At 36.5% G+C, this 111,368-nt stretch overlaps 10 protein-coding genes, 1 long non-coding RNA gene and 3 pseudogenes across 19 annotated transcripts; 7 read left to right on the forward strand and 7 right to left on the reverse strand.

Annotated features, from left to right (window-relative positions):
• Positions 1-239: 239 nt before the first annotated feature.
• LOC110771898 (YbaK/aminoacyl-tRNA synthetase-associated domain-containing protein) lies at positions 240-4,245 on the reverse strand. The gene is made up of 5 exons (XM_021976261.2): positions 3,869-4,245; positions 3,678-3,755; positions 3,483-3,567; positions 1,523-1,611; positions 240-577 (listed from the first exon to the last, which is right to left on the reverse strand). The coding sequence occupies exons 1-5, from the start codon at positions 4,169-4,171 to the stop codon at positions 434-436; spliced, it is 699 nt and encodes a 232-aa protein (XP_021831953.1). The 5' UTR covers positions 4,172-4,245; the 3' UTR covers positions 240-433.
• Positions 4,246-5,279: 1,034 nt separating this feature from the next.
• LOC110765122 (Lactate/malate dehydrogenase family protein) lies at positions 5,280-7,348 on the forward strand. The gene is made up of 2 exons (XM_021968182.2): positions 5,280-6,027; positions 6,638-7,348. The coding sequence occupies exons 1-2, from the start codon at positions 5,404-5,406 to the stop codon at positions 7,079-7,081; spliced, it is 1,068 nt and encodes a 355-aa protein (XP_021823874.2). The 5' UTR covers positions 5,280-5,403; the 3' UTR covers positions 7,082-7,348.
• Positions 7,349-11,666: 4,318 nt separating this feature from the next.
• On the forward strand, positions 11,667-13,320 carry LOC110765131 (uncharacterized). The gene is made up of 3 exons (XR_015835715.1): positions 11,667-12,010; positions 12,793-13,048; positions 13,151-13,320. It is a non-coding gene; the product is annotated as an uncharacterized LOC110765131 (long non-coding RNA).
• Positions 13,321-16,473: 3,153 nt separating this feature from the next.
• LOC110765130 (14 kDa proline-rich protein DC2.15 pseudogene) lies at positions 16,474-17,284 on the forward strand (annotated as a pseudogene).
• Positions 17,285-20,560: 3,276 nt separating this feature from the next.
• Positions 20,561-21,827, forward strand: LOC110765126 (uncharacterized). Its single transcript, XM_088253261.1, has one exon. It carries the CDS (start codon positions 20,925-20,927, stop codon positions 21,723-21,725), a length of 801 nt encoding a protein of 266 aa, XP_088109387.1. The 5' UTR covers positions 20,561-20,924; the 3' UTR covers positions 21,726-21,827.
• A 2,369-nt stretch (positions 21,828-24,196) lies between these two features.
• On the reverse strand, positions 24,197-24,998 carry LOC110765129 (14 kDa proline-rich protein DC2.15). The gene has a single exon (XM_021968204.2). It carries the CDS (start codon positions 24,879-24,881, stop codon positions 24,417-24,419), a length of 465 nt encoding a protein of 154 aa, XP_021823896.2. The 5' UTR covers positions 24,882-24,998; the 3' UTR covers positions 24,197-24,416.
• A 5,499-nt stretch (positions 24,999-30,497) lies between these two features.
• Positions 30,498-31,176, reverse strand: LOC110765134 (14 kDa proline-rich protein DC2.15 pseudogene; annotated as a pseudogene).
• Positions 31,177-33,256: 2,080 nt separating this feature from the next.
• On the forward strand, positions 33,257-33,965 carry LOC110765133 (14 kDa proline-rich protein DC2.15 pseudogene; annotated as a pseudogene).
• Positions 33,966-41,661: 7,696 nt separating this feature from the next.
• LOC110753869 (uncharacterized) lies at positions 41,662-43,152 on the reverse strand. Its single transcript, XM_088253767.1, has one exon. The coding sequence runs from the start codon at positions 43,150-43,152 to the stop codon at positions 41,662-41,664; it is 1,491 nt and encodes a 496-aa protein (XP_088109893.1).
• A 3,862-nt stretch (positions 43,153-47,014) lies between these two features.
• Positions 47,015-51,006, forward strand: NRT1.1 (nitrate transporter 1.1). Its single transcript, XM_021968203.2, has 5 exons — positions 47,015-47,280; positions 47,377-47,554; positions 47,803-47,842; positions 48,288-48,859; positions 50,014-51,006. Exons 1-5 carry the CDS (start codon positions 47,157-47,159, stop codon positions 50,888-50,890), a joined length of 1,791 nt encoding a protein of 596 aa, XP_021823895.1. The 5' UTR covers positions 47,015-47,156; the 3' UTR covers positions 50,891-51,006.
• An 874-nt stretch (positions 51,007-51,880) lies between these two features.
• Positions 51,881-61,079, reverse strand: LOC110765127 (oxysterol-binding protein-related protein 2A). Of its 6 annotated transcripts, none has more exons than XM_088253087.1 (12): positions 60,886-61,079; positions 59,647-60,192; positions 57,698-58,060; positions 56,307-56,403; positions 55,308-55,753; positions 55,077-55,232; positions 54,314-54,481; positions 54,046-54,186; positions 53,597-53,812; positions 53,369-53,482; positions 52,469-52,659; positions 51,881-52,321 (listed from the first exon to the last, which is right to left on the reverse strand). In XM_088253087.1, exons 2-11 carry the CDS (start codon positions 60,073-60,075, stop codon positions 52,480-52,482), a joined length of 2,310 nt encoding a protein of 769 aa, XP_088109213.1. In that variant the 5' UTR covers positions 60,076-60,192; positions 60,886-61,079; the 3' UTR covers positions 51,881-52,321; positions 52,469-52,479. The 6 variants fall into 6 exon arrangements, 5 of the variants coding, with proteins under 5 accessions (XP_088109213.1, XP_021823892.1, XP_021823894.1 ...); XM_021968200.2 differs by lacking the exon at positions 60,886-61,079 and adding an exon at positions 60,432-60,602 and having other exon boundaries at positions 57,698-58,057; positions 59,653-60,192; XM_021968202.2 differs by lacking the exon at positions 60,886-61,079 and adding an exon at positions 60,432-60,602 and having other exon boundaries at positions 59,653-60,192.
• Positions 61,080-82,821: 21,742 nt separating this feature from the next.
• Positions 82,822-87,950, reverse strand: LPPBETA (Phosphatidic acid phosphatase (PAP2) family protein). Of its 3 annotated transcripts, none has more exons than XM_021968185.2 (2): positions 87,133-87,950; positions 82,822-83,185 (listed from the first exon to the last, which is right to left on the reverse strand). In XM_021968185.2, the coding sequence occupies exon 1, from the start codon at positions 87,854-87,856 to the stop codon at positions 87,134-87,136; it is 723 nt and encodes a 240-aa protein (XP_021823877.2). In that variant the 5' UTR covers positions 87,857-87,950; the 3' UTR covers positions 82,822-83,185; position 87,133. The 3 variants fall into 3 exon arrangements, with proteins under 3 accessions (XP_021823877.2, XP_021823878.2, XP_088109672.1); XM_021968186.2 differs by having other exon boundaries at positions 82,822-83,198; XM_088253546.1 differs by lacking the exon at positions 82,822-83,185 and adding an exon at positions 83,948-84,536 and having other exon boundaries at positions 87,133-87,947.
• Positions 87,951-94,171: 6,221 nt separating this feature from the next.
• Positions 94,172-95,401, forward strand: LOC110765124 (uncharacterized). Its single transcript, XM_021968184.2, has one exon. The coding sequence runs from the start codon at positions 94,372-94,374 to the stop codon at positions 95,269-95,271; it is 900 nt and encodes a 299-aa protein (XP_021823876.2). The 5' UTR covers positions 94,172-94,371; the 3' UTR covers positions 95,272-95,401.
• A 2,822-nt stretch (positions 95,402-98,223) lies between these two features.
• APT3 (adenine phosphoribosyl transferase 3) lies at positions 98,224-103,781 on the reverse strand. 2 transcript variants are annotated; one of them, XM_021968183.2, is made up of 6 exons: positions 103,407-103,768; positions 102,956-103,066; positions 100,282-100,374; positions 99,340-99,489; positions 98,762-98,820; positions 98,224-98,630 (listed from the first exon to the last, which is right to left on the reverse strand). In XM_021968183.2, exons 1-6 carry the CDS (start codon positions 103,486-103,488, stop codon positions 98,577-98,579), a joined length of 549 nt encoding a protein of 182 aa, XP_021823875.1. In that variant the 5' UTR covers positions 103,489-103,768; the 3' UTR covers positions 98,224-98,576. The 2 variants fall into 2 exon arrangements, with proteins under 2 accessions (XP_021823875.1, XP_088109694.1); XM_088253568.1 differs by lacking the exon at positions 98,224-98,630 and having other exon boundaries at positions 98,790-98,930; positions 103,407-103,781.
• Between the last annotated feature and the right edge of the window lie 7,587 nt (positions 103,782-111,368).

A 111,368-nucleotide genomic window follows, 5' to 3' on the forward strand; every position in this document is an offset into this window, starting at 1 on the left:
CACAAATTGCTGACACCATGCCCCCACTTTACAATGAATTCCAAATTCCATTTCGGTGACTTAGAAATGGTAGGGAAATAAGTAAAACAAAATAGCCAAATTGTTTGCCTATGTTTGGTATCTAAGAAAGCAGTAGCAATTCACAAAATCTTCCATTTAGGGGGTGAGTTTCACAAGCTGCCAATAAACCAGCACATGCTCCATACACAAACTACAGTGGTTGGTTATGGGCCACAATGTTTTGAAATGAATCGATCTTTGGTGGGAGTAAAAGCTACATGATAGTAACTGGATATTTATGTTTGGTAGCACAAATATTCAACAAAAAATAAGCGAATCAATATTCAAGATTGGCAGGACCAGCGGTTCAATATGCGTTCTTGTTTGACGAAGTATTCTTTTATAAATTTGGATTCTGGTTTCTTTGGATTAATTAAGTACTGCTGCAGCTGACAATAAAAGGTTTAACGAAGTTTATAAATTCAGAGGTTCTGATGCCCAGCTTCAGATCAATCTCGCCACCACCCAACCAGAAGAAATCAGGACTAAGTTTCTGAATTGCTTCATCCAAGATCACCTGAAAGTGAAACCAACCCACACATCATCTCATTAAGAAGAGCAAAATCTGTCTACACACATATGCAAATTCATCTAATCTTATGCTTACTAAAATTTAGTGTGAAAGTGCTAGGTTGTGGTCGTCACAGACAATAACTACAATGTCATTTCATGATGTTTTGTAATTTCTAGTTTATGATACATCATATGACCCATGATAGGAAAATGAATATCCACTGTTCAAGCATTTTCTAAGTCCTTCAGACATTATAATACACTCCCTACACTAATGCATGTGCAAACACACGCAAAAGAGTGTTTGCTGTCTAACAAACCTAGCTATAGAATCTACCTCTCAAAATAAATCCCTTCTTTTGGAAGATGTGGCAGACTGGCAGACACTCGTTAACCAAAGACAACCAATACAATGGACCACCATTTGACAACCCAAAACTTGACACTCTCGGACTAATAGACAGTTGATATCTGAAAAGTGGACCAGCTCAACAGCTGTTATGAAGGTTGGCATGACTGAACTTATAAACAGGGTTCCTAGCAATTGAACCTCGGGTCCTTGTGTGCTGGAGCTTATCATGAAAGGGCACTGAAGTAGTTTGTCTCAAGAAAACAGGACGGCACAGGTGTAGCTTATAGTTGTAGGGAGGTAATGTTTACAGTTGTTGTATAAGCTTATGAAACCTTGAGAGTATGTTATAGAAAGTTTAAAAGAAATGGACCACAATTTAGATACAGTTTCCATCCTAGTTTCATCTAATCAATCACATCAGACTTCTGAGCAATCAGTTAATTGGTTTTACAATTTCGAGGGGCAGAGGCAAAGGCAAAGGATCTTGAGTGACATGTCAAGCAAAAATAATTCTGGTACCACGAGACCACAAAAAACAATTCCAACTCCAAAGGGCATCAAATACATAGTAAATAAATGAAAGAAACAAGTGTTCACCGGAATGTCTGTTTTCATGCCAACACATGTAACTCCGTTGTGCTCAAATCCAGTCAATTCTACTGAAGTTTCCTCAGGTGCAAGCCTCACTGCATAATCAAATAACAAACACTATCACCTTCTGAAATACAATAAGAAAAATTTAACGTAAACCTTGAAGATATAAACATATTAAAAAACTGACAACGGAGAACAGAAAGAAAATCCAATAATGCAGCATATTTTGGAACACTTTTTTTTTTTTTTTTTTTTCTTGCAGAGAACTTTTGAACACTTCCACAGTATATGCTTAGAAAAATAAAACGACGGTTTATGATAAAACAACAGGAGAAATACAAAAGAAACATAGACTGGAATTGGACTGTCCTCTTTTTTTTTTTCCTTCCCCAACTGTCCAATGAGGCAGGAAAGGGTTAAGAATGAATATGTTATACAATAACATTGGAACATGTCTCTATGGATTTAAAGGAGAAGGCTCACACAAAAATGATGACTATTTTTATTTGCACACATACAAAATCCTGGAAAGCATTTTCTTGGAGGTCCCAAGATTCCATGTGAAAAGAGTGGGACCAACTTCCCCTGAGAGTGAAGGAAGAAATGGGTGGAATCTGAGAAGATAGGAATAAAGCCGTCTCAAAAACAGTTCGCCCAGGAAAGCTGGCATTGAAGGAACTTTTGTAATACTTCTACAGTGGATGTGAAAAAGAGGGATGACCATAGGAATAAAACAGGATTAATACTGAAGAACCATAGCATGGACATGGAGCAAATTTTTTATTGTTTTAAATCAACTGTCCACTAAAGCAAAAATGTTATCTGATAACATTGGAACACATCTCCATGGGTTTAAGGAGAAGGTTCAAGCAGAAAGGATAGTTTGATCTACGCACAGATAAAAGCCTGGAAACCATTTTGTTGGAAGATTAGGTTCCCAAAGAAGATCTATGTGCAAAGAGTTGGACCAACTTTCTTTGAGAGAGTGAGAAAAAAATAGAAGGAATCTAAGAGGATCACGAATAAAGCCATCAAAAAAACAGTTGGACTAGAAAAGCCAACATTGTAGACATTTTCTGAATAATTATACAGTGGATATAAAAATGATTACAGAATAAACAGAAGGAATAGAAAAGAAACATAAAATGGAGTTTGAATAACATTTTTTTCGTCAACTTTCAATTGAGGCAAAAATGATTACGAAAATATGTTATCCAGTAGCATTGGAATGCATCTCCTATGAACTTGAGGAGAAAGCTCAAGCAGAAAGGATATTTATTTGATTTATGCACAGATAAAATCCTGGAAACCATTTTGTTGGATAACATGTTACCAAGAAGAACTATGTGCGCAGAGTTGGACCAACGTTTATTGAGAACTGAAGAAAGAAATAGGAGGAATCTGAGGTAGTCATGCATAAAGCCATCTGAAGAATAGTACAACCAGAAAAGCCAAACATTGCGGCAAATTTTGAGACACTTCTTACAGTAGATCTCAAAAAAAGGGATGATAACAGCATTAAAATGGGAGTAATACAAAAGAAACATAGAACGGAGTTGGACCATTCTCATGTTTTCAAACAACCAAAATCACATTGCTATTTGTTCTTTTTATGCGACATTAAAAACCCATCTTTGCGCCAATTTTCATAGTATGAATAATGCATTCACCAGAAAAGATATAATACTAATATCACCATAGTCTGAACACAAAACCTACTACTAAGTACTAACTCACATTGCTAGTTTGCCACCTACTTGACAGTATTGGCATTATCCATTCTTTGTTTTTTTTTAAAAATTGTACTTAAATGCATTTACGGCTATCCAAAATTTCTGAACAATGAAAAATAAAATTAATTTCAACATGCAAACAGCATAGATCCCATTTTGGCATACAAAAATTAAAAAACTTCAGAACATCTTAAGAAGTCTTTGATTGTTAATAGAACAAGAGAACTAACAGTTGAACTTTTTCTTGGCTATCTTCCCCTCGTTGAGCGAATACAAGAAGTTCTTTACAGCTTCAGCATTAAACCGAGCAGTATACTGCACCCAATACAAAAGGGTCCAAATTTCACGCGACTCATACACCAGCATTATAAATGTCTTAACTTTAAACACATCCGTGAAAAAAAAAAAAAAAAAAAAAAAGTTACCTGAACGACCACAACATAATACTTTGAATTGTTGCTGTCACTACAATCAACCACACTAGATTGGGCTTGAGTGTTAACCTGGGAAATGCAATACAAGGTCCAAATAAATAATTCAAAAAAGAAAAAGCAGAATGCAAGTGGAATTGAAAAGGGATTTTAGATAAGATATTTGAGTTGAATGAGTTGGGTACCAAGACAATGCTTTTGCAGAGATGGTGGACGGAGGCGGCGCCGAGAACGTCGCGCCGGTCATCGAGAGACCAATCGTAGTAATCGGCAGGTACCCTCTTGAAGGCGAAGTCTTTCACGCCATTGGCGCGGAGAATGGCGGAGAGACGAGCTTCTGTGGCGCCGACGGCGTCGTTTTGAGTCGAGGTATGGATGGGGGTAGAGTCGTGTTGGGGAAGAGAGGCAGAGGAGGAGAGCTCGAGCTTTGATATGCGTTCTAGGATTTGGGTTTGGATTCGCTCCAGCTCTGCTAGTGATTTTTCCATTCTCTCTCTCTCTCTCTCTCTCCCTCTCTCTCCTGAGTCTAATTTTCCTCTCTCCTGAGTCCAATTTTCGAGCTTTGGTTAGCCATAAGAACGACGCGTTTCTGATTGTCGTTTACGATATTGTAAACGACAACCGTTCGATTAAATAATGTACATAACTGTCTTTTTACTGCTTTGCTAATCTTTAGTCTCCATCCGTTCTCTCAATTGGCTAATAAATTGCATGATGTGGTGGGTAGGATTGTTTTGCCATTGGCAGAGACTCATTGACATTGTATTTTAGAATAGCAGAAGAGGAATGCCAGCTACTTTTTCCTATTGCCTTCTTTATTTTGTGTCACATGCATTTCAAAAATGATAATAGTATTCATGTAAATAGTATAGCCGTGCAGTTGTATTATTTATAAAAAAATATCATATGCGTAAATAGGAGTCTCCTTGGAGTAAAAAAGATCTACATATCTCCAAAAGAATGCAAGACTGCTTCCCATTATATTCACAATCACAGCAACAGGTAATGCAACCATCGGCGAGGTGAAATGAGAGGTGGCCAAAACCACACCCAACGAAGAATTTTGCATACCATCCTGCGAGTGTCAAACTTACACATAAATCTTATGTATGAAATGTAAAATATTAATATTTTAATTAGAAAATAATTAAAAAGTTTTTGAACATATTAAATACATAAATTTATATGTCCGTGACACAAAATGAGATTTGCCACATTTTAAAATCATTTTTCTACTTTCTTATTCAACATCTGCCGTGGACTAAAGGCAGTCTGGTATTGTTCATGTTATGACCAATATAAGAGGGTTGTGAAATTATGAGGCATGCACTGTGTGTAGTTTGGAATCTCGACCAATCACGAGGAAGAAAATTGATCTAGTTAAGTTGTTTAGTGGTACAAGTATCAATAATCTTGTCTTAAAGGTTTGGTTTTGACAATTAAGCAGTTTTGATGATCGAAATGATCAAGAGTTCTTTGTTTGTTTGTTTTGCCCACGGTTTTGATTGGTCAAAAAAATGTAAAAGTAAAGTCTTTAATCAGTCCTTCCAGAACGTTGACCCAAAACTTCCTCCCCACACAAACGTCTCATTCGTCATTCCTCTCCAGCTTTTTCCCATTTTCAGACACCATAAAACCCCACAAATCCAACAAACCCCTCCACTCTCTGCAACAAACAAACCGCCATAAACCCACAACTCACTCAACTCAATTCATCACCATGCACAAAAGCACTTCAGGCTCACTAGGCCCCAGCGGCCTCGACCTAACCCAGGCTTTCTTCAAGCCCATCTCCGGCGCCGCCTCTCCCTCCTCCACCAAGCGCCACACCAAGATATCCGTCATCGGCGCCGGAAACGTGGGCATGGCCATCGCCCAGACCATCCTCACCCAGGACCTCGCCGACGAGCTCGTCCTCGTCGACGAGCTCGTCCTCGTCGACGCCAAACCCGAGAAGCTCCGCGGCGAGATGCTCGACCTCCAGCACGCCGCCGCCTTCCTCCCCCGCACCAAGATCATAGCCGACATCGACTACGCCGTCACCGTCGGATCCGACCTCTGCATCGTCACCGCTGGGGCCCGCCAGATCCCCGGCGAGTCCAGGCTCAACCTGCTCCACCGGAACGTCGCCCTCTTCCGCAATGTCATCCCGCCGCTCGCCAAGTACTCGCCCGACACGATCCTGCTGATCGTGTCGAACCCAGTCGACATCTTGACCTACGTGGCCTGGAAGCTGTCCGGGTTCCCCAGCAATCGGGTTGTCGGGTCGGGTACCAATCTGGACTCTTCGCGGTTTCGATTCCTCATTGCTGATCATCTTGATGTCAACGCTCAGGATGTGCAGGTGGGTTTTGATATGAAATTTCTCTGATGATTTTTTGGTTTATGAGTATCAATTTTGGATAAAACATGGTTCTGTTTTTTCGTTTAGTATATGTTACTAGAGAACGTAGAATCATTCGCCCTTAATTAGACTAGAGAACGTAGCAAACAGAAGAAAAGACATAAAGTTAAACAACAATCGCCTAACAAATAGGAAAAGAGCGAAATAGTATCCAATCAATAACTCATGATAACAAATTATATTTTCTCGCCTATTTACTACGGCGATGAATAATCAAATTATCACTATATTTATTCCTTTTTCTACTTCATATAATTTTCCTTGATATTGATACTTTAGCGGTATTCTGTATTCTCACACCCTCATATTTTGGTAACACTGATAATGGAGACAAACAAATTCTTTTTTGAATTTTTTTTGTAGATATTAGTCCAAATTTTCATGTAATTTCTTGGGTAGTTGATATTTTAATTGAAGTTTCTGTATTTTAATTAGTAGATAAAACCCCAGATTTTAATGTAATTTCTGGGCCATGATCATATCGTGCTTGATATTTCTATATTAAAGCAATTTCTGTATTTTTATTATGGAATTATGGGATTGTTTGTAGGCTTACATTGTTGGGGAGCATGGTGACAGCTCAGTGGCATTGTGGTCGAGCATTAGCGTAGGGGGAATGCCGGTGTTGAGTTTCTTAGATAAGCAAGAAATAGCATACGAGAAAGAGACGCTAGAGAGCATCCACAAGGTGGTTATAGACAGTGCATATGAGGTGATCAGTCTAAAAGGATATACTTCTTGGGCAATCGGGTACTCTGTGGCCGCGCTAGCTTGGAGCATATTGAGAGATCAGAGGAAGATCCACCCGGTCTCGGTGCTTGCCAAGGGGTTTTACGGGGTGGACGGTGGAGATGTGTTCTTGAGCTTGCCGGCCCAGCTCGGGAGAGGTGGGGTTTTGGGGGTTACCAATGTGCATTTGACTGATGAGGAGGCTCAGAGGCTGAGGGACTCGGCTAACACCATCTTGGAGCAGCAGAGTCAGTTGGGATTATGAATTTGATCACCAAGAACGTGGTGGGATTGATATCTCATCAATCTTAGTTCTCACTTCGCTGCTTCAGTTTGTTCGTTTCCAAGGCAACAATTGTCCAGTTTTTGGCTTCAACTAACAGATGGTCACTTCACGTTGTATTGCGGTTTTGGCTTCTTACTGTCGCCTTTTGTTTTGTTTCTCATGTAATAAATATTTAATCATGCAGTTGGATTATATGTCTTTTAAGACTAGTTTCTATATTTGAATTGAAACTATCTTTGAACGGAACTAGGATTTATACCTCCTTTGATTCTCTGCAATTGCTTCGATAGAAATATTCTTGCTCACCGCTTTGACCCCAGGTGTATCATCACCATTCTTCTCAAGACTTGACACGTGTTTATGAGCCTAATCATGATTAGCTCTTTGTTTTGTATTTATGGAACTATGGTTATACTCATGGACAGTGGCGTAGCCAGGAATTCGCTCAAGGAGGATCAACATTATTAGCCAAGATAAATGGAAAAGCCATACCACCACCAGACTTGGACTAGGATGGTTTAGAGGAGAAGAAAAATGCATACAAGGATGTGCCATGAGAATAAAACTATGAGATAATAGATTAACAACCTAAAATCTTAAGTATCCATTGTTTTTCTACATAAATATTTTAGAATAAGTTCAATTATATAAGAAAACTTTGATGGTTGTTGTTCCAAAAATATTTAATGAGTTTTAAGACAATATTGGAAGATGTTGCTAATTAAACTGAACATGAATAAAAATACTTACGTGGTAGAAAGTCAAACCAGTTGCTCTACCACCCACTTACGTGGTAGAAGGTCAAATTGTTTTATGTAAAAATATTGACTAAGTATGAAAAATGGGTTTTCGGAATAATCATTTTCTGAAGATAATTTTTGGCAGCTTTTATTCCTCACACATCAAATAAGAAAACTTGATTTTATGAAATTTTAGTATGAGCCATCATTTTTAGCCTAAATCGTATTTTACACTAAAACCGATTTTTCATATTTTGATTTGGTGGGAATTTGATTTTCTAGTATTTTTATTTGAATCCAAATGGGGGGTACTTCCTTATTTACATTGTAAACTTAAGTAAATGGAGTAATATAAAAATAAATAAAAGTAAAATGACAAAGACATTTACTTAAATGTTGAAAGTGGAAATAAAGTAATCTGTACACCGTCACTGACTAGGCTACAGGCCACTGTAGCCCTTAGTGTGGTTCCGCCCTTGTGCTTCATGCATTCTTTTCTCAAGGTCAAGTTGAAAATAATGAGCAAACAAAAGCCTAAACTGTAAGTGTTACCATTGGGTCAGAAGGGTCATATGACCCTCCTAGGCCTTAATTGGCTCCGCCCTTGCTCATGGATGTGTGTCAAGTGTTGAGAAAAGTGGTGATGGTACACCTTGGGTTAAAGTGGTGAGCAAAAATGAGCTGGCCAATAATTTAGAAAATGTAAAATATCAAATTTAAAGCATACGGAAAAACTGGTTTGGTTGAGCATTTCCAAAAGAAGAGGCAAATGAAATAGGTAAAATTGTACTATAACAACTTAGGTGGCATATTGCCTATCCATTTGCCTCGTGAAAAAAGTTGATCACTCCAAGAGACTAGGCAATACAAGTATACAAATCATTATTATATTATTTATTTTTATCTTTATATTTACTATTATATTTTATAGAAAGTAGGTGAGAGAGTTGAGATGATATTTTGTTATAAAAAGCAAGTGGCACCTTTTCACTTTGAAGTAGGCAATATTGCCTTATTGGGTAGAGTAGGTATATTTTGCCTACCCATTTGCCTCTTCTTTTGGAGCATGAAAATGCTAATATGGCAAGGCAAATAAGTTTTACCTATTCTTTTGCCTCTTCCCTATAAGATACTCACCGAAACTTTTTCCTTCACATGTATTCGAGTTTCTGGTGAGACATTTCTGGCAAAGAGAAATGGCTTATGATCCAAAAATGATTTGTTCCTCTGCCTCTATGTCCTGATTAATGGATTTCTCTTTGGCCATGGATCAGGTTGATCGCCTGAATGGTTTTTCAGTTAGTTTTTTTTTCTCTGAAAACTTGAGCCGGTCCAGCGAAAAAATTAAAAAAGAGAGAAGGTGGGCTGGTTGTTTCCTTGTTCTAAATGGGCTTTACCAAAGTGAGGCTTTTAATTCTTGTTAACAAAAACCACTTAACTTAAAATTTTTTAGCCCGTATTAAACTCTCGTAAACCAATCACAATCTGTACGTAAGTTCGTTAAGAGCTAATCGATGGGCCATGTAATTTGGCACAATTATTTTAACGGCCCAAAAAGAAAACAATTTTCCTTTTGAATACAAGCGACAGTTTAAATTATAAAAAGAAAAGGATTTCTCACACAAACTACCAAGATGCCATGAAGGTTTGAACTTGAGACCACTAATATGCAAATCAAGACCTTTTTTCATGACAAAGAAGACAATTTTATGAAAAGACTAGACGAAAGTATATTGGTCTTCTCTTTTCTGGTCTTCAAGCATGGCATCTTCGTCTTTCCCAAAGACAAAATTGAAATGACATATCTAGCTAGCTAGCTAGCAAGATCCATCATGAGAAAACGTATTGGCTTATTTCATTGTGAGAGGTTGTCTGAGGTTGCTTCCCCATTTGAGGTATCCGGTCATTTACAAGATGTTTACATCTCTACATTTTGTGCTTATTTAGAAGTGTTTTTATAAGTAAAAACAACTTTTATAGAATCACAAGCGATTTTTCTAAGAAAATGTTAAAAGTGCTTTTCGGTTCTAAAAATATGACGTGTTTCTAAGTGTTTAGTTTTTACTGTGCTTCCTACAAAAGTAGTCCAAAACGGACCCTTAATTACTTTAAAAAGATGTGTCATCACCGTCTTATCTTTTGGACAAAAATTAGGAAACACACAAAACAAGAAAAGCAATGATCACCCAAATCAACTGCCACCTTTAAATTTTGTGTTCATGATAGAATTAGAATATCAAATATAAAATCAATTGACACTAGGTGGAGAGCCTTAATTAAGATCTATAATCTTACATATTCATGTGGTGTAAGGCTTTACTTTCTCAGGTATAAGATAATACTCTCAAAATTTTAACTCCGAAATTCTTAAATTCATTTTGAATTAATGTTTATACTCATTAATTAGGTTACATTGGAAGGAATCTAACCAGACCTAAGACTAACCTGCTGGATTTTCTGAGTAACCAATGAAATATATATAGAAATATATGACCGATGTCGACAGATACAAACGAAATGGGACCATAAGCATGTAATTAAATTACAACATGATGATTTATAATATTTTTGTATAAGCAGTTAACCTATATGCATATACAGATACAGTACTCTGTGGTTATAAAATTCACTGCATGTTCCAAACGTATTGTACAAGTTTGGAACCTATATGGTTTATATACATATATTATTATTCAGAAGTGATGTTATTATTAAAAATTAACGAGGGAGCTTAATTATTATAAAGTTGGTTTTAGCTGTATTATTAGACATTTCGTATTCTATCTATAGATTATTATTTGATTACCAAATTGGTGTTTTCAGAACATGGCATGTATAAAATTTCAGCGATCCTGATCACTTCAGTGATCTAATCACAGAGGTCACGGACGGGGATAATCGGACTAGAAAGAGTCAAATTGGACAACTTAACAATTCTATATATAATATAAGACACGCACGGATGCCACCACACTTGATATAGTTTGATATTTATCAATCAGTGCTTCTTCTTTGTCATGTATTCGCCGAGATGTATAACCACCACTACTATTACGTACTATTTTTGAAGAAATGGTTGGTACATTAAAAAGGATCAAATTCAAAATAAATCGAACATCACATTTATTCAAAATCTACGTCTATTATGAATGGTTGGTACATTAAGAAGGATCAAATTCTTAACTCGTCATAATCCTTAAAATCGTGCCTCATGTAGAGTAAATAGATAACTGGAATATGATTGGACAAGGATTTCAATCCCAAATCTAACTAATAAAATCTTGTAGCATAAGTAAATTAACACAAGGATTTTTGTACCCAATGGTACGAGGAAAAAACCCAACCGGGAAAAACCTCTAGAAATCCACTAAGAATGGACTATTACAAGACTCAAGAAGATAAACTCTAAACAAGAATCTATCCAATACTTTTGTCTTGCCTTACTTAGTCCTTGCTTGAACTCTCTCGAATCCATGATTCTCACGAACAAGCATGCTAGCACACAGCTTCCAATAGGGGTGGGCATCAAAACCGGAATACCGATACCGTCCCGAAACCGTGCCATTCCGTGTCAAACTCGTGCCAAACCGTTTGGTGTTGATGCTTAAACGGGATGAAATCGTGTCATCTCGTTACTGTTTGGCACGACACCGGTATCAGATTTGTGATCCCGTTTGGTGCCATACCGTACCGTATAGTAACTAATTAATATTAAATAATAAATATTAAAATATTATTTCCAAAATTTCAGATTTAATATATCTCTCACATCTCTCTCTCACACGAAGGAACGAAAGATTTTTCAGATATCTCTCTCTCTCACACGAACGAACGAAAGATTTTTCAGATCAGAAGCTTTTTTCCTCTCTCCTTCCCTTCCCTCCACCATCGATTCGAATCCATCTAAAATCTCAATCTCCTCTTCTTCTTCTCCTCTCTCTCTCTCTCTCTCTCTCTCTCTCTCTCTCTCTCTCTCTCTCTCTCTCTCTCTCTCTGTGTCGAAGTAGAACCCTAATAACCAAACATCTCTGTGTCGAAGTCGAATCGAACCCTAATAACCATCTCTCTCTGTTTGACATCAAACGTGCTTCTCCGAATTTCTGTGGGATCTTCTTCTTCAAGCCTATTACCCTCTGCTACCAATTTCAGTCCGATCTCAGATTCTCAGGTATTCATAATATATGGAAACTTGTTTTGGTTTGAAATTATTTGTTTTCAAATTTGAGAAATTGTTTTGATTTTGGGAAGACATGAATCTATTAATTCCATATGGTATAAATTCTCTTATTATTTAGGATGGATTGGTTTTGATTTTGGGAAGACATGAATTATTGACATGCATATGGGCAGTGGGCTAGGCTACTGTCAGTTTATGTATATATATATATATATATGATACTTCTGTTCTGTTCTTAAAGAAGTTGAGTGGGATTTGTTCTTAAAGAAAAATATTAAATAGATTCAAGACCATCTCCATTGTCAGTGTCCATTGTCCAAGAAGAACACACCATTTCAATTCAACACACAATTCCGTAGCATTTGCCAAAAACACTTGCTGTGCTCAGATTTCAGGCACAACTACCTGTCCCTTTTACATTATTATCTTCTTTTTCTTAAACAAGTAATACAACGCTTGTAAGTTGGGCCACTCCGTTTCCCTTTTCTGTAATAACCCACCTCCTAATTCATCACCCCAAACCCATATATGATACTTCAAACATATATGATACTTCTTTTTTTTTTAAAAACATTAATATGTTTCTGTACATGGTTTCTGATACTTCAAACATATATGATATTAATGTACAGAAACCATGTGCATATCTGATACTTCGTGTTCAAATTAATATGTTTGATCTCCTAAAATATTAAATAGACGGTTTTTTTTTTGGTGACAGTCACAGAACATATCTGATACTTCTGTTTTTTTGTGACTGTTATTTGATGCAGCTTTGCAGGTATATTATGCTTGCATCTGCAGCTATTGCAAAGGATATTCTTGCCATTCAAGTATCAACAGTGGCATCTGAGAGTTGTTTTAGCACTGGGGGAAGAGTAATTGATGCATTTAGGAGTTCATTAACTCCTAGATCAGTGGAGGCATTGATATGTATGCAAAATTGGTTGAAGGGAGATGACATTTGCACAAATTTAGAAGATGAACCTACTCCTGAAGAATATGAGTTTTATGAGAGTGTTGAATTAGGTATGTTTACTATGTTTATTAATTATTACTTTATAAAGTTTATAATGTTGCATTTATTTTTAATTTGAGAGTGTTGAACATGTGTGGATTTATTTTTTGCAGAATATGCAAGTACTGAAGCTGCTGCCACCAGTACAAACACATTTGCTGCCACTAGTACAAACACATTTGGTGTAGATCCAATGGGAAAGGGACATGCCATTTAATATTTCCATTTCTTGCTTTGAAGTTTGTACTTAATTTGACTTGATTTGTTTTGTAAAAGTCTATGTGAGAGATTTCCATTTCTTGCTTTATAATTTGACTGTTGAAATGTCTTGAACTTGAACTCTTGATTGATTGTTTTGTTTGTTATTAGATTTGATTTTCAGATTTGATTGAACTTGAAAATTTGCAGATTTGATTGAACTCTTGTAAAAGCTTATATGAGATTTGAAAATTTGCAGATTTGATTGAACTCTTGTAACAGCCATTTGATTTTCAGATTTGATTGAACTTGAAAATTTGCATATTTTTTACGGTATCAACATTGATACCGAATCATACCGATCCCGTTTGGGTCCGGTATGATTTGAACGTGTTTTCAAAAACTCCCATCCCGTGTCATCCCGTACCGATTCCTCTATTCAGGATTGACACCGGGATGACCTCCATCCCCTGTCATCTCATACCGTGCCCACCCGTAGCTTCCAATATGGAATATATGAAATATGAAGATGCAAACTAGAAATAAAAAGCTTCACAAAGTTGCTTTATCATTCTAATTTTTCATGAACTCACCTTTGCTTCTCTCAATATAAATCTCACAAATCAGTTTTTGCAGAAGTAAGTAACAAAGGTCTTCAAGCTTTGTTTTATATCAAGAGAAATCACGTTCCAAAAAGAGTAGGAAAAAGTAGAATTGGTTTTAATGTGAAAAAGAGGAAAACAATTTTGCTGATTGATTTTATAGTAAATTGAGCTTAGACCCATAAAATTCATTTGTAATCACCTACAACCCTTTCCTTTATTTTTCTATTTAAAATACCCAATTTTTTAAAGTAAAACCCGCTGACTAGGATCCAAGTAAGCAAGTTACCTAATCTAGCTTAAAATCTGATTTATTCTATTTTTCAGATTCCAAAACTACCCCTATTTACAAGTTAACGTGTTATGTGGAGGTGTAACTAATGACACACGTTGAATTTGGAAAGATCTTCAAATGGTTTTAATGGATGAAGGAATTATTTTAGAAACTTATTTGAAATTAAATATTAAATTTAACATTAACGTATTAGCAACGTTTTGGTTTATTTTATGACAAAAAAAAAAACGTTTTGGTTTATTTAATAAATTTTTGTTGTTGTTTTCCTTTTATGAATTATACTACTAGTAATCTATTTTACTATAGTTTTATGAATAATAGTGTACATTCTAATTATGTTGAAAAATATTTTGATAATCTATTTATTGTTTGTTTTATGAAAAACATTTTTTTTTAAATGAACCTATTTTTTCTCTAAATAATGTACCTATTTTTTTCTCTAAATTATGTACCCTTTTTTCTCTGAATAAAGTACCTATTATTTGTTTTATGAAAAACAATTTTTTTTAAATGAACCTATTTTCTCTCTCCAAATAATGTACGTATTTTTTTCCTGTAATAATATACCTAGTAAAACAATGTACATATTTTTTTAAATGAACCTATTTTTCCTCTCCAAATAATGTACCTATACACATTTATAGGTATATTGTAAAATAATTTACCTATGGGTAAATAATGTACCTATATTTTCTATAAATTATTGTGTACCTATTTTTAATTTATGAAAAATGTACCAAAATTTCAATTACAAAGTAACTGACTTAGTTTTTTTTAATTTAATTTTTTTGTTAAATAATATACCTATATTTTATTTAAATAATATATTTTTATTTTATACGTATATATTTTTATTTTTATTTTTTATAGGTACATTATTGGATATGTAATTTACAGATATATTTTTTTGGTTTGCAATTTTAGGGGGTGGTATGTAAGAGGGAATGACAACCAAAAGAAATGGGGTGATTGATATGCTATTAATAGGGAGTGTTAATTACAATTATGACAGTTAATGAAATGCTTGAAATAAATTATAAATAAAATATGAAGTTTGGTGGCAACGATGTAAAAATATAGGAATACTACGACTTCTTATATCCTATTTGTCATTTAAATTTGAAATTGGGTTTTACACATAGATTTGTAGAGTGATGGGTATATGTCTAGGAAATAGAAAATGTAGGGATCTATATTGAACAAGCCCTTGATTTTATTATGAATTTCATTCTTAATAAAACTAAATCACAAAAATATAGTTTTCCTAATATGATATGCAAATTCAAATTACCTTGTAGACATAGTCAACCCTTGATCTACTCAATCTGGATAAGTCTTGTGGCCCAAGTTAATTTGCCTAAAAATTAGGCCTAAATCTACACAACGAGGACACAATTACAAGTCTAGGAAATTAAGCCAATTCCTAAGTAAATTCACATTTACAATCCTAGCTCATTTTACTATCCTCCACTGGCGAATTTAGGAATTATCCTTCCTAAGGACAAGAACTTGTAAACTCTGGCTTAGCAACGACCTGTAAAGTTTGGCCTAATGCAGCTCAAGTCTCAACCATTTCTTTGCCCTGTCTTAGCCTTCTTTGAGCCATTTTATCAAAAAAAATTGCCCCCATTCAAAAGAAAATACCATGAAAACTTGACAGCTTCATGGGTGTAGAACAAGAATGAGTTGGGGGCTAGCTAGTGCTTTCACTAACTCCTTACTAGATCCGCCAGTGCTATCCTCTCACTGGCATCGGCAAGTTGAGCACAAGTTCTTTATTGATATAACATATTTGAATGTATAGTCACTCAAGATATATATATTCTAACATTCCGAAATTGAATATACAGCAATAATATGACCCCCTAAATAAAAATCCAGTTCATTTTCAAGCTAAAATACAAGAAGAGTAGCAGAGGATGACATGTCGTATGTTTGATTTGGACGTCTCCAGCATTGTCAACATGCAAAACATGTAAATAACAATCAGCATTTATTATATACATGAATGAAATGGCCGCAATGCATGACCAATTACTTCAAGTAAATATCATTTTACTCTGTTTTTTTTACTGTAATTAAGATCAAAACACTGCTATTGCTGAATATTATGAGAACATTGTTTCGTAGGGGACAAGAATTAAGCAGACCTGGAATTTATAACTAATAAACACACACAAAAATCCAAACTCCATAATCCCAAAAGCTTATCCCACCATGTTGCTTTGCCAGGTTGTATACCCTAGGCATCATTTCCAATCCAATGTGCCCATATGGGTCATTCTAATTATTTTAATCCCAACCCTACCTCACTCTACATCTATAAAAGCCCTAGCTAGCTACCAATCTGAAACACAGCACATCTATCAAGTTATAAATCCTTCTGAAGCTAAGAGCCTTTCTTTTTCACAAGCCAATCAGATCATCAATTTCCCAAATGGCTTCCAAGGCTCTAGCTTCCACTGCTCTCCTCCTCTCCCTCAACCTCCTCTTCTTCACTTTGGTCACCTCCACCAATGTTGCTTGCCCACCACCTGAGAAAAAAGGTCACAAACACCAGCCCAAGCATGCAAGTCCTGCACTACCCAACCCTAATCCCTCTAAGCCTGCCACGTGCCCCAAAGACACATTGAAATTGGGGGCATGTGCTGACGTGTTGAATGGTTTGGTGCACCTTGTTGTTGGTCCACCAAAGTTCCCTTGCTGCAGCCTCATTGAGGGCCTTGTTGATCTTGATGCTGCTGTGTGCCTTTGCACTGCAATCAAAGCTAATGTCTTGGGGATCCACTTAAACATCCCCGTTTCACTCAGCCTGCTCTTGAACTACTGCGGGAAGCAGGTCCCAAGTGGCTACGAGTGTGCTTAAATTTGAAGTACTATTTATGCGTACTGCTCTCAATTTTTAGCACTTGGGTTTTAATTAATTTCCTTTGTTTCTCATTTTCATCATGGTGTGCCTAAGAGCTTTGTTGGGATGTTTATTGGTATATTCCATTATCCATTCTTATTATAATAATTCTTTCTATATTGTTTTGATGGACGGATGGATGGTAGGCTACTTGCCTTCTTCCACATCCTCTATAGCAATTGTATTTTATTGAAAATATTATTGATTGAGCTGAAATAATGAATTGTGATGTTTCAGAAAGTAATTGAATTTGAGTTCCTTGCAATGTTTGTTCTACTACTACAATTTTATTTTCTGGGTATATGCACTACTGCTATAGTACTCCTGTCTCTTATGCATTGTGAGGAACATGAAATCCCTTATTCATTGGGTCCAAAATTATAGTTGGAAGCGACAAAATTGATTGTGATTTTTCTAAGAATTGTTAAGTTTTTAAAGAGCATCCGAAAGATGGAACCTTAATGTAAGAGCTTAAAAGATCTTTGGCCCGCCAACGGGGTCTAACTCAATGGAAAAAGACATTGACTTGCAGATCATTAATCTCTGGTTCTAACTCAATGAAAAAAGACATTGACTTGCAAACCATTTATCAACACATGCTTTTTGTTGACCTTATTCTTATTATAGCATCATTGATTCATCGCACATTTCACTTGTGTAAGTAGCTAGATATAAGCATAACTTTGAAGTTAATTATTATATTGATATTAACAAGCTTTCAAGAATCACTTTCAAATGCTTTTTCAAAAAGCAATTTGATTTTTAATACGAACTTTGACGTTCTTCTAATAATAGAAGCACTTTAGAAAAAAGGTGTTTATGGGCAAATTTTCTTATAAAAGAAGTCACAAACGGGTTACGGGTCCGTCCGTTATTAGAGATCCAACTTTCTAGATAATTTCAGACTGAATTTAGAGAGACCGAGAATGAATTTGAAGTTAATCATGTTAATATTACAAAGGAACATGAACAAAGGTGGCCCAGAGTCTGTAGATCCAACTGGCCAGATAAATCACGTATATGCTAGCTTGTCAATCGTAAATTCGAATTGAAAGTTAGCTATTTAATCAATAATTAATATATGAGTTAATATTATTTTACCCCCTTAAGATTTGGGGTCATTCTTGAAATGGACCACGCAACTTTAATTTTGTCAATTTACGCCATAACGTTTTAAAATTCGACCAATTTACACGTTTCAGTCAATTTGACCGTTTAGTCTTCTGTTAAGTGATAATGTGGCAAACACGGGATCCACCTTTTAGATTAAGTGTAATAAAATATATAACAAATAATATTAAAAAAATTCTTTATTTTTAAAGTTAATTAAAATCAATTATTTAAAACAACAAAAAAACATAATTAAAAAATCCAACACTGTGATCAAACTCCACAGCCGTCACCAACCAACTCCAAACCCAGCATCTCCACTACCTTCCTCCTCCTCCTTCTCTTCCACTATCCCAACCTTCGTTCTCAACACCCATTTCTCCTTCAGATGCCTACGCTCATCTCCACCGTTCAGAGGAAGGAGACTGGGGGTAAGGATGGTTTCAGATCTGAGGTGCACTGGGTTGGGGAAGGGGAGAGTGGGTTGTTTGCAGGTGGTGGTTGTGAGGTAGTCTAGGGAATGGTTGTGAGGTGGTCTGGGTTGAAAGAGAAGAGAATGTTTGGTGGTGGGGTTGGTGAACACCTTGGGAGTTTGGTTATTTTTTGGTTTTAAATAATTGATTTTAATATTTTAAATTAATTTAAATAGTAATTTTTTATTTTTTTTTTACATATTTTATTACACCTAAGCTAAAAAGGTGGACCCCATGTTTGCCACATCATCACTTAACAAAAGACCAAGCGGTCAAATTGACGGAATGTGTAAATTGGTCGAATTTTAAAATATTAGGGCTTAAATTGATAAAATTAAAATCGCGTGGCCCATTTTAAGAATGACCTCAAATCTTGAGGGGGTAAAATAATGTTAGCCTTTAATATATCAAAAAAATGAGAACATAATTAAGCTGCTAAAAATTTTCAACAACAAAATTTAAAGCAAAACTACATTGCGAATCAATTTATTTTTGGACAACCATTGCAAATCGATGGTGAAGACAATTCTTAATTTAATTTAAATTAAATTTCTTTTAATTGGAAAATATCCCAAGTTCAAATCCTATGTCCCAGGTGACAGAAAACAAGTTCCAACAGTCCAACTTGTAGCTCCTTGTTTCCTGTAAAGATCAACAACCTATGGATTCATCATTAGCCCGCTAAAGATCCACCGCCTTTCAAACGAGTCAGAAAAACGACAACTCGATTTTAACACTTGACTAAAATTTTGTAATTTTACAGGAATTATTTGACTTTCTTTTTTGTTTTTGTCAAAAAAGTCATTTTCATCTTAAATAAATATGGCAACGGCAAAAATATAATATTATTGTCGCCAATGACGACTATTATTGGAGTGGACTCAAGCTAAGGTGATTTCTTCGTTGCTTCACGTCACTTAATATATGATATTCATATGTTACGTTTGAAATTTCACCACACATGCATGGACGTGTGTAAGAATGTGAAGAATATCCTACGTTGAACAAAAATAAGCTCATCACAATCAAAAGCAAATCCTATCAAGTGGACACCATTATTACAATTTCTAGGCACATGCTTAAGTTTAAAAACTATATCATCAATCCCATTGTTTAAACAACCATACTGTGTGTGCATATATATAAAAAAAATTTAGAGAGATTCCTCAAATAAGTTTATTTGAGAGACATCCTTATGGATCCACTCTACATTGTATTTCCCAAAATCCGAACTGTTTATCATTTAGATATTCATTCAAATATTATTTCTGCAAAAAATACTTGCATCCGAAATCATTTGACAACTCAACTAATAGTTGTCATTTTAGTGCTTTCTTGAAGCACCTTGTTCGTCTATTTTGTTGGTCACAACTAGATGTCTTAATAATTTTTGATTTGTCTAATTTTTTACAAGGATGATCTATAATGAAGACTTGAAAAATGGAAAGTTTGGATCGTTGGAAAAAAATTATAATGAACCCTAAAAAGTGTCCCACCTCTCCCACCCTCAAAAGGGGACTGGTTAATTATATATATATGAGCTACTATAATTAATGTGTTAGACTAGTGTAGGATAACTTCTCCCAATAATGTGATCTTAACCATGTTATTATACGAATTTCAGCACCAAATTTATATTCCAAGATACTGATATTGTAAAAGTGTCGGCGGATATATGTAGGTAAGGAGAATAGCGATATTCGTTCTCATCCTATCAGATATGAGTTACAATTTTATTTTATTTTTGGTTTGGTAAATAGGAAGATCACATGTTCACATCGTGGAATGTACCCAAAATAATTGCACTTTCTTTCTGTACCGCAAACCCTAAAGCTAGCTCTACCTTTTTTTTTGTGCAAAGTTACTTTCCTCCATAACCCGCCAACGAAAGAAAATAGGGAATGGACCAAACATGATTTCTCATGTCTCTGCAAAATCTATAATCTCTGTGAAACAACCGAATAACAAGCTGGTGGGTTCTGAAATCCAACACATGCATATTCACGGATTGCACTTCTGTCAACTAGTCACGGATTGTTTATTGAAGTTTGCAGATCACCAACAACAATCCAAACTCTCCATTTTATTTTCACTTGGAAATCTCCACAGCTATCATGTTTTTTACCACAGCTGCTTGTTGTTCTTCCACGTTTAAATATAGTCCTTGTTTTCCCTTCCATTTGTCACACACAAAACTCACGGGTTGTTCATAAAATTCAGCTATATATAATCCTTTGGACCGTCAAACCCATCAAAACCCAGAAGTAAAGTATAACTAGTAGCTAGTGATCTTGTAAAATCATGGGTTCCAAGGTCACTGCCATGTTCTTCATCTTTTTGATTTGCATGGTTTTGGCTTTGCCTCCAATTCAAGCTTGTACACCTTGTACTCAGCCACACCCATCAAAACCACACCCTCCACATCATCCATCACATCAACCACAACCACCTTCCCACACTCCAACCCATCCCAAAAACCCACCAACCCAAAAACAACCACCACACCATAAACCGCACCCAAAACCCCCATCCAAGAACCCACCCGTTATATCCCCGCCCATAGTAAAACCTCCACCGCACCCAAAACCCCCATCCAAGAACCCACCCGTTGTATCCCCGCCCATAGTAAAACCTCCAGTCACTAACCCTCCTGTGACAATCCGACCCCCTTCCACTCCCTACCCGCCTTACCCCGGCAGCCCTCCTGGTGGTGGAGGAGGAGGAGGAGGGGGTGGAGGGGGCGGAGGGGGCGGAGGAGGTGGAGGCGGTGGTTGTGGTGGATGTGGTGGTGGTGGAGGTGGAAGTGTTCCGGGTCCAAACCCTCCTCCGCCCACGTCACCAACATGTCCAATTGATGCGCTTAAGTTGGGGCTTTGTGTGGACGTGCTTGGTGGTTTGGTGCATATTGGGCTTGGGAACCCAGTTGAGAATGCTTGCTGCCCAATTCTTGGAGGGTTGCTTGAGCTTGAAGCAGCCATTTGTCTTTGCACTACTATAAGGCTTAAGCTTCTTAACCTAAACATATTCATTCCTCTTGCTCTTCAAGCTTTGATTACTTGTGGGAAGACTCCTCCCCCTGGTTTTGTATGCCCTCCTCTCTAAGTGTGTACTTTTTTGTTAACGTGGGGTTAACATTTCTAGCCAGGTTAATTAGAATATGGTGTTAGTTTCTTGATGTATTAATTCGTGTTACTTGAATTGGTATATCTTTTCTTGTGCTAATAACAAGTTAATTACATACAAGTACGTAGTATTTGTTTGATTAAGAATGACGTATGTATAGGCAACTAAACATAATACTTATAGATGGCCATGAAAAACACAATGATTGATATCTACCAAGTAGACAATTACATAAAAACTCATTAACTCAATCGCAAAATTAAAGAAAATGAAGCGCCTTTAATCCATTCGCTTGTTTTATAAGTTATTGATATCATCATTACCATGCACTCCTCCATATGCAATTTCTCCCTTATATTTTTTTACCCTTTAATTAGCGATGTTAATCGGATATGCTTGGTAAGAGACCCCCATGTTGGTGCTGATCTAGGGTCGATTTCTTGCTCTGGCGAAGCATAAGTAGTTTTGTTCTCATCCTGACCCGATTCTGGGCCCAACAGTACACTGATATCCTGATAATCTGAAGCTATTATTGCATATATTCTCAATCCAAGTTGACATATCTTGACTGGGGAGATTCTTATATCAATCAACCTGAAGCCCCTCCTCTGGATACAAACGAAAAACAAATTTATCATAACAGATAAAATAGATCTCATTTCCATGTGAAAGAGAGAGATGTATCGATCATATGCAGCCATCTCATAACTTTAAGCATTAGATAACGAAATAATCACATCAAATATGCCCTCTGCGTTTCTGTCTTTTTTGTTGGACTATCAATACCAACTCTACGTTGCAGGAGGAACTATTGTTTTTTTTCCATTCATAAACAAATATTTTTCTTACAATCATCCGTGTTTGGAACCAACCAAAGAAACCCTCGTTTCTCTGTTTGATATCATAGAAGATTTGAATGTGCCAAAACTTGTTCACGGGGCTGAGAAGCCTGAGATGGTGGGTTAAGAAAGGGGGACCAACTAATCTATCTACTTTGGGGATCAATCCAAGATTAAGGCACCTTCCTCTACCGTTCAAATTGAGAAACCTTCCTCATGAAGCTGATAGAGATATATGTGTATATATATGTAAAAAAAGCAGTTAATTTAAATATTCTATTATATACCAATTGATCAATCTTCCTAATGATACAAACGGAATACAATAATTGTATACGCGTTATAATTTGAGTGAACTTATAACAACACGTAAGGTGAAACCGACACACCAATTATCTCAAAAAACAAAAAAGATTATTGGCATAGCTTGGAAGTATTAAACACTCTTGGATGGGCATCATGATCATTTTCTTGAAATTATGACATAATTTGGTATGCTAAAAATCAAACACAAGTGGGTTGGGACCTTTGCCTTTTTTTAAAAAAAATATAGCGTTGAAAAGGAAGTGCATACAAATGAATCAAAGTTCCTTTTCTTCATTTCCAAGCTAAGGATGGATATGCATTTCTCTTGCTTACCCCATCCTCATCAGTCACGGGTTGAACAGTGAGAAATAATTGTCATATAGGCTTGCTTTAAGGGACCATCGGTGAACAAAAAAAGTAGCTTTGTGCCAAAAGTTGGAGTCGTATCTCTTTAACTCCCAAGTGCTCCAACAAATAAACGACATCTTAGATGACATTTGGTATGTTATAACGATCCACCTTTTCTTCCTGGGCACAAATCTATGTGCTTGAATAGACGTAGTCGACCATACCAACTTCATGCCCACTTGGTTTCTTTTCTTTTCTTTTCTTTTTATCTGATCAGTATGCATGTGAATTATATTTATAATTAATGCATGATGTGATTACTTTCAATGATTCTGAAATTGAAGTTGACATATGTACATGTGAGTACAAAGAGACACATAACATCAACAGGGCACATCAGTACTGAAAAAGAAGACAATTTTGTTCACAAAAATTACGCACGCTAATTATGAAAGAATCTTTGTTGAAATATCCAATTGAAATCTAACCAAGTTAAAATACATACATATATATATTTTTTAAAACAAAGCGATATGTTAAATTACTCTAATGTACGTATTAAAGGGGGATTAAACTCGAGTGCAAGGGAGTGAGCATACAACCTTAGCCAACTGGCCTAACCAACGTCTACAAATCAAAATAAATTCCATTGCAAGTTTGCATGCTGCTGCATGTGAACTAGTGCTATTATTGGGCCAAGTGCAAGTAACTTCTCATTCCAGTGTTAACAGTATTGAGAAGATTAATTGGTAATTAATAAATTAAATTTTCATATATAACTCCAAATTTGCACTGGGATGGGCTACTTTATTTTCTTTCTAAATTTAACTTGTTATACAAAATTTAAGGCCAAATAACGTTATGTGAGTGTTACTGCCCCTCTTTTTTTGGGGCTTCTAGGAAGGGATCAGGATCAGGTTAAGCAAATGATGCCTACAGAATTTTCGAAATGAAAAGTTAAGCAAATTAAATTATATTAGTTTCCAAAAGATTACATAAATAGAAACATCATTAACTTAAACTTATTCATAATAATCACCCCATGTGGAAACCGCCATAACAAAGGAAACGAGAAATTCCCACTTACACTCACACAATACAAACAATTTCACGCCAGAAGATATAACAAAGAGAAAGATAAAGCACAAAGATGATCGAACAAATGGCAATTGTCGTTTTAGGCACATTGGAAATCTTTAGGAACCTTATTGCCGCAAACATTAAGAAGCAAGCTCAGAGAAATTGGAATGTTGAGGTTGATGCCCAAAATGTTGGCTTTGATCGCAGTGCAGAGGCACACAGCAGCTTCAACATCAGCAAGGCCTTGGATGAGACTGCAGCAAGGCGCTACAGGAGGTTTACCAATGGTGATGTTAAGCAACCCATTGAGAACATTAGCACAAACCCCTAATTTGAGGGCATCTCTAGGGCATCTGGTGCCTGTGGAAGGTGTGGAGGGTGTGGAAGGTGTGGAAGGTGTGGAAGGTGTGGAAGGGGTGGGGCTTGGCCTTGGGCTTGGCCTTGGGTTTGGCCTCGGTCTCGGGTTAGGACCGGGGCACGTGCCACAAGAACTTACAAGAGCAAAGAAGAGGAGATTGAGTGCAAGGAAGAGACTAAGGGAGGCAGTTGTTTTGGAAGCCATTTCTGATCAAACCCTAGAAGTGTTTTTCTTTTTCTTTTTTCAGTTTTTGTACTTGCAGTTAGCACACTAGTTGAACTAATAGAACTTACAAGTATATGTGAGAGTGGTGAAGAATTAAGGTCCAGTGGAGTGCGGTTTTATAGGGTTAAAAAACGGTGAGGTGTTCAACTTGATGCTAATAGAAAATTAAACAAATAATCTGAGCTAGCTGATCCCATGTGTACGCTTGTGATTTTAGCTGGCAGGGCAAGCAGATTAAAGGCAAACTTTTGTATTTTTGTGTGGTGGGGGCTGCCACATTGCCAGGCTCCTTGTCTTGGGACAAATCTGTGGATGCATATATCTCATCATGCACTGTTCTTGATACCTCAATTCCAGAGAATTATACGGCATCAAGATTTTCGGGTATGAACCTTTGGTCAAGGGACAATGGTGCGACTGAAAAAATCACAATGTTTTAGGCACATTAAAAACTTTGTCCTAGAATTAATGTTCAATTGGTTAGATCAACTAGCTAGTGGTACTTTCACAGGATATCAGGACCTCGAATGTAAAGGTAAATTGCTCTTCATCACTTGAACTACAAGCCCATTACCAAAGATTTAGTAATCAAATGTTTCAAATTTTACTAGTATTGAACTAAGGTTGTGTTTGAATCAAGTATTTGTTACCTCCAAGAAATTCAAAAAGATGGATGAGATTTTGTAAATATATGGAATTTAAAGTCATAGGAATTTGTAAAGCAACCGGGTCATACGTCTCATGTCCACCCTCTGGGTCCAGGAGCTAAGGCCCGTGTCTAACTTTGAGATGACTCGTGTTTTGGCAATAGGTCCCAGTTTTACGTCTGCGGTGCCCACTCCTAAATCTGGGACCCCCACCCCTTTTTCTTGGTCATATAATTTCTAAATAAGTGGCTGGAGATCACAACATTAATGTCTTTTTTTATGCTATAATCTTGAATTTGAGTTCATATAAAGGTCATATTTTATGTTTCGCGAGGGCCTCCAGAATTTTTTGAATCTCCTTTTCAGTTATAAAAATTTCATGTAAAATAACGTATATCATAAAAGGTACACAGAGATAAAAAACAAACATTGCTTATGTGGGATCTGGGATTACTGCAGCTTTCTTCTTTTGGTTCTGGGAATTATTTGAAAAAAAAAGGAAGTGGTATTTGATTCCCATAATCATAAGTTTCATAATTTTATTAGCAAACATCAAGGACTTCAACTTTGTTCACTAATCTATCACCATGCAAATTAGGCACGAAGAAAAAATTCGCAATTTCACCCGCACATTACACGCAATTATATGATACTTGCATAACAAGAAAAAGCCGCGTAAGTTAGAGAAATGAATGATCCATTGGAATCCATCTGGAACTTTATCTCCACAAGCACTAAGAAGCAAGCTGATAGCAACGAGGAAGTTGAGGTTGATGCCCAAAATTCTGGCTTTGATGGCAGTGCAAAGGCACACAGCAGCCTCGAGATCTATGAGGCCCAAGAGGATAGTGCAGCAAGGTCTCACTGGAACTAGACCAACGTTAACGTTAACCAACCCGCCGAGCACGTCTGCACAAAACTCTAATTGCAGGGCATCCCTAGGGCAGGCCAAGGCAACTCTATTAAGGGCAGGGTTAGGGTTGGCATTGACAAGGGCAAAGAAAAGGAGATTGAGAGCGAGGAGTGAGGCATTGAAGCCATCTCTCAAACCCCTAGTGGTGAGGGCTTAATGTCTAGAGAGATTGGACATTTATAGGTGTAATAACTTGATGTTAACAGAAAATACAGCAAAATAAAATTAATGATCCGAGTTTCCATGCGTGCTTACGGTATTCGTTTTTTGCTGGCAGAACAAGAAGATGTAAAGCCAAATGTTTGGCTTGTTGCCCATTATGGGCTTTGCAAATTGCCAAGTTCCTTTTTTTGGCATCAATAAGTACGTGGATGCATATCGCATACTAAATTGTTCTTAGATTGATACCTCAGTTCCAGTGAAACTACAGCATGAAGATCTTTTTGGGTTGTGTTTGAGCCACATTTTGAGCATGTGGTTTTGTTTGGTGGTTTGTTCATATGACTAATGGGGTACTTCTAGGAGTGAAATATGGCCTTCTGGCCGTTTGTGGCGAGGTAGTGTCATTTCTCACGACCTTTTGGCCATTTTCAGTGGTTTTGGAATATCACAAAGTTTTGTCGACATTGCCGCCAAACAAAAAATCTGAAGATTAACTTCACACGCACCTGCCTGCTTGTGAAGTTCATCATCAAATTTTCAGTACCAGATTATAGTGCCTACAAACTCATCACTATACTGGTTTCATACAACCATTTTGTTTAAACTAGTTAGGTCAGCATGGTATAAGTTTATGAATCTTTCTTCTTTATTACTTGTTATATGCAACTATGTATTTCTATTTCCTTTAGTATATGACATAACACGTTATGAGTGAAATAGACACATAATTGTATACATCTACATGAGAAATTAAAGAAATCCTATAGCTCGTTTTTTCAAATCGTGAAAGAAACAGACATATATATATATATTTCAGAGGTAGTTAATATATATTTCAAAGGTACTTAGAAGAAAATTATAATACATATATAATTATTTTAGTCTTGCATGAAGTATGCATGATTCTAGCTAGTCTTCCATGATAACTTGGCAGATTCTTGGTGGAGGGAAGTGTCACGGACAGTGCATCTCTAGAGGAAGGCTGAGTGAGCCTACAATGGGCTCCACCGGAGCTTCAATATTTTAAAATATGTGTCGATCGCTTCCAAATTAAAACCATAGTTTGTCTTTCCATTCACACGTTGTAGAGAAATTTCCGATTATTCAATCGGTATTAAGTCAAAAGTGTATCTTGGGATTAGCCAGTGATATGATGTTTATTAATCGATTTTATTTTTGCGGCAAGATGTAGTTTGGAAGTCTCCAAAAGTTTATAGATATGGAGAATAATTGCTTTCCTTGCGGGCGAGATCGACAGTTTTGTCTCCATATGCATACATAGCTTCCCAAAGTTTGTACGCCTCTCTTGCTCGACAAATATGCTGCACTAAGTTTTAGGGAAACATTAATTCCTATGAAGTTACTCTTGCCAACTTTGGGGGCAACCACATTTTTCTAAGACAGTTGATGTGAATTGTGTTCTTTTTTTTCTCCAAAAATTTTCGTATTGCGCCGTTATATTGTGTTACTAATTCACATGTTAAAATATGAGTGAACAACATGATTCATATGTCATAAACTTATGATATAATAATAATAATAATAAATAAATACACTCATGAATGAAGTAATAGCATAACGTAAAGGGTAAGTGTCACATAAAAAAAAATTACTCAAGATGTACTTACATATTAATTGGAGCTGAATGCTAAGTTTTAGGGACAATGATGTTAAACATTAATTCCTTTGAAGTTGAGAAATCCCTAAGATCACTTTCACCGCCATGGCAAAAATCCCCATGGGCTTATAAATACCTAGCAATATTCTTCACTTTCCACACCAAAACTTCATACAAATTCCTCTCCTCATATCATAAGTATATATAAAATTAATCTTGTGATAATATTTTATTCCCATAATCATAGGTTACACAATTTTATGAGTAAACATTAGGGACCTTAAACTTATTTACTAATTAATCACCATGCAAATGAGCCACGAATTCCACTTTCACCCTCGCATTGCACACAACTATTATTTGACACTTGCATGCATGGATGCATAACAAGAAAAAGCCGTATGAGATCAAAGAAAGAAATGATATTTGTACGTACTTTTATAAGGAACATTGGAACACATCTGGAAGCTTATCTCCACAAGCACTAAGAAGCAAGCTGAGAGCGAGGAGTGAGGCAGTAGTTTTTGAAGCCATCTCTCAAACCCTAAATCTTGTGTGCTATTGTACTTAGTAATTACTAGTACTCGTAGAAGAATATATGTAGTGGTGACTGGTGAGGGCTTAATGTCTAGAGAGATTGAACATTTATAGGTATAATAACTTGATGTTAACAGGAAATACAGTAAAATAAAATTAATGATCCGAGTTTCCATGTGTGCTTACGGTTTTCGTTTTTTTTTTTTTCTGGCAGAATAAGTAGATGTAAATCCAAAATGTTTGGCTTGTTGCCCATTATGGGCTCTGCAAATTGCCGAGTTCCTTTTTTTGGCATCAATATGTACGTGATTGTTCATAAATTGATACCTCAATTCCAGTGAAACTAGGGCCTCAAGATCTTTTTCGGTTGTGTTTGGGCCACATTTTATCGCATTTGAACATGTGGTTTGGTTTAGTGGAGTCAAGTGTAGCCTTCTGGCCGTTTGTGGCTAGGTAGTGTCATTTCTCACGATCTCTGGCCATTTTCGTTGGTTTTGGCATATCCCAAAGTTTTGTCGACATTGCCGCCAAACCAAAAATCTTAAGATTAACTTCATATGCACCTGCCATGCGTGTGAAGTTCATCATCAGATTTTCAGTCCCAGATTAGTGCCTATAAACTCATCACTAGTACTAGTTTCATACAACCATTTTGTTTTAACTAGTTAGGTCATTATGGTACGTACGTTTATGAATCTTTCTTCTTTATTACGTGTTATATGCAACTATGTATTTCTATCTCCCTCATTATGTGACATTACACGTGATGAGTGAAATAGACACATAATTGTATACAACTACACGAGAAATTAAAGAAATTCTATAACTCGTTATTTCAAATCATGCAAGAAACACACATATAATATATATGTATATATATATTTGAGAGGTAGTTAACATATATTTGAAAGGTACGTTGAAGAAAATATCAGACATATGTAATTATTTTAGTCTCGCATGAAGTATGCATGATTCTTGGCAGATTCTTGGTGGAAGGAAGTGTCACGGACAGTACATCTCTAGAAGAAGGCTGGACCTACAATGGGCTCCACCAGAGCTTCAATATTTGAAAATATGTGTGATCGCTTCCAAATTAAAACCCAAGTTAGTCTTTCCATTCACACGTTGTAGAGAAATTTCCGATAATTCGATCGGTATTACGTCAAAAGTGTACCTAGGGATTAACCAGTGATATGATGTTTATTAATCGATTTTATTTGCGGCAAGGTGTATTTTGGAAGTCTCCAAAAGTTTATAGATATGGAGAATAATTTGCTTTCCTTGCGGGCGAGATCGACAGTTTTGTCTCCATATGCATGCATATCTTCGCAAAGCTTGTAGGCCTCTCGTGATCGACAAATATGCTGCACAAAGTTTTAGGGAAACACTAAATCCTATGAAAAGGCCCCCTGGGCAGAAACTCCCCTACCCCTCCCCCCACCAAGCAAAACCAGCCCCTGGCAACTTGTGGGCTCCATCAAACTAAGGCAAGATCAGTTCGAGCTGCTGCCTAAAAGTGTTGATGTAAACGAACAAATTAAATTTTTTTAACGTTGGCACGTGCGCCACATGCAAGGCACGCACGCATCCTGCCCAGTGAAATCTTTATCAACGATTTGAAAAAGAAAAAGAAAATCAGATTTTTTTTAATACCTAACAATGTTCCTCACTTTCCACACTAAAACTTCATACAAATTCCTCTCCTCACATCCTAAGTATAAATAAAATTAATCTTGTGATAATATTTATTCCCATAATGATAGGTTACACAATTTTATGAGTAAACATTAGAGGGACCTTAACCTTATTTACTAATTAATCACCATGCAAATGACGCACGAATAAAATTCCACTTTCATCCTCGCATTACACACAACTATTATTTGACACTTCATGCATGCATGATGCATAACAAGAAAAAACCGCATGATATCACAGAAAGAAACGATATTTGTACGTAGTTTTATAAGGAACATTGGAACCCATCTGGAAGCTTATCTCCACAAGCACTAAGAAGCAAGCTGAGAGCAACGGGAATGTTGAGGTTGATGCCCAAAATTCTGGCTTTAATGGAAGTGCAAAGGCACACAGCAGCCTCGAGGTCTACAAGGCCAAGGAGGATAGTGCAGCAAGGTCTCACTGGAACTTGACCAACATTAACGTTAACCAACCCACTGAGCACGTTAGCGCAAACCCCTAATTTTAGGGCATCCCTAGGGCAGGCAACTCTATTAGGGACAGGGCTAGGGTTGTTGGCATTGACAAGGGCAGAGAAAAGGAAGTTGAGAGCCAGGAAGAGATTAAGTCTAGGTCTTTTTGAAGCCATCTCTCAAATCCCAAATCTTTTGTTGTACTTGCGGTATGTACTTGTAGAAGAATAAATGTGATTAGGGTGGTGAGGACTTAATGTCTAGAGAGGGTGGACATTTATAGTTGTGCAACAACTTGATTGTAAAGCCAAAGGTTTGTTGTTTTTGTCCATTTTTGGACTCTGGAAATTGCCAACTTCCTTGTTTTGGCATCAAGACGTACGTGGATGCATCTGGAATACTACATTGTTCTTAAATGGATAGCTCAATTCCAGTGAATTTAGGGCATCAAGATTTATTGCGGTTGCATTTGAGCCACATTTTATCACATTTGAGCATGTGATTTGGTTTAGTGGTTTGGTCATATGACTTATGGGGTAGTTAGGAGCCAAGTGTAGCCTTCGGCTGTTCGTGGGAAGATGGCTTTGTGGCTACGTATTGTCATTTCTCATGATGTTCGGCCATTTTTTAAGGTTGTCATCTTCCGTGGAGTTTTGTCGACTTGCCGCCGCCTAACCAAAAATCCGATGCTTAACTTCATGCGTAGCTGAAATTAGTTTCAGCTGCGTAGACTGCATGTTAATCATGAGATTTTTATTAGTGGAGGTCTATTGGCTCATCTCTATTTACCGGTTGTATAGACGTATGTGTTTTTATCGCTTTTATTATGTGATATAACACGTGATGAGAAAGATAAACACATAAATTACATATATAACCCTATGAGAATCTCATGCACCTAAATTAATTTGAAATTACAGAGTATATAGGAAATCAAAGTAATCCTATAACACATTCTTTCAAACCGTGAAGAAAATAATAATAATAATAATAATAATAAAAGGCACTAGAATTTAACATCTTTTGAAAGTGTTGGTGAACCTTTATACGGATAGGGAAGCCCAACGTGGTTGTAGATCATTTCAGTGTTCAAAGGTCCAGCATTGGCATAGACAAAAGCCCATTATTAATGGACGCCCATACATCCATTAGGAAATCCTTAAATCGGTTAGACTAGTCGTCTGTCTAACAAGAATTCTATAGTGAGGGCCTTATATATATGGCCTTTAGGTGAGGCTCTATCTCTTAACCGTTGAATCAAATTGATTAACATGATCCAACGATTAAGAGATAGGACCTCACTTAAGGGCCATATATAAGGCCCTCACTATAGAATGACTCGTCGGTCTAATGAGGAATTGTGAGTGTTATTAACAATTTGCTTGTGTAGACGGACATCCGGTAGTTTCTAAATCTTTTACAATAGAAATTCTTTCAACAATGATAGAAAGGATTGATCGAGGAAATATGAACACCTATAAGTGTATTTTTTAATGATTGATTATAGTTTTAATCATTGAACTGTTATCAAATAAATTATTATAGACAAATGAATACATTGTTTCCCATAAAAATAAAGATAACCAAATTATTAACTGTTTTTAGAAAAGATGGCATTTCATTAAATCCATAAGAACGTTGCATGGTAATAACTAGCATGATAACAACGGCCTCATTAAATTTTTTCCGAAGAAAAAAATATTCCAGGGTAGGAAAGAGTACCACCCATACTAATGACTAAACAGAAGAGTCAAACAACTTATACAAAACAAACAAGTAGAACCCAACCACAAAACCCTTAAAACACAACCCATCACTACGATGGTACTGTCAAATTGTTATAAATTAAAATAATAGATGAATGATTAACCACTAAATGTAGGGCATTGTTAATCAAATAATTAAATGATCTTCAATTTGGTTAATTGTTTTTTACATGAATAATTCTTGAAGGATGACATTGAAAATAAACAATTCCAATTATCAAATAACATTGTAAGATGAAAAGAAAAAGTGGATACAAGATCTAATATATTCAGAGGATAAAACAAAATCGTATATGGGAGTGTACTGGATGATGTTCACGGGTGTTCCTAAGAAGGCCATTGGTCATCTTGTGATCCAAAAAATAAAAAAACTAATTAAGAATGCATTAAAATAACAAATATTGAACATGCACCTTAGGCCTCCCAAATTTGTTGTGGAATCTCGAGCACTACCAGCTAATTCTAGGCCAGCCTTGCTTCACATGATGCTCCTCACACTATGAATATCAGTCCAAGAATAGGATCATTCACATTGCACCCTATAAATACCACTTTGACAGTCTTAACCATTACAACAAAAGAAAAAGAAAAAAAAGCTTCTCATGCTAGCTAATTAATAGTGAAGTTAGAGAGAGAGAGATATATATATGGATTCCAAGAGATCTTCAACCCTTGCTCTCTTCCTCTCTATCAACCTTCTCTTTTGTGTCCTTGCCAATGGCTGCTACACTTGCTCTCGGCAGCCTCATCAGCCAATCACAGCCCCTAAAACAAACCCTATCCCCAGTGTAGCGACGAAGAGCTGCCCTAGAGATACCCTAAAGTTGGGGGTTTGTGCCAATTTGCTTAAAGGGGCAGTTGGAGCAATAATCGGGAACCCGCCAGATACCCCTTGCTGTGCTTTGCTTGAAGGGCTTGTTGACCTTGAAGTTGCTGTGTGCCTTTGCACTGCCATTAAAGCCAATATCCTTGGTATCAACCTTAATATCCCCATTGCTTTGAGCTTGGTCATTGATGGTTGCGCAAAGACATTCCCCCCTGGCTTCCAATGCGCATAAGCTGTTACATTGTTTTGAATCTGTATGTCTCATGTGTGAGGCAAAACTTTGTAGCTTGATTTCTATCTTCGTGTTTGGCTAGACGTTATTTTTCACGTGCCAAGTGTTCAATGACTCTTTTATTGAGTTTACACACTTCCCATCCCATTGTAATTCCCTAATGGCATGCATCAACTTGAAATTGACTTCAATGTATTATGTTTAATTTGATCTCTCTCTCTCTCTCTCTCTCTCTCTCTCTCTCTCTCTCTCGCATATACATGTGGATATATTGATATGCCCCAAAAAAAATCAAAGTAAAAAGAGAATAACTAATGCATGGATGCTGTCTTACGATCCATCTCTACCTAATCAAAGTTTGGGTTAATTTTGCAACAGAAATAACGAGAGATGGACCCCTATGCTAGCTAGACCCTATTATGCTATGATGTGTACATATATAAAGACTAAAGTGTCCATCCATTCAAACAATACATCATATTTGAAACTACATTTTGTTGGTTATGATACATTGGTGCACTGAAAGGGAATAAGGCCTATAGAGACTCCGAAATCATTTTTAAAAATATTTTATTTTCTATAAGATTATAATTATGTCGTCATAAGTAAATTAGGGCCGGAGCCACTCATGGGCTTCCAGTGGCTCCGAAAAGTTTCAAACACATATATATACAATATGTCATTGCATATAAATATTGCAAGAAAAATTAGCATATTTACATTTGTGGCTCCTCCAAACATTTATATGGTACGTGAAATTTGTTATGTAAAATCCTAGCTCTTTCCTTTAGATGTAGCACATGTCAAATATAATAACACACGATATATAGAACCATTAAATTTTTTTAAAAAAGGGCTAAAACTGAACAAAATTGAAGTGTTTAGTCGAAAATAATAAATTTCCACTTCCAAAACTTGAGCAACCCGTGAATATCCAACCCCCAATCATTCCTTCTTCCTCAGTATTTGGGTTTCGCTGGTTTTGTTTTGGTGGTTTTGGGGGCTCAATTAGTGGTTCTTAGCTCTTCCACGTCTCAATCAATGGGTGCAACTTGCATCCACCGGTTTCGAACAACTAATACATGCATGTTTTTTTGTGAAGATTCTTCCACATAATGAGGATGTTTAAGGCAACTTGCAGTTCATGTGTGGGACTATTTCGCATTAAAAGAGAGAGGAAAAAAAAAGGCAAGCAGACGACAAGAATTCTCTGCATGATGTAGGAAGGAAGGTGGTAATTACAGAGAAAAGTTTGATCTAAAGCTAATGTGAACTTGCTGACTTGTACTCATACTGGAAATGCTTTCATATCATATTGATATGTAATTTGATATTGTAGTTGTCGAGAGAGAGAGAGAGAGAGAGAGAGAGAGAGAGAGAGAGAGGTGGCACGTGCGAACCTGTAAAGAAGAGCATTTCTATCACGAGTTGGAATCTACACACAGTATGTATTTGTAATCCAACCACGGGCAAGTTTAGAGAATAAGTTTCAAACTGACAAATTTGCAAAATTCACAAAGATAGGAAACCACAGTATTTTATGCCTATAATGAGTTTTATGAATCTAGTTGCTTTTTTTGTTGTTGTCGTCGTTGTTGGAAGAGATGCTTTATTAAACAATAATAAGTACTATAAGAGCATGTTTAACGGGCAAGGGGCAAGGGGCACGGGATTAGGTGCCGTTTTAGCCTCTAAAAATGGTACTATTCACAAAAAGCCTCTCAATTTTTTTGTGGTTCTAGTGGTGGTAAGGGGCTAAGGGCTAAAACTCAAAATTTGTTATTTTAATTTATTATTATTTTATTTATGATTAAAAAAAAAAAAAAAAAAGCAATACAAAAATTTATTTTTGGAAACAATTTTGAGGGGCTTGGACAGAGCCGGCCTTAGGGGTGGGCAAAAGGGGCCTTGGCCATGGGCCTCCAAGTAAGGGGCGCCAAATTTTATATATATTATATATATACTATTGTCCAATTTATTAAAAATAAATAAAAACAGAAACAACACGCGATTAAATTAGGTTTCTTCGTTTCCTCTTCCCAAAAGGTTTCTTCATTTCCCACGCAAAAACAGAAACAACATGTGCTTGAGGAAGGCGATTCCTCTCCTAGTTAGTTTCTTCATGGAAGAACTCTATTTAATCCACCCATCTCTTAATAATCCACCACCATATTTTTCTCCGTTTTCCCCATCTCTCTTCAATCCATCCATTATTTTCAGTTTCTCTCATCCTTTTTTTCTCATATCATATTGTAACCCTAAGAATCAATCTCACACTAAAAAGCTCACAAATTGTCTTTGAGATTGATGGTGACCAAGAGGGGAGGAACATGAGAAATTGAAAAGGTAATCAGATTTATATATATATATATTTGTTCCTATCCATCAAACTATTTTTTCAATTTCCAAATTATACACGGACAGTGACTTTTCTATTAAGAGACTTAAGACTGCTTTATAATTGACCAGGTAGGATTACACTCTATAATTGTTTATCGTAAAATCATTATTCACGTGCTCTACGTGCTACGTAAAATCATTTTATTTGTTGATTTTCGTAATTGTATACTGAGGGAAGGGGCCTCATTTGGTTTATCGCATAGGGCCACCCAAAAGTCAAGTCTGGCCCTGGGCTTGGAGTATATAAAAAAACCAATACGAAAATAATAAACAAGTAAAAAGAGTTTGGAGTATATTTTTTATTTTTAAAATAAAAAAGGGTATAAAAAAAAGGCTCAACTAATCATTGAAAACTGAAAGAAAAAAAAGAAAAAAAAAAAAAAAAAAAAAAAAAAACCAGCCCAACAACTAGCCGTTGAAAACTGAAGGAAAAAAGAAGAGTGCTGCTATTTCCACCCACATGTCCTATTTTCCCACCCATCATATCTTCACACCCACCATGTAAATTTTAAAAAACATAATCTTATCTTTTCACTCACCACTATTCCTAAAATACCCTTTAATTAATTAATAATGCAATTAAATTCAATCCCTCTCTCTCCAACTCTCAAACAACGAAGTAGAAGAAGAGGGAAGAAGGAGGAGGAAGAAGAAGATGGTGTTTTGCCAGCAACAATGGGCAACGATTCACTGAGCGTCCAAGCAGCCATGATGAGCGAGTTACTGCGAAAGAGCCAAACCATCACTAACAACGTCGTCTCCATTCTCAGCTCCTTTGACCACTGCCTCTCCGCACTTGAAACCTCCATGCGTCCTACCCATGTGGGTCTTCTCCTAAATTTCTGTTTGGGTCGCCATAAAATCTTATTCAACAAGTTTAACCAATAGTTATGGATCAATTTGAGTTTGACTTGGCCTTCACTTTTCTTAATAAAACCAAATATGGGTTTTATAGCTTTTTTATTTTTATTTTATTTTAATTTCTTAGCGACCAAAAAGCGGATCTCTCAAGAAATGTTGGGATTTTGAATTTCTTTCACAATCTTGAGCATTTGTTCATGTTTTCTTATTGGGTTTGTTTGAATATTGGATGGTGCACATTTTTTACGGAAAGCACATGAGAACGTTGATAAGAGTCATAAGACATTGAAGGCTGCGGAGGTTATTGGTGTGTTGAGATTTTTTTCTAAGTCCTTAGAAGTCATTTTACAAAGGAGTAAATTTGTCTTTAAATTTTTAAAGATAAAGTGGGTGGGAAAATAGGACAGGTGAGTGGAAATAGTAGCACTAAAAAAGAAACTAAACTAAACAGCCCAACAACTAGCCGTTAGGCAATTGTTATTGAAAGAGCCACATGGAAGATCCTCATAGGCTAAAACATTTGGAAAAGCAGCTTTTGCTGCGCCACCTCTTTTTTTTTATTATCAAAACTGACTGTGGGGCCCACTCTTGCCATGCAAGCCCTTGGGCAAAACCAGCCTCTTATCTTGTCTGGATTGGGCCAAACATATGCATTAGAAAGTGTTTTTTTCCATTTGAAGCTAGATATGGACCTAGCCCAAGCTAGATAAGTCCCATTAGACTTGCTCTAAGAGTACAAAAGATAGCTCTGAAATAGCCAATACTATCCAAAACCTAAACATGAGAGATATGAACAAATGCTTTATCTTTAAAAAAAGACTCGCGCATGAACAACTTAAAGTGAAACAACAAAAATAGAAAAGAAAGAAGAGGAAGCCTGAACATCCCTATGATCTGCACATCAACAAATGAAATTGGCACTTAGGTGACGAGGGGTAAATTTAATTGACACTCATACAAAAACACAACAAACTTCACACACTTTAGACCTTGACCAAAACTCTTATGACTTGTCAACTGTCAGACATGAATAATCACAACCAAGAACATACACATAGTATATCAATATGTACCTGCAAGCCTAGAGAATTACTAGTGACAACTTAGGCACTCAGAAGGACCCGTCAATCTAAGCATCCCCTGTGCTAGCAACAATATGGTGAAAGTGTGTGAAAGCATCATAATCAAGTAAACATCAGACAACAGAAAATGATGACTAATCAACTGCAAGAATACAAACCCAGAAATACATGAACATCATGTGATGACTAGTCAACTATCAAGAACACAAACTTAGAAAATTACAGAGATGCAAACCAGAAATTGTTCACTTAGAAACCCACCATTGGGAAAAACTGGGGGTCATCAACCGACCAGACAATCCACTAAGCGAAAAGATTCTCACAAGAAACACTAGCAAGCTCAACAAATCCTAGGTCTATTTAGGAAGACTTCTCCAGCTTAGCAAAACCAGCAGCTCGGTCCTTCATGGCAATGACAGCTCCTTCTTCAGCTCATTCATCCCATGGCACCAGCTAGCTAGCTCCAACTCAGACAAAAACGAAATTTGGATTTAAAGAGAAAATGACCAATTTCTTCAAGAAACCATACTCTTGAAGAAATCAATCTTGAATCTGACCTAGATATATATGAGAGAGTGTTTGATCTAGCAAGATGAGGTTTTCATATGTTAAATGCAATTTTCGAAAAATCAGTTTGGAAAACTCAAAGATGAAAAATATGAAGGTTTGCTATCGAGGAAGAAGAAGAGAAAGTTTTCTAAGAAACTTTCCAAAACCTTACCCACAAAATAGACGGCTACCAAATGAGGAATTCCTTTGTTTTTACACCAAAATTCCTAGGTTAAAATTGTACAAGGCAGCAGAGAATTTCGCAGAATAGGACAAAAACAAATGGGTAGGATCCAGCTGGAACAGTGAGTTGGAAATTCTACTAATGCAAAAGTTGACTAGTCATACGAAGGAAAGATGACTAGTCATAATCTTCAGGAATTTAGTTAATGCAATGCAAGACTTACCTTTGTCAAACACATTGATGTCCATCATAATGTAGCCAGATAAGAACACCTAGAACTTGAAAAAAATACAATGATTGTCCTATTACAAAATTGTCAAGGGAAGCCAAAAGAAAATCACAAAATGCATACGCTTACAACAAAACCTTGGCAGAACCAGAAACTTGTAGCCAAAATACCATTGCCAACATCAATGTGGATCTGAAAAAGAAAAAAAAATAATAAATATGAGTAGAAAAAAAAAAAAAAAAAAAAAAAAAAAAAAAAAAAAGACATTTGGGCTAATCCAAAAACAAGGCTCATTACTAAGAACGAAAAATTACTCTTTGGGCTAAAAAATGATGTGGCCATGAAAGCTAACAACTCGAACACAATTGCAAAATTCAACAACAAAATCGACGATCCAGGACAGCCACCGGACGAAAGACAGAAAAAAGAAAAGTAGAGATAAACAAACGGACAAAAACAAAATCCCAAAAGCTCCTCAATTACCCTACCAAATTAGCAAAGCAATAAAGGAACACTAAGATTTTCAGCTGGAAAATTCCATTCACTATAAGAAAAAACAACTAATAGTCACAGACATTTGTGACACATGATGAGATAGCAAGCATTATCGATGTCTAATAATTATTTGTGTTCATTGTGCTACTAGAAACTATTAATAGCCATCTCATTCTGTGCCACGGATATCAGTAGCTATTTGAGATGGACAAGTCCTTTCTTTATAAGATGTTGGCCAATGAACGAGCATCTTAAGCCCACAGGCCATTAGCAACCATACCTGTCAAGAGAGACCCATACACAAAAGCTCATAAATATTTGCTTTTCATGCTAGTGTGGCCCTATGCGGATGTGTCACGCTTTCATGGACAACTCAAGATGAGACCACGTGTTGTGGGACTCCAAGATGGTCTAACTAACATGTAGACCACGCGTGCCACGTTCGCACTGCTACAACTAATCTATGGATATCCTTAATACATAATTAATCTACATGGAATTTATAAATGCACGCAGCGCCAACCCCTCTTCATCCTGTTGATATAATAAGAAACGACGATCAGAGTTGACTTCCACATTCCTCTACACACAGGCGAATCTACAGAGGCGTAAGGAGGTGCAACTAATTGAGCATTATTTCTGATCCTTTTGTTCAAGAAAAATTTCCCAATATAAGTAGTGTCTTACATATTCAAGCATGCCAAAATTAAATATATCATCTGTGCTGCAGATTGAGGACAAAGAGACAAGGATTAAATTCAATATTCCAACATTATTATCATGATATCATCACAACTGATAGAATATACTTTATATATTAATTATAGTACATATGAGCCTGCATTTTATGGTATCTACTCATTCAATCTTACTACTAACCACAAAATGCTAATGAAGTCTTAATCATGTAGATTAATTAGGTACCTGCCTCTCATCGTATCCATTGAGCGTACAAATTCTAAATCGAAATATAAGATTTCGGACCTCTCCACGCATTTCCAGTTAGTTAGGTTTGGAACTCCCTGGATGCTCTAATTGTATAAATGTTAAGGCATCGTTATCTTACTATATGTTAACCTCATATAAATCTTGTAGTTTTTGGTTAAATTAAGTCAATCGTCTAGACCATAATGACGTTAGAATTTCAACCTGGCCCCCAATGTCCATCCATGGAGGTCGAATTATGTGAACCACACGTTTTCTCTGGGTTTTGCACATCACAGAGATCACAGAGATGACACAGTGCAGGCCCGATTTTATATATTTTTTGACATCTTGGACTCCCATAATAATAATAATGCTGAATAATTAAAAAAGCTACATGATGATCGCACACTTTGCAAAAATAAAAAATAAAAAATAAAATTGGTCCTCATGGGTGTCATTTAAAAGCCATGCTTACATGTAACCCTACACAAAAAAACACAGGACGACCCTAAAACTTTTTTCCACAAAATAATTATAAATCATTAACAAGGCCTACCAACTCACAGTTATCTGACACGTGGGCTGTCTCCTCCTTGTTTTTTTTTTGTTACTTTAATTCTCTCTCTTCCATTATGCATGATAGATATTGCATAGTCATCCAGCGAGAAGACCATGCAGCCAATCAATGCATAAATACGATTAATTGTTAATCCAGCATTTAAGATACTGTCATAATTGAGCCACTAAAGTGTCTGGTTGATTGGCTCTTGGAGCACACGAAAGAATATTTCGAATTTTGAGATCCTATTTGACACCATATATCTGGTCATGATTCTACATAATTATAATTTATTAGAGCTATTTGTACCATCCAATTCTCGTTTAGGGTTTTTTGTTTTCCTCTTTTGTATCATCTCAAGTCTGATCATATTGTGTATTATTCTTAATAAAAATGAAATTCATTTGCAAGTGATTTGCAGCTCAAGTGGTCGAGAGCATTTATCCATGTACTTGAAGTCCAACATTCGATTCCCCTCTCCTCCAATCAGGGACGGACCCAGGATTCTTAGCTCGTAGGGTCATAGTGTAAAAGTTCAAATTTTTTTTAAAGATTAAAATAACATTGAAAATGAAACTATAGTACATTGATTCATAATTCATGTAAAAAACAACATTACAAATTACAATTGGCCACGACGAGGTTTCATATTTTGAAAACGTAGCATTATAGCTTCATTTTCAATACAATCAAAAACATCCTTCTCAACGTAAACAAGTAAACTATCACTCAACCATTGATCTCCCATTTTGTTCCGAAGTGGACCTTTGATAATATTCATGACTGAAAATGCCCTCTCGACTGAAGCAGTAGCAACCGGTAAAACTAGAGCCAATGTAATAAGCAAATATACATAATTGAATGCTAGATGCATCCTTGTCTCCACCATTTTTTTTGCAAGATCACCAATCCCTTGCAAGTCAGAGAAATCACTACTCGAACGCACATAATGAATATAAAGCTCAAGTTGATCTTCAAGTGCCAAAAGATCCCCATCCGAAAAGTCTTGAGAATAAAATTGAGCAAGACGAAGTAGCTTTTGTTTATCAAAAGCTTCAAATGAATCATTCGGACTCAAACATGCCAAACAAATAAGCAACTTAGTATTTACCTCATTAAAACGATCATCTAACTCCGTAAGTTGCTCATCAATGACATAAATAAAGAGCTCCACACGATAATGATGACGATTTGTCTTTATTGGAGCATTACGCCTTGACCTCCCTGGAAGTAGGAATGCCTCATCCATGTTAGGAACATCAATATGATATTTGTCACAAAATGAAGACACCTCTTCAACCAATGCATCAAACCCATTATTCCTCATCCAATGTAGCCTTTCCTTGCATGATTTCACCAAAGCCATTGCATTCACAATTTCTTGATCTTTCTTTTGCAATGCTTGTGACACATCATTTGTGAGTCCCAATATAGCTTTCATTAAGAATAAGTGAAACACAAACTGAAAAGTAAGCATTTCCCTTTGAATCTTATTTGCTTCACCGGCACTATCATTGGGATTATCATCAATAATCATTTGAAGCACATGAATCACAGATGAAAACATGGAAATGATGCTAATAATGGTACCGTAATGTGAGCTCCATCGTGTGTCACCGGCACGTTTGAGACTTGTTTCTTGATGCAAACCTCGCCCCGTTATAAGACAATCATTTTCAAAAGCTATCACAAGTTCTTCTTGGAGTTGTGCTCTAAGTGCATCACGGCGCTTACAAGATGCTCCAACATGGTTAACCACACTATTAGTGGTTGCGAAGAAAGAGGCAATATCAATATTCTTCTTTGCTACGGCAACAAGTGCTAGTTGAAGTTGATGAGCAAAGCAATGAACATAGTATGCACAAGGTTGTTCTCTCAAAATCTTTGTTTTAAGGCCATTCAACTCACCTCTCATATTGCTAGCTCCATCATAACCTTGTCCTCGTAACTTGGAAAAGCTCAAACCATTAGAAGAAAAGAATATGTCAATGGCATCCTTTAGTGAACTTGAAGTGGTGTCGGTAACATGTTGAACCCCAGATATTACTTTGTGGGAAAGAATGACCTCTAGGTTGACAAGGTCCTTTTTGTAGATATGCTCTTCGAACCTCATCTCTAATATTAGTATCATACTCAATCATACGAATTCTTAGTCCCGGGTCTGCTTGAAGATTAGCCAAAACCTCATCTAATTCATTTTGTCTTGAACTTGAAGTTCTTGAACTACCCACACTATCCGAACTACCCAATGATGACTTTCTCTTAAAAAATCTTTCCATAATTCTACATAAATTCATCAAAATAATAACTAAAATCAATTAAAGAGAACAACAAATTTATACCAATTAACCACAAAAAATTCAACAATATCATATCCAATAAATCAAAACAAGGCTTATTATCACAAAAGGTCCCTAAGGTTTAGGAAACTATCAGATTGCATCCTTAATGTTTTTTTGTGTCATTAGTGGTCCTCAAGGTTAGTATGTGTAATCACAAATGGTCCCTGCCGTTAGGTTCCGTCAAAAACTCCGTTAGTTTGCTGATGTGGCATATATATATATATCACAAAACATCCCTGAGGTTTACACATCTATCACAAATGGTCCTTGCAAATTTTTTTAATTTTTTTCATTTAAAATTCATAAAATTTTGGTTTTCTTTTTTAAATCTTATGAATTTTAAATTATTTTAAAATATACATTGTATTTTAAATACACATGACACTATATTATTTTAGATGTGGGCTCCACATATATGTCACATCAACAAACTAATGGAGTTTTTAAAAATTAATTTAAAATTCATAAAATTTAAAAATGAAAAAAATCAAGGGTTTAGGGTTTATAAATGGTCCTCAAGGTTAAAATCCTTATATAAATGGTTTTTTCATTTTTTAATTTTATGAATTTTAGATTATTTTAAAAAAAAAACTTCATTAGTTTGTTGGTGTGGCATATATGTGGAGCCCTCATCTTCAAAAATATAGTATCATATGTATTTAAAATACAATATATATTTTTAAATATTATAAAAAACAAAAATAAAATTTTATGAATTTTAAATTAAAAAATTAAAAAAAATTGCAGGGACCATTTGTGATAGATGTGTTAACCTCAGGGATGTTTTGTGATATGTATATATGCCACGTCAGCAAACTAACGGAGTTTTTGACGGAACCTAACGGCAAGGACCATTTGTGATCACACATACTAACCTTGAGGACCATAAGTGACACAAAAAAACATTAAGGATGCAATCTGATAGTTTCGTAAACCTTAGGGACCTTTTGTGATAATAAGCCATCAAAACAATATAATACAATCATAAATTCAATTTAAGTAATTTAGGTTTAGAGTTAGAATTTACCTTGAATTGTGAGGTGGTGGAAGCGGAGGCAAGCCTTTGGAAGCGGCGGCAATGGAGGAGTTGGGGCTTAAAGGCTTGATGGGGGAGAGGGTTAAAGGTTTGTGGGAGGTGGAGATTGGGGATTTAGGTTTGAGGTTTAGGAAATGGGGGGTTTTGGAGCTCTGAGGGTATGTCTGGTCGAAGAGGGTCTGTTATACAATCTGTTTTTTTTTTTTTTTTCAAAGACCTGGACCAAAACGACGTCGTTTTGGCCAGGTCTTTTAAAAAAAAATTCGTTGCAGCTGGTCCAAAACGACGGCGTTTTGGCCAGCGCATTTTAAAAAAAAATTCGCTGGGCTTCTCCAAAACGACGCCGTTTTGGCGTCAGCGGTTTTTAAAAAAAAATTAGAAGCTGGGCCAAAACGACGCCGTTTTGGTCAGCTTCTTTTTAAAAAAAAAACAGATCCCCTGTTCAGCTTCTTCTTCCTCAAGTTCTGCAGCTCCCTCTTTCACCCATTCATGGGGTCACATACCATTTCAAAGGGACCTTCTACCTTGCGTTCATGGAGTCCATAGGGTCGTTTGACCCCATTGACCCCACTGTGGGTCCGTCCCTGCCTCCAATATTGCTTATTTTAAAATAAAAAAAAATTGAAACTCACTTATATAAGTTATGTGATGCCTTATCGTTTAATAGTGGTGAGGTTCGCTTATATCCAATGTTGACCATATGTAAATGATAATAAAATTTCCATAATTTGAATTTAGATATAAGATAATATGTCTTTTAAGTCGAGGAAGGGCTGGTTTCACAACAATTCTTGCTCTTCACTATTCTCTGAGGCTCTGAATTAAGGAGAAAGAACATATAAGAATATAATAATGGAAGGTTTATTGAGTTCAATGATTAATGTAAGCTTTCTGTTCCATGATGTCAATTCAGTGGATCTGAATTCGGAGAGAAACTCTCATGTAACCGGGATAGCACTTTTTGCTATCCCCGGTCAATAATACAGTGACACGTATGATAACTTTTCCACGTGTCATTGTGTTATTGGCCGGGGATAGAAAACAGTGCTATCCCCGTTATAGGTAAGTTTTTTTGCTCAATTCGAGGCTGGTTGTTGGAGTTGGGCTCCATTCTTTCAAATTCGTGGTGCATTCCTCAGTTCCCAGTTTCAAATTTCAATTAAATATCTCATTGACTTCTTTCAAAATCATGATTGTATCCTAACCAAGATTATACCCCGGTTAATCTTCCCTTTTTTTTCAATAAAAAAATGCAAGAGTGATATTCTAAACGATTCTAATATATGGGGAGTGGCTCGAACTCATGTGTAAGGGACAGACACACTGTCTTAACCAACCCACATATTTAAATCTGCAAAAAAATCTGGGTCATTTAATTTTAGTATTATTGCTATTGAAATGATGAAGTATGTGACCTAAATTTGTGGCCAAAACTTTGATCATTGATTTCTTTTTGATGAATTGTCTCCTTCCCAAAGACCCCGGGACAGACTGGAAGAATGTGGGAAAGAAAAGAACTACAGCGTTAACCCAACAACTGGAGGACAGAAACTAATTAAGCTAAACTAAAAGTAACCAATGGCCAAGAACAAACCAAAAGAAGCAAACACAAACTAAAGCTAAACCATAACTGAAATCCAAACATAACACTCGATGTAAAAATCCAAAACATATCAAAATCATCCCTTTATCAAAAAAATTTAAGAGTCAGCAGACTAAGTCATAACTCATAAACTATTGTCTTATGTTGGATTTACAAAAGTGACAATATATACATGTGCCACACTCTGAGCCTCCCAGCCAGCTAAAGACAACACCTCTGACCACATTTCCGATCACCTGTCTAATATAAGTGGGTCCCACATACACTGATAGAGTCATCTGTATTAGAGAGGTGGTCAGCAATGTAGTCAATAAATGTGATACAAATAGTATTATTATATTCTTTTTCCTCTTTAGGCCGTGAAATTGAGTTTTGTTTTTATAGTAATAACATGCGGGTGGAAAGATGAGCAATTATAAACGAACTAGAAAAAAGAAAAAGAAAAAGAAGCAAGATTAATTGGGAAAGAAAATAGAAGTGGTAACGTAGCAATCCCACTGCTCTATCTGGGGTGCTTAAACCTCTGTCCTATTTGATCGTCGTCTAATTAAGAATTTCAGCAGACATGCATCACACTGATGTCCTTTTAATCTTTGATTAATTAACTTCTATTTTGTTTTTTGTTTTTTTTATTCCTAAATGTATCATAATTATCAATTTTTATTGTGGTAAATTAGATTTGTCCGCCCATTTCTTCAAACAGTACATGCTCACCACAAGGGATTCCATTTATTTTGTTTTACAATGTGTGACAAAATCAAGCTAGCTAGGTTACAGGTGTCATTTCAAAAACAAAAAAAACAAAAAAAATCTGTATGAGCATTGATCCATCCATATCGATAAATAGACTAAATTATTTTTATTTTTATATGAAATAATTTGAATATGCTGCCACATCATTAAAACAAGAGCTCCTAGACAAATCATAGAATTCACAAATATACCACCACTTTCCACTTCTATCAATGCAAAGGTCTTTTCAATGAGCTCCCACTATAAAAAGGTCACAAGCCCTGCCCCAAATTGTGCCACACAGTTCCTCCCTCTTTGTATATAATTCACAAACACTTTTGGCCTAAAGGAGAGCAACCAAATTAGAAATATTAAATAGTGCAGCTTGTGCAGAGCTCCAAACTATGAGTAACTGTACCCTCCCAGAAACACAAGAGAAACTGACCCTCCCAGATGCCTGGGACTTCAAGGGCCGCCCCGCTGAGAGGTCCAAGACTGGTGGCTGGACGGCGGCCGCCATGATTCTAGGTCTACATAGCTACCCTACTCTCTTTGTTTTTGGTGCCCCCCCCCAACAATCCACCATGATTCTTTGCTCTCATCTTTGATCTCTTTGATTTTCAGGTGTAGAGGCTTGTGAGAGGCTAACAACGCTAGGAATTGCTGTTAACTTGGTGACTTATTTGACTGGAACCATGCACTTGGGCAATGCTACCTCTGCTAATACCGTCACCAATTTTCTTGGAACTTCCTTCATGCTCTGCTTGCTCGGCGGTTTTGTGGCCGATACCTTTCTTGGCAGGTAATTAATTTTCTAATTGGTTTCACATTTTGATTTTGATATTGGCTCACTTCCATCACTTTTGGTGTTTGGTGTGCGCTTTTTCAATTTCCTTAGAATGATTGATGGTTTAATTAATTTCACTTTTTGATTGAGTAATTCTAAAGGGGGGACAATTTTTCAAACTTTATGAGATCTAGTCATTTGTTGTTAATTAAATATAACATGAAAATGTGGCTTTTCTAACATTACTTTTCCTGTTTTGACAGATACCTAACCATCGCTATATTTGCCACCATCCAAGCAATGGTAAGCTCACCTTACATCATCACTAAAATTAACTCAAACTTAAATTAATACGCAGTTACGTACCTCATACAAGTTCGATTCTTACTTTTCTCTCCTCTCTAATTCTATACAGAAAAAAAAAATGATTTAATTAAGATATAATTATTTGGTTAAATTCATTAGTTTGGGGAAATTGCTCTCTAGTACAACAACACAAAAGTCATTTGGATGTGATGGACACATTATCACGGGGTGATATTAATTCAAGTTTTATAATATAAGTGGACAACTTGATTGATATGTCATAAATTTTAGAATATAATATCAATAAATACATAATATATTATGTTATAACATAAATGGATTAGTAACATTACGTGAAATTCACACTAGCACTCGCTTTTTACCTTACTTCTTTGCTTGTTAAATTCTTTTTCCTTTCTTAATTACTTGTTTTGGTTAATAGGGTGTGACAATATTGACAATCTCAACCACAGTCCCCAGCCTCCGACCCCCAAAATGCACGGCCGACACCGGCACACCTTGCATCCCGGCGAGCGGCAAGCAACTCATGGTTCTCTACATAGCCCTCTACCTGACAGCCCTGGGCACCGGCGGCCTAAAATCCAGCGTTTCAGGCTTCGGCTCAGACCAATTTGATGAGTCAGACAAACAAGAAAGAAGACAAATGACAAACTTCTTCAACTGGTTCTTCTTCTTCATAAGCATAGGCTCACTTGCCGCAGTCACCGTTCTTGTCTACATACAAGACAACTTGGGGAGGCAATGGGGCTATGGCATATGTGTCTGTGCAATTGTGCTTGGCCTCATTTTGTTCTTGTCAGGAACAAGACGGTACCGTTTCAAGAAACTGGTGGGCAGCCCTTTGACTCAGATATCGGGGGTGTTTGTGGCGGCGTGGAGGAAGAGGAACATGGAGCTGCCGTCCGACGTGTCGTTTTTGTACAACGTTGATGACATTGATGATGGACTCAAGAAGAAGAAGAAGCAGAAGTTGCCTCATAGCAAGCAGTTCCGGTTAGTGTTTTACTCATCCTAATTCCTACGTTAACTACTTTAACTGCATTAACTGTTTTTTTTTCATCTTACGCTAGAGTCATCAAATTTATTTACAAAAAGTAATTTACGCACGCTATGTTCTTACGTTTTAGTAATAAACAAGATTTGAAGTAGACTCATATTCAATTTTTAGGTTAGCGCTTAGCTGGCTACACCAACCAAAATCAATCGAAGATAGGCAGGGGGAGGCTTATCTGTTTTATTTTTTAGTTTTCATAATTGATTTGTAGCCTTGAATATATACGCCAAAACCAATCGCAGATAGGCAGGGAGATTTTCTATATATAAAATTTAATTTAATTTGATTTAGAAATTAAGAATGAAAAGCATATATTCACGAGGGTTGGGGCCAGACTGTCCTGGAAATCGGTCATCACGCTTCTTGTCTTGGACTTGGATGATTGAATCTTCTTAGTTATCACCTTCCCCCAGCAATATGAAAATGATATGAGCCTGCCTGCTTGCCTTGCTCCATCAGTCACGGACATACTTGCTTATGTATTCCACTGCATCTGCCTCTGCCCTCTTTGGCCGCATACTCTATTATTTCAAAATCACCCACTTTTTCAAATCTTTTCCTCTATATATACACTACCTTTGACCGCACTTGTCTCATAAACTGGCACAAAAGAACAAATCCCTGAAACTACAAAAACAAAAATCATCAAGTGACTCACAAGGTTTCCCTTGTGCCTCTTCACATGACCATGTTTCTAAAATGGTGTGTTATTATTGGGAAATGTTGCCTCTCTTTCTTTCTTTTTCGTTTTTCCTAAAGTTCCTATGTATGTATGCACCTAGAAAAATGTTTGTTTTCATTTTGAACTTATGAACATGTGTCTGCTACTCAACCTGTCATATGACAACATGAAAGTTCTCACTTGATAAAGTTTAATTAGACGGTGTCTGCTACTCAACAAGTCACATGACATAAAATTTCCCACTTTATAAAGTTTAACTGGATGGTGCCTGCTACTCAACCTGTCACATGACATGAAAGTTCCCAACGAAAGTTCTTCTCAAACTAATAAGAGAAACTATGCTGAGACAAAAACATGATCACTACGTCATCCATGGAAACAAAATTAATTTGTTGGTTTCTTCTTGTGCAGTTTCTTGGATAAAGCAGCAATCAAGGACCCCAAAACAGCCAGCGGTACAACCATGGTCATAAACAAGTGGAGCTTATCAACCCTAACCGATGTTGAAGAAGTAAAATTAATTATCAGAATGTTGCCAATTTGGGCCACCACAATCATGTTTTGGACTGTCTACGCTCAAATGACCACATTCTCAGTGTCACAAGCAACCTCCATGGACCGCCACATTGGAAAATCATTTCAAATCCCACCTGCCTCCCTCACAGCTTTCTTTGTAGGCAGCATTCTCTTGACAGTCCCAGTATACGACCGGCTCATTGTCCCCATTGCAAGAAAAGCCCTGAAAAACCCACAAGGACTAACCCCATTGCAACGCATAGGAGTTGGCCTAGTTTTCTCAATCTTTGCAATGGTAGCAGCAGCTCTCACAGAGGTCAAGCGCTTGAACACCGCACGATCACATGGCTTGACCGACAATCCAACGGCTGAGATCCCACTAAGTGTTTTCTGGCTGGTCCCACAGTTTTTCTTTGTGGGGTCCGGAGAGGCCTTCACATATATTGGGCAGCTTGACTTCTTCCTCAGGGAGTGCCCTAAGGGGATGAAGACTATGAGCACAGGCTTGTTCTTGAGCACTCTTTCATTGGGGTTCTTCTTTAGCTCTCTATTGGTCACTATTGTGCATAAGATTACAGGGCACAGTAAGCCATGGCTGGCAGACAATCTCAACCAAGGGAAGCTTTATGATTTCTATTGGCTTTTGGCACTTTTGAGTGCTTTGAATTTGGTGATCTATTTGTTTTGTGCCAATTGGTATGTTTACAAGGACAGGAGGCTTGCTGAGGAGGGCATAGAATTGGAGGAACCAGAGATTTGTGCCCATGCATAAATATCTGGTTTTTTCTCCTCTCTTTTTTTTCCTTTTTTCTTTAACCTAAGCTTGTAATCTTTTATGTACATAAGGAAAGAAAATAAGAAATGAAGAATCATTAAAGCTTGTTAATGATCACACTACATTGTCTTTCACTAGTCTTAAAATCTAGTGTGAATATATATATATAATTTAAATAAAAAAATTTAAAAAAAAACAGAACCATCAAGGCAATGCTGGGGACATTACCATTATTTTGGATCAAATTGATGTGATGTCCCTTAACTTTTATAGAGATCGCATTATCAATTGCGATATAATATATATATGATCAAAGAATAACAATAATACATACCATGCAAAACCATGGGCAACACGTCTCTGTCTCGAGCCTGGGAGGCATCCTTGTCTAAGCCACATCATTTATCCAAATGATTCAACTCCATTCTATTAGGGCCCAGTTCCAACTCAACCCCATTCAAAATCACTATTTCAAAGTTCTAATAACAAAGCAACTATAAAAAGTAAATTAAAGGTCAATCACAGTTTTGATCTATTTTACGTTATTTTCATTTCCGGATGTGAGTTAAGTCAGTTAATCCAAGGTAGTGTGCCTGTCTCCTTGCACCCAAAATGAACCCCTCTCCCTCTACATTAGAATCTTTAGAACATCGTCTTGTCACTTTGGTATCTGTTGGTTTATGTGCATAGCTATCACGCATATAGTTCTTTAACTTTTAGTTATATTATTATACATTCCTTCCTCGCTCAATTCTAATCTCTTACCCATCTTCCTCTCTGCTTTTTTAATTTTTTCCAAAACAAGTAACAAGCCATTAGAGTAATGTACAAGAAAAAATCCAGAAACTTCGGTACATTAACTTTCAAACTGAAATCAAATTTCGGGTATTTTATCATGTAACTCAAGTTGATGAGTTTGCATATCAATATCACAAAGAATTTGAACTGAGATTCAGTTTAATCCTCACCGAATTCAACCCAACGAAGTTCGTAGCAAGAACACTTGTATAATAATTGCCAGACCAAAGCTATTACATAACTGAATGATGACAAATTACATTTTTTCTTTTTATTACTAAAGAAAATACAAATAAATATGAAAATGCTTAACCAATGGTTAGCACCCAAAGAAAAGAAAGAAAAACAAACTACAACATATGTGAGAGTGAGAAAAGGAGAGAGATTAGATAAGTAAACTAATATCCCATGACATTGACAATGATAACATTACAAGGATGCACAAGACTACAATCTAACCATCATCAACTTACAGTCAAAGGAGAGAGAGAATTCTTCTTTAAAATGTCCAGGAGGATATCTGCTATCAACTTGACAAACAAACTCTTGAACAAATACACCAACTCAGGAAACGCCAAGCTAAGTGTTACACAGCTTTGACTGTGGCCATCTCAAGGCGTTTTATTTTTCCTGCATTATCAGAAAAATTACTTAGTTAACAACATTTTAGTGAATTAGTAGAGCCTTAATTCATATATGGCTACCACCATAAACTTTATATATATATATATTGCAATTTTAAGAATGTACCAACATAGCTTTCCAGACAGTACACACCTGAATCATAATCATGACCCTTCTAATGCTTCATCAAGGCCTTCACTAAATTCACCAAAAATGTCTGGACATTCATCCCATTTTCCCTGCTTCCGTGTTTCCCAATAGCCACCAACGTAGCGGAAAGGTCCATCTTCCCCTTCTCTCTGGAACCATCTAGGTTTCCACCCATTTTCTTGTAGTTTCCTCGACTGTGCATTGAATATATTCAAGGATCACCATCAACATTAATAACCATACAATAATATTTCAGTTGCATTATACGCCACCTCCGTATAAATATCCACATATTTATTCCAGTCTATACACTGAAAATATTAATAAACATTTTATGTTCAAAATCAAATGGATGAATCAAATAACTTTCTCAAACTGCTCTTCAAATCTTACGGAGCTCAGTAATTTATTGTAAAGGAGTAAAATGAGGGAAGAGGAAAACCACGCATTTTTTGTCATGTTGGAAGAGGAAGTTGCTGAAGTCCCTTGAAACAAATTCCAATATTGACCAAAGAGTATCGTAACTTCTTAACTACCAGAAATATAAAGTCTCTCACAACTTTAAAGGGGAGGGACATACAATCTATAAATGCCGGACTCCAACATGAAGGCTGTTTGATAGACAGGGTTGACTCTAGTTGGCAAGTGACTTGAATCAGCATTTGGTCTGAATATGGTATGGTATTTGAATTTGATGACATAAAGTATAGGGGTGCAATATATTCTTAAATTGGAACATCATAGAAAAACCAAATACAAAGACCACGGCAAACATATGAATAGCAGATTACCTTCCACTCATACAACTTAAAACTGGCAAGAAGAATATCAGCCATTGAAGCTGGCATGTAGGGATGTCTGTGTGCATGTGACCAAAAAGATAGGTAAAGATGCCAAACATACCATTCTTTGCCTTTTCTCCAACCGCTGTTTCTCTGCATTTGCCTTTTCATATTCTCCATTCTCCAAATGCCGCTGGTCCGGCCTGAGCCTGGAATCCGTGGGTGGTAGCTTCTCCTTAATCCGTGATCAAATACCCGGGATCAGACAAAGCTATAAAAAACAATTAGAGATGCATAAGAGGAAAATGAAAATGCATATGAAACATTTGATGTAATACATCATGTCTACCTGCAGTCCAGGTGTTAGCTCGTTCAGTGTGATTGCGAATGAAGTTAAGTTATACCGTGTGATGTTAGGAGGTTTACTACTTTTCCATAACAACGAAGCATCTGAAGGATTTGGCTTGCCACTGCCATCACCATTAACATAATGTATGCTTTCATCCCACTTCCCAAATAGCGTAGCAACCTTTTTCCCCATCACATCTTCCACAACTCCATGGATCTACGTGGATGTAGAGTTGCCATTAATCCAACAATTATGTTCAAACAAAAATTCTCATATTAAAGAAAGAAAATGGTTCTATACTGAAGAGCGTCACAATATATAGGCCCACATAGATGTGAGTTGATAAGGGCAGTGACAATGTTTCAACATTCTTTACAGCATATAAACATCATTCACTCCGCATATTAAAACATCATTCAGGGCCTACAAATAAAAAATGCACCACTAACCTGGTGAGGATTTCGGTCAAGAATTGATTGCTCTTTGAACTTCAGTTTGCATGAATGCTGACGATTACCCCGTATATGCATTGTACCATGGTGATCGCAGTATACTTTACCAAGAATAAGATTATATATACTTGTTGTGACCTATTACAAGACATGAAGATGTTTAAGCATAATTGTAGGCTTGTAATATACATAAAGAAAAGGCAAGAAAATGATTCCAATGAGTAGCCAGTTTGCGGCAAAAACACAATTACACATCAATGCACACCTTGCTCCACTGGAAAATTTCACCATCGTCAAACTCCAAGCTCAGAACTCCAACAGGGTCAAGCTGAATTGATCGCCCCCAAAATTTTGTGCGGATATTGCTATCAGCCCAGAACTTCCACCCTCTACCTTCACAGTGGCAGGCAATGAGTGTTGGGTGGTGACTAACCTGTTTCAAGTAAAAATTTATTGACATATTTGGGATTGAGTAGGTTTTTATTTTGGGAAAAATAATACATTTATATAAAACCACTGTAAGAATATCAAGAAAAGTTATAGCCTTTGCTTGCCTATATCAAGTTTTCAAAAAACAGATATTTGTTGAGTAATTTTCCTTTTCAATAGGCTAGGAAATATTAATAAACTTTCAAAGTCCTTTAAGTGAGAATATTTATGGTCAAAGTAGCATTTTATCTGTGATAAATAAGAACTGTAAACTCAGACATGATAACTACCCCTTTTAACATGAGTGGCAATTTCATTTCCATTTTTTTTCTTCTTTCTCAGAGGACTTAAGCCCAAGCCAACTTATCATATTTCTACTTTTCACTTCTCACAGATTCTATGAAATGGTTCATTATTTGATGTGCTTTTCATTGTCAAAAACTTTGTATTGCAGTTTCTTTTCCAAAATTCCAGAGTCTTTTCAGAAGTTATATGCTTGTCACAAGTTGATTCATATCTCAACCTCAATTTTCAGTTATCAGGCCTTATTTTCAAGTAAAGTTCAATTTACCAATTGCTCCTTTATTTTACTCCCTTACCTTTTCAGAGAAGAAGCGAATTCCTTTATCAGGATAGTCAGCTTCATAAGTTTCGCCTAACAAAGGATTGAATGGCTTGCAGTGCCGCCCTACAGACGATGCATATCCAGAAACCGCAAATGCAGCAACATTTAGAACCCTTTGGAGACTATTTCCCTGATAAGATAAACAAAGATAAGCATACACTATGACAGCAATTTATGATAATTTAAGAAGCCTCCTTAATCTTACCATTTTCCCATACTCATATGCCCGATCTAAAAGATACGAGTACTCCAAGTCCTCACAACACTTCTGAAGAGATGATATTGGCTCGTTAAAGTACACAGGGAGGCAAACTCGAGTGAGATCCTTTCCCACGTTGTCTTTGATCATAGACCAAAGGCTGACCCCTTTCTCCTTTTCAACTGGAGTGGGAAGCTCTTTTCGCCTTTCAATGTGTGCGTATCTATAATCATGAACTTCCTTCTCAGTTTGCGTCTCCTCAACATTATCAAATTGACTTCGAGGTTCACTGTGCTTATTAGTGTTATTTACAACCCCTTTCATTGACCCACAACCTATGTTTGGTTCGGTAAAATACTCTTTTGTGTCATGAAATGGCATTTCATCTTCATCTGACACTTCCTCAAGCTCTTGTTTCTCAATATCGTCAGATGATTCAGTTGTGCTGCACTCTAAAAACCATAATAGATGTTACTACAAAATCGCACATGCTATGAAGCTTGATAAAAGATAATGCTCTGGGATGGCAGAAATTTTGAGTATTTAAGCTTTGAAAGACAAAAAGGCTACAAAGTGAGAACAAAAAATGATGATTTCCATTGACCATTATAGTCTTCATAATTATATTAGCCACTTTTGTATCAAATGAAAAATGACAAGCAACAAAAATAACCATTCAAATGGGTAACCAGTCAGCATTGAAAATCTTATCAACAGTGTATGCATCATCAAGTCAATTCTAATGTTGAAGAGAGGTCGGCAAATTTTTTATTAAAGAATGGATCTTCAATGGATTAGTTTAAAACATAAGGGAATGTATAGTTCAACTCTAAGTGTAGTCAAACTCTAACAACATCTCATGGAGATCCTTAGTTTAGGCCTGACCCAATCAATTGTGTACTCAAGAATAACTACTTTTTTTGTTTAAGGAAAGTGTATTGTATTTAGAAATAGAAAATGAAAGAATATATAAGAAAGTGGATAGAGCTAACATAAACTGTGTACCACTATATTTTCCCTGTCCCAAACTGGAAAACTCATGCTTCGTCAATTGGTATTCACCATCATGAATCCCAGAGGCATCAGCTTCATAATTAGCTGCCTGCATATGCAAAAGTAATAGGCTTAAATTTAATGCATAACAAATACAATTGTAACATAAAAAGATGGGAGGTCACTCGATAATGAACCATTATTAAAAAAACCATTGTAATGCTTTCATATATATGGAACTGACAAACCAAACACCATAAAGAATAGGAATATCTTATGAGCATTGCATTCAAGAAACACAAGACAATGCTCTAACAAATTACCTAAATGGGAAATGATTGAAAAAATAAGAAGCATCCAAAAGGGTAATGACAATTTTGGTTATGACATCTCTCTCGCTCATAATATCAAAGTAGTTTACATTAAACAAAAGTTCAGAATGATTTAAGCCCAGCAGAGCTTGTTAATCAGGACCAGTCCTTGAAAAAAAATCTGCTCTCGAAAGCTGGAATCAATCTTACTTGCATGTATTTGAGGTAGCCTAAGAATTAAAAAAATTGTTATAATGTCGGAAAGCAAGTCAAAGCTTGCTAATTTAATCTTTACATGTCCACTAATTAATGTGTTCATATAGTAACCTTCTCTTGTTAGTGGGAAAGGAGTATATCTATCTGCCTAGCTTTGTTAGATTTCCTCCAATGCAATCCACAGAAATTCCACGGATCCCTCGGTGGATAAGTCCAACAACTCAGCAGCAGTGTGGACTTGGGTATCCTGTCTGGTGGATCTGATCAATTGTTAGTGACATGCATATAGCTTTAAATGCTTTGTGCCAACGAGCTACCAAGATGAGCTTTACAGTTGATTAGCAGGTCCCACACTGTGGGATCCACTTCAGCCAACGCATGCTAATGCTAGCATTCTTGGTTGAGGAATCGGAAATTATGATCCTTTTGTGCTGTTAGACACAATAAATAAGTGCATTTAATGGCGGCATGCATCTGTTCTATGACGTATGCAATTCCACTGACCAGAAATTAGTAAAATCAAGTATAATGGTTTAATTGGTTGAGATATCGATTACACAATAGGCAGTCAAGGAAAGTAACTATGAAATTTGCACAACCAAACTGAAAATATAGACTAAAAAGATAAGAAAAAAAATGCAGTCCTAAGGTGTGAGAAAATTCCTTCATAACAAGATCAAAGATTTAGTTCATTGGATTTCAGGAGTGACTTCCAACTTCTAATCAGGAGGAAGACTGTTTATTACTTCAAAGAACTAGGAGAACAAAAGGACTAAGATGGAAGTTGGAGCTGAGAGAAAAGACAAGATGGTCTATGACTAGATATCATGTGCAACTTAAAATTAACTTTGGGAAAATGTAGTAAGAACTAGTTACCTCCAACTGCCTTAGTGTGTCGAGTAAATTGGATCGTTCTTCACAGAGAACCTTATACTGTCCTTGTATTTGAGAAAATTCAGAGAGCATTATCTGCTCGCAATCCTGTACGAGGTTCTCACTGGTTCCCTCTTCAAGTAGGCGTTTTTTCAGTCTTTCAGTCGATATAGATAAATCAGTTTGTACAAGGGAGAGACAATCATTCAAGGATCTAAGCGGAAATAGACTCCGAGTTGAGACCAAAGCTTGTAGCCAAGCTGCCCGATCACTCTTTGAATTAGTTCTTAAATGAAGGGTCTTTGTAGCAGTAAATATGTAAAACTTCCGATCATCAGACTTGCTTTCTCTGAAGGATGAGATCTGCTAAATAAAGAGAAAGAACCATCTCTTTAGATTACGCAAGAAACATGAAGTATTAGCGTTCAATGTTCAAAACAAATACAAATTTCATTACAATAGCATTCAATCAAAGAGCACAAGTCAATGGTAAAGAAAAGAAAAAATATATATATCATCAATGCAGATAACATAAGGCCCTGAAAAGAAAAGCAGCTGATACCCAGAAAAGAATTCATTAGCCTGAACTCAGCCCATCCACCTTCAGTCTTCAGACCACCAGAAAATAACCCAGGTGAGAGAAAACCACTTCAAGCTCCTAATTAATGACACCAACAATGTAATGAAAACGAGATCATGCCATTTCGGTTTCAAAACCCAAAGCAGAAACTCTACACAAAACCCCCCTTCGGTTTATCACTGCAGAGAAAATTCCTCATCATAGACTTTGAGCATATCCACTAACAATATAAAAACCCGGCTTTGAAAGGGACTAAGAATATGCTTAGAAGTTAAAATAAATTCTTTTTCCCGATTTGAAAAAAGTGGTTGCATACATCTCAACCTTGAAAAGGGCAAAAGCCACCTAATGGCCTCAAAGTCTTCACATTGTTAATATAAGCCACTGAAAATGAAACCCATTGTTCAACCTTCAAGTATACAATAAAATAAAACTTGAAAGCAACCCTTAACTTGTGAACTCAACCCACGCCAAGTCAAAAGGAAACAAACAAGTGAGACAACCAGAACCCAGCAAAACACAGAATCCCACTTCCATATTTCAGAAAAAACACCATCCCCACCGTCCGATCACTGCTCTCTTTCAGTGTTTTTCTTTATATAAAAAAAATCTCAAAGTCACGTCTGCCTTTTGTATATCTGTTACTATATATGAGTACACCAGGAGGCCTTAAAAGTAAGTATAAAAAAAACCAAACCTTGTTTTCTTCTCTTCTTTTGGGTGCTTTTTAAACTGAAATTACACTAGGATGGGACGTGAAATTTTGAGAAAGAAAAAAAAAACTGAAGTGAATCAGAGAGCTGAACGCTCAAATGAGAGCTTGAATCCAACGAATAAAAATCCAGCACCGATGTGACCACAGGATAATACCTAGGCCTACGACGTATCCTATCAAGCCCATGCCCACCTGCTGATGTGACCCACTTCACACTAACAACCAGTTAAACTGTTGAAAAAACAGAGCACGAAACGTGAAAATTGAAATTGAAAATCACAAAACCCAGAAAAAGAGAAAAACCAAAACCCAGAACACGGCGAACAATGCGACGAACCAACGGTTCATACCCAGTTCCCGCTCAGATAATAAAGCCAAGTTATATTTCTCGCAGATTCACAATCAGAACCCAAATTTTTTTATAAAAAAATTAAAAATTAAAAAAAGAAACAGAGAGAGAAAGACAGAAGAGTGAAAGGATAACGTTTTTGGTATAATTTTGAGTAAAGGTTTCTCCCCCGTATTAGAAAGCGTTACTGAAATAGCGCCAAAAAGAGAGCTTCAGCATTTCCCGATTGCAACATTGTTGCTCTAAAACCGATCGCAGCGAATTACGAAAGCGAAGACGAAAACAAAACGAACCGTTTCGGTGCATACATTTACCTTGAGGTGGACGATTCCAACAGTTTTCGGGGGCTTATTGTTCCGTCTCCCCGTGCCGCTGTCAATCCTCGAAAGGCGGTGAGTGGAGATCTCACCGATGAGTCGAACGTCGTCGTTTGGCGTCAAGAGGCTGAGCGTTTCAGGGCGCCGAATCTTGGCGTAGGAGAGGACGCCGTTTCGGAGAAGAAACCACCTGGATCTCCACCCCTTGCTGTAATTGGTCCACTTGTGGAGAACTCCGGCGACGGTGGTCTCAGATCCCGCCGGCCGGCCGGAGGCATTGGTATCAGATCCGAGCGGCGCCTTCGCCAGACTCGCCGGAAGGCTACGGGTCCGGGAGAGCGAGATCTCCGGCGACTGGTCGTCGAGTCCCGCGCTCTCCAGCGTGATGCAGCAGAGCGGGTGCATCTCCTTGACTCGCATTTCGGCCAACCAAAACGACGTCGCGAAACGCGCAATGCAAAAGGAAACGAAACGATTACAAGCGATAACTGTTCACCGATTGTTAATTCCCCATTTTTTCATGCGCTGAAGAAAAAACTGCAACAGACGAAGAAGAAGAAGAAGATTAATAAGAACAATTAATAAATATACGCAGCGTCAAGTTGCGTCAATCAAAATCGAAATTAATTACGAGAAATGAAAATGCAGGCATGCATATGTTGATCGTCACCATCAAAAAACGTGAAAATTGATTTTAGGCTACTGAAACTCAGAGAGAGAGAGATAGAGAGAAGGCTGCTCTGCTTTCTCTCTCTATCTCTCGGTTAGAGACGAACCTGGGGAGAGTGGAGAGCTCTGAAACTGAGAGAGATTCGGGAAGAGAGAGAGAGTGTGTGTGTGATTGTGTGTGTTTGAAAGAGGAGAGGATTATTATAATGAGGACCAAGAAGAGCTTCTTCTTCTTCTTTTCTTTTCTTTTCTTTTTTCTTTTTTCTTTTATTTTTTTTATTTTTTATTTTTTTTATAATTATAATTGTTTGGCTTGGATTGATGGCAAAGTATTTATATAGAATAAGTTGGGAAGGGAAGGAGGGTTTGTTGTCTATGTCTGGTGTGTATAAAGAGCAGTGGGTGTGAGACTGAGACTGAGAGTCTGTCTGAGACACTGAGAGAGAGAGAGAGAGAGAGAGAGAGAGAGAGAGAGAGAGAGGTGCAGGGAGTAATTATGGTGGCAAAATAGTAATTAAATGCATTGGGAAACAGATTTCCAAGCTGGATTCTACTACTTACTTCTCCTTCTCCCTGCTCTGTTTAATCTTCTTTTGCTTTGGACATGGAAGAAGAAGAGAGGGGAAGATCTTTTATTTCTCGCGAGATGATTAAAAGTATATCGGCAAAATCTCGCGTGGACGGTGGATGTGGGGTGTTGGCGTGGCGGCAATCCCTCGGGTGGGGGTGGTGTGGGGAGAGGAACTGAGAATTGGGAACCGGGAAATGGGAGGAACAGAAAATACAGATGCTGAAAGGGGTGTTATTAATATCCATTTACTGTGGTAATTATCATCATTGTTTTTTTCAGAGATAAATGAAAATTCGGTCAAAGTTTTTAGGCCCTACCTATCCTGTTTAATTAGTTGCTGTTTATTAATATTTTTGGTAACCCAAGTTCGGTGCTTTCCCTCCAGGTGGCATATTCCTATCCGACCCGTCGGAGATTTCTAGAGGGAAAGAAAAAATGACACAAATATTGAAATAAATTATGTAAAATATATATATATTTGCAATTGGTCACAGATAAAAATTGGTAAATCTTTTTTTTTTCCTCAAAGTTAAAAGAAAAGAAGGTTGCACAATATAATCTGAGGCTTTCATGTGCATTATAAAATTATGTTTGCTGTGTATGATTTTAAGATCCGTAGAGGATGTTCGTTGTAATTTACTTTATATTAAAAGGAAGGATATAATCCGAGGAATGTTATGTTCGGTTCATTTTTACACATGATTTTTCATGTTATTCACCCACTATTTTGAGTTAGTTCTTGACATTTTATAGCTTTTTACTTCCTTTTTGTGTTTTCTTAGATTTTGCCTTGGTTGGGATGAAAATGAGCTAAAAGTGCATTATTAGTTATAAATTCTGTTTTTGTTCATTTTCGTAGGTCAACTTCTTGGCCTGGGATCAACATGCTCTGGTGCTCGGATGAGGTCATGATCTTCATGAGACTTGTTCCAATGGATGTTAACTACAACATATCCAAATTTGAGCTCCATTGGACAAGTATTGCCTATCCAACCAATCCATCATGTTACCACAGTTCTGGAAATCCGGATTTGGCCAGCTTTTACCTCCCTTGTGTCATCTTAACTTCTTGTTACCATAACTCTTGGTAACAAGGAATTACATTTGTAAAATAGATATTTTCTGAGCTTTTGGCATCTTTGTGAAGTCAAAGCTCCATCATGGCAAGGGGACAATGGGCTAAGGCTTTATCAAAGGTGGTAGTTTTATATTAAAAGGTAAAAGCTGGAAAGGAGGAGAGAGGGAGGAGAAGTCAAAATTGCAATCTGATATTGGGAGCCTTTTGATCGTGGGAAATTAGGCTATTCCACATTCTACACAACTTGAGAGCAGCTTTTGGGGAGCTAAGAGCAAGGAAGGAGAAGGAGGTGCAGCCAAGGAAGAAAGGAGAAGACTTCCACCATTGAAGACTTCAAGCTTTCATCATTTCCAAATCTGTAAACTCCTTCTAGTTATATTTCGAGTTTGTATTTGGAATAAGTATGAGCAACTAAACTCCATAGCTAGGGCTTAGGTTGAAGCCCTAAACATGATTACCTTATTGTTTTGATGCTTGAGTGTATGAATTTCTAGATGTTGTTGATGAACCCCATTCACTAATTGAATTTTATGATATGTGTTTGCTTCCTTTGCTTAATCACCTTAGGTTGTATGCATGTAGCTAAAGTTGAGAAGTTGTGTAAGATAACCAAGAACACAATTTCTAATTAGCAACAAATGATTGAACTTGTTTAAGTGAGCATCATGTGAATTGGTTTCTTGACAACAATTGATGAATTCCAATTCACCAAATTAATCTATCCTTGATGTGTGTTTTCCTTGATTGATTACCTTTGAAAGCATGCTTCTTGAGGTTGTTGGGATTATGTGTATCTTCATGTTTTCCTAAGCAATAGATGGATGGAGTAAGAACCATCCATGTGAATTGGTTTCTTGAATACCTAATGTAAACACCATGCTATTAGGGTTCTTGTGATGTTCATATTCTCTTTGAACTTAATGGGTTTTCCTTGCAATCGAATCGAAGTACGAACCATACCTAGGTTCGGTTATGAGGAGGGCACAAGTATTGTAGCACGAACCATGCACTTTACGTATATTAGAGAGAATCAATGCGTCTTGAGCCACGACCCATGGTCTTGATTGCGAACATCTTCATCAATACATTTAGAGTTCATCACTTGAGTATCCATGAACATGGGTAGAATTGTTTAGGGTGGATTCCGAAACCCTAGTGTTTGTTACATTTTAATTTCACTTTTTGATAATTCATCTCTGCCATTCACATTTAAATTCAAAGTCCATTTACTTTCATGCAATAGAAATAGGTCACTTGAACCAAATCAAAAAACCCCCCCAATGTGTGTGTGAGTTGCGTGTTTGACACGTTTTGTGTCTTTGTCACTGAATTTTGTTTGTTTCCGTAATTGTTTTGGACTTTTGGTCCACGTTGTGTTCTTGCATTTTCTGTGCTGATTCCAACCGTATAAAGAACGTGAATTTTGGATAAACGGTTGGAAAGTTATAGGTCAAAAACTGGACAGAGGTCGAAACTGAAAAACAGAGAAACGAATCTGTCCAAATGGTGATAAACGGGTGATAGAAAGTGCTGTTTGTGTTTTTCTTTGTTTTCTTGTGTTGTTTCATTTCTTTTATCTTCCTTACTTCATTTTTAGTTTCCAATTTGTATTGTGTTTGTGTGTTGTGTAAAATTAGTGTTCTTTACGTACTCAAATTAGAACTTATAGGAAACCGACAAGTTCTTCGTGGGATCGACCCCGTACTTACATAATCTATACTTCATTAGATTCGTGCACTTGCGGGTATTTTTAATTGGTTGTTTGCACATTAATTTGTGTCCTTTTAGGAATGCAACAAATTTTTGGCGCCGTTGCCGGGGAACTGGCACGGTTGCTTATTTGTTTTGTTTGAGTATGTTTAGAGTACTTAGTTTTATTTTTGTTTATTGATTGTTGTTTCATTTTATCTTGATTTGTTTTTGTTTCTTTTTCTTACAGGAACATCCGAGGAGTCACCTCCACCATCTCCAATGGCAGCCGCAACTGAAATTGTGGAACTTACTATGTAAGAATACTCCAATAAATTTGTGATGGAAGAAGCAAATGTTTTTGGCTCCTTTCATAATGAATTGCCTATGAATAAATATTTCCGACAAACATACAATTCGGAGTGGAGAAATAATTCAAACTTCTGGTGGACCGACAATCCAAATTTTCAACAAGGGTCATATCAACCATATCAAGGCCAACATAATACTTGTCCACCTTATGGTCAACCCCAATATTATAATCCACCACCACTTAGTCAATCTCACCAACCACCTCAAGGACCAACTTTGGAAGAAATTGTTGCTTCAATGGTTAGACACACAGATAGTTTCATCATGCAGAGGAATGACACCCATATGCAGAGGAATGATACCCACATGCAGAAAATGGTTAAGGCCATTGCCAATCTAGAAAATCAAGTGGGGCAAATTGTCACATCTTTGAGTCAAAGGGAAGCTAGGATAATGTCTAGCCAAACAGTGATACAAAATGGGCGTGAGCATGTTCAAGCAGTTACCTTGAGAACTGGTAAGGTAATTGGTGAAATTGATGGTTCTAAAAATTTGATTCACAATGTTGATGAAATGCAGGTTGAACAAGTGACTGAGCTTAAGGAAAAGGATGAAATCAACATGGGGGAAGATAAACAAGCAGCATCTTCACCTGAGTGGATCCCAAAGCATGAACTTGCAAGAAGGGCAAGAAAGGAGAAGGTAAGTCGTGAACTTACTGATGAAGATATCTTACATGCTCCTTTTCCTCACAGGTTGATGAGTTCTAGGAAAAATCAACATGCCAAGGACATATTGGAAACTTTCAAGCAAGTGCAAGTCAATATTCCTTCCTTGGATGCAAACAAGCTCAAGGAATGCGAAACTGTTGCATTAACGGAAGAGGTTTCTGCTGTTTTGCAAAGGAAGCTTCCTCCCAATTTGCAAGATCCAGGAAGTTTCACAATTCCTTGTATAGTTGGTGATAAATTGTTTGAGGAACCTTTAATTGATTTCGGTGCTTCAATTAATCTAATGCCATATTCTGTTTTTGAAGTACTAAAGGAAGACAAGCTGAACATCCATGTTCCAAGCACCAATCATATGTTCAATGTCACTCCTTCTACTCAAATGAGAAGGCCACCCGACCCTAAATATGTGCCTCCTCCATCTAATCCACGTATTGAAGAGCGCTTAAAATTGCTTTTGAAATCTACTCATGCGCATAAAAAGAAAAGAATACGAAATGGGTTGATTAGATGGCAAAGAGATTTGAAGAAACTTCATGTTCGGCACAAGGAGGCGATTGAGCCAAAACCCCCTAAGTGACCATGGTATGTTGGAAGTCCGGCAAAAGACTTTAAACTTAGCGCTTCTTGGGAGGCAACCCAAGGTGAATAGAAGAAGTTTGTTGTCGTCCTAATCGCTTCAAAGTGGAGTTTCTCTAGACTCAAACTTTCTTTTATTTAATTTTATTTATTTAATTTTTGTGTTAGGGTTACAATTTTCCAACCAAGGTAATTTCGATTTTCTTGTTGTTTCTCTTTGTTTTTCTTACTTTTACTTTCCTTTACTTGTTTGTGTTTCTATTTTGTTGTTAAGTTTGGGAAGTAAATTGCTTCATGATTGCACACACTGAACTTTGGCTCAAATGTTTATTTCATTCCATACATGTGATTCCAAACACAAACTTGAAAAAAGAAAAAAAAAAAAAAAAAAAAAAAAAAAAAAAAAAAAAAAACATAAATTTCTCAATCACATGTTCATTGTTGCATTTTGCACCACCTGAGGCTTCTACTAATTGCCTCTGTCTGTTCTTGCTTGTAGAACCTGCAACAGCTCTACATGATCTTCATTCCTCTTTTGCAGCATCTCTACATGCTGGCTGGCACTGTAGAGCCGCTTCTGCAGGTCCGCCACCAGAGCTTTCAGGGCCGCCACCTCCTCACTCAGTGCCCCGCACTCTCGTGTTCTCGCCAGTAGGCGCATGCCCAAATTTGTGGCCGAGACCGCGTTGAGCACAGTTAGATTGTGGGACTCGTCCACTGCCATCTGGTCAGACCTCTGCGCCACATGCAGATGATCTGCAACTGTCAGTCTGCTGACAGTCATGCCCTCCGGCATTACTGCCCTACGCGGCACCACCTCAGAGAAGTTCGAGGCCGAACCATGATGGTATGAGGAGTTTGGGAAGATAGGGTTTGGAGGAGCCCGTATCTGGGCATTTGGTGGTGCAAGCGACAACTCAAGGTTAAGGTCATCAACAAGCATATCTGGGGATGCCATTGATTTTTCTGTTTGGGCTTTTTGATGGTTTTTCTTGAGTTTGCAGGTTGAAATGCAGGATGCTCCTTCTTTCAACCGAGAAGTGGTTTAAATAGACTTATTCTCATAGGGGAGCCGACACCACTTTGTATTTCCGGAGCAATTTGCGGATGAGTCAAGTTAAACAGGGAAGCATTTCTGCTTTCACTTTACTTTCTTTCCCTCCCTGTTTTCTGGTGCATTGTGTTTTGATTTCTTTTTAGTTTGTCGTCTTTGTTTTATTTCCGTTGGGGAAGTGTGCTTTGTTTCTTTTTAGTTTGTCGCATTCCCTTTATTCAAGTTTGGGAAGTGTGTTTTGTTTTTCTTCTTTGTCTTTTGCAACTTTCTTTTCTTTTATTTCCGAAAACGAGAAATTGAAAAAAAAAAAGAACAAAAAAAAAAAAAAAAAAAATTTCACCGAAAGGCAAAGACAAACAGGCACACCAATAATACATTTGAATCATTTTTTTCCAGTGCTCGGTGTCTCGACCATAGGACCCTTGAGTTTAGCCCTTTGGCTATCCACTTCCGGGGCTTCACGCACAGCCTCTTGGGGCTCATCACTCGAGCTCCCAAAGATTGCATTCTTAGCTTGAGCGTAACCACTCTCGCGGTCTGTTTTCTTGCGTTTTCCCGGTCGGTCTATGTCCTCCAGCTGCTTTCTCATGTCATGGGCGTAAACACTTACCATCTTTGAGAGATTTTTGTTCTCTTCCCGCAACGCCTCCAGCTGGTGTCGATTCACCTCTAGTATCCTTGCCCTTTCTGTTTTTAAACTTTTAATAATACTCTGGCACTCTTCAACCATACTTCGCTCTGCCGCCAACTGACCTCTTAGCACCTCCACCTCATGGGACTTCGCAATTAGGCGATGACCCACACTTGCGACTGTTGCTGTGCTTTGCACGCTTAGTGCCAGAGCATCGCTCACGACCCGGTTGTCATCCCTTGATCCCAGCACCCGTATATCCTTGGGAGTCACTAGATTTCTAGCAACTCCAAGGGCAACATCGTTGTCCAGCAGTATCGAGTCATTCACTGTCACGTGCCCCCGTGCTGAGGCAAAGTAGGGCATCCACACTGGTGCCACTGCTTGGCCCTGAGTCTGAGTTGGTTGAGCTAGGTTGAGATCCAGCGAGAATGGGTAGGAAGAGGCCATTTGAACTTTCTTTTCTTTTGTTCTTGCTTTTCTCTTTTGTGTGTTTCTGAGTTTTGTGTGTTTTGCCCCAACTCTTTCTCTTCTTCTTTTATAGAGTTAGTTTCTACGTAACCCTAGCCACTGCGCTTCTGGTTTGGCGCGGCCCTTGCGGCCTATCCCCCTCTATCGCCTCACCTGTCCCCCAACCCCTTTAATTGCATTTCCGCCTTTCAGCACTTTCAAGAAACGAAAGTCGTCACGCCTTCCTATGAAGGCAATAATTCTGGCTTGGGACCGTGAGAGAGACCTCTGCTTGTCGGCACGTCTCTCACTTTGTATCCCGTGACTCACAGGAGCCGAGACATCAGGGCCCACTTTTTTTTTATTTTTCTGAGTCCTCGCTCTTTGTGTTTCTGACTCAGTTTCTTTGTTTTATATACTTCCTTCGCTTTTGGGCTTTCCTTTGGGTTGGGCTTTCATTTCGGTTTGTGCGTTTCTTTGGGTTGGATTTCTGCGTGCGTAGGACTGTTGTTAGGGCTTACTGTTCTGCTTGTTTTGTTTTGTTTTGTTTGGTTCAGTTTGGTTTTGTTTTGTTTTGTTTCGTTTTGTTTTGCAGCCGTGTTGTAGTTGTATTTCTTGTTTGTTCTTGTTTTTACTTGCTTTATTCCCTTTATTTCTTGTTATAACATTGTTGATGCCTAAGTTCTTTAACATTGAGGACAATGTTTATTTTTAAGTTTGGGAAGGGATAGCAAGTCTTTTTCGTTTCACTTAAACTCTTGCTTTCTTTTATTTTGTTTTCTTTTCTGTTTTGAGTCTTTTTGTTTTCAAGTCACTTTCCGGACATATACGATGAGATTGTGATGAATGTTTACATGACTTGATTGAAAATGCTAAAAAAAAAATAATAAAAAAATTTGTTATTCACTAAATGGCATCGTTCTAGCATGATATGTTTGAAACCCTCTATGCACTTGCCATTTGTTTCATAATTCTCCAGTTGAGGGATTTGCATGATCCAAAGAATTGTATCAAGCATGAATTAGACTTGTATAACCATATAATGTGAGCTTTGAGCCTTTTGCTTCAATTCATGAGTGTTATACACATATTCTTATTTTCTTGTCATCCGAGTTGTTGTTTGATCTCATTATTCATTGATTTGGTTGAGCACTTAAAAGTCACTCATTCTTGTGCAATTTGATTACATGACATTTGAGAAATGATATTGAGGCCCTCTTTGGACCGTTTGTGCCTTTCAAGCTAACCGTATGCATGCTTAAGCATGATTTTCCATTGTTAACCACCTTGAGCCTATATGTATGTAAGCCTTTTCTTTCAAGTAACCAATTTTTACTTCTAGCCTTAGCCTGAAAAACAAGAATATACCTTTCTAAGGAACTCATGAGCTTTAATTTAGATATGTTTTTCATGCTAAGTTTGGGAAGGGTTATTACATTTCAAAAAAAAAAAAAACATAAAAAAAAAAAAGAGTACTTCACTCAAAGGGTGAAAGAAAAGAGAAAAGTTGTGGTTAAGTGGCAATGGTTTCAAATCCAATTCCATGTTTCTTGGTTGTTCAAATGGAAGGAAGGAGTGTGAATCATAATTAGTGGAGGTACAAGGCTTTGTGGTCTATTTGATCACCCCTAAAAAAAAAAAAAAAAAAAAAAAAATTGAAAATCTTAAGCGTGATGTTTCAAAGTCTTTTAGTCAACGATTATATGCTCTTACATTGTGAGTTCCTTGGACTTTGTTGTATCCATATCCTTCATTTCTTACTCACCTTGCACCCTTAGCCCCATTACAACCTATAATAAAGACCTAAATTGATCCTAAATGTCATGTGGTTGATTTGCACACATTTTTCAGCTTTTGAGTGTTTAGCATCCTTCTTGAGATCATATTCATGCATGTTTTTCAGCTTGCTAATTTTGAGTTAAGTCCCTTATGGTTTAACTCTATTCTCATGTCTATTATTGAGTGATGCATTGTAACCCTCTCCCGAGTGATTCATTTGTGAGAGGACAACTTTGGTGAGATTTGAAGTTACATTTGTGCTTGGTATGATTTTTTGAAGTTGTGTGAAAACTGAAATTGGAGAATGAGTTTCATTTGGCCATCACACTACTACACTTGAGCATGTTGTGTTCTGAACTTTGCCGCCTTGTGACTAATGTCTAAACTAAGTTTTTCTTGTGAAAATTTTTGAGTCATTTGCATAAGTCACTCTCTCTTCGGAAAGTGTTCGAAAAGTTTTGTTTCGAGTCTTGTTTTAGTTTCTGTTTTGCTCGAGGACTAGCAAAAGATAAGTTTGGGAAGTTTGTTCGGTTCATTTTTACACATGATTTTTCATGTTATTCACCCACTATTTTGAGTTAGTTCTTGACATTTTATAGCTTTTTACTTCCTTTTTGTGTTTTCTTAGATTTTGCCTTGGTTGGGATGAAAATGAGCTAAAAGTGCATTATTAGTTATAAATTCTGTTTTTGTTCATTTTCGTAGGTCAACTTCTTGGCCTGGGATCAACATGCTCTGGTGCTCGGATGAGGTCATGATCTTCATGAGACTTGTTCCAATGGATGTTAACTACAACATATCCAAATTTGAGCTCCATTGGACAAGTATTGCCTATCCAACCAATCCATCATGTTACCACAGTTCTGGAAATCCGGATTTGGCCAGCTTTTACCTCCCTTGTGTCATCTTAACTTCTTGTTACCATAACTCTTGGTAACAAGGAATTACATTTGTAAAATAGATATTTTCTGAGCTTTTGGCATCTTTGTGAAGTCAAAGCTCCATCATGGCAAGGGGACAATGGGCTAAGGCTTTATCAAAGGTGGTAGTTTTATATTAAAAGGTAAAAGCTGGAAAGGAGGAGAGAGGGAGGAGAAGTCAAAATTGCAATCTGATATTGGGAGCCTTTTGATCGTGGGAAATTAGGCTATTCCACATTCTACACAACTTGAGAGCAGCTTTTGGGGAGCTAAGAGCAAGGAAGGAGAAGGAGGTGCAGCCAAGGAAGAAAGGAGAAGACTTCCACCATTGAAGACTTCAAGCTTTCATCATTTCCAAATCTGTAAACTCCTTCTAGTTATATTTCGAGTTTGTATTTGGAATAAGTATGAGCAACTAAACTCCATAGCTAGGGCTTAGGTTGAAGCCCTAAACATGATTACCTTATTGTTTTGATGCTTGAGTGTATGAATTTCTAGATGTTGTTGATGAACCCCATTCACTAATTGAATTTTATGATATGTGTTTGCTTCCTTTGCTTAATCACCTTAGGTTGTATGCATGTAGCTAAAGTTGAGAAGTTGTGTAAGATAACCAAGAACACAATTTCTAATTAGCAACAAATGATTGAACTTGTTTAAGTGAGCATCATGTGAATTGGTTTCTTGACAACAATTGATGAATTCCAATTCACCAAATTAATCTATCCTTGATGTGTGTTTTCCTTGATTGATTACCTTTGAAAGCATGCTTCTTGAGGTTGTTGGGATTATGTGTATCTTCATGTTTTCCTAAGCAATAGATGGATGGAGTAAGAACCATCCATGTGAATTGGTTTCTTGAATACCTAATGTAAACACCATGCTATTAGGGTTCTTGTGATGTTCATATTCTCTTTGAACTTAATGGGTTTTCCTTGCAATCGAATCGAAGTACGAACCATACCTAGGTTCGGTTATGAGGAGGGCACAAGTATTGTAGCACGAACCATGCACTTTACGTATATTAGAGAGAATCAATGCGTCTTGAGCCACGACCCATGGTCTTGATTGCGAACATCTTCATCAATACATTTAGAGTTCATCACTTGAGTATCCATGAACATGGGTAGAATTGTTTAGGGTGGATTCCGAAACCCTAGTGTTTGTTACATTTTAATTTCACTTTTTGATAATTCATCTCTGCCATTCACATTTAAATTCAAAGTCCATTTACTTTCATGCAATAGAAATAGGTCACTTGAACCAAATCAAAAAACCCCCCCAATGTGTGTGTGAGTTGCGTGTTTGACACGTTTTGTGTCTTTGTCACTGAATTTTGTTTGTTTCCGTAATTGTTTTGGACTTTTGGTCCACGTTGTGTTCTTGCATTTTCTGTGCTGATTCCAACCGTATAAAGAACGTGAATTTTGGATAAACGGTTGGAAAGTTATAGGTCAAAAACTGGACAGAGGTCGAAACTGAAAAACAGAGAAACGAATCTGTCCAAATGGTGATAAACGGGTGATAGAAAGTGCTGTTTGTGTTTTTCTTTGTTTTCTTGTGTTGTTTCATTTCTTTTATCTTCCTTACTTCATTTTTAGTTTCCAATTTGTATTGTGTTTGTGTGTTGTGTAAAATTAGTGTTCTTTACGTACTCAAATTAGAACTTATAGGAAACCGACAAGTTCTTCGTGGGATCGACCCCGTACTTACATAATCTATACTTCATTAGATTCGTGCACTTGCGGGTATTTTTAATTGGTTGTTTGCACATTAATTTGTGTCCTTTTAGGAATGCAACATGTTACAGAAAAATATTGGAAAAGAGGTTTGTTTTTATTTTGGTCAAAGGTAAACTTCGTTAGATAAATGAAGTTAGGACTAACATTGTTTGTTCCGATAAGAAAAGTGGATTAAAGGCCAAAAAGAAACAAAAAGATTAGTGCCTAACTGAGACATTATGAAATGATTCATTCCATGATTTGATTCATTATAAATTTTCTCAATCTAACTTTCTTTTTTATCCCCAACTCACTGCGCGTTACTTTCCATCGATTTGGATTACTTGAATGAACCGAAGAAAATTAAAAAATGGCATATTAGAGAAAGACTTTTTTAAAGAGGCAAGTGGCACAAGAAGTTTTCGAGGGTAAAAAACTTGTGTTCCATTTCTAAATTATTTTTTCTTTTTTTAGTATAAGCGATAGTCTAAACTATTATGATGTCGTGAGAATTGAAACTTGAGAGTTTTAGTATGCAAGTCAATGCCATTTTTCATTGGGCTAAATTTATTTCTTAAATTAGAGATAATTGATTAAAAAGATAGCGAGCTAGATTCATGTTGACATGTTCTATTCAAATCAATTTCCCGAACTTTTCATTTAAACCAACCTTATGATTATGTGTTCGAATTACAAATTCTAATTTTATATGACACAATAATTATTACCATCACCCAAAAAAAAAATATAGAATTAATAGACTCAAATTATATCTATGGAATTTGTAGTTAGAACTTATTTCAACAAAAAAAAATTTAAAAATTTAATATATCGTAATGAATAATGTTATTGCACTATCGACAAAAAACAGTTTACCATTGTTAAAACAACCAAATCAAATGAAGCCATCAACAGAGTGAAAAAAATAGAGAAAGTTAGAGCTGCAGAATTGTTAAAAAAAAGTGTTGGGAAAAGGAGAGAGAATAGAAAGACAAAGACACGTGAGAAGAAAAGAGTGAAAGAAATGTTAAAGAATTCAGAATAACCATAATGAAGACAAATGTACATCTTTAAAGGAAAAGACATTTCCTCAAACATATAAATTCCTATTTCAATAACAAACTAATAGTTCCTTTTATTCGTTTGATTAACTAGTAATACACTGACTTACGTAAGTGTCACATAATTTAGTAATATTTGATAAACCTAATATTATTGGAGAGCAAGGCCAATGGCTCCGACAATATTGATAAATTTTCAACGAAAAAGAATAAAATAAAATAAAAATTAACACATGTCAAAAATTCTTCACACACGTCACACTGCTATTAGCGGGAATATAAGAGCTCCTACACACTTGATAAGGAGGAAAGTATTTTCCCGTTACATGATTCCATAATACTTCGAAAAATATATTATTCTTGGTGTTAATTAGCCTGTTAATAGTTGGTTTGCATGTTCGTTAGATAGAAAACCCATCAAGCTATCAAATCAAATCAAATCGACTTTCAAAGTTCAATCTAACTAATTAATCTAACTAATTAGTCTAACCACAATCAATATGCCGTCTCTTTTACTCATTGTGATATGACCATTCCATTGGTACGAGCCTATGCACTAAAATGATAAAGTAGCAAGACTAGCTAGGGTGCCGAAGAAGAAAAGATGAATAATGACTTCCACTTCACCCAAAAACAACAAAAAAGATGGTGACTTCCACAATTCATTTTCCTAAACCTTGTACAAATTTACATTAGTCGGTTGACTTTTAAAAAACAAAGAGTTGTAGATGTGACAAACTTAAAAAAAGTGATATAACTGTGTATTGTAATTTTCCCTTTACATAATTATTACGCACGCTTGTTAGACTATGAATTAGAATCATTGTGGATAAGTGCAGTAAAGATTTAAAGATATCATTCCACGTGGAATGTGATAAAAAGGTAACTTGAAAATCTTCTAAAGAGATTTGCATTACAAACAAATTACTGTAGAATTAGGAAACCCGAACACTAGACTACGCATGATTAACAATTCCTAATCAACTGTGTAAATATATATATATTTGTTAAATTAAGTAAAACACAAATTTACTAACAAATCAATAGAGATTTGTGAATAGAGCAGTAAAAGGGTGGGTGATGGGGGGGGGGCCCTTTAGAAGCAGCTATGGGTTGCACATCTGGAACCCTCTTAGGCTTAGGAGGTTTTAGTCAATGATAGTTGCTGGACACAGCTATTAAAAGAAAGAAAGAAAGATTATTACTCTTCACTTTTCTTTAGATTGATTATTCTTTGCACAATCCTAGGAGCAGTGTAGGAGTTGTTATTTCTATCAATTCCCAACCACATTGATTTATTTCAAGAAATTGACACGAAGAAAGATATTTGCTAAAAATGGGGCTATTTATTTTCTCGAATATCTTGAGTTTTTCGAGAAGTACTTGTGCTCATACGCGCTTATGACAAAAGTAATTTTATTATCAAACTCTTGAATTTAAGCGCTTCTATGATGATCTAGAAGCCCTTTTAAACCTTTACGCGAAACTAAAGCACTCAAAAACATGCATACTTGTATAATTGAGAACATGATTCAGTTTACCTTTCTATTTAATTTTCGTCAATGAGTTTCTATTTTTGGCTGAGGAAAAAATAAAAAGAATTTATATCTTTCTTACCTTTCAATTAAAGTGACCAGCAAATGATTTGAACATGCATGGCCGCAACTTTAGCTTGGTTTGGTCCCCACTCTGCTTCAGACTCTTCTATAGTTCATTTAGTGTCATGCATATAGCTTCATGTAAATTTATTTATCTACTTTTGATCAGAAATAGGGTGATTATAATTCTTAACTACCCACGATTAGCACTGTTGATTATATAATAGAATTATAATGATTACTGGCTTCTTTTATCACCTTCTCCTCCATAATCATAGCATATGATTTAAACTCTAATAAACTTTAAATGAAAAGATTTATACTCAGTCACTAGTTTCTCAAAATAGAGACCTTTTTTCTTCTCTTGTGTGTGTGTGTGTTTTTTAAAAATGTAAAGAAGTAAGAAGCACTCAAGTTTTCTCTTTTTTCAATCTCCTTGTGAAGACAAGTACACACAAGTTTAACTAGTTGTAGAACATAGAATCATGCGGGCACACAAACCCGAAGAGATCAAAATAAAAAGAAAAGCACGCCGAAGGAAGGCTATTCTCCTAAATACGAGAGGGGGAGAGATTATGACCCAAATTAGCTAAACCATCCGCCAAGAAGTTAACTTCTCTGTAAACATGCTTGCAAGTAACAACATCACAAAGGGAACACATCAGCTTGATGTCTCGAATGAGTAATCACCTTGGAGTCTCACCTCTCCTTTTGAGAATTTTAAAATAATAAATTTTTTATTTAGAGTGTAAAATTTTACTACATATACTTTTGTAAGTTTTTTAAGAACTTAAAATCCCAACTACTCTTTTACTCAAGTTCCCAAAAAGCATCAAGAAACTTTGCATTGATTCATATTCTTCTTTTTATTTTATTAGCTATTAGATTTCCTGAATTGAAATTCTTGAGTAGTCTACTTCTGGTTGATATGAATTCTCTAACATATTAAAGCCAATGAGCAAGGGGTTTATAACGATTAAGAATAATTATTCCCGAAATTCTGAGTTCGAATTCCCATCATTCTATATCACTTGTATTAAAAAAATAAAAATAAGAAGTCAATAAATCCTTTAAAATTCACAAGCGATTTAATTGTATGAAATGTGTTGCATCCTCAAACGGGGCCCATTGGCCACTACAGTCTTGTACGTGGCTCTACCCACGCTGTAATGGTTAGGTTTTGATTTTTTTGGACGAAATGGTTAGGTTTTGATAGTTACAAACTATGAACATTGAAACCAACGATGATATTTGTCTTGAATTCTTTTAATGTCTAAACCAATGTTTCTATAGATTGAATTGTCGTTGGCATCGTCTAGTGAATCAAATCAAGATTTTTCCAACACCCTATATCAAATTACGAAAAAGAAAAGAAAAGAGTAACAAGTTTGAGACGAAATGTTATTTTTTTAATACAAGCGATTGGGGGAGGGGGTTTACACAAATACTCATTGGGTGATTGGGAGTTTCAAACCTCTGAACTATACCACCGGCTTTGAGAGATGAAATATAAATCGAAGTCTTGATGTATAATTTTTTTACTAGTTCTGATTTAAAGTTCGAAAAACAAAACACAAAAATCATATATGGAACATACACCACAAATGCATATATAGTTCATCTAATAAAAACCTGACAAAAAAATGTGAGAGAGTGAAAGCAAATCAAATCAGAAGCAAGCAAGCAATAGCAACACTCAACCCCAAAAATAATGGTGTCATCTCTTTGTGAGACCAAAACTATCTTCTTTGTTATCTCTTAGTCATGTGTCTCTGTATTAAGGGTATGTCTTAATACCCCCATTATTTTTGCTGCGGGCCCCCACAAGGGCTCTTAAAGCTTAAGATAGTCCTAATCATAAGTCGCTTCACGCATGATCTTAAAGTTTAAAACAAACAAACAAAACTCCTACTACTCTCTAAATGTATTTTCAAGTACAATTTCATCGACTTTATAATATTCCTCTTCTTTTTCTTCTTTTCTTTCTTCTTTCTTTCTTCTTCATGCTTTTGGTTGGAGGAGGCACTTTGATTTGAACTGATTGACATGTAAACCAAACAATAGATGTTTTATTTCCACAATATATATATATATTTCTATATTTCTATATAAGGCATGCATGATGCATTAGATATATTATTGGTGTAAATAATGAAGGTCATGGGAGTTCTTGTTGAGGGTGTGGGGATTGTATGGGGGGATCCACATGGTCATGCGTTTAAGGGAGAGGAGAGCGGCTTAATTAATTTTGGGATGTCATGTCATCAAATTACTCCTACACATCAATTACACAAGGTAGCATAAATCGGCCAATAATACAATTACACGTGAAAAAGTTATCTCGCGTATCATTTTGCTATTGACCAATAATAGCAAAAAGTGTTATGAAAAATAGAATAGCTATAATAACCCGTAATGAACTTCTAATTACAAAATTGTTTATTGCATGTATATTATATTGTCATACTGTGAATTCAGATCACACATTGCTTGTTGGTTGTTATATTTGTCCTAATTAAGGTAGACAACTAGTCCACTATGTGGTAGCTTTTTAAGGGATTTAATTAGGCTTACTTGTAAATTGCCTTTTTCTCTTTCTTTCTATCTGGGTTATATATGACCTTTCTAAAAGTGGCCTGCAAATGGATATCGTCTTTATATGCACCTTAAATTAGTATCTAGTAAACTTGGAAAATAGCTTTTGTTTGTGTATCTGGAGGCAAGCAGCGTGGGAGCATCATTTCCAAGTTGTATGGGTTGGTGTAATGAATTTATCAACTAATTATTTAATTAAGCTTTAATCTACAATTACAACAAGTTTTATGCACGGTATGTTGGGTATCTAATGATGCTAGTAAGTAGTGCCAAGTGATTACAAAACACAAAGTTGGAGACAAGAAGAATAAAAAATTGTGAAATTACCAAAAATTAGTCCGTGGGTTGTACTTGATTTCTCAGATGGTTTGCAGCACATAATGTTACAGTTATTTATTTTTTTTTTCCTTTTTATACGAGTGATATAAGAGAAGGGAATTCGGATACGGTACTTTGAGCGCAAAAAAATTACTCTAACCACTTGAATTCCAAAACTACCTTGCAATTTGAGTGTCACTTTTAATATTTTCCCCCTTTTCCCATTTCTTTATTGGAGAAGAGTATATGAAAAACTAAAGCTATAATTCTCATCTTCTCCTTACAATTTTTTTTTCTAGTATAAGCGATAGTCTAAATTATAAGGGAATGGAGTTTTCTCACACAGAGATTACCAAGATGCCATTAAAATTTTAACCTGAGACCTCTGATCTGTAAGTCAAAACCAACTTCTCCTTATATTTAATATGAACAAACTGCACAAAACTGCATCAACATCACTCGTGTCACATTTGACCTTTTGCAAATCATGGAGGGAGCATTTACTTCTTTGACAACTAACATTCTGGTCTATTAGCTGATTGAACTTCCCTTGGATCTGGCAGGACTGTTTGCTGGTTTATAGATATACTTTTTTCCTCTAACAAATGAGAAGAAAACAATTAATACATGCATTTAGAAGTGAAGTTTATCTATCAGTAAAGTTACCTCAAAAGAGTGAGGAAAGCTTCTACTTAAAAGGAAACTTATATTAATAATTAGGCTGCATATACTGTTAGAAGAACAACACCACTTCTAGTTCTTATTTATTATGTAGGTCCAGAAAATTCTACCTAAGTTAAATGAGGAGTTAATTGAAAACAACTATAATCTCATCAGTTAAATATAGGATCCAAAAACCAGCTCTTGAATTGCATAAGTTTCTAAATGATGCAAGATATGAGGAGGACGAGAGTCGAACTCTTTTCGATGATAAATAGTTAACGCTTTTATAAAAAGAAATTCATTTTCTTCATCTGAAATTTCAGTCTGCGGGACTGGCAGGACTTCTGCCATTCTTAATGCAGAGATGGAATCGAGTACTAATATGCTACCTCCCACGAAAAGCAACAGGTTGGCAAAGAAGATTGACTTTCTGTGGTCATCGGTCAACCTGTTAAATCATAAACATTCCATTAAAAATATCATTATTTAATAAATCACTAATTTTGTTCCTTCTGCTATCTAATCAACCATCACTTAGCACTTAAATAATTGCAAAACCGTGTTATAATTGTACAATGCCATTGACATGACCCTTTGTCGTTGGTGGTCTCCCTTGCTGCAAGTATACCCTTCTCTCTGCGCTGCAGATTCTCTCTTCCTCTTCCCACTGTTACCAGCATAACAAAAAACCTACAAGATATGCACATGCATGGAAGAAAATTGTCCATAACTTTATGAAAGAATTCAAAGATCAAAAACCCAAGACCATTAAACGAAGATTTTTTTAGAAAAGTAATTTAATTTTGGCAATGAAAATTTGCATGAATTATATGGTTTAGGATTCAAAAGAAACCAGCAACCACCAATCAAATCCTTGTTTCTTAAGTACCAAACAATGAACAATTTTCTCCATTGGAGATCACCAGACCTCCAGTTGGGAAACAACTCATTGAAGCACTAACAAACGGCCCCCACAGCTACTTATGTCCTCTGTGCATGGAGCAATATTTCTTTGTTCCCCTATCATTTCAAAATTTATATCATATCACGAATTGTATCTAACCAACACAGCATGTGGCCTGCCCATACCATCAATCCTCACTAGGCATGTTGATTTTTTTCTCACATATTGGATGCAATTTTGTTGCTTATGATATTGGGTTTCGTTTTGCTTGATTGATTTTGCATGATTAATGTCTTCTGTAGGCCACCCACATATGCATATATAGTTATTTTCTTTCAACAAGGCAACCACATCACTGATTTGAAATTTTGTAGTGTGAATGCCTATGCTTGGACATGGACTCTTGCTCTAATTAAGTGGTAGAGATCCACTCTGCCGGGTGTCGGTTCTTTCTTAAACGATGGATGTGTCAAGAAAATCTCATTTTTATTTTATTTGTCGACAATTACCCATGTCAATAAATAGAATCAAAACTGAAAGAAAATTTCTCAACGCGAAATAAAAGAATTGGCATTTCTGTCACGTGTATATGATACTAAAACAGTTCTAATTCGGTTGGATCATATAGAGTTAAAAATGGTGATGTCCTTCCAAATTATGTTTAAATTTATGCAAGGACTTTAAAATAGCCACTGTTTTCAACCACTTTGTACCAAATTAAGGGCCCTCTCTTCCAGCTGGTTAATCTACCAGCTCATCCACAGCCCTTTTTCAAGGTTCAAAATCTGCAGGTGTCTCTTAAAAAATAAAAAAAATAAAAACTTCCCTCTAGCTCAGTTTTAATGGTGACCGTTCAGTTTACATCACAAATATAGGAAACTACTTCAAAGTCCATCCATGGATGGATATTTTGTACCAACAGATTTCATTTCACAGCTTTTTTTGGTTTGTGATTTTTTTCATCAAGGGCAAGAGGGTTGGTTGAATTCTTTTGTACTATTATTCCAATAATTGTTACCTATCAGTAAAGGGTGTTTATATTTATCTTCTTTGGCCAACTAAAAGAACAGTATTTTAGATTCGAATCTAGGACAATTTCTTGAAATTATATTGGATTTTCATTATTAGACTGACTGCGTAGGACAATAAAATAGTCGATTTCGACAACTCAAAAAAAGAAAAAGATAAATGGATTGGATTGTTTATTTACAGATGGAATATGAAGAGAATTGTCTTGAAATTCAAATTATGGGGGGGACAAATTTTTCTTGGCGTTCCAATTGAGTCACATCAGTACACACACAGATTACAAGTGAATTGTACCTCTAGTCGGTCATGTTCAACATCACCCCAAAAAAGGCAGGAAAACTTACTTGTAATGGGAATAGAATTGTTTTGCTATCCCCGATCAATAACACAATGATACATGGAAAAATTATCCCACATTTAATTGTGTTATTGGTGGGGATTGAAAAAAGTGTTATCCCTATCGCATGAAAGTCTCTCTCCAAAAAAGAAGCTACGAGTCTTTTAAGAAAAAGGCCAAAAACAAGTTGTCAAAATGTGTAGGTTTATTTGGTCATTCAAGGAGAACACACACAAGGGAAAAAAGAAAAAGAAAAAGAAAAACCCACATACCAAATCCCATCGGCTTCCATCTGCAATAGATTAATAATATTCAGTTTGCCTAAAATTTGGGAAAATGGAAACAGTCTAAAGTAGAATTTCATGTGAGCTTGGTTGAATTGAATGGTTTCTTTCTGAGCTCAATCAAAATCTTTTTCGTTTTGTGCACCAAACTTCCTCTGGATCTGACAGCAAGTAATCTTAATTGTAGATTGACCCAAAATTCACTGCAATCTTAATTGTCAAGTAATCACCTTACTTAAGTTTCCAATTGCCAAAAAGGCATATAAATGATCACCACCACCACCAGGTACGTGGGGGTGGGTGGCTAGAAATTCCACCTGTCAAAATGAAAAAACAGGCTGATGAATATACTTCCAGTATTTCAGTTTTGTACATGAGTATATACGTCCATAAAATCAAGCCATTGTTTCGACTGTAAATTTGCAAATATTTAGAGAGGGACAAGACAATCTTCAATCTCACCTAAAAAAGGCAAGTTGGAGAATCTAATGGCCATGCACGGTGCTTAATGGGCCATAATGTGTCACCGCCAATGCAACCAGGCAGTATTCATAAGAACAAATTATGTTAAGGGTTCAATCCAGCCGTTTTAAACATTTTCATCGATCGAATGACTATCGTTGACCTACTCATTACAACCCCATCATTATAATTTATAACATTACTCTAAGAAAGGGTCACATATATAGAGAGAGAAAAAGAAACTTATTAAGAGAGATCATTTTGATAAATAAAAAAACCAAAAGAAACCACATGTGGGCTTAATCCTTCCTTCGATTTGAACTGTCTACTTTTAAGTTTTTCTGCAAGATTGTTCTTAAAAAAACCCAACCAATAAGCTTATTTGAGGGATACCCTTGTAGGGCGTACTCCGCATTGTATTTCACTAATCCGAACCGTCTATTTTGTAGATATTCATTCAAAGATAATCTCTATAAAAAATCACTTAAATCCGATATCATTTGACCACTCAATTAACTTATTGAAATTTTAGTACTTTCTTGAAGCACCGTGTTAATTGATTTTGTAGAACACAATTAGATGTCTAAATGGTTTCTGATTTGTCTAATTTTTTTTTTTTAAGGATGATTTATGAATGAAGACCTAAAAAATAGGTTGTTTGGATTGTTGAAAAAAAATTCATAGGATACCCTAAAAAGTATATCCTTCAACAAAATGAGACTATATATATAGAAATTCTCCTACGTGGAGAGCTTGGAACTCATAACTTCCCCAGAAATGCACATTGATCATGAGCTGCGACAATCATGGATAGAAAAAAACAAAATTAGTGTAATTCAACAATGCTTTTGCGAGAGAGGCCGAGTAAAAGAGGAAAAGAGAAGAAAAAAATAAAATAAAATAAAAACCCTCCCGTGTGGCAAAAGGTAAAATGAAGGAGCTAAAAGCCAAAGATGGCTCTGTTGGTGGGTTGGTTAGAGGACAAAACTCAAAATGATTTGTACTGTCTCCATCTCTACAGCTCTTTTCCAACATTGCAAATAGAGTCAGCAAATATGACTCTGAATCTGAATCCCTTCTCTGCCCAGGTCCTCTGTTTATGGCAGTGAAGGACTAACTGACACTTGGTCATACACAAAAAATTAAAAAAATTAAAAATGTACAAAAAATCTCTCTGCCCTCAGGTTTTTGGCTCTCCAATTTGGCTCAGTGGTCCTCAACTTTTTCAAAGAGAGACACCACATTTGAAGCTCATCATCGGCAGCATGTGCCAAATCAGTTCAATGATAGCATGCATGCCAGGCCCTCCCAAAATGCTAATTTGGGCAGAAAACCAGAGAGCCTCACATGTTCACATCACTTTATTATGGAGATGAACTTGTGAACTGGCATCTGTCAAAATGGCTTTGAGGCCATCATCATCATCATCATCACCATCATCTTTCATCATCCATCATCCATTCCTTCCTAGGGTTTCTGATCAGCCAGATATTTTGTCCTCCTAAGTTGGGTCTCAATCAACAGGACTTGACCGTTCCACGTTTCAGAGCCTCCGTTCCACGTTTCAGAGCCTCAGGATCTGAGGTTTGTCCAAGGTCCATGGTAGATAGATATTACAAGCACCAAATGGTCAAGTATAATTCTGACACCCACAACATGCCCATCAGAGCCATACAACTAAATTTGGCTAGGGATTTGAATAGAGACTTGAAATTATGACAGGCACGTAATAAATTATCCAACTGGAAATTTGGTTATCGATAGAATTTCTGAAATCACCAAAAATTTAAGTCTACAATGTCACAAAATACAAGTTGGCTCCAAACAAATTATCTTCTTACCATGGAAATTGACAATGACCTTTTTTACCCACTTGATTTTCTTGTGGGCATGGTGATTAAATAGATAACCCGGTTGATATTTTTCAAGTTCTATCAATCATACAAGTGATGGGTGAAAGTTTGAAAGCCTAATAATGTTGACTAGGTAGAAGGTAAAAGTAAAACATATCTTTCAACTTGTTCCACATCTTCTATCCATTTGTAGCCAATCCAGGCACATGCTTTCAATCTCACAAGGCATCAAGAAGAACCTGTTCCTGCATTGGACCACTTGTTCAGATAAAAAGAAGAAGAAAAAAGTTTGTGTTAGTTTTTCATAAAAGCCGGTGTTTGTGGATTCAAACAACAATCATGGAGAAGGAAAAATCAAAAGCACACATGTAGGTGACCCACAAACTGAAAAGATCCAACTACATTTCCATATTGTACACAGAACAATCTCATGGTCTCAAAGGAAAAGACCGTGATTTCAATGATTAAAATCCATGGTAGGACCGCTCTCTTCTCTCAAGTAGTGGATGAGTTACAGAACCTAAATAAGTTCAATAAACTAGCATTCAAGACAAGGGCCATCCTCATGGCAACAAAACAAAAAGATAAGACAATGAATTGAATTTCAAAACACATTTTACATTTCATCAACAGGCACAACACTTGGAAGTAGGACCAACAAAACATGAAAAGAAGAATATATAATGGCCAGGTTAGGAAGGGAAATGAGGGGGGAAATGGGTCCTAACAGAGGATTTATGCCTTCTTCAAAAGTAAGATCCTTTCACTTCCCTTGGGGGTAACAGGTTATATTCCACTTCTTATCCCACCATTTCCATCTTGGATGCATGCTACTGCAATTATGCAATCACCAAACTATAACAATAATTGTCAGCACTACTCTTCCAAGTTTTTGATTGATTTCTTGTTCAAAGAAATAAATAGTAGTCAATCAATCAGTCAATCAACGAGACCTTTTCGAATAAATCTTATCACAAAAATAATTAAAGCACATACTTTGTAGACGATTGAGCAAACTAACTGTTATTTTCCTCTAAACAGAGTTTTTTGATTCTGAGACAAGCTAAATTCCAATGCAGTTGAATCACAGAAATACAGAGCTTAATACATTTGGAGAAATACGGTACTCAATAGATCCAGTGAAAGAATGGTGGGAACCAGTGAAGCATGGAAAATACCACAGAAGAAGCACAGAATTTGCCAAAATATATTTCATCAGCTGAACTCAATAAAATTTTCAGTACATCTGGATGCTACTGCTACTGCTACTGCCCCTTGCATAGAGTTGCGGAGGAAATCTCCTCTACATGGTGCAAGAATATCTTTACCTTCATCTACTTTCCACAATCAAAATGACGTTAATGGACGATCAATCCAGCCGTGCAGCACAGAAAATAAAATAATCATCGACGGCTAAACCAGTTCCATATCCAACGGGGGTCATCTCAAAGGAAAAGGAGTATCCCAAACCTTGAGAAATTATTTTCACCGCATTGCCTTCGAGCCAGAACTGCGGTCAAATAAAACAGATTTCTGACAGCAGCAGATTTCCACAGGAGATCATCGATATTCAGGCAGCTCCAGTCAGGGAAAGTCCTAAAATTTACAGTTAAAAGCCATCCATCCATTCAGCAGTCATTCAATTGTATAGAACCTAATTTTTAGTACAGCATGTAAAGTGCATAAGGGAACAAAATACTCATATTCAGCCAAAGAGAGAGAACTCATTGACACCAGGTACCAGTCAGGGTAAAGCATGCCCTCACTGCCATAAAGCAATTGGCAATACTGATAAAGTTCAAAGAAGGTATACCAGACGGTAGTGGGATTCAGAATTACAGTTTTTGGGCTCGTTTTACTGATCCAAGTGACAGTTTTTTAACATCGTCCAAGCAGTAATACATTTTGTAATTTCCATTTGCAATTTTTCAATCCAATCAATATAGACTGAACAGAAAATTACCGCACCCCCAGCCCAAACTTACATTCCTACAAGTTTTACACCTTTAAATGCTAACCAACCCATCCTAAAGTTCCCTTAAGCAACTGCTGTCAAGAATTTCCATAGTCACTTTTTCTACTACATCACCCAATGAACTCAGCTAATTTGCCCCTTATTCCCTCCATACATTTTCATCCAATATTTTCATTCATAATCATGACGTATTAGGTCTCAAGCCCCTACACCAAGGGCATAACATTCAAGTCCCAGAGGCATAAACAAACTACAAATATATTTCAATTGGATTAAACAAATTTAAACATGATATTTTGTCTTTGGGGTGGGGGCTGGGGAGAAAGTAAATACAGCCATTTCCAATGTGCATACTACATAATAAAAGAGGCATATTGCTCTACCCATCATGAGATTGTTAATTACATTTCCATTCTAGATAGCAGCACCTTAGCTTGTGAAATTTGCTTTTTATACAAAAAATGATCACCGTTAAATTGCGACAAGAGATTGAAAGAGAATGTGATATTTCTTTAGGCAGTGTGGGTTTCTTATTATCAAATGGAAGCTTCATTGAAAGTCTGTGTTGTCCTCACATCTTTAACTTGTTTAGTGGGGCTTTTGCTTGGGCAGAAATGGGGCTGGTTTCTCAGAATTAAAAGATGGAGAGTCCAAATGGGTTGTCAACTTTCTATATCACGATAGATGCAAAAATGACTTCTTTATCCACAAATCCCATGCTTTACAATTGTTTGAGTAATGAAGACACAACCCGCAAAATTATAGTATTGGTATGGGAGTTGCCATACAAGTAATGTGTAGGAGCCTTCAAAATTATGGGGAGGATGACAAGCAACGCATATGAAAGGCAACAAATCCATTGTTTCTCTCCTTTTTTCCCTACTTTTTTTTTTCTGGTTATAAAAAACAAGGAGGCTGATCTGCTGCTTTCTATTTTCAAGGAACATTACCAAGAACTCCAGATTGGAAAAATAAATAAGTCGGATACTATAGAAAGTAGAATTTGCATGCTCTTATATTAGTGAATACATTGAACTTGAACAACTTGATAATTTTTACCTACAGTTTTGATATGGTCTGCTTAGCCACACCTCATTAGGATATAGAACTAGAAAGGGACTGAACCTGAATCTCTTTTAAGTTTTATCTTTACCATTTTGATATGATCTGTTATTTTATAACAATGGTACCACATGCAGTCCAACTAGTGTTACTATAAGGTGAAAGTGAGCGAGTGAACCCTCCCTCCCTAAACTCATTCAAAAGCTTGGGTAGAAAAATTGGCCAACTTGATACAAGTTTCTATAAACAGGTCAAACTGAACTTGATACAAGGGTGCTATACATATAAATATTGTCGTTGCGCTGCCATGGAAGTGGCTCTAATACTACCACTGCCATCAATGCCAGCGTCGATACCAATGTCGCCAACAGAACTATGTCATTATCAACACTGACAACAGAACCATGCTGGAAATAGACATTGACATAGGCACCACCACCCTCATACCACAATACTTACAACCATCACAACCACTGTATCACAACGATCACCATTGTCATGCACCATCATTATTAAGCCCCGCCCACTAGTATTGCCATGACCACCACTACTGAACTAGCATTGCCAACCTAACCATGCTGGAAATAGACATTGACACAGGCACCACCAGCACCACCGACCCTTTACTACCTCCATCACTAACCCCACCACCACCATATCACCAAACATGTATTCAAAAACATCTCACAAACTGGACTTTTCATTACAATGCCTCACTAAAATTATTAACCAAAATTTTTGCTTAACTTCTAGTATTCTAGTTCTAAAATTTATGCATTTGTAATGTTACTTAGTAGTAACAATTCGAAATTCCATAATCATCAATACCACCATCATTGCTAATAAACCCACGTCACCAAACCTTTTATTCAGTAGAATGTACCCAATTTAAGTTTTATCAAGAAAGATCACAAAAATATTTTTGAACTATAACCAAATTTGTTAACTTTTAGCTCCAAAATTTTAGCACTATCAACTCAATCTTCAACGTTATACCATTTTCTGGATGCATCAAACTATGAAGAAAGCTCCAATCTTGCCAGTAAATCATGATCTCCAATTCCAAACTCATGCAAATAAATGTCTAATTGCACATCGAATATTGACTCTTATTAATAAATGAACAAAACTTGCGGGAACATTCAGCGTTCATACCTTAAAACCTGAGGAAGCGAAACGCAACGAGACCCTCAAACATGCCCAAACACGCCCCAGCGCAAACGTCGGTGACGAAATGCCTGCCCAGCAAAATCCTAGAGAAGGAGGTGGCGTAGGCCCAGGTCCAAGCAACCAAGACCAAAACACTAATGGCACTGACCGGGTCCGCGCCGATCCAGCGGTCAATGAACGGAGACGTTGGCCGGAGGTGCGCGAGGGCATCGGCGAGGGCTTCGGCCGAGAGGTGGAGAAGGGCGGCGACGAAGCAGACCCTGGAGGCGTGTCCGCTGGGGAAGGAGAAGTGGTCGACCGAAACGGCGACGTTCATGTTCTTGTTGTAGAGAGGGCGGGCGCGGCAGAAGAGGAGCTTGATTAGGCCGATGAGGGCGAGGTCGAGGAGGAGGCCGAGGATGAGCGGGGAGAGGAGAGGGCGGATAATTTGAATTGGGCTTAGGCTTGCGCCTAGGCCCGGGATTTGGATTGGGGATGGGGTTAGGGTTAGGGTTGGGGCGAAGAGGAGGGAGAGGGAGAGGGGAAAGAAGAAGCGGAAGTCGGCGGAAATTTCGAGGAGGAGGAGGATGAAGTGGGGAAGGAAAGGTTTGGCGAGGACATGGAGACGTTGGGAGAGCGTCGTGTCGAGAGTTACTAAGCGGCGGAGGAGTGGCGGCGGTGTCGGAGTGGCGGTGCTCTTGGATTTGGGTGGTGGTGGCGATGGCTCCATTGCTGTAGTGTCAGTCAGTGTGTGAGATGGTAGGCCGTTGGGTTTTGACAGTTGAGAACAAACCAATAGTTAGTTAAAGGGAAGGGAGACATTGGCGGCCCAGATATGGATTTAAAGAAGGTTCTTTTCTGAATTCATGGCCCCTAGAAAAACATGTGGGTGACTAAACATAAGTTTTAAAATAAACATTGGCCCAGCATTAGAGGAACATCGGCCGAGCTTGTTCCCCCAGTGGGGCTTTGAGGTGCTGGAACATTGGCCCAGGGTTAGTCCCGCCATTCCAAGCCAAGAGTTGAACCTTGTGGCTCGAGCGAAGGCTCCGGTCCACAGAGTTTCTAGCAACAACTACCTCCCGCTCTTGGCCTTGGAAGGATTACGGATCAGTGTCACTTGGATCCACCATGGCCTGCTAGACTATCCCAATTGAACCAAAATCTTTTACAAGTAGTCAATGAGGTCCAGCCCAATGGAAATGGTATTGACTTGTAGACTAGTAGTCTCAGTTTCAAACCTCAGCCCGTGATAGCTTAGTAGTGTGTGTTTGTGTGTGTGTGTGTGAGAGAGAGAAATCACACTCCCCCTTATAATTTAGACTATCGCTTATATTAAAAATAAAAAAAATAAAAAACCAACCAGTTATTGATATAATGATATTTTTTTCGCATAACATTAGCACTCTCCTAGATAAAGTTATAGTCAATCATGAATGAATGTTGTCTCATTAAAAAAAGGTGGATTGGATCAGTCAACCTTATTTCGGTATGACTAAATTTATCTTGTTTCGATTAGGCACTTAACTCATTAAAACCGATTGAATCGAACTGACATATTCGATTTGGTATGGTTTTGTTGTTGTTGTCAAAATCGGTGATAAACCGAACCAATTCTCCCATCAGTTTTTAAAATCAAAAATCAAACCAAAGAGCCTCTAGCATATGGCGGTTCAATGTCGGTCTCCCGAGATCACTTACATATGGCGTTGGCTCAGTGGCCTATTTGACCTAGCCGGTTTCATTTTTCCATGGCCAGGCCCATGGTCACAACATGGACCAAAATCTTGACCAGGCCACTGATGATCCATCTGGAGTCCATAGGCCGATATTACTGCTGCCAGCTCGTGCACTCAGGGGATTTTGAACTTTAGAAAGACATCGGAAAAAATGCGAGACACTAGGAAAACTGGTAATGAAATAATAACTTCCATAGTAGGAGAAGATGCAATTATACTTTTTTGTCATCGTGAAGAAGGAACCAATTCAAATAATTTATCAATTGGGATAAAACAATACAAAAAATGAATCAATAAGAGTAATAGTTTTAAAATCTATTGCATGATCATTTGACCCTAGTTATGGAGAAGTGGAGAAGATGATAGGCCAAAAGTGACCTTAAAATATGGAGAAATTGTGGCACATAGAATTCCAAAAACGGATTTAACCATGTGCAGTGCCTCTTAATATATATATACATATAAGCCCATGCTAATGCTATAGTCCCTATGGTTATGGTTATGGTTATGGATGTCTGCAAATTGGCCATCTTCTTTTTCCCGTTGGACTTTGACTTGAACCCTATTATTCTATTTTAGACTTCAACTAAAAACAATGTTATAGCTGGATGGCATAAGTCTTAGAGAAGACGAGCGCTAGCTCATCCTGTTATGTCCCATATCCCAAATATATGTTAGGTGCAATAGCTCATTAACAATGTATGAGGTTCTTGGGAGTAGAAATACAAGACTCGCCAACTTAACCAAACAACCATGCTACTTGAAAACGAGTACCCAAGAGAAAAATCCTGAGTCATATTCAACAAGAGTTGAATCTTTTACAAGTGATAGGTCATGAGTGAGTACGTAAGGCCAAGTCCATGTCCATACAAGATTGGTAAGCTGAGGCCATTGTCAAGGCTCACGGGCAAGTCTTTGTCTAGATCTCAACCATCAGAAAAATCCAACACATTGGCAATTGAAGGCAGATCAAAGGTGAATATCAAGGAAGTTAAATCTCCAACAGCAGGCCATAGAGACAGGACCACCAAATTCTGGGTCCAAACCAAACCCTCTCTCTCTCTCTCTCTGCCATCCTTAATTACCAACAATGCTTATCTGATCATATTTCATACATTTCTCAAAGCTCTTGTTGGCTCTAGGGCAGCCCAACTCCAAGCCAAAATGTTGCATTTGTTTGATTCAATAATGATCCAAGAATCACTCTCCACCCGACATTGAGTAGTTGTGATCCTGCATCATCATCATCATCCTGGCCTTACCCACTGTCCAAATTTTTATCATTTTGAATTCTAGATTAGTTAAATAAAACTTCTGATTGGTTTAGGCGAAGCAATTATAACCTGCATCATGGTAAAATATATAGCCTAATACATAATGATTGAAGAGATCAAAAGATTGTTAGTGGGGTGAGATGGGTCAAATGCTAAGAAGTCTCTAGTGTGCATTTGGATATAAAAGGTTTTGACATGTATAGTTCTTGAGAAATAGGATGCCAATGGGACAAGTCCCATTCCCAAGCTGCATTGATGGGAGATTTAAATGATGTTCGAGATCAAAGTGTATAAGAATTTGTGCATGTATTAAATAAAGCAAGGAGAGATTCAGGATATATAGATGGATTTTTTTATCTCCAAAACCACAACATCGCATTGATGTTTCCATGACCCAAAGTTTGGTCAAAAGATATGCCATTAAAACCCTCAATTAGGGTAAGAGAAAGGCACACCTCCCTTTGAAAAGCCAAGGTCTTCCCTTTTCCTTTTATTATTTTCTTTGGCTCTCATCATTGCTTCTTTCTCCATAGAACTCTCTTTGCTTGCTCTTGTTGATAACTCTCCATAAATTGTGTCACCTACCTCAATACCTTGCTTAGCTTTGTAGTAAGAAGAAGCTTTTATGTTTTTTTCTCTTCCTTATTAAACAAAAAGACTCAACCATATAAAACCCTAAAATTTGTGTTTTTTTTAAGAAAAAAGTATTACAAAGAAAATTTGCAGCGGATCTGAAGACCATGCAAATCAAAGTTGATATAGATCCAAATTCCTATTGAGGAGTTGGGTTTAATCCTTAGATTTGGTGACTTTTGTATCACATAGAATTACATTCCTTTTTAAATATTGTTTGATGTAATCTTTTTATTATTTTATTTTTAAAATCATTTTTTATTCCAATGTTGCCCCTTATGACTTGAATCGGGTAATAATCATTTATGTCATATTGCCTATTGCATAGGTATATATATGTTGTTTCATATTTTCGACAATGTGTAATAGTATTTTATATACCTTTTTTTTATAGGTAACATTCAATTTTATTTTGTTTATTTTTGTATCTGACTTATAGGTAGTCTTCTAATTTATGTTCCTAACTTATAGGTAACATGATTTATCACTAAGTATTTTTGTTGCTAATAATAACACTATTTATCACTAAGTATTTATGTTAGGTACACATTTTAATGTGGGTGCTTGTCTAATCGACTGATATAATAATATGTGGATCTTTATTTTATCCATATATTAGGAAAATCATCAAGGAAAAAATTTAAAATTTAAATTCTAGAATTCAATTACAAGGAAATAATGCATTAAATTTAGATTTTCAATGTATTTTCCTTATTTACCTCAAAAGGTAAAATTGACACAACAAAAAAAAAAGTAATAAATGTCAAAGAACCTACATCTAAAATAAAAAACGCGAGGACTAAACCCAATGGCAGCTAATCATTTTGGACCTAGATCTAAGAAGCCCTAACTAATATCCACGCGAAGAAGATTCGCGACGGATCTGAAACCAAATAGGATGTGAAGACCGTATCAGTATAATGTCCCTTATTGGCTAAGGAATCTGCTACCATATTAACTTCCTGATAAATATACTGAAAAGATAAAACACTAAAATCTAAACGTAATTTGAAAGATAGCAAACCAAAATAGAAAAAAAAAAATGGAAATTTTGGAGGTCCAAATCCAAACCAAACACAGCACGCTTTGGATATAACGCAGTTCCCGGGGATGGCTTCAAAAACAGGCGTGAGAGCAAAGGCTGTCAAAACTCCACAACCATATGGTTTTGCTTTTTGCACTCCTAAACCATGCACTTCTTTTAACTAACACCATACAGAATCTCATAATCACCCTATCATAAAAAGCACATAAGAAGATGAGTTTAATTTGAATTTTGCCCATTTTGCCCAAATGGGTCGTCCATAATTCACGATTTCTCAAGGTTTTTGGACCATTTGGTGTTTGGGATGCCTTAATTTAATCATGTTTTAGTTGATTAAGCTTTGATTATCTCAGTAAAATTGTCTCCTTGTGTAGCTACAAAAGGCCATTATCCCAATGAGAACAAAACTTTGTGCAAACCCCCAACTTAATTAGTGCGTAATTTGCCAACGGGTTAGCTATAGCTATAGTACAAAAAAAGATAATTAAAAAAAAAACTTGTGGAGAAGTTGTCGTTTTACTAGTTTAAATTTCAGAGCTTTTTCAGGTGCACTCTCTGCCAGTTTCCATTCTCTTTCTAGTTTCTATTCTTCTATTCTATTCCCACCAATATTTATCTATCCCACTTCAAAGTCCTATAAAAGATTCCGCCTCATTCTGTCCCCCTTACTTTTTTACAATATGGAATTTGGAAAATATATTAAAATTATTCAATTATACAATAGTGTCTTTGCAACTTGCATCTTCAAATCAATGATCAATTATAATTTTAAAAAAATTTGTACCCTATATACTATGCCAACTACGACTATCCTTAATTAACATTTTTATACAAGCGATAATCTATCTTAAACTAATCTAAATTATAAATAGGGAAATTCAAATTCAGGTCGAAGAGTGAGGAGCACATCTGCTAACCAACTTTGTTATGCCCATATCTGCATATCTGGCATAAATTAATCCTTCAATCAAGCGCTCCAGTTATAATCCTTGAAACAATACAAGATTTATTTTATGTTTTTTCCTGATGAGCCCTTTGTCTGCAAGTGTAAAGAGGGGGGAGAAAAAAATCAAGGGAAGGAAAAACTAGGGTTCTGAAAACCCCACCAAGAAATATGAAATGGTTATTATTTCTTTGATTTCAAGGTGCAAGAAAGTCATAAAGCTATCTGAGGGTTAGATATGTCAGAGCAAGAAAGCCTTTATTAGAAAATGACTAGACTAGATTAGGTGCTGACCAACTAAATGTGTATTTTCAAAATGAATGCAAATAAAGTCCCTGTTTCTGGGGATCATTTGGGTCATTGATACTAATTAAGTTGATGGGTTTGCAACTGATTATCAGCCACTTCTTGTTTAGTGACTATAATTCAAATTTCAGAAGGAAAAAGAAGAAAAAAGAAAAAAGAAAAGAAGAAATATATTTTGCTTTTACCAAAGGTTTAGATTTGAGTAGTAGTTTCTTTCAAGGTCATCATTGTAGAGCACTGCATTTCAGTTTTCAAAATCATGGAGAGGGGGCCAAACAGATGGGAAAATGGAGAGGTTTTTGAATGGGTTTTCACTCTTTTTATTTTCTAATGGATTGACCTGAGATTTTTTGGAATAACTTTCACTATGTATCAGTATCAATAGATTTTTGGTCCCGAAGGATCGCTTGTGTCTTTGTTGTGCTAGGCCTTTTCTATGAAAACAAAATAAACCAAAATATCACATATGTAGATATATTCAAGTGAAAAAAAAACTAACAATAAACGTCCCGTTCACGTTTCGATTCCGACAAACTGATACTGAATCAGTATTCATACGAGTCGAATAGAAGACCTATTTCAACTAGGTGGAGAAAACTACCATTAGCTTAGACACTGATGATTAAACAAAAAGAAAAGTTAAATATGATACAATGTGATTATAAATGAGCAAACAAAACATTTAAATGTTTTCAAACGGCAAAAAATAAAAGCACTTAATTAGGTTTTAAACCTCTCATTCCACAAGTGAGCTAAATAAAAAGCAATAAATTATGAAAAAAAAAAATGGAAATCATGATGAAGATGACCAAATGCAAAGCTAATTAATCATGTACGTCCACCAAACTCCATCTCCCACATAAAATTCAAAATACCACAAGAACCAGAGTAACCAGACACCTCTCTCTCGACCTCCCTGTTTTGTCCCATCAAATTAAACCCATTTATGGTGAAATTTGTTTTCTTTGAGCAGCATGCTTCCTCTCTCATGAAGAGACAGAGGAATCCACGTGGGTAATTCCAAAATCCTCAGAAGGGTAGTCCAGTCATTTCACACCCGGTCACGTATCCTGTTGAAAGTTAGAAACCCCCCTCCCCCCATTTAATAAACGCGCCATATATCTCTCCTCCTCCATTTCATTCTTTTCTTTTCTCCCAAGACAAATGAAGAAAACCAGAAACAGAGAAGAAAAAGAAGAAGAAGAATAAGAAAGCTGAGCACTGAACAAACAAACCCATTCAAACCCCAAAACAAACCCTAACCCAGAAAACACAGCTCGGTGTCGTTTTGAGGTCCGTACAGTTATGGCGAGTGGGTGGGTGAAGTCGTTGCAGTGCAAATCCAGAGCATTCGAAGACGTTTACCAACCGACCCCAAAAAATCTCATGAACAGCGCGAGTTGCAGACAAAGCGTTCAGAATATCAAAGACGTCATCGACACCACAAAACACTACAAGCCCAGAAAGCTCAAGCCGCCGCCGCCGGGCCCACCACCTCCGCCACCCAAACGACCTAACCCAAAATCCCAACGACCAACCAAACCGGAACCCGATTCAAGCCCGGGTCAGCAAACCCGAACCCGACCCACGCGACCCCACGACCCGTTTCTGCCGGCCCTGACCGAGCTCCCGGAGGGCCACCCTTCGCGCAACGTCGTGGAGATTATCTTCCACACCAGCTGGAGCCCCAAGGCGTTTTCGGGTGGGATCGAAATGATATTCAAGGTGCAGAACGGGTCGAAGACCGTTGCCCGGTTCGAGGAGTACAGGGAGAGCGTGAAGGCGCGGTGTCGGGCCGGGTCCAAAGGCGGCGCCCAGTGCGAGGAGGAAAATGCGCGGTGCGTCGCTGACGGAAACGAGGTCATGCGGTTCCACTGCCTGGGGCCCACCACCTCGGGCTTCGGGATCTACGACACGTGCGGCGGCGCGTGGGGGTTTCACGGAGGCAAGGGGAAAGCGATTTGCACGTTCTCTGGTAGCGGCGTGGCCCACGAGAATGCGGGTGCGGGTGGTTCCAGGGGCCGGAGGGCGATGCTGGTTTGCCGGGTCGTTGCGGGTCGGGTCTCGAAGCAGCTGGAGCTCGAGTCGTTGTTAGATGGCCGGGTCGGGTTCGGGTTCGACTCGGTGAGTGGGGACAACGGCGAGTTGCTGGTGTTTGACTCACGCGCGGTGTTGCCTTGCTTTGTTATCATCTATAAACTGTAAAATACAATGTTTCTTTCATCTTTGTTTTTTTCTTCCCTTAAATTTTTTTTTTTAAATTGTCATGTTATATATTTTTGTGTGGTTTTTATCACACCTTGTTCCTGCATTTATCAACTCAATTTTTTTTTCTTCTTTTGTTTTTTGGGTTTTGGATATTTAGGTGTGATTATGGAAAAAAAATTGAGTTGATAAATGCTTAATTAACCAATTTGCCGTTTTAATTCTTCTGTGATTAATGCTATGTCTCAGTTTAACTGTCTCACTTATGGAATTAATGGGTTTTATTACGTAATTTTAATTCCGTTAAGTCAGTCAAAATTTCACAAAGTGATTGTTCTAGTTAGATTATTATTTTTTAGTTTGTTTTTTTTTTTAAATAATGTTAGTAAAATGATTTTCTAATTCATAGTAAAGAAATTCGAACTTTGGCGTAAAGGACGGGCAAATTGTGGCCCAACTCATATCTACCGAGAGATGATGTTAATCACAATTCACAATAACAATATAATCATCGAAATGTTTTCCAAATTTTATTTGCCAAATGATTCTACAGGTGATATGGCAAGACCTTGTTTGTAGAGATAAAATATATCTTCCATTCCAAAAAATTGGTGCCAAGAATGGTTAAAAACTAACTTTCTTTGAAAAAAAAAAATACAAAGCGATATTGGGAAGGAGGTTATCGAAACTTAACTACTTGTGCTATAATTCATTTACATGTAATTTAAACTCTATGGCAAAGTATAGAGTGAGCACCTAATCTAGTCTTATAACAGTCACCAAGAAACATAATGATGATGCTTATGGACTATAGAGTGTTACTTGCACTAGTAAACCATAAAATTTGGTCTTCTAATCTAATTATGATGGCAATCTGCTCCCAAAAATAATATGATGGCAATGAAAATCTGCTCTAGGAATGTAACTTATAATCATATATATTTTTTTTTATTCACTATATTCATAAAAAATTTCATTAGACATAATTACAATTATCATCCATAAATTTACAATATCTACTTCAAGAAACACTTATGTTTAGTGAAGAAGATTTCATAATAACACAAGTTAGTTGGGAATACTTTAACAATGTTATATTCTAATCCAAATTCATTGGTAATGATAATAGACAAAGCATGCATTCAAAACTTAGCAAATTAGATCAGTGTCTATTGTCTTTTTTTTTTTTTCATAGAGATGCTGCCCTATTCAAAGGCATCTTATAACATATAAGTGATTAGAACTTTAGAACTAAGTGTTCTTTTTTACACAAAAGTGATAGGATTTGATTGATTATGAGGTATGAAACAAATGCAAAAGCTGGACTATGTTCTAGAGGATTAGGCAAGTATCTCTATATTTTTTCCCCCCACTTGAGAAAGCATTGAATGCAAATTTTTATGACTAATTTACCCCTATTCTATTTTTAAAATACCATGTTTTACCCTTAGAAAAGCTCTTCATATTTCTTTCTTTGTAATAAAAAAAACGTTAAGTGTATTGTTGGAAAACTAAACAATTTTTCATTCGTAATACTGCACAAACCAAACATGGGAATGGGATAAAATGGCCTTTCCTGATCATCATTTCCTAACGTTTTGAAATTTGGTAAAGAACATCCTCCATTCCCATATCATGGGATTAGACATGGGAAGTTCAATTCGCGAACCAAACGAGCACTAGAGGTTTTGTCTTGTAATTTTCTTTTTCACATAAAAAAAAATAATTCTGAGCAATTATAAGTTTACATTGCTTTCAAAATTTTATTGTTGTACTACAATTCAAAACTAAAGAACTTAAGGGGTTGTTTGATAAACATTTCATTTTTACTTTCTAAAAAAAATTGAAAATTGAAAACATGTTTGGTAACATATTTCATTTTAAGTTTTAAAAAAAGTGAAATTTAGTTTTGAAAATCACCCTTATCTTTTAAAAGAACTTGAAATTATTTTCATTTTTTCGTTTTCATTTTTATTTGTGCACCTTTTTCATTCACTAATTTTACATTACCGCACATGAAATGCACTCCAATTAACAAAACTCAGTATTTGGGACCTCCAGATTTGGACCCGGCTACTTGATTCTTGCATGGATCTAGTCCAAGTCTCAGAAACTCCATATCCAAAATTCACCAAAAAATACTACGAACTCTTTGTAACATGCACTTTCATTCTATGATCTCAAATTCACAACTTGACCCCAAAAAAATTCATTTCCAAAATTTTCCAGATTTGATTAAAAGTGTTAGAAACTGAAAAGACAAGCAAATGAATGGCATAGATGTGTTTTTATTCCATTAGAATAGCTGGTAGCTGTGTTGTTAGGTTTTAAATTTCTGTTATTTGGTAAGAGGCTTTACATTTGGTTGCGTTGTTGAAGGATGAAGAGAAATCCAATAAAAGAAATTTAGGATGATCAGTAGAAGTCAGTAGGGTTTCTTGGGTCCATAGTTGTCCTTCTCAACTGCTCAAGCTTTTGGTTAATTTGGCAAAGTACAGCGCAAGTCACGCAACTGCTGCTAAAACCTTACTTGTCTTAGGAGAAAATGAAAGGCTTGACAAGGGTGGTGTATGGTCACAATCTATGATGTAAACCTTGTGACCTATAAATTTTAATTCTACTTACTTACCAGAAAACTCTCTTGCCCCGATCCTTTCGTATGTTTTCAAAGTCAAGCAAAATAAAATATTCCATCTACTAAAACACATTGATTCTGTATTCTCAAGAGTTGAAAAGATTCTCTATGGAAGAGAGCCAAAAGCAAATGAAAATTTGACTTGGACCAGGGCCTTCTTATTTGCATTGGGCCATGATGATATACTAGTTTTCTTGAGACCGCATATTTTAAGTGGCCCATGAAAATACATGCTCAGTTCATACAAAGTTAAACACTAACTTTTGATTCAGTGATGAGTGATTGATCAAGCTAACAACATTACTACAGTGCAAGAATCACTAAGAAACAATGCCTATACATACGGCTCTGAACTGAGAGAAACAAAATGAGGAGGGGTTACATAAAATTGAGTTCATGGAAAAACAAAGAAAATGAGTCCTGCAGAAGTTTTCTCAAAACGAACAGTTTCCTTAATTCAATGCTCTATGCTCTACTAGTACTAGCTAAAATGAAGGGTCTCAGCAACCAAGGTTTATCAAATTTCATTAATCATCGAAACAGGGAAAAGGGAATGGCTGGGGTGAATCAAATCAGATTCCGGATATGGGAGTAGCCCACAATGTGCCTCTAATGCGCATGTTCCTCATGCGGCACCAACACAGATGAATCATATGGTCTTTTGCCAGGATCATTGGTATTCAACTAGTACATACAATGGCTTGCCGTTCAATTGCACACGACCCTGCAACATTGGGAGACATGAAGTCACTGGCAATGGTGACACAAAACATAGCAATGCAGAAGGGCCATAGGGTTCTTTCTCTCATATTGTAATCATAAAAATGAGGAAAGCCGAGAGCTAAACCAACTCACCTGTAAATCTGGTAATTCAATTACACATGCACATTCAACTACTTCTGCTCCAACACGTTCTGAGAGGAAACATTTAATTTTACCAAATCAGCACTAAGGTCTTACAAGCATCCACAAATTTAAAGTACGTTGAAATTTGCCAAGGAACAAAGCAAGCAATCCAGAAATCCTGCCTCCAAATTTAATACAACAATTAGTTTATTAAACCAAAGAGAATTTTGATGAATATAACATGCATACTTAATAACCTAGAAGACAAAATAGAACTTCAGAGAATCAAAAGACTGCAATTCAATTAGTTTTCTCAGAATTTAGACTGTGACCACTTCTAAGTTCTAACTAAGCAAAATATCATAAACAAAGTACTAAATGAAAATTATGCTTTTCAAGAAAAAAACTAAACATTTGAAACAAAAAACAGAATAGATACTTAATTTGAGCACAGCTTGGACATCTGAACTGACATATGAACTTGACACAGATCACCAATGGATGCACCGGTGACTAGTCCCATATAAAACATCAATTCTTCCAATATTTTAACCCACTTGTTTATAATACTAAAACAAAGTAATTACCCAATAAATTCATTGCAGCACAGAGTGTGCCTCCCGTGGCTATTAAATCATCAACCACCAGAGCTCGCTCACCAAGTTCTACTGCTCCAACATGCATCTCAAGACGGTCCCTTCCATATTCCAAAGTGTACTCTTCAAAAATAACATCTCCTGCCACCATGGAAAAGTTTTTCAGCAATCCTAAGATTAGCCACAACTTCAAAGATGAGACCTCTAAATCTCAAGAGGAAAAAGAGATTCAAAACTATACGTAAGACAGCCCTCTTAAATGTGGTTCCCAAGGCACATAACTGCATGTCAGATATTAGAACATTAAAAGTTAAAAACATATAAGTTCCGAAGTATCAAGAGCATCATAAACTATCTAGACAGTATACAGCCGTAAAAACAAACAGCAAAAACACATAGCTCTGTAGTTCACTGAAGAAATAGTCCCTAGATAAATACGGCATAGTGGAAGACATGCAAGGACTGGAGAGGACAGAAACAGATGTATTTTAAAGCCAGAATTAGACAACAAAACCACACTAGAAGCATGGAACATCGTAAATTATCAAGGACTCATAGTTCATATCAAGGCAGTTCCAACTTCCAAGCAGTGTCTTCAAGCCATCATTCATCAAGGGCCCAATTCTTTGGCATTATAATTACATCCTCTTTTACACAAAGGATACACTGGAGAAATAAAATCCCCTTAAATGGGGGTCTATAATATGCCAATCAAGCAGAACTGTCTTGTACTTGATCAGAAAGTCAGTACGTGGCATCCGAATGTCATATGCGATTACCGTTTGAAGATAACTTTTACTGCAGACCATCACAACCTTTGCTATATTGACCAATTGTAATATGAACATACCATACATAATAGGACAAACATGTTCCCATACGGTCAGTCATACCAAGAGATGTAGACAAAATATCTAATAAGATAAAAATTACCGGGCAACTTCCTTGGCTTTCTCAGGGGAACAAACTTTGCTCCTATTGCCAATGCAATGGGAGGGCCAAAGATAAAACCTCGAGCCTCAATTCCTGAAATAAACGAAAACGAAACCTCAGATTTCAGAACACCATAAGGGCTACAGAAATGTTTTCTACTACCACATAGAACTTGAGACTTCAAACAATACAGGGTTATCACTATTCACTTAGAAAAGGCCACAACAAGCATAATTTCTGTGTCGATCACTCTGTTACCAGAGCAATAAAAGTGTACCAGCACAAATAATTCTAAATGTACCGTCCACAAGCATAATGCCATAATAGGAGACAAATAACAACACTTCTAACATGAAAATGGGAATGGGAAGTAAAAAACCCGTTTGAATGCATCTTTATTGTCAGGTTTTTAAGTTTCCAATAGGATACAACGATCTCTAGACAATGGTCCAAACATATTCAGGTTCTCAACCCGTTGGACTGGAATTTCATTGTCAGGTTTAAGTTTCCACTAGGATACAATGATATCTATAAAAGGTCCAAGTATATTCAGGTCCCCAGTGTCGGGTGTAGGAGGCTTGATACAAGCCATGATGTGTAAGTTCCACATCAGAAAATACAACAATAATCTACAGTTTAAATATAGGTGGTCCACTCCTAATTGCAATGAGACCTTTTGTAATAAAACCCCACACCTACAGGTCCATTGGGTCTTCTCTCTCCTAGGTGGTTAAGGTGGGGACAGTATCGGTGCATGATTTGGACAGGTAGTGGGCTCCTATTGGGCCCATTGGTACAACACCCAGCTCAAAAGAAACAGTAAAGGACAGATATTTAATTTAAGTTTCCACTAGAATACAATGATCTCTAGACAATGGTCCAAACATATTGAGCTTCCCAACCCGTTGGACTGCAATTTCATTGTCAGGTTTTTAAGTTTCTACCAGGATACAATGATATCTATAAAGGTCCAATCCAAGCGTATTTAGGTCCTCGACTCAGAAAAGATTACCATATTCAGTTCCTTGGCTCCACAGAAACAGTAAAAAAACTTTCAAGGATAAAGAAAGATGTTGGTAAAAAGTTTATTATAAGAACAGAAGAAATTTTAAAAGAACGGCACTGTGGGCATAATTCCCAATGCATAAGAAAAATGGAATCAAATGTTATGATACAATAATGAAGGAATAAATAGGGAAAGAAATCCTTCCAAATTACAACTTCTAATATAGCATAAGACTACAACTATGAAAAAGTAACAATGCTTTATGTCACATATAAGAGTTTAATGATCAAGGCTAGGACTTGGCTTCCATGGCTATCGAGGGCAACGTGATACTAGGAAATATTGGTTCTTCTAATAGAAAAACTAAGCACAAACAAGAAATCAACTACAACATCAATTAAAATGACAAAAGATACGGTATGCTTTTCTTTTCAAGAAGAAATACCACATCTTGTCCATGTCAGGGTGTAATTTGCAGGTAGATTCCCAAATAGGTATAAAGGCTTTCATTAACACAAGAAGACATCTTAAGTCCACATAAGCGCACAAATAGATAGATTCTAGTGTACACACATCAAGACAAAACATGCATAAACAACTTTGGACTAAATAATTTGGGAAATGAATATAATAACTGAGAATCAAGGCCCATCAATAATGAGATGGAATTAAATTTTCAGCTGTGTAGGACCTAAAGTAGTATATTTGGATACCTATTATAAGTTATGAATGAAATGGAAAGCATGTGAATATATAATCAATTTCTAATGAAGTCAATCACGATTAGATTCCTTGAGGAAAAAAATGTGACTTTTACCAGCTCCACAGACACAAAGCTTAATTTTCTTCATAATCTTCCACAATGTAATATTTTCAAAACTAGTAGGGCCAAACAAAAGAAGCTTAATTTTAAAAGGAACTTTCAATGGTTCTTTTATCAATCTTTGAAAGGCCAAACACAAGCCAAGACGGCAAAGATTCATAAAACTATTACAGTAAACTGATTACATCACAATAATAAATTCCCACAATGCACAGCAACTCAAGGACACAAGGAAGGGCAACAACATAAAGAGAAAATAAATAAGGGTCACCCAACAGTAAAGTTGGAAACCCACATTATAATGAAGCCAAAAAATTCGGCCCAATTGAAATGGGGGTCCACTTTTAACAAGGTGGGCATCATCACCAACCACCACCATCCACGCAAATTGGACTCAAGCACATACCCACAAGAGAGAGAGAGAGAGAGAGAGATAGAGAGAGCAAATGTGAGGAGCTGGAGAAATTTTTTTAAGGAGAATAAAGAAAAGAACTTCAGAGAGGGCTATCAGTGGCATAACCCACTAACAAGGCTTATAGTCAAACAAAAAATCACTCCCAAAACCCAGTGTGACTTCCATTCCATAATTCCCCTTAGAAGCATTCAAAAGGAAAAGGAGAAACTTATGCAATATTGAGCATTTCTGCATCACTCAGACCTACTTTTCTTGTAAGCATGGACCCACCACCTTCAAGCTAATCACTGTTAACAAAAAGTTCTTTAAAAGCTTTGGGCCTTTGGCTCAAATGCTCAAAATCTTTTAACCCCAGTTCTCCAACTAGTCTTTAACAAAAGAGAATTATAAAATTTAAAAGAAAAAATATATTCTCTTTATGTTTTTTTACCTGCAACCACTGAAATGTTTTTGCCTTTGTATCTCTCAACGAACAAATCGATTGTGTCCTTGAAGGCTTTTGGGTCCAGCAATAAAGTTGTGATATCTTGGAACATAATACCTACACAGTGTGGCAGTTGCAGGACATGAACCAAAAACAAAATAAGCAAATTTCCAACAGAGAAAGACAGAACAACTACAAGAAAAAACGAATAAACAATCACTTCAACTGTTTGGTATGAAAAATAGAGGGGAAATGAAAGGAAACCAAAAATGAAAATTTTCATTTTTATCACAAAGGCCATCACTTTTTGCACTGAAAATGAAAACCCACTTCAGTCAGGCCACATAATCAGGTTTTCATAACAAAGATACAACATTTTTTAAGAAAACTTGTTCAGTTAAAAACGAACAACTTAAATAGCGCCAAATTTTAGATGAGAGAAAAAAGAAGAACAAACCAGGTTTGGGGAAATTGGGGACGACCCGAATCTTGGTTTTAATGCCATGGATGCGAGGATCTTCATCTTTGAAAACCGACATTGTGGTGTATGCAAGAGACCCAAAAGAACTCACTCTTTGTTTCTTCAAGTTTCCGTCACCAAAACCCAGGTCAGCAAACCGCTCTGCGTGTCTGTATTCCACCAGAAACAGAGTGACAAAAACTCTCAGAGAGAGAGATAGGTAGAGGGAGAGGGAGAAAGAGAGAGAGAAGCGTGGGCTCAGAGATAAGAGAGAAGTAGTATTTATAGAGTGAGCAGAGAAAGTGTGCAGCGTGTTTTCAGTTTTCACTTTCCGAGAGAGAGAGAGAGAGAGAAGAGAGAGAGAGAGAGGGATGATGATGGTAAAAGGTGAAAAAGAAAAAAAACAGAGGAATCATGAGATCATCCAGCCAAACACGCCCTTCTCTCTACTTAGTAAGGCGCGGCTTGCTTTAGGCCGATTTCGCGCGTTTCTTTGAGTTACTGACTTTTGTGAAAAAGACTATCAGCTCCTCTAATTTCGTTCTTATTCCCAGCTTGTCCGCTCTTTTGTTATGGATAAGTCTCACGAAGGATTAAAATATCGATAATATCGACGAAGTATCGAGGATATTATCGACAAAGTATCGAGGATATTATCGTTTTTCGGGTCTAGGATATTTCGGAACGTATCCATACACATATCGTATAAGTATCGATAATATTGAAAAATATCGATGTCAATAATTTCTCTCACACTTTAACAACATTTGACCAAAATATTGCTATAATATTAATAATATTGAGATGATTAAGACTGTGAAAAATTTGAAGAGTTATTTACCCTAACACCCCATAAGGTTTCTTGTGTTTTCACAAAACCCCTTCATATCTCAAAAATTACACTAACAACCCCTGAGGTTTCAGTTTCTTTTTCACAAAAACCCCTTTTCGTTGATTGTTTGTTCAAAAATTGATGATTTCATTGGAAAAAAAAACTTATGCAAATGACAAAATTAACCTCAATGAAATATATGCAATCTAATATCAAAAGCCAACTTTGTCATTTGGATAATTTTTTTATATATAAAATCATCAATCTTTGGATGAAAAATCAATGAAAAGGAGTTATGTGAAAAAAAATTTAACCTCATGGGGTGTTCTTGTAATTTCTAAAACCTCAAGTAGTTTTGTAAAAAAGTAGAAAATCTCAGGGGATGTTAGTGTAAATAACTCAAATTTGAATTTTATAGGAACTCTATGTGGTACTAAGTCACTTATGTATCTTACCATGCAATGTTAAAATGTAAAATATTGTAGTAAATCAATAAAAATAAATGATTATGGTGTGTTTAATCTTCTTTCATTAATTACTATGTATTTTCTACCCTCGCAATGTTTCTCAACTCGCTATATAATCAACTTAAATCAGTTAAACCCATCATGCAATGCATTTCCTTCCAATTTTTTGTGATAAAGTAATAGATAATTGACTAAATAAACATCCTCCACAATTTCAAGAAAAATTTCCAAGTTTTTATTACAATTTCTGTGGTTTTTATTCAATTTTTATCAATATTGATAATTTTCCGATATTTCTATAGAAATTTTCGTATTTTTGGACTACCGATATTTCCAAAACAATCAATATTTTAGACCTCGTGACATTTGTTTTTGTTTTTTTGTCTATAAATTTTTTTATGCTAGCAAGTGATGTTGAGGGAGGGGGTTTCTCACACACAATATCAAAATATTAAGGGAATTCGAATTTGAGGCCATTGATTTGCATTTTTCCACTGAGATAGACCTCATTGGCCACAACATGAATTAAAATATATTAAATTGCAGTAATGATTTATGTAGTTTATTTGAATTTGAATTTTTAAATTTGACGAAAATTTATAAAGGCATTTGATACACCTTTCTAAAAACTTTGCAAGATTAAAAATTGAGAAATTTTATGAAGATCACATTCATACACCATCTTGTATATCCCTCTAGAGAGGGACTCATTATATTGGTGACAATTTAACTATAGTGACATTTAGGATTTCAAATGGTTAATTTCATTCTACATCATCAAGTGTACATGCATTCTTCAATTTAGTAAAAAGTCAATAAAAAGAAGTTTAAATTTAAAAAATAAGATTAACTAATTCAAATTGTTAATTTCATTCTACATATGTTACAGAAAGTCTTGCAGGCTCCATTTTCCCTCAATTCTTTCAAGGTTTATCTCCCCATGCATAGCTATATTGTGGCAGAGAAGAGAATCAAGCCCTAAGTAGGTTCATAAAATCCTATCTGGCTGCAAATCAAAGCCCTCATATTTCTGATGAGAGAGGTGAGCCAAAGAAAAAGACCTTAATTTCTCAAGCCAACCATAAATTTTTGGATCTGTCCTAGTTTCTTATAAAATCTTTTTAGTAGGCTAGCTCGGATACTGGTCCATTTCATTAGTCCATTTGATGAATATGTTATTTCAACATCCAACTACAATTTGCATCTGTTACAAACCATAACTACAATATTGGCCAAAATGGCCAACTTGATATGTCATTAGCTAAGCTATTATTAAGATGGGGAGGGGACCCTATCTACTTTGAAATCTAAGATAAGGTAGCGATAAAAACTTTGCATCTTAGAGGCATGTGAAAATGTCATTGTCCTCTCTAAGCTTTGTTTGAAGATACAAACAACGCATTTTTTTATTCTAAAAATTATAATAAATTAGATTTTGAGCTTGATGAGTTGGATTCTAATTATGAATTTAGGCAGGGATGTAGACCCATTTGAATTATAGTCGTGCTAATGTGTTCATTGTTTTGTGTTAGATAAGATATCTGAAACCTAAACATGACACGTCGTATAGCCTTGACCTTGACCCATTCCCATTCATGCATTAAATGGTCTAAAACTCATGTAGGACCCATTATATGTAAGAGAGTTAGGAAAAAAGTTGGTGAGTATAGTATATATTATGATCATCTAAGAGTGAGTTTCATATAACTTATCATGATGTTAAATATATAACCTCCTAATCATCCATGCCACTAAGGGAGGCCTTAGTTTGGTCCAACGTATATTCTTACCCCTTGTTACATTGCTAAAAGTAAATCCCTATAAGTTAAGAGAAATATGATTTTTTTTAGGGTTCTTAGATCTAAGTTCAAAACATTTGATTGCTAGGTCTAGTCCACGTCTTTTTGCTTTTTGATTCAAGTCCTCTAACATTTATTCTTCAATTTTTATACCTATTTTGCCCTTTGAACTAAAAATGGAAATAAATTTTAAATAGTGATTTCATGCATCTTTTCCTCCTTATTCAAATTTTGACTTCTATTTTTTTTTTTTGTCATAAAACACCTACAACAATAAAAAGAAATCATCAATAAACAATATATCTATCTATGAGGTAAAAACCTATTTAACGAATATACAGTTTTTCCTTTAACTTGTAACTATTGAGGAACAAAAAGTCACAAGAAACCTAAAAGCATTTAAAGCCCAATATGATATACAAAATAAGGGATAAATTCGTCATATATTAATTCCAATTATATTTTTGAGAATTAATTCAACAAAATAAATATGTATGTAAGCTTTTATACAAATTCTACTAGCATCCATACCATGCCAAAAATCTATTCCTTTAAATCCAATATGTCACTAAGCTCGGTCACAAAAGCCCAAGCCACTGTAACACATGCCCAATTATTCCAAGCACATGCCAAATAACTTCATGCCAGGCTAATACATTTTTTCTATGCTGATCACCTACCAAGCTCACTTGAACCCAAGTCATGTGGCTCACGGGGCTTGCACGAGGGGTTGTGTTGTGGAAGGTTACAGAGATCCACAAGGCCCATGGAAACTCTTGGATAATAGAGACTTTGGACTAGCTACTAAGGAGCACCAAAGTCCAAGCCAATTACTTAGGAGTTCTCTAATATGGGTGAGCAAATAAGATATTCTTCAAGCACTCCCTATTACCTGCTAGAAACAAGCCAATTCCAACACTTCATTTTACCCATAGGAAATAGTCATTTTCCCATACCTAGCTTTACATACTGGAAATAAGAATGTCCCAATTCTCCATTTTACACGTTGGAAATAGGATGGTTTGATCACTTCCTTTTACCCATTGGAAAAAGGTTGTTGCAAGGGAAAACCCTTGTCTTTTATAAAATAGAAGTCATGACCCAATAAGAAGCCAACTTCTCTGGGTTGTTGCAAGCCTCTCAGCAACCCTGAGAACCCACTTCTCAGAGTGGTTGCAAGCAAGGGTGGAACTAGCAAGGGGCTCACATGGGCTGTAGCCTGGGGCAAAATTTTCTGTTTAAGCTTTAATGTATGAACAAACTACTATGATTCAATGTTAGCCCATTAACACAAAACAATACTTTCGCTTTTCTCAGCCCACACAAAAGAGTAAAGTAAGACAAAAACACCTTTACAACAATATTTTTTTAGAGTGCTACTATTTCCACCCACCTGTCCTATTTCCCCACCCACCTTATCTTCAAAATTTAAAAACAAATTTATCCATTTGTAAAATGACTTTTAAGGACTTTAGATTTAAAAAAACACCTATTCTCCTTCATTCTTGTCAAACCCCAACCCCTCCCTCTGTCCCTCATCCCGACCAAACCCAAATCAAAATTCCAATAAAGCTTCAAAATTTTCAGCTGGGTCCAATCCAATTCCATCAGATTTCTCCTCAGTTTCTAAACCCAAGGGCACACACTTTCTGTTCCATTTGCTCAGTTTGCTCTTCGTCTTCTTTCTAATTCTGGCATTTCTCTCTGTTATTGTTTTCGTTCGGTGGAGAGACGATGACCATTGAGAGCGATTTTTTTTTATTTTTTTTATTTTTAATAATACTTTACAGAGGATCCCACATGTTTTGATTGACAGGGGTTGAAGGTTTGAAGCATGCTTTGAATGAAAGTAAGGAGAATTTGCTTGAATTAATAATAATTAAAGGGTATTTTAGGAATAATAGTGGGTGTAAAAATAGGATTATGTTTTTTCAAATTTACATGGTGGGTGGGAAGATAAGGTGGGTGGGGAAATAGGACTGGGGGGTGGAAATAGCAGCACTCTTTTTTTAAAAAAGGAAAGGAATATAATAGTATATCATTAAAATAAGGCCCACATGCTGTTCGGTGGATTATTCAATTAGGGCAACAACAACAATAACATAATAGCATATCATTCAACCCTTAAAAAAAACAAGAGATTCGAAACAGTAAAAAAAATCACCACAGGCACAGCAATAACCCCAAAAAGAAGAAGGCTTCGAAACAAAGTAAAAGATAAAAGTACACTGAAACATATGCTATCTTCCTTTTCAAAACCATTCAATGGGTTCTTCAATATTTTGGTAGGTTTATCTCTTTCTTCTTATTTAATTCTAAATTTGAATTGTTATTGTTAAATTTTAAGGTTTGAACATTAAATTTTGGAGATTCTTAGAGCAACAAGAAAAGAGACAACAATAATTATATATTCAAGATTTCAATTGATAAATGTTCTATTTCATAGAGTAAATTGTTATTGTTTATATTTATTGATTATATATGTATTTTTGGTTCTCACTGTAAGAATATATATATATATATATATATATATATATATATATGATTGTTGGTGTATGATATTTTTTTGTTAGGATATAATGCCACATGATGATAATAGACCAGCGAAGAGAGGAAAGACTATTCATTCATTCTTTAGAAAAAGTGGTAATGATAATGAGAATACACCTTCTGCATCTAACGTTGATACTAAGAACACACCTTCTGCATCTAATGTTGATACTTCAATTCAGTTTAACACTAGTTCATTAGAACGAGATCCAGGGAAACGTATTCCAATCTGTGAACAGCCCATTAATCAGTGTGACGAGATTCGAAGGGCTTATATCAAATTAGGGCCTTATCAACCTAAACTTTTTGAGTATCCAAGGACTTTGTTCGGGCAACAAAGACGTCGATTTCAATATTCTTGGTTCTCACAATTTCCATGGTTAGAGTATTCTTCTATAACAGATAAGGCGTATTGTTTACCATGCTTTGTGTTTGAAAAGAATCCAGCAAATAGGTCTTCACTAATTATTGATGGGTTCAATAATTGGAAAAGAGTGAATGATGGAAAGAAATGTGCATTTTTGCAACATGTTGGAGGTCAATCTTCACCACATAACACTTGTGTAAGATGTGCTGATGATTTAATGAAATCATCTCAACATATTGAGAAAGTTATTCACAAACAACCAAAAGTTTTCAGCTATGAAACATATTAAAACTGTACTTCGCAACAAGATGGAGGATGAGTATTTGACAGATTCCCTTATTGTCTACATTGAGAAAGAACTTTCTATGGATATTGATTCAGATTCAATAATCACAGATTTTGAGAAACTCAAGGAGCGTAGGGTTCTACTTCATTAGGATGTTTGGCAATATGTGTTTAATTTGATGTTTGACAATGTGTTTAATTTGATGTTTTACATATATTATGTACTTCTTTGCATTATATTTGTTTGGTATGTGAATGAACTTAATTGTTTTAAGAAAAATAAGTAATATAACATATCTCCCATAAGAGAAAAAAAAAATTATACTAGCCCACCCCTACAAAAATTCCTGGTTCCGCCATTGGTTGCAAGCACCTTAGCAACCATCAGAGCACCTTTCTTCGGGTGCTGCAAGCATTCCAACAGCCATCATAGTTATTCCTCAACCATTAACATCCATCCTTCAGCTACTACAAGTATCCCTGCGACTATTGACCCATTCTCTTAGTAGCTGCAAGCATCCCAGCAGCCATCACAACCATTTCTCCTACTTTCTTAGCTTTGAAATCCTTCATCTTACCTATAAAGCCTCACCAAGCATAACTCCAAGCTTTTCCTTCCTCCTCATACTCTGCCAAACTCTTAAATCACCATAGCCAGAGCTTCAAACAATAAATTCTCAATACCCGAACTCAAGCATATCCAATACCAAGCCAAGCACGTGCATTCTTATTTGCTAAACTTGTGGATATTTAGCTCCCACACTCCAAGCTCTCATGCCGAGCTTATATAATCTTTGTTCAACATCATCAAATCATCTTCACCCATTTTCAGAGCTGCTGGAAACGTCAACACAAAATACGCAGTTGCTGGAAGAACAACAGAGTACTCCCCTAGGACTTGATTCTCCTTCGGTATGCTTTGGGCCTAGTTCTTGTTAACTCAGAAAAAGGGGGCAACAAAGGCTTGATTAACCATTCTACGGCGGTCCAATTATCAACAAGCCTTGACAAGCCTTCGACGGAAAAAGACCCTAACACTAACCCCAAAGATAAAATAAAAAGAACATGTTATATATTATCTTACTAATAGGTACGACACATTAGATAAAATGGTGAAGGAATGCATATATGTAGATATGTATATGTTGGCGGAACAATAGGAAATATGTATTTAAAGATAATAATAATTTTCAGCAAAATTGTAATCATAAAATACAATAACAAATTTACATGAAATTAATGTAAATCAACAAACACAAATAGAAATACTGACAACTTTAGCGATTAAGGCTTGAAAGAATTGGAATGTCCTAAAGACAGATTTCGCCCCTACCCTTGTGATTGCAGTTCTATAAGCGTCCATCTCCCATGATTCAACAATCGATAATCCTAAATTGAAGCACTTCAATTTAAGACTATGGCAAACCAATTATATTTTTGTACTCTCATGACACTTAGGAAGGAAACTTGAAGATTGATACTCTAACATAGCATGAGTGGGTAAAACTCTTTTTGCAACACCACACTGGAATGTCATATATATTTAGTTTATATAGAACCCAAGTGACTTTTTGGAATAGTAAGCAATCGTGGTTGTTCACTAATTGACGCCACCCATGCAAAAGGAAAGATTCAACTCCTCTAATTGAATTGGGTGCT

The sequence above is a fragment of the Prunus avium genome, chromosome 5, assembly GCF_965620075.1.
Source record: "Prunus avium chromosome 5, drPruAviu1.hap1.1, whole genome shotgun sequence".
NCBI lineage: Eukaryota > Viridiplantae > Streptophyta > Magnoliopsida > Rosales > Rosaceae > Prunus > Prunus avium.

What these genes read in the sequence shown, in the direction of transcription:
- LOC110771898 (XM_021976261.2), bottom strand. Translation starts at nt 4,171, where the DNA reads ATGGAAAAATCACTAGCAGAGCTGGAGCGAATCCAAACCCAAATCCTA. An exon ending in TCTGCAAAAGCATTGTCTTG is followed by an intron (nt 3,756 to 3,868) that starts GTACCCAACTCA and finishes TGCATTTCCCAG; the next exon opens with GTTAACACTCAAGCCCAATC. An exon ending in GCATGAAAACAGACATTCCG is followed by an intron (nt 578 to 1,522) that starts GTGAACACTTGT and finishes TTTCACTTTCAG; the next exon opens with GTGATCTTGGATGAAGCAAT.
- APT3 (XM_021968183.2), bottom strand. Translation starts at nt 103,488, where the DNA reads ATGTCGGTTTTCAAAGATGAAGATCCTCGCATCCATGGCATTAAAACC. An exon ending in AAAGCCAAGGAAGTTGCCCG is followed by an intron (nt 99,490 to 100,281) that starts GTAATTTTTATC and finishes CCATGGTGGCAG; the next exon opens with GAGATGTTATTTTTGAAGAG. An exon ending in TGCTGCAATGAATTTATTGG is followed by an intron (nt 98,821 to 99,339) that starts GTAATTACTTTG and finishes GTTTCCTCTCAG; the next exon opens with AACGTGTTGGAGCAGAAGTA.
- LOC110765122 (XM_021968182.2), top strand. Translation starts at nt 5,404, where the DNA reads ATGCACAAAAGCACTTCAGGCTCACTAGGCCCCAGCGGCCTCGACCTA. An exon ending in TCAACGCTCAGGATGTGCAG is followed by an intron (nt 6,028 to 6,637) that starts GTGGGTTTTGAT and finishes GATTGTTTGTAG; the next exon opens with GCTTACATTGTTGGGGAGCA.
- LOC110753869 (XM_088253767.1), bottom strand. Translation starts at nt 43,152, where the DNA reads ATGAGGTTCGAAGAGCATATCTACAAAAAGGACCTTGTCAACCTAGAG.
- LOC110765126 (XM_088253261.1), top strand. Translation starts at nt 20,925, where the DNA reads ATGGGTTCCAAGGTCACTGCCATGTTCTTCATCTTTTTGATTTGCATG.
- LOC110765129 (XM_021968204.2), bottom strand. Translation starts at nt 24,881, where the DNA reads ATGGCTTCCAAAACAACTGCCTCCCTTAGTCTCTTCCTTGCACTCAAT.
- LOC110765124 (XM_021968184.2), top strand. Translation starts at nt 94,372, where the DNA reads ATGGCGAGTGGGTGGGTGAAGTCGTTGCAGTGCAAATCCAGAGCATTC.
- LPPBETA (XM_021968185.2), bottom strand. Translation starts at nt 87,856, where the DNA reads ATGGAGCCATCGCCACCACCACCCAAATCCAAGAGCACCGCCACTCCG.
- NRT1.1 (XM_021968203.2), top strand. Translation starts at nt 47,157, where the DNA reads ATGAGTAACTGTACCCTCCCAGAAACACAAGAGAAACTGACCCTCCCA. An exon ending in GCCGATACCTTTCTTGGCAG is followed by an intron (nt 47,555 to 47,802) that starts GTAATTAATTTT and finishes CTGTTTTGACAG; the next exon opens with ATACCTAACCATCGCTATAT. An exon ending in TTGCCACCATCCAAGCAATG is followed by an intron (nt 47,843 to 48,287) that starts GTAAGCTCACCT and finishes TTTGGTTAATAG; the next exon opens with GGTGTGACAATATTGACAAT.
- LOC110765127 (XM_088253087.1), bottom strand. Translation starts at nt 60,075, where the DNA reads ATGCGAGTCAAGGAGATGCACCCGCTCTGCTGCATCACGCTGGAGAGC. An exon ending in GGGACAGGGAAAATATAGTG is followed by an intron (nt 55,754 to 56,306) that starts GTACACAGTTTA and finishes TATGGTTTTTAG; the next exon opens with AGTGCAGCACAACTGAATCA. An exon ending in CATATGAGTATGGGAAAATG is followed by an intron (nt 55,233 to 55,307) that starts GTAAGATTAAGG and finishes TTATCTTATCAG; the next exon opens with GGAAATAGTCTCCAAAGGGT.